This window comes from Gopherus flavomarginatus, chromosome 5, assembly GCF_025201925.1.
Source record: "Gopherus flavomarginatus isolate rGopFla2 chromosome 5, rGopFla2.mat.asm, whole genome shotgun sequence".
Lineage (NCBI taxonomy): Eukaryota > Metazoa > Chordata > Testudines > Testudinidae > Gopherus > Gopherus flavomarginatus.
The window spans coordinates 11,513,211-11,657,389 of NC_066621.1; the positions used below are offsets into that span (position 1 = coordinate 11,513,211).

The 144,179-nt window shown below is 44.4% G+C and overlaps 3 protein-coding genes across 4 annotated transcripts; 1 reads left to right on the forward strand and 2 right to left on the reverse strand.

The window, feature by feature from the left end:
- The first annotated feature begins 361 nt into the window (after positions 1-361).
- LAMB3 (laminin subunit beta 3) lies at positions 362-49,322 on the forward strand. The gene is made up of 23 exons (XM_050957073.1): positions 362-412; positions 1,131-1,183; positions 2,043-2,197; positions 22,380-22,494; positions 23,430-23,503; positions 24,187-24,378; positions 25,536-25,599; positions 26,131-26,324; positions 27,675-27,795; positions 28,560-28,748; positions 28,872-29,027; positions 30,259-30,455; positions 33,156-33,267; positions 33,659-34,031; positions 34,682-34,842; positions 36,529-36,737; positions 38,291-38,494; positions 39,349-39,493; positions 43,602-43,809; positions 45,105-45,246; positions 45,725-45,901; positions 46,882-47,035; positions 48,650-49,322. Exons 1-23 carry the CDS (start codon positions 399-401, stop codon positions 48,781-48,783), a joined length of 3,543 nt encoding a protein of 1,180 aa, XP_050813030.1. The 5' UTR covers positions 362-398; the 3' UTR covers positions 48,784-49,322.
- A 307-nt stretch (positions 49,323-49,629) lies between these two features.
- CAMK1G (calcium/calmodulin dependent protein kinase IG) lies at positions 49,630-80,420 on the reverse strand. 2 transcript variants are annotated; one of them, XM_050957080.1, is made up of 13 exons: positions 80,350-80,420; positions 72,327-72,444; positions 61,036-61,164; positions 59,662-59,736; positions 57,924-58,062; positions 56,439-56,562; positions 55,135-55,210; positions 54,515-54,627; positions 53,919-53,997; positions 53,436-53,523; positions 52,120-52,517; positions 51,442-51,571; positions 49,630-50,285 (listed from the first exon to the last, which is right to left on the reverse strand). In XM_050957080.1, exons 2-12 carry the CDS (start codon positions 72,416-72,418, stop codon positions 51,481-51,483), a joined length of 1,404 nt encoding a protein of 467 aa, XP_050813037.1. In that variant the 5' UTR covers positions 72,419-72,444; positions 80,350-80,420; the 3' UTR covers positions 49,630-50,285; positions 51,442-51,480. The 2 variants fall into 2 exon arrangements, with proteins under 2 accessions (XP_050813037.1, XP_050813036.1); XM_050957079.1 differs by having other exon boundaries at positions 49,630-50,288.
- An 18,069-nt stretch (positions 80,421-98,489) lies between these two features.
- Positions 98,490-113,064, reverse strand: LOC127051412 (olfactory receptor class A-like protein 1). The gene is given in 3 exon segments (XM_050953673.1): positions 98,490-98,727; positions 98,729-99,383; positions 113,010-113,064. Coding segments are annotated over 3 exon segments (948 nt in total).
- Between the last annotated feature and the right edge of the window lie 31,115 nt (positions 113,065-144,179).

Consider the following 144,179-nt stretch of genomic DNA (forward strand, 5'->3'; position numbering starts at 1 on the left):
GAAAGACTTCTGTCTCATGCTGTGCATGCTGTCTGGGGAGTGTGTAATGAGTTACACAGTAAATGGGTGTGTACGTCTGAAGATTCCTGAATCACCTCCCTTTATCATTGCTGCACCCACACCACAGGAACTTCCTTCCTCAGGTGAGGCTGCATTTAAAAGAAGAGAGTGAAAGGAGACAGCCCATCAGGACTCAGGTGAGAATTCATATCAGCGGCTCAATAACGGGGAAAGAGGAAAGAAAAGTCTAGTTCCTGAGCCAGGTATGTACAGCACTGCACAGGAGACAGGGACAAGCAGTATGTGCTGCATGTTACACAGGGAAAATGGCAGCCCAGGGAGAAGATTTCTTGTCGAGATTGGAGGGCTGGCAGGCGTTTCCTGCAGGCATCGAGAACATGTATGTGATTAAGTTACACAAATGGAAAGTGTTTGTATAGTGCATGTACTTTGCTGCACTTTTTAAACTTTGCAAAACCTGTAAAAGACTTTGAACCTCCAGAAGGGGGGGCAAATTTTGAGCTGGAATAAAGCCTGAAAAGGAAGGGACAAAAGGTGGGACTGCAAACATAACTACACTGTAGGCAGGTGAAGAAGTGGCCTGGCTGGAGTATATTCATTTGTTAAAATGTGTCTACTTGCTATGTATTTGGGACTTGATTTTCAGAGGTGCTATGCACAAACAACTCTCATTATAGTCCATGAGACTTTGGGTTCTTGGCACCTCTGAAAAAGCAGGCTGTTAGACATGAAAGCAGAATCCTAGCAGAGAAAATTATTCTGTTTATATCTATTGGTCACTTTAGAGAATAAAATAAAGATGCAAAGATACAGCCAGTTACTTCATTGAAGAGCTTTTTATCATTCATAAGCATATATTTATACTAAAAGGTTAAAAAAAAAGTGGGGGCTTGTCTATTTGTTTTAAATGTTAAATATACACTCTGGACAATCCAGAGAGCTGATTCTCCTCTCTCACTTGCACTTGTTGAACTTTGTTGAAGTCAAGGAAATTATCTTGTCATAAAACGGGAAGGGAGGGTGATAAAAGGATGGTGCTTTGTGCTTTAACTTGTCGTTTTCTGTACTGTTTCATTCAAGTTGCAAATTCTGTCTCAGGTGAGGCTCAGAGGCATGGAATCTCCCCCCCAACCCATTGTATGGACATGCGTCATTCTGCTGGGTAAGCTTTACCATCCTATCTGTGCCTCTAAAGGGGCCTTGAGGAGACCCCACTTAATATCTGCCCTTGTTTAGTAGTGGTTTTGCTGTGCTTTACTGAAAGTGGCCAGGATATTTGGGTTGGGGATGAGCCACATTGGCCTTCGCTCCTGTAAAAACTGTTGTTCAGTCCAATTGGTTGTAAATGCTGCCTACGTTCCCCACAGAGGTAATTAGTACATAAAGTGATTCATGGGGTCCTCTGTGAGAAATGATTTTAGTCTTTCACGAGCAGCTGGACCTTGAGTGTGCTTGCCTCTAAGATTCACGTGATGCTGCCAGCCTATGAACTATGTATTTGCTGTTATTACTTGCATTGCCTTAGCACCTAGGAGCTCTGGTCATGGCCCAAGAACCCCAGGGTACGAGGTGCTGTGCGAACACAGAATGAAAAGACGGTCCTGTCCCAAAGAGTTAGTGATACCAGGTGGATACAGCTAGAGCACAAGGAAACAGCAAGACTCCATTGGTCAGCATGACAGGCAGTGGTCTCGGCACACCAGCTGCCTAACTGACATTAAGTTTTTTGGAGACGTCTTGGCAGAGGAGAGCTCTCAGGAGGGATTGTTACTAAGGACCAATTGTTTAAAACCCATTTTCCTTATGTGCAACTCAGGAAGAAAATGAATTTACTTTTCACCACTCGTTCTGAGTGTTTTCATCTTGCCTTTACACTCAGCTTGGGCTCATGTAGTCACCCATTCTTTCCTCTCCCTTATCTCGGAGGATGCCAGTTAGCCAGACCAGTTACTGCCACCAGCCATGTGATTTTGTTGTGTAGCATAGAACATTATTAAAGGCTTGTTCTTGTGTTGTTTTAGCATTGCCGCTGCTCCTGGATGCACAGGGCTCCTGTTCGCATGGTGCCTGTTACCCACCAGCGGGAGACCTGCTGATAGGAAGAATCCATCACTTAAAAGCCTCGTCGACATGTGGCCTTGTGAAGCCCGAGACCTACTGCACATCGTATGAGGAAGTACGTTCAACTCAGATATCTCTGCCTTCATAGACATCACCTAGGGAAGCTAACTATACTCCTGTTTTCCCTCCTCTGAGTACTGCTGCGTTCTGTCTGACTTAGGTAGTTACATGGTGCCTGAGCATCTCAGAATCTTTTAATGTATTTATCCTCCCAGGCAGGGAGTGCTAATATCCCCGTTTTACAGCTGGGGAGCTGAGGCACAGGGAGACTGTGAGTTGCCCAAAGTCACACAGGGAGTCTGGCAGAACTGAAAGTTGAGCACAGGTCTCCCAAGTCCAAGGCCACTGTTCTAATCCTACCTCTAGGTGATTGCCACTGGAAAGCAGCTGACAGGTGCCGGGAAAGAGGGCCTTTCATAACAGGGTGAAGCACAGTGCAGCTGGCACCAAGAGGCTTCCTGAACTAGACAGTATTTTATTTCTTTAGCACATTAAAAATGGTACAGAGAGGCCAGTTCCCCAACCATCTTGACAAACGCTGGGATAATAAACCCAGAACAACTCTAGCTGCTAACAGTAACTGACAGCACAGGATGTGACACTTCCCCACTATAAAACAGAGCTGAGTCAGACCTTTCAACCATTTAATTCTTGTCTACACACAGTCCCTATACTGGTATAACCATTTCAGTTTGGAGTGTGATGTTTTTACTGATATGTTCTGTACACCCCCTATGATGGATGCAGTTATCCCAGTGAAAGGGTGTCTTATATGTGTATATCTTTCTCCCCTTCCTGTATGGGAACTATACCAGGATAAGTACTTTTATATGGGTATAACTGTGTCCAAAATAGGGGCGTTGTGTTGAGTTGGCTATGCAGTATATTTACAGAGGTACAGCTTGTGTGTGTAGACAAGGCCTGGTACAGCGGGTTGGATTCATGTAAGGTACATTTGAACTTCTGGATTTGTTAGAACCCAAAAGCTCAAAGTAGAAATTGTCCTAATAGCAACATTTTCAGCTTGAAACTATGGAAAACCATTGAGTTTCCTTGGGGTTTCACATGGAACTGAATCAGCTCAGACTTACTCAAAGATTGTCAGCTCTCTGTCCTACGTCATCTCAAAGATATCTGCCTAGGCTCAGCTGAAACTCAACCACAATGGGCCAAAGAACTTCACTAACCTAGCCTCAGTTTGGTTTTTTTAACAATCTCCCAAACCAAGTGAGTTACTGGTTTCTTTGTGGGGTTAATTTCCTTAGCATGACCATTTCCTAGATCCTTGTAGTGATTTCTAATTTCAATAACTGCCACCAATGGAAGCACAGATAGGAGTGGGTTTAGTGCCGGAGTGGAAGTTGGGGTCCGTGAAAGAAGATGTGGCTCATAAAGGAGGGATGCTTGGGAGGTAATGATGGACCTTTATTGGTCAGTATTTTGCACAGTAATTTTACAGCTCTGCTGAGTCAGATTTATACTGGCGTTATTTCTGGAAAATGACAGGAAATGCATGAGTGTTACTTGTTAGCAACCATGTTTGTGTGTGCAAAGATCTACACACTTCTGTAGGTGTTTGAAATTATCCAACTACTTGCCATAGTTTGGACATAATAGAACCTGGATCTGAATGCCTCTTGTCTATAATCTAGCCTAATCTCTGACCTGAACACTTGTATCCGGTGCAGTATCAAAAACTTTAGACAGATCTTTTTGCTGAGCTGTTGGGTTTTTTGTGTGTGTCCCAATACCTTTACACTGAATTGCTTTGCTGCTGTGAATGTAGCAGACTTCTTTACTTAAAAAACCCTACTGGCTGTCACCTTGACTCTTGGACTATACAAGTAGTGCATTTTTTTTCTGGTTTTGTTCTAGAGTCTATGAGTCTAGACAGGGTTTATTTTTCCCAATTCCCATTAATACACAGTGGCTGCATTGTGCACCAGTCCAGGTTATTTACTATAAATGCCATTGCTGACTGCAGGCTGGTTCCACAATATTAGGGTGAAGCCCCATATAAGCCTCCTACTCCTGTGCTCCTCTCATGGCATTTGGGGGTCCAGAGGGAACAGGAAGTATCTAAAATCTTATGTGAGATCTGACAGACTTGGAAAGTTCAGAATGAGCATCTAAGCTATGGATGCTCATCTGGCCAAACCCAACTTCCATTTGATAGATGCAGGTGGGTGTCTGAGGCTCATACTGGGGGGAGGCTTCTGAAAGCTAAGCTAATTGGACCCAAATTGGTGATCTGCATATGGTAGATATAACGGCCTTAATCTCTCACTTAAACCAGTGTAACAACATTGATTTACCTAGGGACGTGGTACATTTTCCATTGCCTGCAATTTTTAAGCCTTTTTGAAAGATATGCTGTAGTTCAAACAGAAGTTATGGGCTTGATGCAGAGATTATTGGGTGAGATTCTTTTCAAACTAGATAATCCTACTGGCCATCTATGAATCTATTATTTGAATCCCTATGTTCCCTCATCCCACCTGCTTTAAAAGAGAGCAGAATCAGGCCTGCTGTACAATAATAATAATCCGAACAATACAGTTCTCTGCTGTCTGTAACTACAGCTCAAACTGAGCCAGCCCTAGGGCCCTATTCTGTGAAGCCCCGATTGGCCTCAGCTCCTGTGAAAATGTAGAGATGCCCAGGACTCACTCAGCCCCATGCACAATCAAGCCCTTGGTTTGGGATAACTGAGATGGAGTTATAGTTTAGAGGAGAGTCTATCTGTTTTGTGTCTGTGATTCTGTTTTTCTGGCATTTGCACGTGCTTGATCATTTCCCTTACTGAACAGATAGGCTCATTGTCACCGAAAATACACTCCTGCTCCTTTTTGCCAACTGCAGTGACCAATGAGTGTTATGAATTATTCAGTTTTTGCTAGAAGGACCACTCCCCATGCACTCCTTGTTCCCTAATCTTTCCCCTCTTGAAATGCTTCTAGAGTCAGAGCATCCTGAGCTAAGACGAATCTATGCAGTGAATACCCCCTCAGTACAAAAGCTTGTTTTATTTATTCCCATTTTATTCCCTTGCACGCTCTTTAGGCAACTGCGCTACGTGACTTGTTCCATGCCAAATAGTGGCAGATTTAGAGTCCATTTTGCAACCTCAGCAGTGGTCATGTAATGAAGGGTTACTATCATTCTGTCTCCCGTGTTGCTCCCTCCCCTTCGCCAGCCTTCTGGCCGGTGTGTACTGTCTGGTTTTGGTGCCAGTGTGAATTGTCCCAAAGTGCGCTCTTTTGCAATCCCAGTTGGTCTCTTGATGCTGGCATCATCCCAAGCCCCTGGTCCATGGTCTGCTTCCAGTGCTCTGAGTGTGATTCGCTCTAACCTTTATACTTCATACCCACTGGCTGCTAGTCAGGGCCTGAAACTCAGGCATAGAGCAAAGTCCAGGAGGGATGATGCCATATCTAGCAAAGAAGGGTGAGAGAGGAGGGAAATCTGACAAAACAAAGAGTTCATTGGAAAAACACTTAGAATTTGGGAGAGTTTAGTCAGCAGAGAAAGTAAAAGTGTGAGAGAGAATGAATTAAAACAAATCTTTGTTAAGGGAAGATTGGTGCTGGTGAAAGGAGACCAAGGCATGATGCAGTATCCTTTGATGTCAGTGGGAAGAATCCTATTGACTTCCTTGGGATTTGGATTAGCCTCCTATATCGTTTATTTATTTAAATAACCAGGACAGTATTTCACGGGGGGAAAGGGTGTGTTCTTGACTCGTGTTCGCTAACTTGTGGTAACTAACATGAGGTAAACTCCTGGTGAAGACAGCAGTTCGTATTTTAACTTGTGTCAGCAAATTGTGGTAAAGACACAGGGAGAGCCAAGAGTTTGCCTTGAGCTGCCAACATGTCCAAACTACAAGTTGCCTTGTCTTCACTAGGAAAAAAGGTGTGTTGTTACCGTATGTCCACTAAGACAAAGTAAAATCCTAGTGGAGATAAGAGGTCTCTCTCTAACACCCTCTCCCCCCTCCCAACCCCACTTAGATGCCTCCCCCCTCACCTGGGACACCACTTCTATGAGTGATGCATGGAGGGCAGTCTCCATGGTGCATTCATTCCTTGGCCTGTGTGCACAAAGCCAGTTCAGATTCAAACACCTGGTGGAAATTGTGGTCCGATTGAAATCCATGGGAGTTTTGTCATCGATTTCAATAGGGCCCGGATTTCACCCCTGTTGATGAGGGCCCTCATCCAGCCATGTGGCTAAGGACATGAATAGTCCCATTGACCTCAACAGACTTAAGAACATAAGAACATCCATACTGGGTCAGACCCAAGGTCCACCTAGCCCAGTATCCTGTCTGCTGACAGTGGCCAATGCCAGGTGCCCCAGAGGGAATGAACAGAACAGGGAATCATCAAGTGATCCATCCCCTGTCACCCATTCCCAGCTTCTGGCAAACAGAGGCTAGGGACTCCATCCCTGCCCATCCTGGCTAATAGCCATCGATGGACTTGTCCTCCTTGAACTTACCTAGTTCTTTTTTGAACCCTGTTATAGTCTTGGCCTTTACAACATCCTCTGGCAAAGAGTTCCACAGATTGACTTGGCATTGTCACGGGGTAGTCCCCTGAGGGGCCTTTCCAGCTGTGGCAACTCACCACAACAAAGCCAAGTCTCCTTCCCTGCCACTGTATTTTATTGTAGTCTAACTACAGGTGTCTCTGCTCTCAGCACCTCCTTCCTGTTTGCTTATATAGTACTAGCTGCTGGGGATGCTTCTGCACAATTGGCCCCAAGTGGTATCTGCACTCAGCTAATTGGCCTTCTGTCAACTGTCTGTTGTTCAGTCAGTACCTGGTTCATGTAATCAGGGGAGGGGGCGGATTTGAGTGACAGGGGGCTCAGTTAGCCCCTGAGTCGGCACACCCTGTTACAAGGCTTTAGATCCTTTCCCAGAGTCACGTATTCCTGTGAAGATTGGCTGAGCAAAAATGGTTAGCTTGGCTCAACAGCATTGGTTGATGATATATTTGCCCTGTGTCTGCTGTGTCTTCAGTTCTCTCCCTTTCTGGCCACAGAACCTACATACCATATTAAGTCCAAAATCTCAATCCCCCCCGCCAAAAAAAAAAAGAAAAAACCCAAACCACTCTTTATTTATATTTGTTATTTTTATTTGGTGGCAGGAAGAGGATTCAGTCAAATCAGGGCCCCATAGTGAGAGAGTGTCCTTGCCCCAAAGAGCTTGCTGTCTAAATAAACAGGACGGGCAAAGCGTCACATAAAGGAAGTAGTACCTGAGGCACAGAGAGATTGTGATGTGTCTCAGGTCTGTGGTCATACAGTGAGTCAATGGCAGAGGTAGACGCTGAACTCAGACCTTTCTGATGTCCTTCCTGAGTTATAACACAAATAGCAGGTAGGTACCTAATCCCCAGTGATTTTTCATGGGAGTTAGGTGCCTAGTTAGGCTGGGGTTTTTTTGGTCTTTGAAAATCTCCCCTTTAATCGTGAGATCTCTCGTTCTTGAGAGCCTGGGGCAGTGCCGCCGGCACCTTGCTGCTTCCTTTGATATGAAAGCAGAGGCAAAGATGGTGGGCCACTGGGCTAGCGGTGCTCCACTTGGAATCTTTGGAACTTTCCTGGATGACTACAGAGTACATTAGGCATAAAAGCATAGCCTGGGTTTAGAAATAGCTGTGAGTTTGCTGCTCGTTCTATGTTAGTTGGTTACTGAAGCACCCCAAGTTCCTTGAACATCGTTGCAAAAATCTTTTGAAATGCACACAATGTCTAATAGAAACAAAAATTACGCTTTCACATCTGTAAAGTGCTGCTTGGGGTCTCAGTTTTGCATGGTGAGGCAGTTAATCTGTAAGGATTACAGGTGACCCTGCCACCCTAACTTTCTCAAGAGGTTTATTGTATGAAAGACCTTGAATATTAAAACCTTGTTTGCATAAGGTCAAGGATAGTTCCTTCATTATCTCGCTGGGCAGTCAATGCATAACAGCCACAAAGAGTGAGAAGACATCTTTATCGTACTGAGATACAGAGTGATAACAGGACTGCGTAACATGCGCACGGCAGGTGAGGAAGTGTGAAGTGATAGATACACCTAATCCCCAAAATGCAGGGCGAGGAGACTGTAATACAGGGGAGAATCCTTGAATGACAAATGAGAGCTATACATTGGCAATCTGGTGAGGTGCTTCTGCACCTCGTCCATCATTCTTTGGTTTATTCATAGAACCCATCATGTTAGTATCTAAGCACTGGAACATTTTGACTGCTGCCAAATAGACAGAATATCAGTAAAAGGGAATGTATCGATGATCCTCATGCTGGTCATCTTGTTGTTACCATCTGATGGCTGCTCAAGTATGCAGGCTATCTGAGTTGAGTGTAGATCTCAGTACAATTTCTGTATCACAGAAACCCCAGTTGGCCAAGGACTGAATGGAATGTAGAAAGTACACTCCTCTGTCTCACCGCACCAGCTCACTTCCCAGAGGCCACCAAACAGCCATCTGATGCTACTACAGTCCTTGGGCAAATTAGAACCAGAAACCTCATGGGAAAAGATTCAACATCCCTTTCCCAGTCCCATGAGTCACCAAGCTTCTTTTCATTTGTGACCCAAGGCAGGATTAAACTCAGCTCTTCTCTGGGGAAAGGTTAGTTCTAAGGCATTGCTTTGTAATGCCTTGGACATAGAAGGTGTCTATATCCATAACTGCATTCTTATTTCTGTCCTTCTGACGGTAAAAGGCTAGCCTTGTCGGATTGGTTTGCCAGAAAACTTTGATATGGGAATTGCAGTGACTAACCTTTTCTTATTCTTCCACTGATTCACACTGTGTTTGTTTCAGTCCTACAAAGGATACATCTCAACCTGTATGGGTCACACAATGGGAAAACCCATTCCTATTGGTTTTCCCTGTTTTCTGTTTATGGTAACTTTAGCTGTGCTGAGCTGCAGAAATGCTAGCCTTTACATATGCTTCTAGACAGCACAGCACCCTGCTTCATAAACAAATTACAGCAGAGTACCATACATCAACTTAACACCCTAACAACAGACTTTCTTGTGTGTGAATAAACAGCACCGTATGGTTCCTCCAGATTGTTGTGCTAGCAGATTTTAAATCATGTCTTGCTGAGGGTACTGAACTGACTAAGAAGCAAAATAGGTGCCCACATGTTTCCTTTTCAGAAAGACTAATGAACTGAGTGTCGCCTAACTAGACCCAGGCACTTCTATGAGATGCATACCTATGAGATACCTGTACGGCAGGTGCCCCTGGCAGCTTGCAGGGTATTTTACCTTGGATTCCAGTCATGCAATGTCTACCTGATGACCTCCAACAGAGAGCAGGAAAGGGGTCAGAAGTTCATTAGCAGACCATTGGCATTGTTTACTTAAGGATTGCTAATAGTTGCCCCACGGCAGTGAGGCAAGAAAATCAGCTGCATTTACCGATTATAGTAGAAATGAAAATTTATTGCCGTAAGAAATGAGTAATGAGCACCTTACTAGGGGCCTTGTTGGAGAGGTAGCATGGCCCTGTGGTTAGGGCACTAGCCTCGGACCTGAGTTCAGGTCCCTGCTCTACCACAGACTTCCTGTGAGACCTTGGGCACAACACTTAGCCTCTCTGTGCCTTTCTTTCCAGCCCTGGCCTACCTCCCAGGGGTATTACTCAGATCTACAGTGATGGGCCCATGTAAATGCCTAGGGTGGATAGACAGGAGCCTCTCTCTTCAATATCTGAAACTTATTGGAAAGTATGTGAGTGTTACACACCCGGATCATAGGGTGAATATATCCTGCCACTTTAGTGTTTTGCAAATGCCTTTTCAATTATATCTAGCTACTCTTTATAACCAAAGATGTGAGCCTCTAATGTTTATCCTAGTTAGTGTAACTATAGGAGCTAATCTCATTCTGATGAATAGTTACCTGTTTGTTGAAACTTTTGCCTTGTTAGCATCCAGGGGCAGAGTATTCCACAGGTTAACATTTCATGAACAGATATCTCCTTCTGCCTATTTTAAATGTGCTTCCCCTTTAAATGGAAATGATGCCCTTGGTTAGTTTTGATGCCTGCTTGAAGGGAAACCTCGTGTGTTCTTAATTGATTTTCGTTTATTTAATCTACTCCCCTTTCATCCTTGAAACCAATGGAAGGAATCATTTCTGGGGTAAAGTGTTATTCCCCAGGAAGAAAGGTATCAGGTCTAGCCTGAGGTGGTTAGAAATGTATGCACCACATGTCTGTTCTTGCTGCGAACAGGCTTCATGCTGTCCCCAGATACCCTATGGGTGTTTGCCATTAGGCATGTTTCCTGATTAGAAATGGTTATGATAAACCTCCACTATGGAGCTGTGTGTTTACTGTGAGAAAGCAGGAAGGAAGTCATGCTAAAATATATAGAGATGATTAAGCTCCCAGGAGGAATATATAACCCATTTCCTGAAATGATTGTGCTCTTGTCCTTGAATGACATCTGGTTAAACTGCCAAACTCTCAATATGACAACGAATCAGACCCCAAATGAAATAGGCTCACAGCAGCGTAACACTCTTGTCACAGCAGCGGGAGCCACGGTGTCATTGGAATATTTATTAGGGGAAGGGCACAGTGTAATACCTTTAGACAACACTGAGACAAGGGTGGGTCGATTTCTTGATTTACCTAGTCCCTTATACTGAATTATTGTCCAGCAGTGGAATCAGCTTATCCACAAACTATGTGGAGCACAAGAAGCAAAAGTGAAGTTTCCTGCACTATTCCAGAAAGCCTGCCTCTGCTGTGAGGCTGATGGAGAAAGACTAGGAATCGGAGGGATGTTTAGTGTCTATGGCCCATTCAGTCCCTGCCTCTGCTTTGATTGCCAACAAAGAAGAGCTCTGTGTAAGCTCGAAAGCTCGTCTCTCTCACCAACAGAAGTTGGTCCCATAAAAGATAAATTACTGGTCCCACCTTGCCAACAAAGAATCAGTCACAAGCCACCTAATGGACTTCACTCAGGTTACCAGACAGCAATGATTTTTGGCCAGTGCTAGCTTCAGAAGACAAATTACTTAGCTCAACTCAGTAGCTCCGTATGCAATAACAAAACTGCTTTCTCTTGTTCAGGTTACTAGGGAAATTCCATAAGTAGTGAGAGTGAGCTTTGCTTGGTTTTGGGTGTCATTTCAGACCCCAGAGTTCATCAGGTTTGCTGGAAAGCTTGCCAAAATCTCAGCAAATGTAAGCCTAATTTGTAATGAGCCTGGGCAGAATTATGGCTTCAGATGGAATCATGGGGCAGGTTGGTGTTTTTGCAAGGGATTGACTAAAAAGGCAGCCTGGTATCCAATTGCCCCAAACTTTGGGAGTTGGATAAAAGAGGTCCCAGATCTGATTTGCCCTGGGTTTTGATGTCATTTTGCCTATTCAGAGATAGAGCAAAGCTGAAATCCTTTATACATTCATAGAATCATAGAAGATTAGGGTTGGAAGAGACCTCAGGAGGTCATCTATAATCCAACCCCCTGCTCAAAGCAGCACCAACACCAACTAAATCATCCTAGCCAGGGCTTTGTCAAGCCGGGTCTTAAAAACCTCTAAGGATGGAGATTCCAACACCTCCCTAGGTAACCCATTCCAGTGCTTCACCATCCTCCTAGTGAACTAGTGTTTCCTAATATCCAACTTAGACCCCCACCACTGCAACTTGAGACCATTGCTCCTTATTCTGTCATCTGTGTTCTCCATTCTGTTTGGAACCCCCCTTCAGGTAGTTGAAGGCTGCTGTCAAATCCCCCCTCACTCTTCTCTTCTACAGACTAAATAAGCCCAGTTCCCTCAGCCTCTCCTCATAAATTATGTGCCTCAGTCCCCTAATCATTTTTGTTGAACTCCACGGTACTCTCTGCAATTTGTCAACATCGTTTCTATAGTTGGAGGCCCCAAACTGGACACAATACTCCAGATGTGGCCTCACCAGTGCTGAATAGAGGGGAATAGTCCCTCGATCTGCTAGCAGTGCTCCTACTAATGCAGCCCAATATGCTGTTAACCTTCTTGGCAACAAGGGCACACTGTTGACTCATATCCAGCTTCTTGTCCACTGTAATCCCCAGGTCTTTTCTGCAGAACTACTGCTTAGCCAGTCGGTCCCCAGCCTGTAGCAGTGCATGGGATTCTTCCGTCCTAAGTGCAGGACTCTGCACTTGTCCTTGTTGAACCTCATCAGATTTCTTTTGGCCTAATCCTCCAATTTGTCTAGGTCACTCTGGACCCTATCCCTCCCATCCAACATATCTACCTCTTCCCCCAGCTTAGTGTCATCTGCAAACTTGCCGAGGTTGCAATCCATCCCATCCTACAAATCATTAATGAAGATGTTGAACAAAATCAGCCCCAGGACAGACCTGTGGGGTACTCCGCTTGATACCGGCTGCCAGCTAGACATGGAGCCATTAATCACTACTTATTGAGCCCGGTGATCTAGCCAGCTTTCTATCCACCTTTTAGTCCATTCACCCAATCCATACTTTTTTAACTTGCTGGCAAGAATACTGTGGGAAACCGTACCAAAAGCTTTGCTAAAGTCAAGATATATCACACCCACTGCTTTCCCCATATCCACTGAGCCAGTTATCTCATCATAAGAGGCGGTCAGGTTGTTCAGGCATTCCTCTCCCTCCATCCCTTTTCAGACCTTGGGGGCTAGATAAAATCAAACTGGGGTCTAAATCAACCATAGTTTTGCCAAACCTGACCCTCTTCTCCTTGCCTTACCTCTGGTTCTGACTTGAAATGATGTGAAATGTAACGATTTGGGTTGCGTTTCACATTCAGCTGCCTAGTTGAATCCTTGGAGCTGGAACACGGACAGCAGATTGGCCAGTATTTCTTCAGTGCTTTTTGCTGAAAAGCTTAGGGCATCTATTGTTTGATGGGGTGCTTTACGGGCGTAATGAGACTATCCAGCCTGGCATAACTTATCCATATATTTGTTGTTAATGAGGAATTAAAATACATTGACATAATATATTACCTAACCCAGCTTTACTGGCAGCCCTTGTCCTGACATGACTTATTCTGGCTACTGCTATTGTTCCTGACAGGCCTATATGTTTAAAAAAAAATTCCCTGCATTTTTCTGCTTCTCCCCAGATAAAGCGCAGACCAGCAATAACTGTTCCCATAATAGACCTCATGCAAGGCCCCAAGAGGGGAAACCGGATTTGGCAGCCAAACTGACACTGATGCCTCTAGAAGCTGAGTCAAAAACGTGACCATAAAGTCAAGAGGAATCATGGGGCTCCATACTATGGCCAGAGGGGGCTGGCGGGAGAGGAAGTTTTTCCCTTTTTGCTGAGAGATCAGTAATTCTAGCTTAGATTGGTTTCTGCACCAGGCGGTTCTATTTTTAGGGGCTGTAAGCCAGTATTACATTGGCAGCTAGAGCTATTTAAAGTATTTTCTGGTCGATCTGTCAGCTTAAAATTCTCTACGGTCTGATAACCTCTCCCCACCCCTCCCCCGCAGTGCGAGGGTAAGCAGCAGCTGTTTTACAAGGTCACCGGAGAATGAGACCAAAGTGGAGGTGAGCGAGGATTGCAACAGCTTAGTTTTGCCCCTGTATGAAGGAGTTACTGCTTTGAACACTCTCACAAAGCACAAAAGCATGTAAATACTTACACTGACTTAGAACATGTGCAAACCAGCCACACACACACAATCTCTGATACCCCACACAAACCCTATGTCCTCACCTGGGTGCATCCAATCTATCTACAGGTATCTAATCTCTCATCTAATGTCAGGGGCAAATTTTCCCTTGGTCTCCTTTTGTGAGCATAACTTGTGCCTACATCTGTATGCTCCCAATTCAGTTGCTGTCTTGAATCTGAGAACCTGCCCAATTTTAGGTTAGAGGTGCAACTTCTCAAGTTCAAACCCTTGATTCAGCTTGTGCCTGCATCCACAAGCCTGGTTATGTCCCAACACCACATTGTGCCTAAGGTCTCATCTGTGAAATGTGATATTATTATTCGCCTATCTGAAATTGCTTTTTGGGAAGGTTAAATTAATTAATGTTTGTAAAGGGTTTTGCATTTCTGTAGCACTCTTTAGCCCAGGATCATGAAGGATTATTACTGTTATATAATCTAGAACCTAATTGTTATATTACAGTAGCACATGATAGTTGTAACTAAGATTGGGGCACCCAGTGTTAGAGTCTGTACATGCACAAAGCAGAAGACAGTTTCTGTCACAAAGAGCTTGTGATCTGAGTAGACAGAACAGAAAGTTAGGAAGGTGAAGTGACTTGTCCAATATCACACAGCAGGACACTGGCAGAGCTTGGAACAGAATCATTATCTCCTTCTTCCAGGGTACGTCTACACTACAGAATTATTCTGATTTTACATAAACCGGTTTTGTAAAACAGATTGTATAAAGTCGAGTGCACGCTGCCACACAAAGCACAATAATTCGGTGGTGTGCGTCCATGTACCGAGGCTAGCATCGATTTCTGGAGCGTTGCACTGTGGGTAGCTATCCTGTAGCTATCCCATAGTTCCCGCAGTCTCCCCCGCCCGTTGGAATTCTGGATTAAGATCCCAATGCATGATGGTGCAAAAACAGTGTCGCAGGTGATTCTGGGTAAATGTCGTCACTCATTCCTTCCTCCGTGAAAGCAACGGCAGACAATCATTTTGCGCCCTTTTTCCCTGGATGGCCCTGGCAGACACCATAGCATGGCAACCATGGAGCCCGTTTTGCCTTTTGTCACTGTCATCGTATGTGTACTGGATGCTGCTGACAGAGGCGGTACTGCAGTGCTACACAGCAGCATTCATTTGCCTTTGCAAGGTAGCAGAGACGGTTACCATCCCTATTGTACCATCTGCCATGCCATTGTAAATTGGCAATGAGATGACGGTTATCAGTCGTTCTATACCGTCTGCTGCTGTCATGGGTGCTCCTGGTTGGCCTTCGCTGAGGTTGACCGGGGGCGCAAAGACAAAAATGGGAATGACTCCCCGGGTCATTCCCTCCTTTATGTTTTATCTAAAAATAGAGTCAGTCCTGCCTAGAATATGGGGCAAGTGTACTAGAGAACCAGAGAGCACAGCCGCTCCGTGTCAGATCCCGCAGAAATGATGAGCTGCATGCCATTCTAGGGGGTGCCCCTGCAACAATCCCACCTGTTGCTTCCCTCCTCCCTTAACCCTCCTGGGCTACCGTTGCAGTGTCCCCCCATTTGTGTGATGAAGTAATAAAGAATGCAGGAATAAGAAACACTGACTTTTTAGTGAGATAAAATGAGGGGGAGGCAGCCTCCAGCTGCTATGATAGTCCAGGCAGGACATTAAACGGTGGCGGGGAGAGGAGCCCAGCATCCCGCTGCAATGATAGTCCAGGCAGTACAGAATCTTTTCTTTAGACAAGAAAGGTGGGGGGGGCTGATGGAGCTCAGCCCCCAGTTGCTATGATGAAGACGGTTACCAGCTGTTCTGTACCATCTGCCGGGAATGACCAGGAGTCATTGCTATTTTTACCCAGGTGCCCCGGCCGACCTCACCAAGGCCAGTCAGGAGCGCTCACAGGATGATGAGGACGACTATCAGTCATTTTGTACTGTACCGTCTGCCACCGGGGAGGGGAGGGGATAGGACGCTGCTATTCAGTGCCACAGCACCGCGTCTACCAGCAGCATGCAGTAGACATATGATGACATTGAAAAAAGTCAAGAAACAATTTTTTTCCCTTTTCTTTCACGGGGGATGGGGCGTAAGTTGACAAAATATATTCTGAACCACCCCGGACAATGTGTTTGACCCTACAGGCATTGGGAGCTCAGCCAAGAATGCAAATGCTTTTCGGAGACTGCGTGGACTGGGGGATAGCTGGAGTCCTCAGTACCCCCTCTCTCCCTCCATGAGCGTCCATTTGATTCTTTGGCTTTCCGTTACGCTTGTCACACAGCACTGTGTTGTGGCCTCTGTCTATCATAGCCTGGAGATTTTTTCAAATGCTTTGTAATTTCGTCTTCTGTAACGGAGCTATGATAGAACAGATTTGTCTCCCCATACAGCGATCAGATCCAGTATCTCCCGTACGGTCCATGCTGGAGCTCTTTTTGGATTTGGGACTGCATTGCCACCTGTGCTGATCAGAGCTCCATGCTGGGCAAACAGGAAATGAAATTCAAAAGTTCCCGGGGCTTTTCCTGTCTACCTGGCCAGTGCATCCGAGTTCAGATTGCTTTCCAGAGCTGTCACAATGGTGCACTGTGGGATACCGCCTGGAGGCCAATACCGTCGATTTGCGGCCACACTAACCCTAATCCGACATGGCAATACCAATTTCAGCGCTACTCCTCTCGTTGGGGAGGAGTACAGAAACCGGTTTAAAGAGCCCTTTATATCGATATAAAGGGCCTCGTTGTGTGGACAGGTGCAGGGTTAAATCAGTTTAACACTGCTAAATTCAGTTTAAACGCGTAGTGTAGACCAGGCCCCAGTCTAATTCCCTATCCACTAGACCACATAGCGTGGGAAATGCACCCTAAATGAATCTCTATTGAAAGCCATGACAGTGCAGTGAAAGAGAAGTAGACAGAAAAAGAAGGATTTTTCTGGATAAACCTCCCTTTAATCAACAGTTCTATTGTGATATCTGGTAGTTCCCTCTGTCCTGGGGAACTTTGAGACACATAGTTTCTGCTTTCAGCCCAAGTCTCTCTAATGGCAAAATGCTCTTGTGCAATGCAAAAGTTACCCAATTTGTCCCAAGCCAGCGAAATGTGGTTTCGCTTCCAAAGTTAATTTTAGCTTTCCAAAAAAAAGGTTTGTTTTTTTTAAAATGCGAGTGAGATTTCAACACTCCAGGCTGCTGCTTCATGTAACGATTATTTCAGTCTCCAAGTGCGGACGTGTTCAGTCTGGCTGGGAGGCATGGGGCACTCAGCCAAAGTGGCTTGATGTTGCTTTTGGCCAATGCCAGCCTCTGCTGGGATTGCAGCAGGCAGACCTTTCACACAGTAACAGAGCTATGTTGAGCAAAAACAGGTGTGATTTAAAGCGCTTCGGGTCACTGAAGCACCAAGGGAAGGGGGGAGCCTTTGCCAGTAAATTGAAACAGAAGCTTTGCTTAGGAAACAGCTTCTCAGTGATTCCTAAGCTGAGCTTTAATGGTTTCAGTCTGACCCAGACATTTTTACCATGGCTTTATGTGGAGCTGTGTTTTAAAAAACAATTAAAGCTTGATTGCCAGAACCTGGCATTGTGTTTGAGCTGCTTGGAGCTGCTTGTGCTGAAGTCTGTGTGACACGGTCTTAACAAAGCTGAGTGCATAATTCCTAATGAATAATTTATCTGATGAATTTACCCTTCCTTTCCCCTCAGACTCTCTGTGGTTGCATCAGAAATTTTCTCACATTGAATCTTGATTGGAAATTGTTCACTAATTTTTGCAGATAATCCTGGGTCTGTAGCATCTTGGTGAGAAGTACATTATGAGTAAACAGAATCTGAAATCTGAATTCTTTTATTGGACACGTGGTATTTCTCTGTTCCCTGACTGGGTGAGCGTAACTCTTACTAACAGGGAACTCTCATGATTATGCATTTTAAGGTTGCTTTATTCTTATTAATCGTGTTGATTAGGGTAGTGTCTGAGGACCAACCAAGACTGTCCTGTACAAAAACAGAGTAATACAGTCCCTGCTCCAAAGAGCATCTAATCCACATAGACCAGACAGAACTTCATGTGTTTCCTGATAAACCCAGACAATGAATGACAGATTTGGGTAAGGATTTTCCTTTGAGTTTTGGGCTTTGTTTATGCCCAAAATTGAGGGATAAGTCACATCCTTCTATGGGATAGGGAGGAGAGGAAGGAAGATCCAGTAGTTATGACACTAGCCTGGAACTTGCTCTGCCACAGACCCCATCACTTAGTCTCTCTGGGCCTCATTCCCCCCGTTAAAATGGAGATAATAGCATTGACCTACCACGTGAGGACCTATATGCAAAGATTCCAGGATTGTCAGTCGGTCTGTGTCACTCTGAAGCCTAGAATGTTTATTGAGTCAGTGTGAAGCAATGGACCTGCTACAAGCATGGCCGAGAGCTCTCTAATGGAAGAGTCTCATTTTGCCTGTTCCCTATCAGCTGTAATACTTGCCAGCCTTCGGCCTCTCCCCACCGCCAGTTCTGTTCCTGATGCCCTTTCTACACCAGTCCTCGTACCTCCGTTAATCAAGGCATTTATACCATGCGTCTGACTACAGTATCTGAGCCCCATTCTGTCAACCACGTTAACATTCATCTCAGCTGGGATATCCGCCCAAAACTGTATTGCCTCCTCTGTAAAGGTTTCAGAGTAGTAGTCGTGTTAGTCTGTATCCGCAAAAAGAACAGGAGTACTTGTGGCACCTTAGAGACTAACAAATTTATTTCAGCATGAGCTTTTGTGAGCTACTGCTCACTTCTTTGGATGCATAGAATGGAACGTACAGACAGGAGATATTTATACATACAGAGAACATGAAAAGGTGGAAGTATGCACACCAACAGGAAGAGTCTAATCAATTGAGACGAGCTATCATCAGCAGGAGTAAAAAAACTTTTGAAGTGATAATTAAGATGACCCATAGAAGGTGTGAGGAGAACTTATCATAGGGAAATAGATTCAATTAGTCTAATGACCCAAACATTCCCAGTCTCTATTTAAGCCTGAGTTAATTGTGTCTACTTTGTATATTAATTCGAGTTCAGCAGTCTCTCTTTGAAGTCTGTTTTTGAAGTTTTTTTGTTGCAAAATTGCCACCTTCAAGTCTGTCACTGAGTGGTTAGAGAGGTTGAAGTGTTCTCCCACTGGTTTTTGAATGTTATGATTCCTGATGTCAGATTTGTGTCCATTTATTCCATCTGTTCTCCTCTGTAAAGTATTTCCTCCTGTGCAAACCAGTTTCCCCCATCAGCCCTGCTGCTGCTCTGTCAAACCTTGTTATCCTATTTCCTGGCCCTGTCGCTCCCCTCCGTCAAATTCTACTGCATGGATTTCCATATACATACAGCCAAGCCTAAGGGTGCTTCACCCAAAAGGCTGTCCAAAAGTAACGGCGTTAGCTTTGCCTGATCGCTCTTACCCTGCATATTTGTGGTGCCCCTTAAGTCCCTGTTTCTCCTCGTCTCTAGAAACCAGCCTATAATGGATCCTTCGTACATATCCCACATTGCCTGACTGCTGTGTCACTTTGCTTCTTGAATTACACTCTCAAGGGATGAACTTTGGTCCGTTTGACTTTCCACCCAGTAACCTTTCACCCACTAAGCTGTTTGCACTCTGCTCCCCTGACAGGGAGAGGGAGCAGAAGAGGCTGGGCTAAGATGTAGCATTTTAGATAAGGGCCTTTCTGTTCACCCTAATAAACAGCCTCACTGGATTGTGTGGAAAAGGCTCATTGACACTGAAAACTTGTGTCTAGAGCTGGTGGAATTTCTTCAACAACAAGTTTTGTAGTCAAAAAATGAGGCTTTGTTGCGAACAATTTTTTTTGCACTAAAAAAAAAAAAAAGTTTTGGCTAAAATATTTGGGATTTTTTCAAACCCCCAAAACTGGTTTTCAGTTACCAAAAAATACATAATTTCCTGGCAAGCTTGGGTGATTTATATTCATCACCAATATCATGACACCGTCTAAACACCCTCTAGGCAGGCACTCAGGCTAAGATTTGTGTTTGCATTTGCCACACATTAGAACCCAGAGGCATTGAGTCTTAAATGTACCGTCTCCTGGGTATAAAATGTCAAAATAAACAAACTGCACCTCCCCTTCCCCACATGCTTCAAATCTGTCAAAACAAATGCAAATCATGCCAGTTACAAGGGGGCCCAGTGGTGCTGTGCAGGCAACACAGCACCATGCAGAATAGCATTCTGGAGTTTGTATGAGCCAAGGCTCCAGAGAGAGTTGCCAGTTTTGGTTGGATGTATTCCTGGAGATTTCATCACATGACATAATCTTTAATTAGAGAGTAATCTTTAATTCCTGGAGACTCCAGGACAATCCTGGAGGGTTGGCAACACTCACTCCAGAGCTTGCAGGACCAAATAGATCCACTACATCTGCTCACTTGCCACGTGCTTCGTTTCAGCGATCCATTCTGCAACATCCCCTCCACCACCCAGGCAGGTTGGTGGTTCATGTAACATGGGAAGCAGAGAGCAGGAGTATGATTAGTTGCTTTAGAGTGACCAGATGTCCCAATTTTATAGGGACAGTCTCAATATTTGGGGCCTTGTCTTACATAGGCGCCTATTACACTTGCTCTGTGTCACCCTGAGTTCCTTACTGAGAATTCTGCTTGACACACTGCATGTCCCTCAGACCATCCAGTGTGGCTGTCAGCTCTGGGCAAGGCCCAAAGGCGTCTATCACTGTGGAAGATCACAGACCAGCTTTGCAATCTTTTCTCTGTGCTGAGGAGCTCATTGTTAAACAGGGACATACTGGGCTTCATTTCCTGGTGTGATGCAGCTGCATTGCTTGGGTAATTGGGCCCTAAATCCAGCTGAACTACTCCAGGGAAGACTGACTCTGTCTAAGTGGTGATTCTCTGGTGACACCAGGGCCGCCCAGAGGATTCCGGGGACCTGGGGTCTTCAGCGGCGGGGGGGCCCTTCCACTCCAGGACCCGCCGCCAAAGTCCCTCAGAGACCGCGGCGGGGCCCTCCTGCCGCCGAATTACCGGCGAAGTGGGACCCGCCGCCGAAGTGCAGCCGGGTCTTCGGCGGTAATTCGGTGGCAGGGGGCCCCCGCCGCGAGTCTCCAGGGCCCTTTGGCGGTGGGTCCCGGAGTGGAAGGGCCCCCCTGCCGCCGAATTAGCACCGAAAACTGGGCTGCACATCAGCTTCAGCATTAAGGGTCCCGCTTCGGCATTAATTCTCCGGCGGGGGGGTCCTTCCGTCCCGGAGCAGAAGGACTGCCCCACTGGAGAAGACCGGGAGCAGAAGCAGCTCCGGAGGCCCTGGCCCCATGAGAGTTTTCCGGGGCTCCTGGAGCGAGTGAAGGACCCCGCTCCAGGGGCCCCAAAAAACTCTCGTGGGGGCCCCTACGTAGCCCGGGGCCTGGGGCAAATTGCCCCTCTTGCCCCCCCTCTGGGCGGCCCTGGGTGACACAGAGTGGCTGTAGGGATTCCTATGCTACTCTTCCACCAGGTTGCAGGTGTGGCTGGAGGAAAGGAGTGGCTGGGACAGCCCAGTGCCATGCTGATGATTGGTGGCATTTTGTGTAAGTCAAAGCAGCCTTTAGGCTCAGTGCAGGGGAAACAGCCCCCAAGGTCAGGGGAAAGCTAGGTGAGCTTTAACCAACAGTCTCTCCAGGTACAAATTCCATAAAAAAGCTGGCAGGCCATGAGGCAGGCTTAGCTAAGTGTAACTTGGGTTACTCAGGTTATAAACTCTTCGGGGCAGGGATTGTCGTGTGTCTCTCTGTCGGTTTGTGTGTGTGTCTGTCTGTGTAGTGGCCAGAACTATGGGGCCCTGGTCCCTGATTGAGGGTCTCCAGTCCCAACCACCGTACAAATAAATAACTGGAAAAATTGAGTCCCTTCCTTCCTCCTGACCTCATGGGATTTACAGTCTCATTTCTGGGCTGAATTCTTGGATGCATTGCCAGAGCAAACCTCCGACACCTTTTGAAGACAGCTGACAATTGCCAGCCTTTACAGAAGCCATTGCAGTAACATGCTGCACAGTTGCTCTGAAAATCAAGCCCAAGATGGACTCCAAACAACAACAAACACACCCCAAATTAGCAGCTGCTTTTCAAAACTTTGGCCCAAATCTCACAGGTTGTTTGTTAAGTGTGTGGAGAGCTGCCTTTTTGAGTGTGGCCATTTATCTGAATCTTATGCACCAGTTTTCAATCTTGGGTGGTTTGTTTGAGTCTCAATGCAATAGTCTCATAGTGCAGTGCTGGAAAACCCTGTGTTTTCCCTTAGTGGTTTGGTGATGGCCAGCAATCTAAGCAAAGAAATGGTGCTTATTCACTTATGTTCTCTTAGTTCCGATGTAATAGAACATATGGGTTTATCTCCTGTCCTCCTGCCAGTGAGGTTATAGAAATAGCCCAGAGTGCTGCAAAATCCAGAGATTTTGCAACAGAATTTCATTTCCACTTGCTACAGAGTCTTCAGGGCCTTGCCCATACTCAGGATCTGATGATTGCCACCTTTTTCCTTTCAGTGGAGGATGAAATGCTGCCGATGCGACTCCCGAGTGCCTCATACTCACAACAGTCACCGAGTGGAGAATGTACTTTCCTCCAAAGGACATATGCGCTGGTGGCAGTCCCAGAATGGTAGGTACTGGATTCTCTTCTAAGCTGCTAGGATCCATCCCAGAAGCTGCAGCTGCCTTTCATGGACACCTTATGGATGTGATCACTGATATCCTGGGGAAGATATAGCTAGCATTGCTTGCTTTATAAATTACAGGCAGCTTATTAGCATAATTACAAGTCTCCATTACGGATACCTTAAAAGATTTCAGGGGATAAATCCTGGCACATGGTCTGCTAGGACCATATCTATAGCTCTCTGTACAACTGGTAGGAAAGTGGGTTGGAAAACCAGCTTCAAGTCCCTGCTCCCTGCACTGGGCTATTGTCTGTTCTGGTGGGTCTCTGTGGCTCTCCACTCCTCTGAAATTCCATCCTGCACCTGAGAAATCTTCCCAACAGAATGTTAATCCAAACTGATACATTTCTGCAAAAAGTTTCTGTTCTGACAAATTGGCATCGTCTGATTTAAAAAAAAAAAATCAGAAAATCCCAACCAGCTCTAATCACAACAGTGAAACTCCTCACACTCACCTTGGTTATAAAGAATCCCACTGAAATCCATGGATTTTTGTCGATTTACACCAGCTGAGGATCTGTCTGCATGAAGTTCAGCTCTGGTTGTGCATTTGGATCTAGACCTGAACATTCTCAAAGTGGTGGTTTGGCTCTGGGCTCTAGTAGGAACCCATCGCTGATACAAACAGGTCAGGAGACATTTAGAAAGCACCAGCTTTTCACCAGAAGGATGCCAGTGGATTTCCAAGAATCCCCAGTGGCTAATAATGATGGAAACGGAAGGGTGAGGGTTGTGGATTCAGCAAACAGGGTTTTGGTTTGTGCAGGTTACAAGCAAAAAGGAAAATGTATGACCTGGCTCTGATGGATAAAGGTTTTGTTTTTCTAAACTCCCTGAGGTCTGCAGCTCTGAAAACTGCACTTTTGTGTCTCCTCAGATGTGAACCAGGTCTCCTTGCAGCTGGATCTCGACAAAAAGTTCCAGCTCAGCAGCATCATGCTGGACTTCAGGGTATGTGAGCAGCTTGCGCTTTAGTTAGTGGGTTATAAACTGCTGGGAGAGGCCCATGAGCCCTTGCAAGCAGAGGAGAATGTAAACCCACAGCCCCGCCCTCCCGGCTCCAGATGAGACAAAAAGGCAAACAAATGTCTCCACCTGGGCACAAAGGCACCAATATATATTCTGCTCCTTCCAGAGCTCGGTTTATTATTGCTATAAAAAGTGTGTTTGGAAATGGAGTGTGAAAACACACAGATGTGCACACAAGCGCCTCCTATCCCTCTTTCTTCCACTGTATTTGTAAGATTGGTTTCTTGATTCATCCAGAAATAATTGGCTGTTTTCTAGAGATGACTCAGTGATCTGCAGCCTGTGCCTCTGTAGTGATTCCTGACCAGGTCAGCCAGCCAGGAGGAAGGCCATGAGCACAGGGAGAGGGGTTGAGTTGGAGCAGGCTTCAGGGGAGGCTCTGGCTAGTGGCAGAGGATAGAGAGGGAGCTGTCCCAAGTGGGGAAGGCTTTGCAGAAGGAAGTAGGGCTGTGAGGGGGTGAGTTCTGTTGTGGAGAGGGAAGGGGAGATGCATGGGGAATCGGGACACCTCATGTGGGAGTGGGGTCCGAGGAATTAAAAATGGGTTTCTTGCCCTGTGTGTGTTCAGCACTTCTGCAATCTCATCCCCATCCTCCCTCCTCCAGGCACCTCTGCCTGCAGGGATGCTGATTGAGCGCTCCATCGACTTTGGCGAGACCTGGACCATCTATCAGTACCTGGCCTCTGACTGCGCCGCCGTGTTTCCATGGATCCCCGTAGGCTCCCCCCAGAGCTGGCAGGACGTGCGCTGTCAGGAACTGCGGACCCACCAGGGGCACCCTCTGAACGGGGGGAAGGTACAATGTCTGTGATACTCATTGCCTCAGGTCCACATGGAGGGCCAGGTTAGCAACCTGCCAGGACCCGGAAGGCCATAAAATAGGGCAGACTGTAGCCACGCTTATCCTGAATATGGAGGAGCTTCCCATGAAGACTAGTGCTCCCAGCATGTGATGCTTTGTCTTGGTCCAAGCAACAAGCCTTTGGGAGCATCACTTACTGGGAAGTGTAGATTCTCTGGATGCACCTTCATATTCAACATTAGTACAGCATGGACTGATTATGGAAACCTCTGGTTGCTTATGGCCCATGGACTGGAGTTGGCTACCCCGGCACTTCATAGATTCACAGGTCAGAACGAAGGGGCCAACATGATCAGCTCATCAGAGCGCCAGAATAGCACCCACCATAGAATTTCACCCAGTAATTCCTGCAGTGCAGGGAGTTGTTCTTCCCCGTTGGGTTAAGTGGAAAGCTGGAAGATCTGAAAAGGACAGGAGAAGCTAGGGAGGGACACAATGCCCACTGCAGGCTGTTGAACAAAGTGAAGCTCTGTGACTAACGAACCAAAATGCTCACCTCCACTCTCTCTATCTTCTTCAGACGTTAATAAAACACGGGAATGTTGTTGCCCTATTTATATGCTCTGGGGGGTCTAGCCATGTGGTTGTTCAGTTTTCTTATTGTGCAGACACAGAGCAGACTCGGAGCCACATGACCATCTATTGTTCCAACACCTAGCTTCTCAATTTTTACCTTCTCAACTCCCCAATAGCCCCCACTCCTTCCCAGTAGCATTCTCTGCCCCCACAGTCTATAGTTTGACACTGGCATCATCCAGATGCAGCGAGAAGAGAACCTTCTGCTGATGTTCTGCAGGGTGTTGAGACTGGCTAGTGAGCGTAGGGAGTGTCCTGTGCTAAGATTCATGTTCCTTCAAGCATAAAGACACCTACTGACTTGTGGTCAGCTGGGCATTTTGGTGGAATTGTTGCTGATTTCTCAGCAACTTTAACCTGCCCTTCAGCATGGTACTCAGCAACTGCTGCTCTCCAGAAGAGGCAGCTCCAGAGCAGGCATTTCATTGTTTAGATGGTTGGGAGGTGAAAAGAAAGCCCCACTTTTTTTTTTCCTTTAACCATCTTAATTGTTGCTTCTGTGTTCTTCTCCTCAGGTCAAATTCAACTCCCTTGACCTGGCATCTGACATCACCACATCTCGCAGCCAAAGCATCAGTAGTATGCACATTTCCTCATTTATACCTGGGGGAAGGGGGTTTCCCAGGGTTGCTCGTGCATCGTCCAGTCACAGATTTGCAAAGGAGAAGATTGTAGGCATTCAGCACCAGATGGAGGATGCTGGACTCTGGAGATGAGTCAACCTTTGCAAAGCTGTGCATGACGTGGCACTGCGAGGTGCTCTGCTTCCAAAGCAGCTTTTAATGCTAGTAGTAGATGCTGTGCTGGCACCTCTAAACAATGAACCCACAGAGCATGGACAGCCCACACAGCAGCGGTCTCACTTCCCCTCCCTCCCCCGCAATGTCCCACAGATATAATGCAGACCTGCCATAGAGAGAGACGTACATCCCATGGGTAGGAGAATACTTCAGTCTTCTCTGGTCCTTGATCTCTGTCCTGATGCTGCCAACAAAGTGGCCCAGCTAATGCCAGTTGTGCCATGACTGGTTCTCTCTGCCTCATGCGCTTCCCTGCCAGCCTGTGACTTCATCGCTACTTTCTCCTCATTTGTCCGCTTCTCCCATACAGACCTGGGAGAATTCACCAACCTGAGAGTTAACTTCACCCAGCTACCTCGCCTCCCGCAGCAGGGCTACCGCTCACCCAGCGCCTTCTATGCTGTGACTGAAATGCAAGTGGAGGGAAGCTGCTTCTGCCATGGACACGCAGACCGCTGTACACCCTCCAGGGCCCCATCCAGAGACCCCAATGCCATGATGCAGGTGAGAGCACAAAGGAAAACCAGGAGACAAGTGCTTTAGTGTGTCAGTTCTCAGTACCATCCCTGAGTTCTAGATTTAACACCAGGATCCTGTCCCAGTCCTGCCCTCCACTGGGACTAGGGACTGTCAGTGCTGCTTCAGCAGCAAGATCAGCCCTGAGGAGGGAGGGAGCGCTGCACATTGCTAAACACAGGCCCCATGCCAATTGAGGGACAGTGCTGATTCATTTTACCTGAGCTAGGAGGCTGGGGGGAATAATACAGGATCCAAGGAAAACAGAGCTCTTTTGCTTGCTCAGGGCAAAGCACGTTGTGCGTAATGTTTTAATACACAAAGAGGAAGGCAGAAATGTCTACGAAGTGGTGCTTGTTGATTGCATGGATTCTTACTTGGGGCAAGTCTATGCTACAAAATTAAGTGGACCTAAGTTATGTTGATTTACAGCCATCACACTAATTAAACTGCTTTTGCATGTCCACACTACGCTCCTTGCATCAGCGATGCACGTCCTCACCAGGAGGACCGATTTCACTGGCATTGTGAGATGGCTTCTGAAAGGCAAGTTGATGTAAACAACTCAGTGTCTACACTGATACTGCGTTGACCTAAGCACTCTGCCTCTCACGGAGGTGGAGATAAGTCGGGGTAGTGGGCGAGTTACATCAGCGGGAGCAACATTTTAGTGTAGACATTTACAGAATGAGGTTGACGTAAGCGCCTTACATCGACCTACCTCTGTAATGTAGACCAGGGCTCAGGCTGCACATCTTCACTACTGCAAGTCTTCACTTTCCCTGGCTCCTGGAGACCCAGAAGCTCCTAGTTGACTATTTCATACCTAAATTACATTCACCAATACAGGCTTCTGCCTGCTGGCATATGTACTAGTCTCCTGCCATTAGATACTTTGTGTAGAATCATAGACTATCAGGGTTGGAAGGGACCTCAGGAGGTCATCTAGTCCAACCCCCTGCTCAAAGCAGGACCAATCCCCAGACAGATTTTTGCCCCAGATTCCTAAATGGCACCCTTAAGGATTGAACTCACAACCCTGGGTTTAGCAGGTCAATGCTCAAACCATTGAGCTATCCCTCCACTCTAGGAATTCATGTTAACAGCATCAGGACATATCTACACGTATTTCCTAGAAGCAGTTTGTCCCCATGCTGCTCTAGTCCACACAGACTGACAGGAAGGAGAGGTGAGTCTAACTGGGGAATGAGCAGTGGGACCAGAAGGAGTAGCTACTGCCAGCAAGGTAGGGTGTGTGTGTGTGTGTGTGTGTGTGTGTCTCACAGTGAACTAACAGATTGGCTGCAAATAGGGTGTGAAGTTTTGTCTCTGTTCCAGGTTCACGGACACTGTATGTGTCAGCACAACACCGCCGGCCCACACTGCGATCGCTGTGCAGCTTTCTACAATGACCAGCCTTGGAGACCCGCAGAGGACCGCAACCCCAATGAATGCCAGAGTATGTGTGTCCACCGTCCAGCCATTCTTTTCCTCTCTCCCTCTCTTACCGTTGCCAAACCCATCAGACCAGTTGAAATCTGTCTGATGTAACTCTGGGACTGTGGCTGGACAATGAACTTAATTCCCTTTATTTTATATTATTTCCGATCACCATCTAAAAATGGGTGGTTCTCACCAGTAGACCTGACCCAGAACGAATGGATTTTTCTCCCCCATTCTGTGTACTCTCAGCTTGGGAAAGCATGCCCAGTTCTTGTGGGTAGAACTAACTTGGACACTGAGAATTTTCTGAATCTTCTTAAGACGCTAATTGCATTGCAATAATTAGAGTGGGGCAAAAATCTGAATCCATTCATTTGAACAACTTGAGGATTTAGAATAATAATAGACCTTGATCCAAACCATCCCATATGGCTTTTGCAAAACCAGTCCCAGAAATACCTGCTCCTGTTATTTATTTTATATTATGCTATATTAGGATTGTTGTGGTGCATAGAGGACCCGGTCAGGATCAGGGCCCTAACATGCTGGACAGCCCTCCCCTAGACTTAGTCCCTGTCCCAAGGCGCTTACAGCCTCAGCAACAGCCTCCCTCAAAGATACAACCTGGCAGTGCCCACTTCCAAACGCTATGATATAGTTAAAAGCTATTGTGAATGTGATGCATGAGGATCGAGTGCCATCTAGTGCTGAGCTGGAAGAACTCCAGCTGCTGGTGGTTTCTGAATATCAGTGTTTAAAAGGGAAGTTTTCACTTTCTAGGGTGCAATTGCAACGGTCACTCGGAGACATGCCATTTTGACCCAGCTGCGTACCAAGCCAGCGGTGGGGTGAGTGGAGGTGTATGCGATGACTGTCAGCACAACACAGCGGGGAGGAACTGTGAACACTGCAAGGCCTACTTTTTCCGCAACCAGCGACAAGATGTCACCCATCCGGAAGCCTGTCTGCGTAAGTGGCATTCCCTGGGAGCTGGCCATCTCCTTGGGAGACCTTCCCCTTCCCCTTCCACTTCCAGCGACTTCTCCGTGGTCTCCTTGTCGCTGTTGTTTATGTAAGGTGTGTGTTTTTCAGCTTGCGAGTGTGACCCGGATGGCACAGTGCCTGGGTCCAGCTGTGACCCTCTGAACGGACGCTGCGTTTGCAAGGAGAACGTGCAAGGGGACCGCTGCCATCTCTGCAAGCCTGGATTCACCCAGCTCACCAATGCCAACCCCCTGGGATGCCACAGTGAGTGAAACTACTGCCACTTTCTGGAAGATGCTTTTGTCAGACACAAGGGGCTCAATAAAGGGGCAACCTCTGGCCTGGGTTATGCAGGAGGCCAGACTTTCTGGCCTTGAAACAAATTAATCTAGGAAAAGCAGATGCATGAAGATTGGCTTTAGGAGAAGGTGGGTTTTTAAGGTGGTGGGGAACATGCTTGTCTGGGTAAATTCAGAATCACCCTGAGGCCTGAACTTTCTGCCAATGCTTGAACCTGGAGCAGAGGCCTCTTCATGGTGCGTCCCGGCTGCCTGGTTCGAGGGGCATAAGAGAAAAGTGGGTCCAACCCAGCCCTTTTATGTAGCTTCCTGGAGAGCTTTGGATAGGATCTGCTTCCAGGCCAGCCTCAGTGTGGGGCTTCCAGAACAAAACCCTGATGAGCAAAGGTTTTCGAAACCCAGCCCTGCAGTGGCTGTGTCCTAGTCTTGAGGAAGAGAACTGGTTTTCAGCTTGGCAACAAGCAGGGCCCTCTGTGACCTGATGAGAAAACGTGTTCTGCTGAGCATTGCTGGCTGGTGGTTCAGAGCGCGGGGGGTATCATGCACTCACACCCTTGCGTACTCATTTGAACAGAGACAGGACCTCCAGATCCACATTCGCCCAGGGCTAGTCATGTGCATCTCACACTGGATTCTGCTAATGCCTCAGAAGCTGCTAAAGACAGTGCAGTGCTGCGGCGAGGCAGCGTCTGGGCTACAGCAGGTGGCAGTGTAGGCTCACGTTCAGTCATTGGCATGGGGAACAAGATCAGCAAAAGACTGGATGGAATTATCTCCATCATGCACTAGATAGGGATGAGGAGGGGGAGAACAGAGACCCCAGGGTCATAGAGACTTTGGAGTCATAACCTCCATGTCATGGTACATTGCCTGACTGGACACTACCATATTAAACCAAATAAGAAGCACCAAAGTGACCAGGCTCTGTCGCAGGGGAGGTAGTATAGTAGCTGCCTCCTTTTGTCTCTGAATGTTGGGGGAAAGGCCTGCAGAGACCTTATTCCTGTGCTTCTGTCCTGTGGACCCCTGAACTAACCCACCTCTTGCACCCTTCCTGCATGCTCATTGCCCCTTTAAAGCAGACATCCCTTCAGGAATCTGGAGCCCCAAGCAGCCCGACTAACCCCCCGGCCTTGGAGTGGTCATTGCCCGGTTCTAATGATGGTGCTGTCTGAACAAGCCTCCTTACCTTTCAGAATGTGCCTGCAACATCCTGGGGACACGCCAGGACGCACCCTGTGATGATGAAACAGGGAGGTGCTTCTGCTTGCCCAACGTGGTGGGACCCAATTGTGATCAGTGCGCTGCCAATCACTGGAAGATCGCCAGCGGTCAAGGCTGTCAGCCGTGCGACTGCGACCCTCGCAACGCCTTCAGCCCCCAGTGTAACCAGGTACGGACCCCAGATTTCATCTTAGGGAGCTAGCTTGGCAGCAGCAGTGTGGGAGTCCTGGGCGTGGACAGGCATTGTGCTACCGGGTCATTGTATCTCATGTCACGCTGCTGGGGAGCACTTTGTGCTCCTTCTGCCCCTTCGGTAGCTTCTAAAGCCCCGTGTTAGACTGCACCTAGACCAGTAGTGACCATGGCTGTGTAACAGCACTATTAGCTTGGTGCCGTGGGTGGGATGATGGGTCAGGATACTAGGTTAGCACTAGAAAGACCTGGGTTAAGTTCCCTGCTGTGCCACCGATATCCTGTGTGTCCTTGGGTAAGTCATTTAGTGTCTCTGTGCTGCAGTTCCCCATAAGGATTACAACCCTCAGGTGTCGTGAGGATGAATACATGAACAATTGTGAGGCACTCCAATACTGCAGTAATGGGGACCATATAAATTCCATAGATAGACAAGTAGGGGGCAATAATATGAATTAGAACTGGCTGGAATTTTATGAATTTCAAAATTTTGATGAACTTTCTATAGAAAAAAGATAGGAAAAAAATTCAGCACATTTTTTGCAGTTTCCTGTCTTCCCCACTGTTTTTCAGTCAATTCTAAAAAGAATCCTGTTAATGCTGCTGGCACTGCTCTTGGCTTGAATGGATCTTTCTGAGAAGGGAACTGGGCTGACTGGTTAATTAGAACAGCTGAGGATGTCACAAGCAGCAGCACAAGTCATGGCCCCTGCTATGTGCCGTGGTGACATGGCATTGTGCCACTGAGTGATCACAGAGTTGAGACCGCTTATTAGATGGTCTCATCTTGCTGCTTTTCTGTGGAACCTGCCTCTCCCCTTTAGGAAAGGGCTGCATCGTGTGTCCCTAAAGCACCCGGCAATTGTCTGTAGTCCATCATGCTCGTCATACAGTGCAGCAAGATAAACCAGTAATTACAAAGACAAGGCTAAGCCATTTTAAAGGTCTGCTATTTAGCAAAAAAATTCCTAATAGGAGCTCTTAAGATGTGGGAGAAGGGGGACTAATTAATCAGTGAGAGGAGAACGAGGAAAATTCAGGTTATGTATTAGGAAAAATATGCCAATTCTAACAATTGGAGATGTGTCCCAAAAACATACAACTGGGGCCAAGCTTTGTGAGGATTCAGGATTTGAACCCAGATCCAGTTTTTGTGGTTGATTCCTCTATCCTACATAAAACCAAAACCTGAGGTCTGAACATCTCGAACGTGGGGCTGTTTGAAATCTGGAATCAACATTATTTGTTTATTATTTGTGTTGTAGACACACCTAGGGGCTAGCTCAGACTGGTGTCTCATTGCGCTAGGAGCTGCACAGACTTGTAATAAGACACAGTCCCTGCCTGGAAGAGCTTGCACTCAAAACAGAGGATACTGACAAAGGGAGGATTATTATCCCCATTTTACAGATGGGGCACTGAGGCACAGGGAGGCTAAGTGACTTGTGCAGGGGTCACAGCAAGTCTGTGGCAGAGCAGGGATTTGAGCCCAAGTCTCTTGAGTCACAATCCAATCTCAGACCTAGGTTGTATTTTTGCAGTAGAGCTGTCCCTGAGAATTGAGTGTCAGTTGATTCTTTTCCCCTGTAAAGGAAAGAGAAGGTCTTCCTCACCAAGGACTGTATATTGGAGTTTTCCTTTGGGATGGCCCATTGCAGACTGAACCTCACCCTTGTATGGGGCAGGATAAGGGGCAGCATGCTCCTGCAAAATCATCTGCTTTTAAAGCAGAGCAGGCAGGTATTTTGCCCGTAATTATAGTCCCTTTGTTGGGAGAGTGGAACATGCAATGAATTCAGTAACAGACATTGGTTACAGAGGACTGCCAGCTGACACAAGCATTGGAAAGGGGCCTTGTTGGGTTGAGCATGCACAGTGGAGATGGAGGGAAATGAAATTCAGTGTTCTTGCATTCCCTGGGCACTGCAGGGGTCTGAGGTACTGAGGGTGATTCAGAGACTGAGTGGGCCCCAAGCTGCGGTTACCAGTCAGAGCAGTGTGGGGACATGTGTCTAAGGACTCACATCTCCCTCCTTAAAGTAAGCTGATGAATGATCTCTCCCCAATCTCCACCCCCCCTCCTTCCCATACTGTCAATGTGAGATATGGTAATATCCCTGCATTTGCATTGTCTACAGTCTGTAAGATCAGCATCTTCCAATGGCAGAAACATCAAATCCTGTGCTACATTCTTTGTTTCTTGCCCGTGGCCTAGTAAAGATTCTGAGCCGATGAGTCAGAGCAGAAGGGCTTGGATAATGAAGAGAGAGCTCTTTGGTCTCCATGGTGCAGGAGACACGGAGGGGAGGAGAACTCTCATCACAGCTAGCATGGGACTCAGGCCAACGTTTTCAAACATTGGTGATGTGGGTTGTCAAAAGTGCTCGAGCCAACAGGGGCTGAAAGGATTCAGGCCTCTTAAGGTGTCTCTGAGCTGGGAGTGTGATTCCCAACCCCAGGAGACATACTCCCACTACTTGATGAGACTTTCTCCCCCAGGAAAGCATGGGATTGCCATTGCTGGGGCCTCTGTATATTAGTCCTGCTACCAAGGGGACATTGCTAAGGGGATGTGTGATTTGTTGGTTCAAGAACAAGCGAGGGAGGGCTTTCCCCCTGTCTCCCTACAGACATTTTTCAAAGCTGTTTCCCCACTGCTGTGCCTCTCTTGGTGCAGTTCACAGGGCAGTGTCAGTGCCGGGAAGGCTTCGTAGGGCGTACCTGCTCTGCTGCCCAGCTGCGGGTTTGTCCAGATGGGTCCCATGGTGACGTCAGGACAGGATGCAGAGGTCCGTACAATTGTTTTTTATCACTGTTTTTCAGCACCGGGGAATTGTTGTTTCTAAAAATATCTCCTGGCCCTTGTCCTGCAACTTCAAAACCTTGCTGCTTTTGGTAGACGAGACCATTCCCCTCTGGAACAGTCCCTCTGTGTTTCTCTGTTCCTCTTCCCATCCCTCCGTGTGCCTAGTACTGCCTCCTGCTGGGTCCTTTCCTGCCACCCTCCGTGCAAGAGCCTTCCCCTCTGCATCCTGGATAAGGTGCGAGAGGTTGGGACTCACCACTCTAATTCCTTTCCACAGAGGGTCCATGCAGGGGAAGTGGGATACAATGGGGATCTGATTTAGCAGCACTGCTTTGCCTGTCACAGACTTTCACCTCCCCATCTCCACCCAACAGAGTGCGACTGCAGTTTCCAGGGCACGGAGGGGATGGTGTGTGACAAGACTACAGGCAGCTGTCTCTGCCGCCCTGGCTTTACCGGGCCTCGCTGCGACCAGTGCCAGCGGGGTTACTGTAGCAACTACCCCCACTGCGAGACGTGCCACTCCTGCTTCCAGGCCTACGACAGCGACATTCACCAGTTCGGCCTGCGCCAAGCCAGCCTGAGAAACTCCACCTCACGACTGCAGTGGGGAACGGGGGGTGCTGGCTTCAGCACCCGCATCTTGGAAGCGGAAGGCAATGTTCAGCAGATCCAGGGGATCCTCGGCAACCCCCTAGCGACAGAGCAGGGCCTGGGTCAGGTGTCCAGCATGCTCACTGCAATCAGGTAAAAGACTCCTCCTCACTTGTACAGATGATCTGTTCACAGTGCCAAGAACCCCATACGGCCTCTAGCACTTGAACGAAAGGAAGAACTCCCTGGGCTGGCTGCAGTAGTAGGCTTTTATCTTGTGTGGACCTGATACTGGAGAGGGGCTCAACATACAGGCTTAGCATGCTGCACATTTAATCGCACTAACATTCTTGCCTGTTCTTCAGTTTAAAATAGGTCTGCTTGGCTCAGTAATCGCACAATGTGGAGGCCCTGCCATATGTGCTCATCCTGCCAACATATCTGTCCTCCTAATCCACAGACGGGGTAGAACCAACTGTGAGCCCCTCGTTCCGATTGTTTGCACAGGTCATCCTAGTGAAGTTATCGTCCCAGATGATTAGACAGACATATAAGGCAGAGAGGCAGTGCTGACCTTGGATTGAGGATGCATTCCTGGCTTTGCCACCAACCTCCTCTGTGATAGGGAGGAATCCCTTCTCTGCCTAAGCCTCTGTTTCTCCTCACACCTTTTGTCTATTTGGCTGCTAAAGTTTTGGGGCAGGAACTCTCAGTTCTCTCTTGCTATGTGTGTAATACACATGAGACAGACAGACGGTGCGCTCTGACATGGTTCATTTTATTTTCTCCTTTCTCGATTTCAGACAGCAGGTCCAGGACATAAATCCCAACCTACCCTTTGTGAATGACACCTTGTCTCTAGCCAATGATCTTGAAGCCCTGGACAAAAGCCTGCTTTTCATTAATGGGCAGTACCAGATTAAGAAGACCCAGTTTGAAGCCAGCCGCCGCACAGACCTTTCAGGTAGGCAGTTTTGGCTCAATGCAGTTGTACTCAACCATCCGTGGTGACTGCAATTCTGGCTACTTTTCCACCAGTTGGATGGGTGAGGAGCATCTCTGTGTCAATGGGCAATTCAGGATCAGCAAATAGTTATGCAGGCTAGAGGTGCTCTTTCCACCAAACTTCTAAGCTTTCATTAGCAATTTTGCACCTACAACTGGTAGAATTTGTCTCCAAAGCTTAGGCATCAGAAAGGTCAGCCACAGGCAGTGTTGCTACTGGTATCCCAGCAGTCCAGCTGATTTCCCTCCCAGACAGCACAAACTTTCTTCTGGATGTTACAGAAGCACCTCGCCTCCTAAAACACAGCCTGAGCTTAATTAAAAATGGGAAATAAAAGCCCCTCTGAGAATCTGTCACCAGGACTGGAAGGAAGCTGAACGAATGAAGCTTTTGCACAAATGGGAGAGGTGATGGGGTAGAAGAGAGAGTCAAGTGGTTGTCAGATGCTGTTGGGAAGAGCTAATTAAGCCTTGTGAGGATGATATTGGTGGGTTTCTTCCACATCCCTACTACAGCTAGTTCCCTAACGAGTTCTTATTTTTTCTTATTGTTTTCTGCTTTCCCTCATTGACTCATTGTGCGTCTGTTCAGATTTGCTGGCAAAGCAGTGATCTGTAGTGCTGGAGAATGACCTCTGAGACTTCTGTGCAGTTCTGTCTGCTTCTTTCTGATTGCTCCCATTGAGGGCTGGAGTGTGTGTGTCTGTTGAGCAGTAGAGAGGAAGCAGGACTCCCTTGCCATGATTCCAAAGGGGTCCTCTATTCAGCAAGCCAGATGGGTGGATTGGTGGGATCGGATGGACAACCTGAGAATCTTAGTAGCTTCAGCAGGAAACCTAGCAAAGCCTGGCAGTTTGTAGTGAGCATCCTGGCGTTTTGTAGTGAGCTTCCCTTTGAGATGTTGGGTTCAGCTGAAATCTAGAACCCCACCCAGAATCCTCCACATTTTTCAACCCAAGGTTTTACCAGTGATTTGTTTTGCTTTAAAGTGAGTTCACTCTTTCATTGCCCTGTAGGGGTCACCTCTCTCTTTCCGTCTGTGGGTCCACATCCTTGGTTCCTCTATGGCCACTTTGCACTGCTCCGCTTCAGCAAAGGAGAATAACCACAGAGGGGTATGAAGTTCCTACAGCTGCACCTGTGCCACCCACTCCTCTGGCTCCCAATGGAGAGTTTCTGGCTAGGGGAACATGGGAATGGCCAGGGAATCATGCTATCAGGACAGTCGGTCTTAGATGGGTGTGATATAGAGTAGCCCCCCATGGACTACTCCAGGCCCTGTCAGTCTCCAGGGTTGGCGTGGGAAAGCCACAGATGTGCCATAACGCTGCTGCTCCTGGGCTGCACTGAGGGTGGCTGGAATGCAGCCCAGGATTGGGACCTGTCTGTATTTTGTTCTGGTTTTGTTTACAGCCATTAGCTCAAAGACAGACTTAGATACACAAGGGAGGCTGCAGTTCACAGTGAAACAATCAATAGAAGGATCGTTAATCACTTTCCTTGTGACTAACCACTCTCGCAGCTTCCTCCCCCTTCCCCACCACACATTCTCCAGCAGGCTAAAATCAATCCCATGTTTTAGGTTGCACTGCTGCATTGATGAGTCATGAAGCCATTCACATTGCACATGGTTTTATTCCTGCAGGAGCCTTCAAGACTGTCAGCTCTGCCTACCAGAGCTCCACCAATGCCAGCTACCGCATAACGGGCACTTCCAGCCTGCTGACTCGATCCAGGGAGAACCGGAGAACGACCGAGGGGCTGGAAAGCAGCTTTACAGACCACACCTCCAGGCTGGAGGCCCTCCAAGGCAAAATGGCCTCCTCCCCCAACTTGACACCAACTATAAATAAGGTGAAGCAGACATGGATCCTATCGCAGGCTGAAATGAGGTGGTCAAAGCATCTCTGACGAAGGATACGTCTACCTGCAGCCAGGGGTGTGATGGCAGCACGTGTGTACAAACCAGGGCTAGTTTTGATCTCGCTAGCTTGAGCACCTATAGCACTGAAGCTGTGTCAGTACAGGCTGTTCAAGCCCACCCAGGACCCTAGGTATATACTTAAGTGGCTAGTCGTGATGCCACAACTTAGTTGCTGTTGGTATTTGAGCTAGTTAGATCAAAGCTAGCTTGAGCATGTCTACACGTGCTGTACTCGCACCTCTGCTTGCAGTGCAGAGGATAGAGGTCCCAGCCTGCACTACTCCACCTTGACCCAAGCAGCCTAGCATGGTATGCTGGGATCTCTAGCATCCACAGAATGCATCACTGCCCCGTTTTATGTACTGAAGGGGTGTGGTCTTGGGGCTCTTGGCAGGTGCTATTCAGCTGAGCCAAGCTTGATACAGCAGATCAACAGCAGATACCAAGTCACTGGATGGTCTCCCCACCAGTGAAACTTTTCCCTAGCAGTTCTCACTGCATTATGTCTCCAAGAGCTGTCTGATTTCTGCTCAAGGTCTCCTTTTCTTTTTCCTCCCCACGCTGCTCTGCTATTGCCATGGAGACACATTTCAGCATCTCCTGATGTATGTTGCTGTGGAGACCATCACCCATTCATCTCACTGCTTTTCACAACATCAGAGCCACCTCCATGTGAAATATCCCTGCCTGTGACAGGAAAGGGGTAAATGCCCCAGTTCTGAACCCTCACAGCTGCTCCTCTTGGCCTCCTCACTGAATAGACCACAGTGATAATGTTAGAAGGTGACGTACAATCCCAAACCTTTGCCATTCATACAGAAGTACCGCTTAGGACCTCTCAGTCTATAACCTCTATACAAGCAAACCCTGTGGGTTACAGGGTGTTCGTGGGCATCACATGTAACTTGGAGACCAGGCGGGCCCTGGCCCTTTGAAGGGTATTAGCTTATTTCTAGACACTCTTGTGCGTTGTATGGAGCTTCTTCTGATAACGGGAGCACAGGAATCTATACCATTTTTTCCTTGCCACTGACAGCTGCCAAATAGTGAGTGCATACCTGCCTCCAAAAATATATACGCCATCTAGTGTACCCAGGTATGCTCACCCTGAGTTACATACAGCTATCTGTGCATACCCTCCACTGCTCTATATAAACTCTTCCCCACACAATGTATTTGCTCTATTTTGCAAGACATATCTTTCACTGCGCTCCATGAACTGTTCTTGTGTGCATCTTCTGTTACACTCTTGCACTACGCTCATATGTAGCCACGCCTGCATGTAGTCTCCTCTAAGCCCATGCTGAATGCTACACCAGAAATAGTCCTAAAAGAATTGTGCACCCATGGATATGCAAATACACCTGTTCTCTTGTATCTGTGTTGGAAGGTTCATCTCCACTGTGGTCTTTATGCCATTGATGGTGAAGCACCAATACCATCAGAGCCTTCTCAGCAGCGTGCAGCTTCTCTCTGTGTTTAGATTTGCAGTGGTGTCAGATCCAAGCCCTGTACCCCTGGGCACTGTGACGGGGAGCTGTGTCCGCAGGACAGCACAGTGGAGTGCGGAACAGGCCTCAGCTGCAGAGGGATCATTCCGCTGTCACGGGGCGTAATCAGAACTGCTGAGAAGACCACCAGAGAGCTCCAGGGCTTAAACACTCAGCTCCAGCAGACCATGCAGATGGTAGGTACAGGAAATGAGGAGCTCAGGGGTGTCTGCTTCCACAGGTAACGGCAAGGAGGGGCTGATTAGAGTACACGCTATGTGTTCACCTGCTCCCATGATACATTGCAGTGGAGATGTCACCTTCATTAAGCAGAGAGGGGGATGGCTGGCATGTTTACCCAGGCAGGACTAGGGAGAGCTCAAATAACTCACCTCAAACTTCACCCAAACCTAAATTTCCTGGGTGGCTTGGAAATGTCAGTAGAACTTTAAAAAAATGGTCATTTCTGTGCTTGACTCGTATGTCCTGGCTCCCTCTTAGAGTGGAAGCCAAAGGTCTGAAATACCCAGGGAACAGCTCTTCTCCTGGTGTTTCCAGCACTCAGGGGAGGTCACCAGGGACCTTGTTCTCACTGAATTTCCAAGGCAGCAATGCAAAATGGGGAGGGAGTTTGGAAAGCTTAAACTTGTCAAGCTTTTCAATGCTGCTCTTATGCTACAGTCTCTGCACCATCATTAGTTAGGATCCAGCATATACGCATTAGCCACATTAGCCCCTTCCTACAGATTTTCATTTGAGTATCTCAGAGCACTTTGAACATGCTAAGGGCAGAATTTTCCAAGGAGACTAGTGACTTAGAAGCCCAAGTCCCATTGGAAAATCTGTTTTGAAAATCCCATCTTAAATCTTTGTCCTTCAAGCCTCTGCTCTCATCTGTTGACAATGGGGCAACTGAGGCACAGAGTGGTGGAGTGACTTGCCCAAGGTCGCCCAGGATGTTGGTGGCAGAGCCCAGACAGGATTGGTGAGCTTTCTAGGCTGTCTTGTGCCAAGTAGAAACTAACTTTACCGGGGGCACTGTTGTTGGCAGATCAGGGCAGCAGAAACAGCTGCAAACCAAATCCAAAGCAATGCACGACGTCTCGGGGACCAAGTAAGTGTAACCAGGACCCAGATAGAAGGAGACGTCCGACGCATCCAGCAATTCATCCAGCAAGTCCGCAACTTCCTGTCAGGTAAATCCAACTGTCTCCATGCATGCGAGCGCAGGACACTGAGGGGAAAGCTCTAAGGGACTCTTTAAGCCCACAGCATGCCCATGCGTGTCCCTTTGTGGATGGAAAACCTTAGCCATAAGAACAGGGAGGGGTGAGAACAGATCAGGGAATTACTCCCCCAACCTGGCTTACACCTATTCACCTGGACAAGGGCTTGTTGGCTGGTTTCACTGGATGTGCCAGTTCTGAGTACAGATAAAGAAGCCTTTGAAGATCTGGCCTTGTATTCTCTGCTTAGTCTTTAAATCTCATGAGAGGATTTCTTGGTTTCATTGAGAAATGGAATCCTGGCAAAAAGTTACATAATCACTGGGCCATTGGGATCCCCACCAGCTCTAGCTCCCTAGATGTGTTTTCTGAAGAGCAGGGGAAATGATAACCACAGCAGTGTGAAACCCAGGGGGTTGTCTCATGGTACAAATATTTGCTTTGGTTTTGATCCATGTATATTGAACACCTCCAAGGTTTGCTTTGTATTTAGAGCTCAAATGAAGCCCAAAACTCAGTTAAAATGGGTCAGTTTCGCCTAATTCGTGTTGCAAGGAAACAATAAATTGGCCTCAGATTTACTGGAAAAAAGGCCTAGGAGCTTTCAAAAGGTTTACAAATATTTGAGTTGCAGTCCAAGTTTCAATGAGACCTGAGAACAAGCAAGTTCTGATTGGTGTTGGGCCTTTTTGTGAACAGTTATCTTAGTTCTGATAATATCTTGCAATTCCCAGTAGATTATTGGGAATATTACATCATTCACACTGCACTGTCTAGGGAACCAGATGTGGTTAATATTCTTACTCTAATGCTATTAAACTGATACAACCATTTTTAAAGGGAGTGCTGCTTTTGCTTTGCCTAAGAGTGTTAATGTCACTAATGCACTGTGAACCCCGGATAGCAGACTTGCATTGAAAAATGGACTAACTTTGATATAAGTTGAATGTAGTCAGCTCTGGTACTTGACTACATCTAGATAGGTTTGAGCCTTCAGCACCTGAAACTTAAATTAGTTCTCCTCCGGGGAGTAGAAGTACAGTCTGACCAGGACCAACATCTTCAGAGTCAAGCTTTGATAGTGCCATTCACACAGCACTAGATTAACTACTGGTGTTGTAACCCTGGTGACCTCCACGGAGTTACACCAGGGACAGATTTAGCCCATTGCCTTAATGACCTCCAAATGCCATCTGTGAAGTTACTGTAAGTGGCTGTAGGGAGGGCAGAAATTGCTAGACCTCGGCTTTCTGCACTGTAGAACTTAGTGAGAAATCTGGCCTCGCTTCCTGCAGCTGTTCAGGAATCACTCTCCTTTTCCAAGGTGGGGAAAAAAAAAAACAGTTCAAAACAAATCAACTGAATTTAGCAGAGGTGAAAAGTGCTGGATTGGGAGCTCCGGGGCACCAAGCACTCCATCTGCAGAGTAGGTACAGTAGAGTGGCAGCAGGGAGACACTTCCTCACATGCCTTCCTGCCATTGTATCTCTATCCTGGCATCTGAGAGCAGAGTACGTTCTCCTTCGCTAAGTGATTGGGCAACAAAATGGCAAATGAAATTTAATGTGGATAAATGTAAAATAATGCACATTGGAAAAAATAACCCCAACTATACATACAATATGATGGGGGCTAATTTAGCTACGAGTCAGGAAAAAGATCTTGGCGTCATCATGGCTAGTTCTCTGAAGATGTCCAAGCAGTGTGCAAAGGCGGTCAAAAAAGCAAACAAGGTGTTAGGAATCATTAAAAAGGAGATACGGAATAAGACTGAGAATATATTATTGCCCTTATATAAATCCATGGTACGCCCACATCTCGAATACTGCGTACAGATGTGGTCTCCTCATCTCAAAAAAGATATTCTAGCACTAGAAAAGGTTCAGAGAAGGGCAACTAAAATGATTAGGGGTTTGGAGAGGGTCCCATATGAGGAAAGATTAAAGAGACTAGGCCTCTTCAGCTTGGAAAAGAGGAGACTAAGGGGGGATATGATAGATGTATATAAAATCATGAGTGATGTGGAGAAAGTGGATAAGGAAAAGTTATTTACTTATTCCCATAATACAAGAACTAGGGGTCACCAAATGAAATTAATAGGTAGCAGGTTTAAAACAAATAAAAGGAAGTTCTTCTTCACACAGCGCACAGTCAACTTGTGGAAGTCCTTACCTGAGGAGGTTGTGAAGGCTGGGACTATAACAATGTTTAAAGGGAACTGGATAAATTCATGGTGGTTAAGTCCATAAATGGCTATTAGCCAGGAAGGGTAAAAATGGTGTCCCTAGCCTCTGTTCATCAGAGGATGGAGATGGATGGCAGGAGAGAGATCACTTGATCATTGCCTGTTAGCTTCACTCCCTCTGGGGCACCTGGCATTGGCTACTGTCAGTAGACAGATACTGGGCTAGATGGACCTTTGGTCTGACCCGGTACGGCCGTTCTTATATTCTTATGTTCTGATGCTGAGACAGCCTCTGAGGGCCCTCAATTAGCATCAGTTATGATGGTGGCTTTTGCACAGCACTCAGGCCAGACCAGCTTTCCAGCAGCACTTGCTGACCTAAATAAACTCAAGCAAATCTTCTATAGTGCAGATTATTAACCAAGTGAAAGAATTTATTGTGCCCAACATCCAGTGGGATGATCTATAATTCATAAGCAGATTTTAATAACGGATCAACCTTATGAGAATTAGTTGAATAAGAAAATCAGGTCATTCGGCACTGTCTGGTATTACAGAGATTACCAAGCCCCAGCTAATCACTAACACAGAGGTAAGCAACCTTTCAGGAGTGGTGTGCTGAGTCTTCATTTATTTACTCTAATTTAAGGTTTTGTGTGCCGGTCATACATTTTAACATTTTTAGATGGTCTCTTTCTATAAGTTTATAATATATAACTAAACTATTGTTGTATGTAAAGTAAATAAGGTTTTTAAAATGATTAAGAAGCTTCATTTAAAATTAAATTAGAATGCAGAGCTTCCCGGTCCGGTGGCCAGGACTCAGGCAGTGTGAGTGCCACTGAAAATCAGCTCGCGTGCCCCCTTAGGGGCTGATCTACCCTGGGCGGGAGGGTGTCAGTCTAAGATACGCAACTTCAGCTATGCTATTTGCGTAGCTGAAGTCAAAGTATCTTAGTTCAACTTACCTGGCCGTCCTCACGGCGGCAAGTCGACCGCCACGGCTCCCCTGTCGACTCCGCTTACTTCTCCTGCCGAGGTGGAGTACGGGCATTGATTCGGGGATCGATTTATCGCATCTAGATGGGACGCGATGAATCGATAAATCGATCCCCGATAGATCGATTACTACCTGCTGATCTGGCGGGTAGTGTAGACGTAAAAGGCTTGTCCTGGAATACATGTGCTGCTCAGTCTGTTTGTAGTGTCAGACTGCACTCCACATTTAGCTTCACAGCTTTCTTTGTCAAATCAAAGGTATTGTTTTAGTGCTCTGGCTGGAAGCTTGGCTGAAGTGTTTGGCAGTGTCCTAAGTTAAATCTCAACCAGTTCTTATTTTATTCCAGGCAATGGGTCAAGTTTATGCCTAGTGTTAGCTGGTGCAGCAATCTGCACTGACTTGTGCAAAGCCGAATCTGGCCCATTGTCTCTCTGCTCAACTGATCTGACTCCCCTGAGCTGAGATGGTTCAGTTGTTAAAGAATCACCTCCTGGATTTTCTCACACAGTTGAAACCCTGCCTGCATGGTAGGAGCCACAAAGACAGACTTATAGCTAGGACACACAGAACATCTTATCTGCATAGTGAGTGGCTCCGGCAGAAGTACTGCCTAAGGTCCCTTAGGAGGGAGTGTAAAATGGAGGATACACTAATGGACTAAGTTAGCGGTAACCTGGCTGCCTGTTGGCAGACACACACAACTCTTTGAAGGAGGAGGTAGCAGGAGCTAGAGGAGCTGGGAATTTGTAACCCCTGAACCTGGTGTTCACAGTCACCTGCTGCATTGCCTGCCCCCTGGATTTCTGGTCCCCAGGCTGTGCTCCCAGACCTGCCCGCACTCTATTCTTGCAGCTCTTCCTGACTTTTCTTCTGTTTGTTTGTAAACACTCTAGACCCAGCCACTGACCCTGCTACCATCCAGGAGGTCAGCGACTATGTGCTCTCACTCCGCCTCCCAACTGACACTGCTGCGGTCCTGAGGAAAATGACTGAGATCCGAAACCTGGCTGCTAAGCTGCAGTGCCCTGAGAGCATCCTCACCCAAACAGCTGGTGATATTGCTAAGGCCAAGAGGCTTCAGCAAGAGGCTGAACAGGCAAGGTAAGCTAATGGGATGAAAGTCTAGGGGCCTGACCCAGAGTCCACAGAAATGGATGGAAGTGGCCCTATATTTGCATTCCTCAAGTCTCTCCCAAAGAGAGAGACTCCCATTTCAATTCTGCTACTCACTGTCCATGTGGCCTTCCAGCAACTCCCACACTCAGATTCACCTTCTTTGTGCCTGAGTCACGTTACACAGCATGGTTGGAATAATGCTGCCAGAATTACTGGAACCAAATTGCACTTGACTGCTGGCCAGATCCTTAGCTAGTGTAAATCTGCATTGACTTCAGGGAGCTGTGCTGATTTTTATCAGCTGAGATTCTAGCCAATAGTTTGTGTGTCCATACAGTATCTAGAGAAATGGGACTCCGGTCCTGACTGGTGCCTCTAGCTGATATCGCAAAGCAAATAATAAATTCTGCTGCTAATAACAATAGTCTGACATCCCTTCATTATAGATACTGGGGTGGGGAGATCTTTCCCTGACCAATGGGGACCTTTTTTGCTTCTTTTGAGTGCCTCTCATGAGAGATGATAGAGCTGAATGGGGATTTCCAGGGACTCAGTAATGGGATCTCCATTATAATTGCACAGTTACTAAGGGAGAGGACAAGAGCATTAAATGACATATTTACTATCCTGATGAAAGTGTGGAGGCTTGTCCCTTTAAAACCACCACCACCAGAGCACCCTTGTAGAGCTGCAATGGGTTTGTTTTATGATGACTCCATCGTAGCAATATTCTGGAGAGAAGGTTAATGGGATAAGAGTGTAAACCCATTGAGAGCATCTGACCCCAGCTGAGCGTGATGAGTTAGAGGAGTCTGGCTTTGCGTGCAGACATTCCAGGGGAAAGTAAAAAGTTTCATTCAAACTGGCAGCCAGTATAATGGACGCAAAACTTTAAGCAACTAATTGGGCACTTTCTTTCCCCTGAAATAATTCATCTTTCCCCACTTTACCAATTATTAGAAGCAGTTGTGCTTCTAAAGGTGGCTTTGCTTTCTTTTCCCATCCTGCCTCCTCGTCCTAGTGGTAGGAAGTACAGCACTGCTTCTCTTCTTGGAAGGCAGCATGGTCAAGTGGTTAAAGCACAGTGGCTTGAGGACTTCTGGCTTCTATTACAAGCTTTTCACATCTTCTCTTTACAAGATGTTCCACTTATCCAGCTTATTTCCCCTCTGCCATTTTTTAACTTTTGAGCCACAAAGCAGTAGCTCATACTGTGCTGTCATTATAGTTACAATGATACATTTTTGATTTAATCATACTTCCCTATTGCATTTCCTCAGGAACCGAGCAAACGCAGTAGAGGGCAACGTGGAAGAAGTGGTGGAGAATTTGAGACAAGCGCAAACAGTGCTCCAGGAAGCCCAGGATGCTATCAGTGGCTCCAGCTATTCCCTTCAGCTCATCCAGCTCCGCATTGATGAGGTGAGTGATGTATGCTGCGTTCCTAGCATTGTAACGCTGCGTGGCCTGCATGCTGCTCCTTTGAAACTCTCGTGGAACTCCCTGCAAAGTGCCTTGCCACTGCGGGTAGGTTACTAATCACATCCTTGATCCCCACCCATTTTCATCCTACCCTGCTGATGCAATGATGACAAAGAGGCTGGATCCTAGCAAAATTGGCTTGCTGTAAAAGTCAGACTGTTTTTCTCTGTGTGTTCTCCTTGTTCCCTACCCCATCTGTCTGTTTGTCCACTTGTCGCTCTGTGAGATAGGAACTGTCTTTGTTCTGTCGACTGAACAGAGTCTATCACGGTGGGACCTTGGCTGGGGGCTGTACTCACTTCTGAGTCTGTGTTACAGACCAATAATAAATCATAAGAGTGCCTCTGAGGATGATATATCATTAATGATGTTCTGGGAGGAGCTTTTCTTTAAAATACCAAACACCTTTGGCTTTTAGATCCAGGCTGTCCTTGGTCCAATGGAGAAGAGTATGAGAGACATTACTGATCAGCTGGATAATTTCACAGAGAGAATCCGTCAATTGCGGCACAAGGCGGAGCAGAATCGGTTGCAGGCCACAGATGCTCAGCAGAGAGCAAAAGAAGCCAGTGAACAAGCAAGGAGCACTCAGCAGGTACAAGGGAGGTCTCGTAGCAGCCTAGGAATGACTCTGCCCATAATCTTTCACTAGCTTCTTATTCTCATGCGGGAGCAAAGCCACATAAGTGCAGAACATATTTGACTGCTGCAGGGAAAGTGAATTATTCTGTTTTTAGGAACATAGGAATTGCCAGCCTGGTTCAGACCTAAGGTCCCTCTTGTCTACTTATCTCAGCTCTGCCAATGTCCGGCACCCAATGGTCTTAGAGGAAGGTGTAAGAACCCTGCAGTAGCAGAAGTAGGATAATTTGCCCACACATTAGTTTTCATCCTGGTCTAACAATTAGTTTGATTTAAGCCCTGAAGCATGAGGTTTAATATCCTTGCCAAAAATTGTTAGCATTAACTATTGTAACTCTGTGTATTCTTGTTATCCATAGAAATGTCCAATCTCTGTTTGAATCTAGCTAATTTTGTGGCCTCGATGACTTCCCGAGGCAATGAGTCCCACAATTTCATTACACATGAAAAAGAATTTCCTTTCATCAGTTTTGAATGTCCTCTTCTTCTTGTGTTATGAAACAGGGAGAACAGAAGTTCCTGATCTCGCGCTCTCTAAACTATTTATTAGTTGATATGCATTTACCTTGTCCCTCTTCTTCGTCTCCTTTCTATAGTGAACAATGCCAATCTTTTCAACCTCTCTTTACACAAGAGTTTTCCAGGCCCTCGGTTATTCTTATTGCTCTTCTTTGAACACTTATATCTGCAACATTCTTTTTGAGATGGGGTGACCAGTACTCCACACATTAATCCAGATGATGCTGAATTATGAGTTTCTATAAAGGCATTGGAAACCAGTATGTAAATATATTATGGTCTTTAATATCTCTATAATAGTAATAATGGCCATTTATAACACAATGCTCTACTACAGTGTCTAGAGGTCATTCATCACTTGGACCTCATTTATTTTCTTGAATTCACCTGCACTGCTCATTGACTTTCCTCCAGGGATTTGAACACGTGAAACAAAAATATGCTGAGCTGAAGAGGCGGATGGGACAGAATTTGACGCTGGGAGCGCAGGGCAGCAGGATCCAAAGTATCGACATGGAGGCAAAAGCGCTCTTTGAAGAAACCTGGGCTATGATGCTCAGGATGGAAAGTAAGTAAATTTGTGCAGGCATTGTCAGAGCGTGATTCCAAGTGGAGAAAAGGGGCTGCTACTTCTCACTGGGAGGGAACGGAACCAGAAGAGGAACAGAAGACTGTGCGGGAGTGGTGCCAAATTAGATGGCTGAAGCCCTGTCTATATTAGGTTCCTCATCCCCCTCCCTCTACATTGATCCAAAGCCCTACTGTAGGTGTAATCCACTGGTGTAAGAAGGGGCTGGTAAACCAGCAGGGTGAATTACCCCTATGTAAACCCTGTTTGGCCCCAGGAATGTAATGTAATTATGTGAGTACAATTTCCTCTAATCTAGCCAAGCCCTGAATGAGTGATTCTGCTTGTAGATACAAGAAACATCCTCCTAAGTAAAGACCTTGGAGGACAAATGTGTTAGCCACAGAAACCCAGACAACTGGTTAAACTTAGCGCTGAATACAAAGGATTCTGCTTTGTGGTTTTCACGACAAAGGGATTGATTGATGTGCTCACCATTTGTCACATCACTGAACCTCACAGCATTTTGCTCAGCTCCCATTGCTGCTTCTGTTGCTCCTAGATAATTTTGCAGTGCAACATTATGGGGTTGAGTAATAGAAATCTCATACCATGTTCATCCCTGGCCTCACCAGAATGAATTTGGACCCTGCTGTGTAATTTTAGGACCTTCCCCTCCATGCCAGTGGCGTAGGCATTTTGTGAGAGGCATGTATGGGGAACTGAGGCTGAGATGCCACCAAATCCCTTGTGGCCCATGCAGGGATCGGAACTTGCATCTGGAGAGCAAAAGCCAATGTACCAACTCCACTGTGCCACTCAGCCCCCCATGGACTAGCTTCAATAACATGCTTCTCTAGTTCACCTCTTGTACACTGATGCGCCATGCATTCATTTCCATTTCCAGCTCTCATGTCTAAGGGCCTCATTCAGTTGCTTTGGGTGCCAGTCACAGTGCAGATTAAGTGCCATGGCCAGAAGGCTCGAGTCTTTCAAGCTGGTGGAGAATGGCACTGATCCCAAGTAGTTATCAGGCCAGAGCTTTGGCACTGCTTTCAGTGATAAAGCAGTGGCTCCAGTGAACATCATTATCAAAGGTGCCTCCTCATGTCAGGGATTTGATTGGATGCTGCTGCTTATTGTTGGTACCGGGCACTTAATGCTGCTTGTAGATTGCTGAACTCAGGAAGGAGTCTTAGTGTTGCTAAATAGGCCTGTGTGCAATTTCCCTTCCAGAACATGCAGTGCATACAGTATGGACTTGTTTCTGCCCAGCCATTGATGTCAACAATGGAATTTCCATTGACTTCAATGCTCACTGTCTGGAGTAGCTTTATTGGAGAGGTGGGGGGCAGGCTTTATTGGAAAGAAACATTGACTGATGTTATGTGGTGCCCTGGACATTGGAGGAGTGGCTTTATGATGCACTTTTTGTTTGGGTTTGGGCATGTTGTAGGCAGGGCTCATGTGATTGGCTGTTCTGTTGGATTCTGATAGTGCTCTCCTGACACACATTGAGAGGGTGTAGATTTTCAGAAGGGTGATGAAGGCCTGAGGGCATAATATCGTTTTCCTGGACTATCTTCCCCTAACTCCAACTGCCTCTCTCCTTAGCTATAGAAACGGAAATTCAGAAAAGCAACAACGCATTAATCGTCAAGTCAGCCAGCCTCGCAGGCCTGGAGGAGCAGGTGGAAAAGATCAGCAATCATATCCATGAACGAATTGCGTACTACACCAGTTGCTAATCAATGAGCTGCTGGGGCTCCATCTCGCCATATAATTGCATTGTCTGCCTTCTGTTCAAACACTGACTGGGGGACTTAGTCCCATCTCCTCGCTTGTAGAAGTTTCTTGTTCTCAAGACCTTTGTCTTTGCTAATAGAACTACTGTACCTTTAGAATATAGCTAGCATGGAGCCAAAAAGAACAAGCTCCCCTAGTAGGGTGACCAGACAGCAAATGTGAAAAATTTGGATGGGGGGGGGGAAGGAGAGAGGGGTATAGGAGCCTATATAAGAAAAAGGCCTCAAAATTGGGACTGTCCCTATAAAAAAAGGACATCTGCTCACCCTAGCCCGTAGAAAGAATGAATGTTATGTGGCCTTGCTAAAGCTACACTGAGTGGCTCGAGGAAAGTGGGAAGGTGGATCTAATGTCAATAACTAATAAAGCCTTTTGGAAGGAGTTATTTCTGCATGAGGTTAGCCAACTAGACAGGGGATGTTTATTTATTTTAGCACGTGGATTTCACCTTTTGAAACTCTGACTTTTTTTAAAAAGAAAACCTTTTCTGGTATATTGCATTTAGTTCTTCAAAGAAAGTCATAAGAGGGGCAGGATGAAAATAAGACCATTCCCAGGAGTGGATAACTGAGGTAAACACTAAGAGCCCTATTTACACTAATTTACACTACTGTAAGAGCAGTGGTGCTTTAAGGTGGCGTTAAATACCACCCACATTGATTTTGTCAGCACCTGCTTATTTTCAAACAATACTTTGCAGACAGAAGAGTGTAGGGAACAACTCTGCGTTGGCAGTGAGAATTTGTCTTGGGAGATTTAGGAGACCACTTCCACCTCTAACCAATAGGCACTTTACAAAATAAGTCAGCTTTATTAAGCATGGTGTTTATTACACAATTACAGACTTGGAAACAGGGAACTCAGACCTCACTTTGATTATCATCAGCCACGTGAAGGATGGTAGCAGGCTCTCTCTTTGCACAGCTTAAAATGAAAACTGCACACCCAAGACAGGCCATTGATACTGGACTTCTTACATCTGAGCTTGAGCCTGTCAAAGTCCTAACAGTGAGAGGTATAGACTGTAAAACTGCTGGGATGCCTGTGATTAAACCAACACCATATAGCTTTGCTTTAAAAGAATTATACCGTGCAGCACATTTGTTACACGTTGAACAACACGTTGAATATATATTAAGAATCAAGATACAGCCTTGTGCAGTGATGTATGTGTCATATACATGGAAGGTGCTAGCAGAAGCCTTGTGCCCATACACCTCCCTTCTCTCAAGTAACTGCTCCATGTTCTAGTGAGTCAGATACTCTTCAGGGTTGTTGCTCTGAAGGATTACTTAAGAGTAAAAAGTGTGCAGCTCTCCCACCCAATGGCCACTCTCCTCTGAGAAAATGGCTCTCCATCTGCTTCTGCCAGGATTCAATCTCCTCTCCTCTTGTTTGTGCTATTGTTGTCTGGCTGCGAAGTGTAGAAATGAGTAAATCAGCCCTTCTGGAACAGGAGAGAGAGTTTAAAGTCGCTATTGGAATTGTTTCAGTGGACAGTTCCTCCAGCACACATTCCTTTAACAAACAGCACCTGGGCCCTCTTGGTTTCATTATTCTGTTGCTTATAAAGGATTAATAAATTGAAATAGACTCCAGCAGGTTGATAACCTCCTACTGATATGCATAAAGCCACTTATAACACATATGCTCATGTCTACCATCTATTAACCCTTTATATAAAAATTGGAACCATAATATAAAGCAAGATTGACTTCTCAGCATCTGTTTGGGAGTAGAACTGAGCTAACATTTTTACCTTTGTTTGGGGGATATTTTCCTTCATGCAATGTCTAACGGTAATACTTCTTAGCGCTTACTTACAATAGTGCAAGTGTCTGCTTAACTAATCCATAATTCATCTCATCTGCAGTTCTGAAAGTCACACAGACATTTCTGTGCCTGGGGTATGTGATCTCTTTTAATCAAGAGCAGAGCTTTGGGTAGCAGTGCAGGCTTCCCTATGCTGTGGGGTCACTGTGCCTCAGACCTGACTTGGGTGGATTCCAGCTAAGAATGGGAAAATAGTTCAGGTTCCATGGCCCAATCAGTCCTGGATGTCTGCTGAGAATGCCAGAGGAGCCAGTTAGTGCTGACCGTGCTAGTGGTTTGTGTGATGTGGACACTTACCTCCTCTGAGCTGGACTGACTCCCTCAATCATATTTTATATAGGCCACCACAGAGCAGTCATTTGGCAACAGCTTACGGACACTACTGACATTAGCCAAAGGCTCCTTATCCCATGTCACAGACCTGGCCAGTGTGTGGTTGCTCTGATTTAATAACTCGCAATTGTGTATAGTTCAGAATGGCAGGCCTATGTGCTATCTCTCCTCTAGAGAATAGAACCTAGAGGGCCTCTATTCTCATGCAACAGGATGTGAGCAACTCCCATGGAAACCAATCTGGCCCCTGGATTCCCAGAATTGGTCTTAACAGAAGTTGAAAGATGCTTCGATTTGTCAGACTCTTGCTGCCACGACATCCATCGGCTATGATTACAACCAAAACAAATGTATTTCACTCAGAAAACTCTATAATCCAGACTTCTTGCTTCATCATTTTACAGCAATAATGATATTGATCTTGGTGCACTTACCATTAAAGATGTGTTGGATCAAATGGATGACTTGCTAAATCACATGACCAAACAAACACCAGTTTGCCCAGTGCCATGGTATGAATTGTTACTGGTTTTCATGGGTACAATAACCTCTGATTTGAAGTGACTGGTTATGGGGGAGAGGGGTGGAAAGAGAAAAATGCAAAAAGTGAAAAACAAAATCTAGGTACTTTTTTCAATTGAGCAGAAATAACTTTTTTTATAATATAAACAGTGGGCCAGCTACTCAGATGGTGTAGTTATGATTAATGCCAGCTGAGGAGCAGGACCAGTATTTTTAGCAACTGAAAAAAAAAAAAGTCATAGGCCGTTCCAAATTATGGAAAGGCACCAGATTGAGGATGCTGGGGAGTGAAGTCCTCTGGTTCATCAGCACATTGCAAGCTCTGCCATGTCACCTGGCCAATGTGTCTCAACCTGATGCCCCAGGCTCTCCTCCAAAGGAGTGGGAGGGAGTTTGGCTGGCCACACCTATAGAGCCACTACAAATTTCCATCTGTCCTTTCTCCCTCCCCTCTTTCCCACCAACACCTGGTGCTTGGAACTGAAAGCATCCACCAGGTTTCCACAAAGCCCAGTGCCGCTTGGTTGCAGGGACAGTGCTGTGAAGATAAACCTGGGTCAGTATTTAGAATGGACAAAGTGGTTACCTACTGGTTTTTGGCAGCTTTTTTAAGTAGTGCTGACTCCGAACAGAAGACGGTCTTCCCCTTCTCGTGCCCCTCGGAGGCTGAACTGCAACCGCAAGAAGTTAGCGTTGGAGGGCTCTGATTGTCCGGCGAGATCAAGGACTCATTAACCAAGTGATCTAGTGACTTGCTCTGTATCATCTGGGTGTTTTGGTCAAGCTGGCTGGGAGGAATTTGACATGCTAACATGGGAATTAGCATCTTCTTGTCTTGAATGGGTCTCTCTTGGCTGGTGCCCATAGGGCTGTTGAGTCTGGATACTTCTGACACTTGTATGATAGGGAGGCTCATGTCAGCCTGTGCATGGCAGGTCATGTGGAGTTTCTTCATGTGGCGCACAACAGCTGCAGCATTGAAGGCTTGCTGAGCAAGAGGAGACAAAACAACCATGATGATCTCCCAAGCTGCAAAGCTACCTGGATGCTGCAGTGTCAATGGAGGATATCTCCTGAATAGTGATTTACTGCAGTTGCATTGCCTAGTGCCGTGCTGCTCTGATGATGGGCCAAGTTCAACCCTGGCATAAGCAAAGGCAGGGGAGAATTTCACCCAACCCCTTTTTGATAAGTCAGCTGTGGAATTAGCTGTTGCTTACAGACTGGCCAGAGCTGCAAGATTTAGCTCAAAATTGAACACTATCATAGACCATCAGGGTTGGAAGGGACCTCAGGAGGTCATCTAGTCAATCTCCTGCTCAAAGCAGGACCAATCCTCAACTAAACCATCCCAGCCAGGGCTCTGTCAAGCCTGACTTTAAAAACCTCTAAGGAAGGAGATTCCACCACCTCCCTAGGAACCCATTCCAGTGCTTTGCTTCACTTCTTTCAACAAAGTAACTAAAACACCATGGAAGAGGCTGTTCTTGCTGCACTGCCAACCTCACTGCAACCAGGAAGCAGTGCCAATCTCACACACTTAGCTGACAGGAAGGACAGGTGTGGGGGTAAGAAAAGAACCCTGGGTTCAACTCCCACAGGCAAGTCAGCTGCTTGGTGCCTCAGTTCCCCATGTGTAATATGGGACTGTAATCCTTCCTCTTCCCACCCTTTGTGTGTGGGGCTGTGTTTGTATCAAGTTCAGCACTATAGAGGGGCTCTCATTTCAGTTGAGACCTCTTGGTCCTACCATAACATAAATAATCGTCATGTAAGATGTGCAAACTGAAGGGGTCCAATTTGTGGGTGTTTATTCATGGTGTTGAAAGTGTGCTCATGGCTAGAGGGCAGGAACTGGCATTTGCATTGGAAATGGCTCTAGCGCTCCCAGTGGCAAACAACCTACCTTCCATTTGCTCTTTGCAAAGTTTTTCTGGATCTGAGCACTGACAGATGGGTATATGTCCCGATGAAGGGCTGTATTTCCATCAATCCTGCAGATGGGGAGAGAAGAAACAAGCTTGTAGGCAGATGGCATTTGAGAGGCATTCCATATTCTGGAGGCAGCTAACGGCTTTGTACTTTCAATCAAGAGTAATTAAACCCAAAGGAAAAACAGCAACAAAACATAATACAAAAACACACACTTCAGAGTTAAGGAAATATCAGTGGGATTGTTTCCCTTCCATCTTAAAGGTGAACTGTGCGCAAATAGCCACTTTCTTCACAGAAAAGAAAGACAGAACATTCCAAGTCAGACTGCAAAGAAAATACTAGAGAATAGTAACACATCACCATTCTGTAGCCTACAGATAGGCCTCTAGTACTAAATGCTGAGACTGGCAATGTTAGGTGCACATGCATATGGTAGGAGACCTGTTCCTCTCACCAGGGGTGCCTCAGAGCTCTCTCACAGGTGAACCTCTCATTTGGATCCTTCTCCAGTAAATGAGAGATGAAATCCTTGGCTGTTTGTGGGAAACAGAGATAGAAACATGTTTTAGCATGTGCAGGAAGTAGTCCTAAAGCTGACAACAAATGTTGGCAGATAAAACTGCTGCTTAAGCATTAAATCTTCCATGTCTAAACCCACAGTATTGTAACATCTTCCCAAAGGTAAAATGGACACGTGCTCCATGGAGTGGCCCCTTAAGCAATGTAACTCAAGATGGGTCAAGGTTTATTGCTAAAATGTAGTGATTGTCAGAGTGGATCAGACCTGTGGCCTACCCACTGCAGTATCCCATCTCTGACCCTGGCCTGTACCAGATGCTTCAGAGGAAGGTGCATGGAAACCCTGACTGTGGCCAGGAAGCAAAGAAAATAACTTGCTGTGGAAAATGTGAGGATGTGATTCACTTAACTCCCCTTCACTTGCACTCTCTTGTAGATTTCAGCCCATCCAGGATCAGGAGAGTTCTGGATGTTGTATGCTTGAGAGAGGACAGAGTGCTAATAAAGTGCTTCCCAGTGGGTGAGATTTACCAGACTCCGAGATATCATCCCAAAATGGAGACTCAAACTCATAGTAGCCTTCTTTAATCTTTTCAAACAGTTTGGATTCTGACTCTTCGTAGAAGGGAGGGTATCCACACAGCCTGGAGCAGAACAGGAAGAAGTTGATTAGCTCCTCTCTCCACACACACACAAGCTTTTTTTTAACTCTACCGATCAGCTGGTGTGGATCCCAGGGATAAGTGAAGAATGGAGGACGATGCTGTATGTATCCTCACCACACAGCATGGTCTGGGCGAAACAATTCAGAAAAAAGTTAAAAGCTTTGGTGCAGCAATGTCAGGACAAAGCCACAGCTGGTGTGCAGCTAATGGGATGCAGCCGAACCTAGAAAGCACAGAGGGGATGCTGAGTGATAGTTATGGTACTGAAGGAATAGTGCACGGGGTGGGCTCTGTAGTGAATTGGCCTGCGGTCTTTATTACACTGAGTTTCACTGCCTTTCACCTTGGGAACAAATCGGGACTCCTAAGCTGGTGGCATGTCATCCATTTTGCACAAGCGTATGTGGGGGTCACCCAAGGGGCCACACCACTGAAGAATCCTGAGCATCTGTCAAAAAAGCAAGGGTGCTGTTGGCTTATACTCACAAGATATAGGTAATGACTCCTATAGACCAGCAATCAACAGCTTTGCTATATGGCTTTTGTGCTAGGACCTCTGGAGCTACAGGAAATCAAAAGCAAATCAAAGTTATAGGCAATATAAATCATTTCAAGATAGTGAATGACTTGACATAAAAAAATTGGCTTCTCAGACCTCGTTTGTGAGGCTTTCATACTGGAGCAGGAGTTAGTGACTGTTGTGTGTACAAACACTTCTGTGCATTTGCCACCCACCAAACCCAAGCAGCAGCAAGACGACTGACTCAGATTTTATGATCAGAAAGAATATGATGATAATCTAGTCTGACCTGCATAACAAAGGCCAGAAAACCTCACTCAGTAACGTGTGCATCAAGCCTATAACCTTTGGTTGAGCTATAAGCCCTTTCTTTTCAGAAAAGCATTGTGTCTTGATTTATAGACTTGAAGTGATTGAGAATCCACCATGTAAACTCTCAATGGTTATTAACCTCACTGTTAAAATTTTTCTATCTTATAGTCTGAATTTGTCTAGCTTCAGCTTCCAACCTTTGGATCTCAGTTCCTGTGTGTTTCGAAAAGCCAAGTTCTCTGTTTTACCTTTTATACCTGGTTGTTCTTACAGAACTTTATAGCCTCAAAATGCTGTCTGGACATTAATTAGCTCTGGCATCCCTTGCGATATATGGTTCATTATACTAATTTGTTTATATTGTGATTTTCAATTTATGGGCTGGGGTCCAGAGCCTAGGATGGGCTCCCTACTGTTACATTTTAGACATATGAAGTAAATACATTTTACAGATGGGCAACATACAAAGGAAGGCTGATTGACTTGCACAAGGCCAGAGTGCAATTTGGAGATGGTTTAGAACGCTGGAATGCTGGAGCTCTCAAGCCATTAGGTCAAGCTGTCTCAGACACGTTCTGCTAACCAGACAAGGGAATGTCCCAAAAAATTACTACTTACAGGCCAAATCCTGAAATCCTTACTCAAGCAAAACTTCCATTGATTTCAATTTTTAAATTATAAAACGAATTCTTGAATAATTTCAAGATTAGGATGAAAATATAAAACATTTATCTTGCACACCTTTTCTCTTTAAAGTCTTCTGAAATTTTGCCATCCTTAAAATCATGTCCCTAATCTGATTCTTCTGCAGCCTACACAGTGTATTTATTATTAGCATGTTACTAATATGCATAAGCATGTTATTTCGTTGCTTTCTTCCGGAAAGTGCCTGGGAGGCTTATGTGGGCCTGTGTCATGTAGGTCATCAGGGGGAGTCCATCCTTTCCCACTTGCTCACCAACATATCCTGGCGTCCCACAAGCGGTGGACATGATGCCATTCTGCTCCATTTTAGACAAGCCGAAGTCTGTGATCATGATTTTGGAGTTTTCTTCCGGAGTCAGGTAAAGCAGGTTTTCAGGCTGTCGGTAAGAAATGGTCAGAATTTAAATGCTGCCCCGACAATCAAGGAGGGACAGCTACAATTGACAAATGGTAAGTTCATTTGTGCTTCTGTTCATGCATGAATAAAAATAATCATGGCCAGGGATATAATGGTGACTCTCTAAAACCACAGCAGTAAAATGATGAATACATTCCTAGGCTTTCCCCACCATACCTATTTTCTGCTGTACCAAGTTGTTTCCTCTTATATTGGTTTTGTTTTAGATAGGAAGGATGCTCTAGTGGGTAGGGCACTGGGCTGGGACTTGAGACCCAAGTTAATTTCTTGGCTCTGTCTGCCACACAGCCTGTGTATGACCCTGGGCAAGTCATTTAATCAAGCCTGTGCTTCACTTCCCTTTCTGTAAGGGTGGGTAATGCCTCCCTATTGCACAGGGCTGTTGAAGATAAAAACCCCTCAGTGAGAGCAAGGCATTCAGATACTGCAGAGATGAGCATCAGATAAGCACCCTTCTAGAACCTAGACTGTCAACTCCCTGGGGCCTGGGCTGCCTTGTGCTACATGTATGGGGCCCCTGGACCTTACAATAGTACAAATAGTTTTACTTCAATATTGACACTCAGTCCAAAGGAGTTCTGTATTTTGCTGCTGATGCTGCAGCCTTATTTGGGGAAAAACAGAGAACCTTGACTTCTGATATCATGAGCTGAAGTGACATTGTCTAAAGAATCCAGGCCAGAATAGGCCCATGTCTGTATTCTCACCAGCAATGACTCCAGGTATGGACACCCTGTTACATACCCATATGCTTGTATATGTAGTTCCTATTGCTGGCGCCAGGGGACACTTGTCTAAACAATGGATTATGCCAGTGACCTCTCTTTAGAGGCCTTTATGTCATGAAAGCCATTGGAGTTAATTGGTTTGTAAACAGTTCACTTGCCATTTCAAGAAGCTCTTTGACTTCCAGGCCAGCAGAATGAGCAGGAGGATGACTCAGACTAAAACCTCTAGAAAGTTACTGCACAGAATACAGAGTGAGGTTCCAATTCCAGGCAATGGCTCTGGAATTCAGGAGTCAGGTTAACACTCACTGAGCACAACTAGATGGATAAGTGTGTTTGGTGCAACCTGCTACTGTTACCACCAAATGGAGTTGCCCCTGCACCTTACATAGGAGCCTTATGTGCTTTTGGTGATGAAAGTCCAAGGGGATGATCTATTGGGTGGTGATAGTGACATTAGCATGATCCTAAAAAGCTGGTGAGCATTAGTAGAATTTCACTGTGTGCTTTAGTGAACCCTGCAGTGCTGCATTGCAGATATTGTTAATATCGCAGGGCAATTCTGTTCCCAAAGAGCACAGTGTCTACATACCTTTAAATCTCGGTGAACTATTCCATTCTCATGCAGATATTTCACCGCTGCCAGGACCTGCTGGATCACTACACTTGCATCTTTCTCAGTATAGACTCCTCGTTCCAAAATTCGGTCAAATAACTCCCCGCCAGACACCCTGAAGGTCAGATAGTACACGTCATCACTAAAGAGTATGGCTATTAAAAACTAATAAAAGGAAGAGCAGGAAATTTTACTTGACCTAGATATGAAAAAAACCCTATATCTTTATCTAGCTCACACTCATCACTATGGTACCTGGGCTTTCCTTGCTCAAGTGCCAATGGATGCATAAATACTGGTTCAGCAGGGGTTAATCCTGCTCTGTGGGCCAAGGAGGCCACATCCCCTCAGCTCTGCTGGGCATCTTCCAGCTGGAACACTGATATAGAAGGGAGCAACTCAGCTCAGGTGGGACTGACCACCAAAGGAAAGGGACATGCACTGCAGGTTCTTGCAGAGGGAGTGCCAGCAGCACTTCAGGGCATGGAGGCCAGCCAGACGGTGGTGACCCATGACCCCCAGACATCTGACACCACAGGAAGAGGAGAGGCTGTGGGAATCTCAAGATGACAAGTCATGGAGGAACAGGTAGTAAGTGACTCAGGGAAACTTCAAGGGGAATCAGTTATAAAACTTGGGTTTAGCTCGGAGTGTTCTGGCAGGATCCCGAGGTTGGGACCTGGTGGAGTGGGGAAGGCCCTGGTCTTCCTACCGTGGCTGCCATCCACTCTGAAGCAGCAGCCCACCCCTCCAACCAGTCTGGCTGCTAGGCCACACAGTCCTGACAAAGAAGGCAGCTATATGGACTCTGGCCATTAGGCCACGCAGCCCAGTGTAGGAGGACCACCTTGACAATGCCCAAACATTAGGCCATACTGCTCCAAGACTAGGAGTGGTCAATTAAGCTCATTTGTGGGGCCATAATGCTCCTTCACCCTTGCCCCAAAGGGTGACAGGGTGTACCGGCCCCATGAAATGCATGTAGCAAGGTTTGAGGTAGCCCTGCAACCTATTGCCTTGATGCAGCCAATTTGGCTCTTCAATCTGAAACAAGCATTTCCATAAATAATTCACTAGTATAATTCCTGTGGAGCCAATAAGTACAACTGGAAAACTTCTTAAACCCAAATTGCCTTGAGTTGTGATGCTGCTACCTGGTTGTCTGAACCCCAAGGGCTTTGAAGGGTTTCCCTGATGACTTTCAGCCTTGTGTGTTGAGCTGTCTCCAGCCCCCATCACATGACCTGATTTATTGAGAGTTAATCTGAGTAAAACAATCCTCATTAGAGGAATCCACACTTATTCTATCTGTCACAGCAGGGACACCTTCAGCTGTTCTTTACAGCTATCTGCTTTCTTTACTGCTGAGACATTTGCCCATTTTTCCCTTTCACAGACCCCAGTATATAGCATAGCTTTAATTAGAAACTTGCCTGTTCCTGTCCCGCTAAATGTTGAGGAGTTAGATCCTGATCTGAGTTTAGAAACATACTAATATAAAAGGCCCATGCACAGTGAAGAAATGTCTAGGGTAGTTGCATCTCAAACCCCATTGTTCACAGTTCATTGATGAAGAACATGTCAGAGTGGATATTTTTGTGCATTTGACTTTCAGATTTGAGTGCCTGAATCCTGCATGGGGATGCTGAAATGGACACTCAGCGTCAGGAAAATGTTATGGTTGTTTCTATGAAGCATAGAAAGAGGTACTTACAGCTGCATGACCAGGTAAAAGTGGGTTCCACTTTCGTAAATGTCTTCCAGAGTCACAATGTTTTCATGTTTTATTCTGCAACCGACAAAGACAAATAGAGGTTACAAACCTATCTGATGAGGATAATCATAGAAGTGTAGAACTGGAAAGGACCTTGATAAGTCATCTAATCCAGTTCCCTGCACTGAAGTCAGGACTATCTAATAACTAGATCATTCTTGACATGTGTTTGTCTAACCTGTCCTTAAAAACCTCCAACCCAGAGATTTCACAACCTCCCTAGGCAGTGCTTAACTACTCTGACAGGAAGTCCAACCTAAACCTCCTTTGCTGAAATTTAAGCCCATTGCTTCTTGCCCTATCTTTAGAGGTTAACAAGAACAATATTTCACCCTCCTCCTAACAACCTGTTATGTACCTGAAAGGTTATGATGCATTATGAAGCTGAAAGTCATGCCCCTAATCTTCCTCACAGAGCTGGTTCTAGGGTTTTTGCTGTCCCAAGCAGTGTTTAAAAAAAAAGAAAAAAGCCACGATCATGATCTGCAGCTCTACCACCGCCGCTTCAGTCTTCAGCGGCAATTTGGTGGCTGGTCCTTCGCTCTGAGAGGGACTGAGGGACCCGCTGCCGAATTGCTGGACATGCCGCCCCTCTCCATTGGCCGCCGCAAGCACCTGCTTGCTGGGCTGGTGCCTGGAGCCAGCCCTGATTCCTTTTGCTTCACAACAGTTTCTCTGGGCAAAATTCCACTCACTTCCAAAAGAGTGACTCCTGATCTATGAGAGAGGAGAATCAGGGCTTGTCTGCATGAACATTAACTTGTGGCAAGCTGAGGTGTGAATTGACCCTGCACTAGCCTGCTGAAGACAAACTGACTGTCCACGGAGGCCTGGCTGACATGCATTTGGCTCCTTTGTGGCTGATGCTTTCCTTTCCTGCAGTGTGTTGCCATTTACACCAGTACAAAGTGGGTGTTAAACACTGTCAAAGCAAAATGGTAGCATTTTACACTCCTTCGGTGAGTGAAGGACAAGTCTCTATATTTTGTTATTTTTAGACAGTGTTGAAAATTTAATTTTCCTGTCACTCTTTATGCTGTTTGGTGTGAGTCTGTTTCTTTTTCTGGTTCTCCTGCAAAACTGTTGGGCTTGGCAAGGGGCATATGTAACTAAACTTTACAAATATCCCTCTTTTCAGAGAATTTAAATATTGATCTTCCTTTCATCTCATTCTTCCACCTTTAATGAGAGGCAAATTTGTGCAGCAACAATGGCAAATGGACCTTACGCTTAGGGCGATCGATGGTTTTGGTTCTAAAGGTGCATGTTGTGGAAAAATAGTTTGCTCTGCTTCACATTCAAAATTATACTCACTTCTTCAGCACTGCGATTTCATTCTCCAGGCTGCTGTCCTCGATGACAGGGGACTTCTTGATGCACTTTAGAGCAAAGAGCTTCCCAGTGATCCTTTGCTTCACTAGGAAAACTTCTGAAAAAGCACCTCTATGGAGAAAACACAGATGAAGGACAAAGGTGTTTCAATAGATGGCAAAGTTGTAAGCTGGAAGCAAACACATGTGGAGAAGCAGCTGAAGTAAAAAGCAGGCAAGTAATCGAATAATGATTAAAGCTTCCACGATAAGTGGATGGCATTTGTAATTGGCCACCACATATCTAGGATACCATTATTGTGATGTATATATGGCTTCAAAATTCTATTGATTTCATGTTGCCATTTGGAAATGTACAATTTAAGACTGTGCAAGGTGTCAGCAACATTTGGGAAACAAGAACCTGAGATGTATTAAAAACAAAGAAAATATTTGATTAAACCTCGTTAACCAAGCCGGTAGAGTTTCACTTCAACTTATAGTACTCAATATATTTATTATGATGTATGTAAAATGATTAGTACTCGCAGACACCTAACAATCTTTTCTGAAAGGGGCAGACAAAGATGTGCCTAATTTAGATAAGTTAAAGCTGAAAAATACAGATCTGGATGTGAATGTCTGGCAGCCCAAATCTAGGGTGTGTTCTGATTCAGGATCATGGTTTGACCCAATGTATAGAGAATCCACATCAGTTCCAGAGTATGAAGGTCCCCAGTGTAGGGTCATTCTTTGAAAAGAATACAGTAGTGAGTAGAGAAAGGGCTGAATACACAGAACATCTAGCATAGAACTTTCCTGACAAATGGCTAAAAGGAAAAGAGATTCGATACAGAATCACAGTAGCAACATTCAGGAGACCACCACACCAGTAAAGACAATCAAGTAGCTCCTTATGTACATGCCAGCCCATGAGACAACTCCTATGGTGTCAGATTTAGAGTCCATCTCGGAAAAGGCAGGCACCATATACCACTTGACAGCACAGGTATTCAGTGATCAGTATCTGAACAGGAGGAAGGAGATAGATCTGAGGGCATGGTATTTTACTGCCTCTCAGCTTTTGCACTGTAATCTTTTGGGACCCACTGTCAGGATTTCCCCATGCTAAATGCTAATGCAATCCCAGCTAGGAGAAAGTATTGGCAACTGTCTAATGAGGCACAGAGCCAAAGACCCATCTACTCATTACCGTTAAAGATCCTACAGCACTCTTTTTGGGCCAGGGCAGGGGTGTTCATGAAATCTCAGCCAAATTCTAACATGAACGATTTATTATCTTTTGCCTCCTCAGCATCCCGCTGCTGTTTCAGTTTAGGCAGATACTCATTTTCCCAGCTCTGTATCAGTGACATTTCAGAGCTGAACTGAATGGCTGTGTCCTGCCCCAGAGGTGGCTGCATGTCAGCTAGGTGAGAGCTTTACTTTGCCTATTTCTTGAAAAACAGTTTGGATGCTTTGTGCATTAATCCAAGTTCTCCAAATCAAATACGAAATATCTGGATAAATCCAGTTCACTGCATAACATTTCCTTTTGGCATCGGATGGCTTGGGCCCTGGCTTCTCGCACAACCAGCTTAGAACTGTATGCTCTGAATTAATGCAATGGATGAGTGTCCAACGCATCCCTCATAGCAGAGTTCAACTCATTACAATGAAGGGTGAATATTTATAACATTGCCAAAGCCTACAATCTTGTTAAAGGTTTTTGCTTAGGCAGCTAAACGAGTCAGGTGATGGTGCCACTGCACCAAGCTCCTCTCAAGGAATCCTCATCACCTGCACAGCAGATTAACTGATGGTGTTGACACAGAATTGCCAGTAGAGCTGTGAGCATTTAAGGGAGCTAGAGAAGAAAATGTAAGAGCAAAATGGCTTAAGAGGCTGTGTGATCCAATGGGGATCCAGTGGCACTCAGGAGACTTGGGGTCTGTTCCCAGCTCTTTGACCATGAGCAAGTCTCTTCCTCTCTGTTGGTCTTGTGTATTTGGACTCTAAATTCTTCAAGGCAAGGAGTGTCTCACACCATGTGTCCATATAGTGCCCCGCACAATGGGGCCAGGTTCTCAGCTGGGACCTATAGATGTTATGGTAATGAAAATAACTAGCAAGAACAGAAAACGTGCCACTCTCATATCCCACTCAATAATGCGCCCAGCATGTTGTGCAGATAGCTTGGCACCCATCTGGCATAAAGCTGGTTGATTTTGTATTCAGTTGCTAGCCAGCAGCAGCAACTCATGCACAAAAAGAAGAGAAAGACAAAAGCAGCTCCTGGCATGACTTGCCTGCAGTAGGGAGAAGATTCCCTGAGCTAAGCTGCTCATGGTCCTACCCATGTATCTTAGCCTCTTACATGTCCTTTTTGCCCTTCCCCACAGATGGGCAACTGTGCTGGCTTAGCCTGGAGAAGTGCAGATTACATAATAGTCAGCATTGGAGGAGAGCCAATTGAGTTGGAGTAGAACTAGCCTGTGACTTTATTTGAAACAGTGAATCCTGAGATGTTTTGAGGTTCAAACATTTTGGGAGGTGGGTGGGAGTGGAGAACTTCTCCTTCCATTTCATGGTCTCTCCTGCACTGTGGGTCCAGCAGGGTATGGAGGCAGAAGGCACAAATAGTGCAAGCTCCTGATTCTCAAATTAGACCATCCCGGATCTAATCAACCTTGGGGCTCCCTGTATTCTGGAGCTGTGCAAGGGGCCTTTTATCAGGCCCTGGAGCAGGGATGGTCCAAGAGAATTTCCAGTCACTCTGGAAGCAGAAATCAGGGAAAAGTTTGAAGCAGCAAGTCTAGGGAGTTAAAAGTTAAGGATACAACCTTTGTAGAGTTTCACACTGAATCAACTGAGGATTAACTGGCACTAAGGTGTGAGCATCTTGCACTGAAGAGAGTCCTCTCGTATCTTAGTGAGCTGTTAAGGGGGAAGGGGATGTTTTCTCTGGATATCATAACCATCACAATACTGTTCTCAGTTTGCGCTCCCTGGACATCCCTTCCAGAAGGGAGCAGGTCTGGGGCAGAAAACTCCCCAAAGCCACATGCCCAATCCAGACTGACATCAAACAGAAGGCTTCCAAGGGAAAAACAGTTCACCCTCAAGACCAAATCCAGCATGATTGATTCCAGCAGGTGAGAGCCCATTGACTTCAATTGGTGCTGTGCCCAGGCTCAGTTTGGTCCCCCCCAGCACTTTCTGCAACTCCATAGAACAAATAATTATTGCTCAACCTTGTCTTGCCCTCATCTCCCTGTGTTCCTGATTCCCAGTCTTTAATTCATTGAACACCCTCATAGACATAAGGCCAGATTTTCAAATGCTCAGCACCTGGAAGGGGAGCCCCATTTTTCCAAGAGAGCTCCACTTCCATTTACAGGCACCTAACCAAGGACCAGATTTTCCAGAGTTCTCAGCACCCAGCCTCTCCCATTGGGACACTTTTAGGCTCAGTATCCACCATGCTCTCTCTTTCATACTCATCTTCATACATGCACAGACAAACTGGTCCCTCATACTCACATCTGTCCATCCTGCCTGTCTCCCTAGCAGGAGTGTCACATTGAGAATGAAATCCTGACAAACTGGATTTGCAATGACACTTTTTCCATGAATAATTTTAAATAAGTGATCACAAAACAGGTGGGTTTTTTGGGACCCACTCTGCCTGATAGGATAATCTCCCTTGGAAAGCCACTCAAATGGCTTAAGCTACTTCTTTGGTTTTCTATTGCATTTAGAATCCTTGGAACTTCCTAGGGTACTGATGCCTCCATTTATTTCAGTTTTTTTTAATCGATATCTCCATTTATTTTACTCAGTTCTCTTCAGTGCTAATTAATGCTGCCCTACTGAAACACCCACTGCATGTGACACAAATCCTCATTTCTAATACCATTTTGGTTTGTAATGCAATGGTAGGAAATGAACAACCTACAGATCAGATGCTAGAGCATCTGTTCCACATTTCATTCCTAAACAAATAATTACACCCCCATATTAAAAATTTATGGATCAACAAATTGGCTAAAAGGGAACAAAGCTTTCCTTGAGCCTCACTCTCCTCCAGGACAGTGCTGCTGGATAATTTAACTCGGTGGCTCTCAGCCTTTCCAGACTGTACCCCATTCAGGAGTCCAATTGGTCTTGCATATCCCTCCAAGTTTCACCTCACTTAAACTACCTGCTTACAAAAAAACCAGACAAAAATACAAAAGTGTTTCAGCATATTACTGAAAAATTGCTGATTTCCTCATTTTTTGCCATATAATTATAAAATAAATCAATTGGCATATAAATATGGTACTTACATTTCAGTGTATAAAGTAGTATGAACAAGTCACTGTTTATAATGCTTTTTATGCAGCCTGTTGTAAAACTAGGCAAACCTAGATGAGTTGATGCACCCTCTTGTCATAGGGCCAGTACACCCCCATCACCAGGGGGTGGGGCAAGGGTATGATAGTCCCACGGTTAAGTCAATATGGCTGCATTCAGCCTCAAGGCTGCATGGCCAAGAGGCCACAGGGCTTCCCTCAGCAGCAGGGAAGCACAGCCCAGTGGCCCTATGAGAGGGGTTTAGTAGGCTGCCCCCCAAAGGGAACCCAGACCCTCCTTACTCCACTGTATCCCAGCCCAGGGCCCTGGTAGTGGCAACAGAGTTCACCACAAAGCCACCAGAGAAGCCACCCACAACACATCAACTGCTACAGGGACACTGGCTAGTCCCTCCCTGGGCTGCTTCCTACCATGACTCCTGTAGTTGAAGACAGGGTGTCTTCAGAGTCTTAGGGCACCTCAGGTGGCAACTGCAATTTCCCTAGGGCATCCACAGGTGCCTGGGTGTCCACCTGGGCTTCAGCATCTCCTGCTTCCTCGGTCCAGGTTCCTAGCTACTCCTCAGTTGTCAGCCCAAACTGGGCTAGGCTGCTCCCTTTTATACTGCAGCAGCAGTTGGCACACGCCCAGCAGGGTCAAGGGGCTGAACTCTGGAGACAATGCTGAATTTCATGGAGGCTCAGCTGCAGGTTCTTAGGTCACAGGAAAGCTTCATTTTATAGAATTCCCTGCTCTGAAAAGCAGCTCTATTCGCACTCCACTGCCTTAAAGTTTTACCAGCTTTGTGTACACACGAGAACTAGTCAAGCTGTTAACTTCCAAAGATGAAACATTCAGCACAGAACAGGTCAGTGGTAAAATAGATGGAATATGGTGGGGAGAGGAGAGGAAAACAAGCAAATTTCCAAGCAACTAAAAAAAAAAGAGTAGAAACATACATATTTGAGGTCTGCTTGGAAGCCTCTATTGTGAATGGAAAATGCATCTAAGTGCTTCTGAGCGCCGAGAAATTTTCATTTAAAATCCTAATTCAATAAAACTCTTCTCACGTTATAGCATAATATTATAGCATCAAAGGGTTCTAGTCAAGGAATTAGGGCTGTATTGCACTGGGCTGTCTTTTAAAGAAGTGCTCGTATGGTGCCTGTGTCACAGAAAATGTACAAATCAGGTTACAACAGGCGAACAAGACAACCTAATGTGACAGAAAGGATAAGGGAAGAGGTAAAACCGCATATTTTCTGCTCAGTGAGTATTAATCATGAGCACTGGCCATATCAGTTCTTAGCAGAACTAGGGGTTGGATCTGAGCTTTCCCCATTAATCAGTGGGGGGGCTCAGATCCAGGTGGTTATTTAGAATCAGGGACAGTCACATTTGGATCTGGACCTATTGCTGGGGCCAGGTTCCGCTGTCAGCTCTAGAGAATTTTCAGGGGAACCAGGCCCTCAGATTTTAAACCATTACAGTGTGAATGATAAACTGCACTTATTTATTTTAGTATTTCCAGAGAGCAGCCTGAGGGGCCTTAATGAAGTGCTTTGCATTCATTGCAGCCCTTCTCATTCCTCCTAACATTGCCCTGTAGTAACATGGTGGTGTCTGCAGACTGGAACATAAACCAAATGAATATTCTCTGTGTCTGGGTCATTCTCCTCATTAAGCATGTAGTAAAACTGAGCAGTGGGCTTCCTTATTCTCTCTGCATCCCGCCTGGGCCATTGGCAAGCTGTCTATGGCTACAGACATGTCATTTCACCACTTCTCCCTGATCCCCCCCCTCCCCTTACCTCCCCCCAGCGTATAATTACAGAAGATTTGTATGTTCAGAGTAGCAGCAGATGGATAGTTAAAGCAGAGTTGCTATTCTTCATCCAAATGCAGAGGTGGAATGATTTGTTATGGGACTTGCTTAGGGTGACCAGATGTCCCGATTTTATAGGGACAGTCCAGATATTTGGAGCTTTTTCTTACATAGGTGCCTATTACCCCCCACCCTCTGTCCCAATTTTTCACACTTGCTATCTGGTCACCCTAGACTTGCTGCTTCTGTTTATACTGCACAGTGCAATGCAGCCAGAGTCTGGGGACCAGAGCTACACGTTTGCTGCTTACATTCTTTCAGGGTCTTCCCCACTGTTCACCCGGGGCATTGAAAGAGCAGAGTGATGAGAGGGGGAGTCCTGTAATAATGCAATTCAGGGTTGAACTGGGGTGCATGCTCCTTGCAGTGATACATTGTAGGAATGAGCTGGGAAGCAGAGGACAGGCAAAAAACAGGAATCGAGTAATGCAGCTGTGGAATTCTGAGCCCAGAAAGGAGACAGGAAAATAGGGGAGCCCTCAAGACTAATTTAGGATATTCTAGAAATCTCCAGAGATTCTGTTTTCCTGATACTTTCAGATACCCAAAAGGGAACAACGGCACTGTGTATAGAAGCAAGTGCAGACAGGACCAAATTGCTTTTAGTATCATTTCCAGAGCCATGGGCGAGCCTCTGAGAGTGTAAGGCATCTCATCTGTGGCTGGCTGATAATGTGGATGTCAGCGTGAGCAAACTTAAGTGGCAGATTTGTAAATTTAAGAGAAAGTGCCTAAGCAGTTATGTCATTACAACTGCTTGTCTCCCAAACAACCCATTACTCACAGAGCCAGTCCAGCTTTGGAGGAATAACTGGGGAGCGAGGCAACATCCTGATTGGACTGGAGGTAGGGGAAGGGACAGTCATGTGCGATGCTGGAGTCTCAGACATTGAGAGAGAATTAAATAGGATGCAGCATGTGAAGGAGAAATCTTTTGCTCACTCAGCCTTGTAATCATAATCAAGCAACTGATGCTGAAGCCAAGCAGGTTCAGGGGCTCTTGGAAAACAAAGTGCTTTTGTTTGTCAAATAGAATGAAAGAATTATAAGGGGTGGTTAGGAAAAGAGATCCCATTTTCTCAGGGTAATTCAGCAGCTTGTGGTGGCTTTTCTGAAGAGTGAGCATGATGAAACAATTTTCATCAGTGATTTAAGTTTCCATGCACCTCATTGGGTATTTAACCAGTTCCTTATGGAGGTGGGCAAGTGGTGTCACCCCCATTTTAAAGATGCAGGAACCAGGGCACAGAGAGGTGAAGCAACTTGCCCAGAACAGAATCAAGAAAGGAACCCAGGTTTTCTGATTCCTGCTCCTGAACAATGAGCATTCTGCTTCTCTAAATGAAAAGCCCATGCTGAGGAGCAGTGTAGACTCTAACCACATTCATGGCTGGGGCTCTAGGCCAGTGGCTCTCAACCTTTCCTAACTACTGTGCCCCTTTCAAGAGTCTGATTTTCTTGCATACCCCAAGTTTCACATCACTTAAAAATGACTTGTTTACAGGGCTCTCCCACCTCCCAGGGACTGCCCTGCCCCCCTCCCCACCCACCTTACCCCCCACACCTCCACCCTACCCCCCTCTTGAGATGAGAGACCCATGTCTGAGACCCCTCCTTTTCTCAGGAAGACAAGGGCTCCCACGAAGGAGAGGGGACCTAAACAGGAGTCTGCCACCTCCCTGGTCACCTAGGAGATTGGATTTCCCGTTCAACCCCCTTCTAAAGGGGCAGAGGGAGGATTCAAACCAGGAAATCCAAGGATCTCCCACTTCCTAAGCAAGTACCCCACTGCTGGACTATAGCGGTGATCCTAGCCTATTGCTGCCCCAATTCCTAGTTAAGTAAAAGGGAACAGCGCCAACAGGCAAGCTGGATAGTGCCCCTGTTCAAATGAAACACCTTTGCTGCTACACTAGGGATTTGGACCAAGCAGGCCAACATCCTAGGTAAGTGCTGTGACCATTGCACCACAGAGAGCTTCTTAGGCTTAAGTCTTGCTTTGGCCCAATTAACAGATAATTAAAGTGGAACAGCATCAACAAGAAAGCTTCATGGTTGTCACTGTTCAGATTGCTTCTCATACAGCCCAGGGAAAAATCGAACCAGGGCCTTTAACCCTTGCAGTGTGTTTACCCTGCCCACTATGCTACCAAGGGCTTCTGGGACTTAACTCTTGCTTTGGCCCAATTAATAGTTAATTAATGTGGAAGCGCTTCAACATGAAAGGCAGCTAGCATTCCCTGTTCAAAGCCTTTCGTCCTAACAGCCAGGAGCCTTGATTCAGGGTATCTAACATCCCAGCTGAGTACCCTAGCCACTGCCGTATAGAGGGCTTCCTACATTTGACTCTTGCTTTGGCCCAATTAACAGATAATTAAAGTGAAACATCTTCAACATGAAAACCCTCAGAGTTGTCACTGTTGAGAGCCCTTCTCATGAGGCCCAGGAAAGAACTGAATCAAGGTTTCTAATCACTCAAAAGAGTACTCTTGCCACTGTACTCTAGAGCAGGGGTTCTCAACCTTTCCAGCCTACTGTACCCCTTTCCAGAGTCTGATTTGTCTTGTGTACTCCAAGTATCACCTGACTTAAAAACTCCTTGCTTACAAAATCAGACATAAAAATACAAGGGTCACAGCACACTACTACTGACAAATTGCTGAGACTCTCATTTTTACCCTAGAATTATAAAATAAGTTGATTGGCGTATAAATATTGTACTTATATTTCAATGTGATACTTGAGCCTGTTTTTCATTTGTGAGCCTTGTGTGAAGCCCAGACCCAGGGCTGAAGCATGTAACTTAGCTTTGTGTGGCCTGGTAGGGAGCCCTGGACAACTGCCCTCCTCGCCACCCCTGAATGCCAGCCCTGCATTTGCAACCCCTCCAAATCAGTCCTGTGACTCCCATGGGGGCTGCAAACCCCAGGCTGAGAAACACTGATCTAGATGACTTGATGTGCTCCCTGGAAGACCTCTGAGTACCTGCGAGGGTACACGTATCCCCTGGTTGAGAACCACTACTCTAGGACATCAATACCACCACTCTATTCATAGACCCAGGAAATTGGTAAAACTCTTTGGAGATGACAGGTCCACATAAACTGCCTCCTTACGTTGGCACAGCAAGGCAATGCCAGGAGTAGGCCCCAGCAGTCTTGTCTCCCATTCCCTTGCTCTAACTATTGGATAACAATCCCTTCTCAAGGCCAGGAACAGAACCAAATGTCCTGACTCCCAGCCTCCTGTTTTAAGCATTAGAAAACACTACCTTTCTCTAGCAGACTGAGAGTTGTGAATGAAGCAGGCACTCTCATGTGAATCTAGAGGAAAGGTCCAAAACGAACAATGCCGCAATCACAGGCTTCAAACCCTTCAATGGCTAATACAATGCCAAGATGCTGCAGTTCACAGATTATTATAGCATGTTGGCCTTAAAGGGGCACAGGCATACAAAACAGAAGTGTGCAGAAAGATGATGTCACCCAGCACCACATAGGAATGCGCAGGCAGGATTTTGTACAGATAATTTCCTAGCGCTAGCTGAGGATAGGGTGACCAGGCAGCAAGTGTGAAAAATCAGGACAGGGGGTGGAGGGGTAATAGGAGCCTATATAAGAAAAAGACCCAAAAATCGGGACATCTGGTCACCCCAGCTGAGGCTGAGTTGCCATGCCTCCAGGCAGCTTCCATATTGCCTTTCACTCAAACGGAGCAGAGAGCTTGGAAGTGACACTTGTGCATCTGAGGCATCTTTGGAGGCACATTCCTGAGCAAGCCTGCTCCAAGGAGATATAGACCACATATTGCCTAAACCCAGGAGTCTTGTATACACAGGGTTTGCACCAGTGCTAGAGCAGTGCGGATTGTTTTCAAAGGAAAGCTTCGTGCTGATACAGCCATTCAGTAACTGGCTTGGGCACCTGCATTTTTTCTTACATGCAGTTGGAAATGGGATTGCTCTTTGCAATGCAAGCAAAGCATTGACTGAAGATATACTGAACTTTGAGTACTCTAATCTGTGCATGTCAAGTACAGTTTGCACTGAAATCCATGTGCCATGCAGAAGCACAGCAGATCTGAGTATGTTTAGCTAAGAAAGACATCCGTTATTTTACAGCAGATTGGGACCAAGGTTTCAACATGGTTTTAAGCAAGGCTCCATGTTTGCATGAGCAAACTGGACTGACATCTTACTCTTCTGTTTTGCATGTGTAAATGTGGGGGAACTTGCAAATGTAAAGGCTGCCTCAGAATTTGATCCTTATGGGCAAGAAGGTGCTGGCAGCAAGAGAGCTGTGTGTGTGAGCAGGTATGGAGGCAGGAGGTCTCACACACAACAGTGACAATAGTCCCCTAGCAATATAATCAAATAACTACAAATAAAGATTCTTGCACATCTCCAGCACCTTTCATTAAAGTAGTTCAAAGCATTTTACAAACATAAATGAATGAAAATAGCATGAAATGCTTTGGGGTTGTGCAACTGCCAGTGATTATTTGCCCTATTACCAAATGTTCTCACCCAGGATCAAGAGGGCACAACCTCCCTTCATCTCCCAGGAAAGCAGGCAGAGAGATTAAGGGACTCATTCTACACCAGACAGGTCATTCCTGTCAAGGCTTGGATTAGAATTCAGGAGTTCCTGACTGAGACTTCAGCTTTTGATGTCTCTCATGTGGTCCTATGACTACATTGTGGTCATAAGACTATAGCTGGCAGATATAGAAATTAATGGGAGATGGAGTGACAGTGAAGCCTTGGAAAGGGAAAAGGAATCTCTTTGAGATGAAGTTGAGAGGCAGGGATAGAAAAGGCGTAAATAAATTTCAAATGTTTGGAGGAAATTGCCACACCCGTCCTAGTGTCATGTAAAGATGTTATTTCCCAAAGACTGTCTGAACCTTCCATTACTAAATAAACAGTTTTATTCTTCACTTTATTTAAAGTGCATCTCTTTCTTGCTTAAGTAACATGTGCATTACTCCTTCTACCACATGTTCTAGCTAGTAAAAGCCTTGCTTCCAACTTGGGGGAGGCCAGAGATTAGCCATGATACTCAGGTACTCACGATCCTAGTGCCTCCATGAAGATAAATGTTTTTCGGATGTTGTTGGTCGGTTTCTTCCAGGAACGGGTGTCATCCACTTCCTTGCGGCCCATTTTCTCCAGAGCTGAAGCGGGGAATTCTGCCAGAAAGAGGGGAAGAGCACTGGTTGAGTGGTCAGGTGTTCACAGTATCAAGAGCAGGAGCTAGTGGTGTGTAAAACTTAAACCTCTGCATAGCATCCTGCAACGTACCCATTTGCTTGGATTCTCCTTTGGAGGTTTTTGAACATTTCCTTTTGGTTCTGTCAAAGCCAAGATGCAAGGACGTCAATTTTGCATCCACAAAATAAACTGTTGGTGCAAATCATGTGACTACCAGGTAGAATGATGAAATAATTTTACCCACAATTGCCAGTACAAAAATGCAAGTACAAATTGTACCCCTTTAAAAGGAGAATTGTTTTTCTGATAATTTGACACAAAATAATCACTCTCCTTGAAAATTACCAGTACGCTCCGCTCAGCCACTAACAAGATGAGACTTCAAGTTCTATTGGATCTTACGTATTAAATTGCATCAGATTCCAAATGTGCATTACAACTAATATTAGACATCTTGGCTAAGAATCTAGCACTCATATGTTGGGACTTGTTATTTGGGGATAGTCATTTAATGACAAATGTGAGAGATTGGCAATTACAAATGTTTATATTTTGCTGAATATATAATGGCTAAAGCTGTGATTATGCTGCTGAGTAGCTGCTAATGCTAACCTATTAAAGCACCCTTGATATAATGCATTAAAGTTAGATGCAACTGAAGATGCAGGCAGGTTATATTAGAGCTGCTTAATTGCTTGAATGTTAAAATAGATTAAAGAGCTGGTGCTGACTCAAAGGAAATTTACTAAAGATTTGCTGATCTAGCTAGTATGCACTGTATCTTTTTTGTTTTGTTTTGTTTTTTATTACTAGGAATATTTGCCTGGAAACTGGATTGTTACTTAGGAATCTCTACCTTTCCTTACTCCTTATTCCTTATGAGGAGTCACAAGCTTGTGACATCACAATGATGGCTGTAGAGAGAATTGTGATGTCACAAACAGAGGTGAGCTTTTGGTTTTGGTCTTAATTTTGCTTCTGATGGAAGATATCCGGTTGACAGTGCAGTAGGCTGGTAGCCTGGTACTTATCCACAGCCAGGCACAGCATGGGCAGCAACTGTCATAGAGCTCAGTCTATTCTCATTCCAAGCAACCAGCACTGCAAACAAGCTCTCTTTAAATGTAACATCGACCCCTCGCTGGCTCCCTTTGTTTTCTTTCCATGCTCCTTGGTGAATCAGCAGCTGCCTTAGGACTCACCACACAGAGGACTTCCATTCCATTGTTTCTAACTCCATCTCAACTCATGACAACAGTCACATGGGACCTCTTCATTATGGTGGCTGCCTGCATATTTGCATACAAAGTGCAAGGCCTGGTAATGTGAGCACATGAGTTTAGAGGACAATTACTGTAAATTTAGAGCAGTGATTCTCAACCTATTTACCATTGTGGGCTGCTTATGCAGCTCTCTGTATTATATGGGCCGCATCCACAGAATATGTATACTATCTGTATGGCCCTGAGGATGTCACATGGACCGCAGCTGTGTGCTGATTGGGCCACAAGCAGCCCATGGGCTGTGAGTTGAGAACCACAGGTTTAGAGGGACGACAGAGCTGCAGCACCTTATCTTGGTTCTACTCATCTTATTTAATGAGCAGCAAGAGGGATCCAACTCGTTACAGGGAAAGTTAGTTAGGTCTCTATGATGATACCCTCTTTTCTGTTGTTACTGTGCAGTGTGTCAGGAAGGCAGCATTCTCTAATAGTCAGAACACAGACTTAGGAGTCAGCAGCTCTTAGGTTCTAATCCCAGTTCTACCACTGACTTGCAGGATGGCCGTCAAGCAGTCACTTGTACCATCACTTTTACACTTAGGTACCTAGATTTAGGCTAGTTAGCAAAGACTTCAGTGGGAGGTGTGGGAACTCAGCACATCAGAAAATCAGGCCACTTATTTAGGTGGCACCCTGAAAATTTGGCCTGACCTCATCCCACTCTTCTCTGTCTTGATTTTCCCAGCTCTTAGGACTGGGACTCAGGAAATCTAGTTATTATCAGCCACTTGCTGGGCAAGTCACTTCTCCCTGTGCCTCTGTTTTGCCTCTCACCCTTTATCTGCCCTTCTCTATTTAGACAGTAAGATCTTCAAGGCAGAGACTTTGTATAGCACTGCCATAATACAAATAAATAATATCACTACTTACTGGAGCTTACTGACATGCTTTGAGAATTAGTTAAATGTTTGTAAAAGGTCTGGAAGGTGTGAAGTGCAGTATAAACTCTAACATAAGTAGAGTTTGCAGAAAAGGACCTGGGGATTACAGTGGACAAGAAGCTGGATATGAGTCAACAGTGTGCCCTTGTTGCCAAGAAGGCCAATGGCATATTGGGCTGTATTAGTAGGAACATTGCCAGCAGATCAAAGGAAGTGATTATTTCCCTCTGTTCGGCACCAGTGAGACCATACCTGGAGTACTGCATCCAGTTTTGGCCCCTCGCTACAGAAGGGATGTGGACAAATTGGAGAGAGTCCAGCAGAGGGCAACAAAAATTATTAGGGGACTGGGGCCCATGACTTACGAGGAAAGGCTGAGGAAACTGGGTTATTTAGTCTGCAGAAAAGAAGAGTGAGGGGGATTTGATAGCAGCCTTCAGCTACCTCAAGGGTGCGGGCTTCAGAGAGGATGGAGCTTGGCTGTTCTCAGTATGGCAGAAGACAGAACAAGAAGCAATGGTCTCAAGTTGCAGTGGGGGAGGTCTAGGCTGGATATTAGGAAACACTATTTCACTAGGAGGGTGGTGAAGCACTGGAATGAGTTACCTAGGTAGGTGGTGGAATCTCCATCCTCAGAGGTTTTAGAGGCCTGGCTTGACAAAGCCCTGGCTGAGATGATTTAGTTGGTGTTGGTCCTGGTTTGAGCAGGAGATCGGACTAGATGACCTCCTGAGGTCACTTCCAACCCTAATAGTCTATGATTCTATGAGCATTCTTAATAAGATCAAATCTAACAGTCCAGAGAGGGAAATATTTAGAAAATGATCAATGAGGCTCTCAGCTGAGCTGAGAAGAGATCTTTGGAACCAACATTGACCTTGGATACTGGAGGAGACTCCCTCATGTCAAGTGTGCTAAGGAAATGCATTAAAAATTCTCCATTTAGCAGAATCAGATTGCATGCTGAAAGCACTGCCTTTAAGACACTCCATTTCTCACTACTCACGATCAATCACATCATTCCATAAAAGACTTTAAGACATGGCTGAATCTTTGGCAGACAAAATGGAGTCTTTTGTTAAAGAAAAAAATAAGTGTTCAGAAGAGACAGAGAGCACCAAAGCAAAAAATGAAGCTGGAAGCTAATGTCTCATGACAGTTAGCTTAGATTTTTTATTCCTGCCAAGCTGATTTTGTTACCTTAATTAACAGAGCTACAATGATTCTCAGATCCCTAACATGAGATTTCAAATGTTAATTCAACTTTGTTGAAAGAGAAATTGACTCAGCTGCAAAAGAATGACAGCTTCAGTCTATAAACTCTTTAAAGGCCAAATCAGACTTAGTTTTTATCCACTTTATAGATTGTGATGTGCACATGACAATTCAATGCAAGTCCTGTGGACAACAGCCCTATTTTGTTGTTTATTTAATTAGTGCTGATGAAGAGTTCTTAGCAGCGTGGAGCAATTAGTGCAAAACATTGTCTGCACATATTTGTTTGAATTCGTAAGCAGGTTTTCATTCAAGATCATTCTTTCAACACTTTCACCTTTGCTCTCTGAAAAATCACTCGCAGAAATGAATTTTAAGCATGAATGCTTAAGGATTGACTGAAAGTGAGTTTCATATGATGTATACAAATGTAAAAGTTGCAAAGCTTGAATGAATTTGAACGATGGAGATCATTGCTTTGTATCTGGGGTGGGGGAGAGGAAATTGGTCAAAATAATGACCAATTGGTTATGAATTATTGGCCCAGTTCTAGCACTTAGATTAGCCACCAGCAGCATAGGCTTTCTTGAGACCTTACCCTCCCGATATGCCTCCTCTCTTCCCCCAGGGCCGGCTCTGCCTTTTTTTGGTGCCCCAAGAAAAAGAAAAAGAAAAAAAAAAAAAAAGGAGCGGGGCCACTGGAGCAGCAAAGCGGGGGGGAAAAAACAAAAACAGTGCGGCTGGAGCAGCAAAACGGCAGGGGAGAACATGGAACGGCTGGAGCAGCAAAGTGGGGGGGCGGAACACAGTGCGGCTGGAGCGGCAAAATGGTGGGGGGGAACATGGAACGGCTGGAGCGGCAAAACGGGGGGGGCGGACACGGCGCAGCTGGAGCGGCAAAGCAGAGGGGGGGAACACGGCGCTGCTGGGGCGGCAAAGCGGAGGGGGAACAACACAAAAACGGTGCGGCTGGAGCAGGAAAGCAGGGGGGCGAGGGGAGAAACAATGGCGTGGCCGGCAAAGCAAGGGAAAAACAAAACAAAAAATCCTACAGGGCAGCCGGAGCCAGGGCACTCCCTGTGCTGCAGAGTGCGCACCCGGTCTAATGGGGAGGGAAGGAGAGGGAGCAGAGGGAGAGACACAAGCGGGGCGGCCAGTGCTTCAGTGGGGCGCTCACCAAGCGGCCCTGACCGCCGCACCGCCTGCCAGGAGGGCTCCGCGCCACTCTGGTCGGCAGGGAGGGAAGGACGCAGGCTGCCCTGCCGAGTTTGCTGCAGGGCGCTCCCCTCCTCCGCGCCGCCACCCCCTACAGGGCAGCCAGAGCAGTGAACAAAAAAAAAAGTGGCCGTGCCACCTTAGGTTTGAGCTGAATGCTGCCCCGTAGAATCTGCCGCCCCAAGCATGAGCTTGCTCAGCTGGTGCTTGGAGCCGGCCCTGTCTTACCCAAAGGCATACATCCCAATCCCATCCAATCATTGTGCTGCACAGGTGCCATCTGGTTCCAGCTATAATGATGATTTATGTGATGGCGTCACCTGTCCACGAGGAAATGGACTAACAGCCATTCATTCCTTTTCCCACAAGCCACTGCACAGCTGTCATCAGAGCAGCAAAGGAGTTGTAGGTACCACTGGAACAGAACTACGCATGCCCCATTACATGTGAGGAATGATATACTGACCAGCCAGCGTGTGGAAAGTGCCCAGCCAAGCACTCCCACGACATGGAGCAACCAGCCAACTCACATGGGCCCCAGCAGGAAGCTAAGCTCCTGAGAGATGGTTGGACTAGGCCATGAATCGGAACATCTGAGAAGCAGCAAGGAAGCTACTGGCCAGCAGTTCAGGCTTGCTTATATTCAGCTTGTGAAAAAAGTTGGAGACAGCGTCCGAATGTGAGGCAGTGAGCTGTGAAACAGAAAGGGAGCCCCTTCCCTGAGACGCTTGGGACCCAGCTGTGTGCAACACTGAAGAGCAAATGAGACAGTCCCCAGGCCAGAAACAAAGGAGATTGAACACGTGACATTCAAAAGAGCACTTGGGCTCAGTGTGATCTCCCGCCGGGTGAGTACTTATCTGAAACCTACCAGGCAATTGCAGAATTATGACATGTGAAACCACCTCTGAGCTCATACCCTGCCCCTCTCCAGCATTACCTAGTCTCCCTGCTAACAGAGCAAGTCTATATTTGTGTGCACAATGTACTCTCTCTATTGCTTATACTCATTAGAATACTAGTTTTGCGTTGCCTGATGTTTGCTCATTCAGACTAGATCTCTGGCCGGGGTGGGGGAAGGGGGATATACTTAATTCTATTTGCAACAGGTTTTTTTAACGGATACTGCTTTTAAATAAGGAATCATGTGTTTGCATATTCCTTTATCATTCATCTAATCATATGATTAGCTTCCCCTTCCATCCCCTCTATTTTATGGGGGCAGTTACTTTTTGCCTGTCTGTGCTTGTGGAAAGGAAGGATGATCTTGTGCTTTAGGGATGGGTTGGGACAGGGACTCAGGAGATCCGGATTCCATGTCATGCTTTGCCACAGGCCACCTTGTGTGACTGAGCAAGTCACTTCCCATCCCAGGTCTCCTACCTGCCCCAGAGGGGAGAGCAGTGACATAGGAGGCATTACTGGGAGGTAAATACTCTGAATGTTTATGAGGTGCCAAGATATGGGGGCTGTGTAAGTACTTGACAAAGTGGCCATCTCCCTCATCTCATGGCAGAACATAGAGACTTTCAAAATCCTTCCTCCCCCCGCCAGACATTTACTAAAGAACTAGTCACACAACACAGAAGCCTTGCAAAAATCCCTGGACTACTCTGACCTGCGGCTGGTGATTTATGCAATTCACCCATCTTTACTCCTACCTTGTCCTCCACCCTTCCTTCACTGGTCTGTTTATGCACCTCTTGCAATTTGCCCTAATCCTAGAAAGTGGTGTGGTGTGGGACAGAGACTGTCTTTGTTTTACTTAGTTCATTCAGTGCTTAGCGCAGACCCTGACTTTTCCTGAAACCACTACCACAATACAAATAAATACTTACTAATTCTACTCACTTGTTTGTATTAGTTTTATTTTTCCATGGAGAAGTAAAATATCATGGTAAAAGTTGGGAAAGCAGATTTTGTGCTTGGCCTGGTGTATTTTTCTAACAATTTTGCATACATGTGTTATATCTATATACTTAACATACACTTATGTTCCTTCTGCCAATCTCTTCCTGACACTCTATTAGTATGTGTGTTATCCTTTTGTTTCTTGTGTATCTTCTATTTGCATCAATGGAAAATACACAGGGAAAGATTGAGTGGGAGCAAAATAGACTCAATACGTACTTGAAAAATACATTCTTATAGAATCCTAGATGTCAGAGTGAGAAAAGGCTTCTCTGTTCATCTTTTCCATACCCTCTTGGCAATGCAAGAACAATAGGCTTTCTTTTCATTTTCAGTATATTGAGTTTGCATAATAAAATGGAAATACTTATTAAGTAGTTACTGCTTGTAAAGCCTTTTGAAGTGCTAAGTATTATTTTAATGTATTTAGCCACCACACAACAATGAATTAATTAACCATGCAGGACTGTATAATATCAATCCCTTCTGCTACTCCAGACTGACAAGTGTCTGTGTTGTAAATGACAAGTAATTTCAATTGTCACATCTAACCTTTTTGCTCTTTCAGGGACTAGAGCAATAAATGGGACTGCTGCTTTGTTCAGTCTGATCCAGGGAATGACACACATCACTGCTTAGAATTTAATGTGGTGTTAGGATCTTGCTTAAATATTTCCCTGAGAAATTGGTTCAGCTTTCGTATTAGACAGCAGCAGATCCATCTGCAGACATTCTTCTTCCGAATTTCCTTAGCAAAAGTGCCGTAACACTTGATTCATAATCTTGCGACAACAATGCATGAGAGGGGGGAAAATGAAGAGGTGGTTTTATCTTTAGAACAAGAAGTACATACAAAAGGGGATAGGGTGGGAATACAGGGTCAAAATGATTTCCTTTGTAAAATGCAACAAAATAAGTTTTCTGCATGTAAATGAATGAACAGACACAGACAGTGTTAGACATGTTTAGGGGACAGCATAATGAGGAAGTGAACAGCAGAGAGACCCAGCTGTTATGCATTAAAACCAAACCTACATTAAACATCTTATATTCATCTAACTACGCTACTGATACAAAAGCAGTGGATGAATTTGGAGCCAGGGATGAACTTCTGCTGAATCACATTTTCCAGGTAAACATATTAGGTTAGTTTAAATAGTTTAAAAGTAAAACTGTACCGCCCATATTATATGAGATCACATGTGTAACATATGAAAGCTGAGAAATATTAACCACCTCTGCAAAACTGTACTCCACTCCTTTGGTATAACATAATAAAAGTGATCTTAAAACAGAAAATACTGTACAGAACCTGAAGTCTTATGCACAGAACAGGCAAGGAAGGCAAATGGTTATTAAGAAAATATGTTTTGCTTACCCAAATGATCACAGATGAAGCAGCTCCTATTCTGACTCCTGTTCCACTCCTACAGGTCTGTGGGGATTAGAGACTGGTCTGGTGCTAGCAATAAACTCAGATTAAAGGGGAGGAATGCAGGGGATTTCTTTCCTGAGATGGTAACCAGGCAGTACTTAAAGGGGAGTAAATTGACTATCTATGCTTGTCTGTGGGTGTGCACCTCTCTCTCTCTCTCTCCCTCCACCCCCTCCGCCTCTGGCAATAACAGTAATATCTGGCACCTTTCATCTGAGGATCCCAAAGCACTTTACAGACAAGGCTTTATCAAGTTTCATCCCCACTTGTGAGCTAGGGATTGGTTTTGATAACAGCAACAATGCCCTTTCTCAAGGAAAGCACTTCATATCAAAACATTTTTGCATCAAATGCAAAATAATTTGATTTTCTCAAACACTCGACTTCTCGGTATACAAAATTGCCAGACTTTCTTTTGCATTACATTGGAACTGTTCAGAGAGAGGCAGTGGGACCTAGTAGACAGAGCACTGCACTGGGATTCAGGGGACCTCTGTTCTGTTACTGGCTCTGCCACTGATCTGCTGGGTGAATTTGGACAAGCCTCTCTGCTCTTCAGTTTCCCTATCTCTAAAACTGGGATAGTGATGCTTTCCTCCTCTATAGTGCACTGAGGTCTCTGGCCGTAAGTGCTATCAGAGGAGCTAGGTATTAATATTGTGAGGGACTCTGGGCTCCTTTAAACCAGCCAATGTTTTTTGTCTAGTTTTCAACCGTACCGTGTGTTTACCTTCCATATAGTAAAAAATAGGAAATAATAGCTGCTGTTTGAGTGTTTTAAGATAGTTTAGAATTTTTTGGGATGGCTATAAAAGTAGTATTGGCTGAAATGCCAGCGGAGTTATGCCCTCATATAAGATAATGGGCTTGCAGGAACAAACAGGGTATGAATCAGTGCAGAATTTAATCCAATATCAGGAATAAAGCGACACTTAGTCAATACAGGATAATCACATTATTTCCCTTGCTTTACTATTAATTGTTTAGGTCAAAGATGAACAGGGAGACCTCGGTTTAGTATTCTGCATTTCACCTGCAATGACTATTGGTATTCCAGTAGCATCTGTATGCCCTACACAGAATCAAGGCTCCATTGTGCTGTGTGCTGCCCAAACACATATTAAGTTACAGACCCTGCCCTAAAAAGTTTAACAATCTTCCCCTTACTTGATCATGCACTCACCTGTCTGTTCCTTTTCCTGCCCCCACAACATGAGTGTCATATTTGTTTTGCACATACGCAAACACACATGCACTAGCATTCAGTGTTTGTGTAAGTTATACTATCCTGCCTCCATTTACACCACCATTTGCTCTGCCACTCAGTCTGGGAGGAGAAACAGAGGCCCAGACAGATTTGCCCAGGGTGATGTGGCAGGTCAGTGGGCAGAGATGGAAATAGAAGCCACGTCCCCTGGCTCCCATTCCCAATCCATGCAAAGACTAACCCACACTTCTTCCCATGTCAGTAGAGGTCAGTTCCGTTCATTGTGTCATACACAGACTACTGAGTGCCAATTCTTCAATGAGACCATGAATTCTATTCCTCTGGAAGCACATTTCAACTTTTTTCCCCTCACACTACAGAGCAAATATTTCATCAGCAGAAATGTTAATCTTAAAAAAAATATGCTGTATTTATAAGAAAACGTCCTTCCTAGCTCATAGCTCTGGACTATATAAATGCCAGAGGATTCTCATTCGGCAGGACTCTGTCTCAGAAATTTGCATTCCACTCTAAAACAAATGGCACTTCAGTCTATAACTTTGCCTCACAGTGATAATAAAGAAAGATGGATTTCATAACAGAAATCTCCAGCCTGCCAGGGCACAAAAAGGCAGTTTACATTATCCCCCTAAATGTGTAAGTATATGCTGCCCTCTAGTGGCAGATATTGGCCATGTTCCGATCAGATACATCTCAGTTAAAAGCCAAGCAAGCACCAGACCTCTCAGTTGGTTTAAATTGGCCTAGATTCATTTATTCCACAAACATCTGGCCCAAATGTACACTCCTTGCTCATGAAAAACTCCTACTGAAACAAAAGAACTGCCAATTTTCATATTCTGTTCCTATCCTTCATCTTATTTTTAAGGAAAAAAATTAATTTTATTGTTTCATCATTATTAATGGTCATTTATCTCTGTTGCATTCACTGCTCAGCTCTTCACCATAATTCCCATTCCGGTCTTCTTATAAATATGTTCATGCATTTAGTAGTTTAAAATTCATTTCCTTAAAGAAAAAATAACAAAGTAGAGCTTACCTAGAATTTTGACAGCAGCAAAGGAATTACAGTTTTCTAGTTAAGACACTGGATTGGGATTCAAGAAATGTAGATTAATTTCCCATCTTTGTTACAGACTTCCTTTGTGCCCTTGGGCAAGTCACTTATGTCTGGGCCTCAGTTTCCCACCTGTAAAATACTTCCTTTTTCTTGTTTGTTTAGATCACAAGTTCTTTGAGGCAGGGACTCTCTTATTAGGTGTATGTACAGTGCTTTGTACTATGGGATACTAGCCTTGGCTAGGGCCTCAAAGAGCTAGTAGCATATAAACAATTAATAATAATCTTGCAGTGTACATCAGATTTGCACGAAAGAGGAGCATAGTCGAGCACAGGGGCAAGTGTTCAGGGTTCGGTTTATGTCTCTGCTCTGGAAACATTGCAGTCAGTTAATCTGGGCACCTCACTTTAATTGTACAGCCTTTTTCCTGCACAGATGGATAAAAAATATATTCTCCATGACAGTGCTCAATGCTTTAGCCCCAGTCCCACATCAGCCAACAAAATGCCCCATTCAGGAAACAGTCTTGCAAGCCAAGACCCTGATTAAGTAGGGGGCAACCTGGGCAAAAGGGAATGCCTAACCGTAGCCAAACTTGAATAAGACACTCTGATATCACAGTGATGGGCACAATATAAAATGCCTTAAGGAAGCTGGTGGTGTAGCTCAGAAGAAACTGGACAAAACAGCAAGGTTTTTTATTAAGAGCAATTCTTTTTAACCGTTAATTCAAAGCAAGCTACTGTACACCACAGGAAACATACCTCCCCAGCTTGGGTTTCAGCTCCCCTCCTCTCCCTGGCTTGGAGGAGCAGCTTCCCCTCTTTTTTCACTGGGGTAATAAGAGTTCCTCCTCTTGACTGAATCTATAACCACTCCCCTTGCTTGCTGGGGAATTGGTATTGATTCTACCCTGTCACAGACTGATGGCTGGAGCGCCTTGTGCCTGGGCATTAAGGCAGCCAGCATTTGGTAAATTTCATGACAGTTAAATGTGAGTTAATTTTTTAAAAAAGTTTACTGCTCAGAATGACTTGATTGCCTTGTGAACATGTTTAAAAGTAAGCAACGTGAAAAAAATAATCAAAACTTTTTGCACTGCGATCTTTGGTTTTTGTGTGGTATTTACTGTATTCAGAATGAGAAATGATGCAAAGACCATGATAGCAGCTTTAGAAGGAGTATGAATATACTGAGGGAATATTAGAAACAGCCATCAAAGAAAGTTGATCAAGCAAAGAAACAAGCAGAATGGCTCTATTTAGACTTGGTAGACAAGAGCCATCGAGTTCCCCACACCAGCTGTATTCAGAGTTTGACCTTCAGAGAAGTATTGAGAACAACATCAATAATCCAGTGGAAGCAACAAGAATAAAAGTTTCCCCATGTGCTTTATTGTGAAATAAATGTATCAAGATTGTGCCTCTTAACCCTGCACCTTAGAATTCTGGGAAAATAGGCTATTCAATTCAGGGCTGCTCACTGAGTGGTAAATGGATTTGAATAAAACTAACAGTTGTTAAAAGAAAAGCCAATGCTTCTGCAGAGGCATAATTTAGAACATAAGAGTGGCCATACTGGGTCAGACCAATGATCCATCTACTCTAGTATCCTGTCTTCTGACAGTGGTCAATGCCAGATGCTTCAGAGGGCATGAACAAAACATTGCAATTTATCAAGTGATCCATCCCCTGTCATCTAGTCCCAGTTTCTGGCAGTTTGAAGTTTCGGAATACCCAGAGTATGGAATTGCATCCCTGACCATCTTGGATATTAGCCATTGATGGACCTATCTTACATGAACTTGTCTAATACTTTTTTTGCTTTTTTGCTAATTCTGTTATGCTTTCAGCCTTCACAACATCCCCTGGCAATGAGTTCCACAGGTTGACTGTGCATTGTGTGAAGAAGTTCTTCCTTATGTTTGTTTTAAACCTGCTGCCTATTCATTTCATTGGATAACCCCCTAGTTCTTGTGTTATGTGAAGGAGTAAATAACACTTCCCTATTCACTTTCTGCACACTATTCGTGATTTTATAGACCTCTCTCATATCCCACCTTGCTCATCTCTTTTCTTAAATGAACAGTCACAATCTTTTTAACTTCTCATCGTATGGAAGCTGTTCCAGACCCCTAGTAATTTTTATTGCCTCTCTCTGTACTTTTCCCAATTCTAATATATCTATTTTGAAATGTGGTGATCAGAACTGCACGCAGTATTCAAAGTGTGATTGTACCATGGATTTATATAGAGGCATTATGATATTTTGTAATTATCTCTTCCTTTCCTAATAGTATCTCACACTCTATTCACTTTTCTGACTGCCACTGACATTGAGCAGATGTTTTCAGAGAACTTTTCACAATGACTCCAAGGTCTCTTTCTTGAGTGGTAACAGCTAATTTAGACTTCATCATTTTGTATGTACAGTTGGGATTATGTTTTCTAGTGTGCATCACTTTACACTTATCAACATTGAATTTCATCTGGCATTTTGTCGCCCAGTCACCCAGTTCTGTGAGATCCCTTTGTAACTCTTCCCAGACAGCTTTGGACTAATCTATCTTGACTGATTTTGTATCATCTGCAAACTTTGCCACTTCACTGTTCACCGCCATGTATGAAATTAGAGCACTCTGATTGGAGAAGAGTTGTATCCTTCAGCATATTCCTCAACGAACATCAGGAAGAACAATAAACCATTATGGATGGGTAAGAACATACAGGGGAGATTGGGAAGGGAAGCAGTCTGGCTGTGCTCTCAGATCCCGATCCTGAGAAGGGTCAACTCCAATGCCCTGCAGTCAGAAGCTGCTCCTAATATCCAGCACTTATTGGACTATGTCAATTAACACCAGCTGAGGAGTTCCCTATACTTCAGCTAAGAACAGGGGGCAGCCCCTGCAAAGACAACAGAGCTGTGCTGATTTACATCAGCGGAGGATCTGCCAGGAAACATTTCTGTGGATCTTGAGAGGAGGAAGGAAAACAGAGAAACACCTTCATAATGTTGCCAGGGAGACGGGCAATAGGGCAGCAAGATTTTTTGTCTCAGGGTGCAAAAGAAAAGAATTGAAATGAAACTAGACTTCTCCGAGCACAATGGAAGGACCATTACCCCTTAGTTGCTTTAACACAAGCTAAACTCAGTTTCCGGGGTTCAGAAAATAAGTGATTCAGACCAACACCTCAGCAGTTGCTAAGCACCTGCATCTACCATTGAAACCAGGGAGTCGTTCAGGAGGTTGGCATCTCTTAGGAATTGACCCAGTAATTATAATGCTTTGCACTTCCACAGTCCCTCTGTTAGTGGACCTCAGAGTGCTTTACTAACACCAGTTTATTGACCCTGATGACGTATTTTATTTCTACTGCACTATTATTTCTGTGGCATCACGGGAACCACAAAGGGCAAACATATCAGGGGAGAACACAAGAAATTCATCACAAACTCAGTTTTTATACATGCTACTTTATAGTGGGCTCAGAAGTTGTGTGCACACGTGGAATCACAACTACTGCATGCTCAAATGAAGAATTAGACACAGGTGGTAATTTTACATACACTCTGCCCACAGCTGCAAGCCCAAATTATGATATTTGTGCTGCAAATGAGACACTCAATTGTGAGCACAATTTTATGGATGCATTTGCATGCCTAAACTTTTGCATATCAGGTCCAGACCCTAAGAGAAAATCTGCACTGTTACTCATTTCAAGTGATTAAGTGTTAATTTAAGTGCCCAAAAGCAGAATTTGTGTCATATTGAATTCCCAAGTTGGAACACTGAATCCCATCAACAGGACACTCCAGTAATGAGACTTCAGGAAACAAGGTTTTATAGATTGCTGTGAGAATCATCCATCAACCATATTTAAAGCGTTGTAATTTTGCAACAAAAGAGACACCACTCCAAAATTGTGTTTTCTTACAGCTGACTGATTTTCTAATCATCAGAATACAGAATTGTTTTTAATTAGTCTGATAATTAGGCCAAAGCCCTTCACAGCTTTGGTTATTATCAATATGTATGATGAATGCAGTCATTTGCTAGTGAGGAACCTCAGTGGAATTCTTATTTTGTTGTTGTTGTCAGTTTCTCCTGCAAGCCAATATGAATTTGAATTAGCAAAATGTCTAACTGGATGGCAGCATCAGTTAGCAAGAAATATCACCACCAATAAAGCAACTGCTCTGTTTATCGAAAGGATTTTTACTAGAAACCGTCAAAGCCATATGGAAAACAACTGGAACCCCTATCCCTCTAACCCACACTGGTGAGTCTTTGCCAGAACTTGAATGAACAACAAATTCCCATAGGAACTAAGGACCATCCCAACCTCCCCACCCCCTGCACCCAGTGCCAGGTACATGTCTTTGACCTGTGTTCTCTTATATAAACACAGAGTAGTGTGGACATTAAAAAAGAAAAAATCAAAGCCTATACTGCTCACACAGTCCTCCCCGCCCTGGGAGAGGCTGAAAGAACACATCGCACTGACAGGTGTTAGTCACGTTGTTCACTGCACAACTGGAAGATACGCAGATACTACACTGAGAAGAAGAACCTATGGAGACTAGGATCAACCCCCAAAACTTTGAGGTTCACAAGAATCTAGATGAACATCTAATTTTCTCTAACTTCAGCCCCTCTGTACTTTTTACACTTGTGGGTTGTGGATGAAAGTAGAAATACTGAAGAAAACATGCAACCCTCTGCACCACTGTACACAGCTTGTGTGGCTTTATGTGTAATAGGAAAAAACATTTCTTACCACACGCCGGGATCTATACAACACTCTGAAATCTGGAGAAATTCAGGTCTGGGTCTGAATGCTGTCGCTGAGTCCCATCTTTAAAAGCAATGCTTTAGGCTTAGGCAGACAGTATGTACACGTGATCTCAAGCAAACAGCAGGAAACATGGAGACTTTACAGGCACAGTCCAAGGGGCTCCAGGTTCTGTAAAGAGCAATGAAGCCCAGCATGACATGCAGGATGAATACGTGATTTGGAAAGAAGACAGTGTACAGTGATAGGCAGCTGAGGATTCCTGTTCCAATCACAGGTCCCTGACGCTAATAACAGGGCTCAGGGAATTTTGCATATTAGGGAAAAATATTGTTATCTCAATCATCATTTTGAAACTAGGCACTGGTATAAATTACTTTCCTGGCCCTATAGGCCCCTCTCCCCCGAACAATTTTTATTCCTGTACTTCCAGCACGATGGCAGCTTACCCTAAACAATCCCTGTGTTTGGTTGTGTCCGTCTGTGTGTGGGGTGCCTTCCTTAATTAAAATGGCTGGTGAAAGTTACTGGTTGGATACCCTTGAAGACTACAGTCCTTTGTTTATTCACAGCACCGAGTCCAATCCCTCCACATGCTGACCCTTGCCAGCAAACTTGACCTGGAGACAGGGGCGACTCTAGGTATTTTGCTGCCCCAAGCACGGCAGGCTGGCTGCCTTTGGCAGCTTGCCTGCGGGAGGTCCCCAGTCCCGTGGATTCGGCGGCACGCCTGTGGGAGGTCTGCCGAAGCCACAGGACCAGTGGACCCTCTGCAGGCATGCCACCAAAGGCAACCTGCCTGCCGCCCTCGCGGCGACCAGCAGAGCGCCCCCCTTGGCTTGCTGCTCCAGGCAGGTGCTTGGCATGCTGGTGCCTGGAGCCGCCCCTGCCTGGAGGGGTATGTGTAGAGCTGAGTCTCTAAGGGTTTATCTACATTATAGAGTTACATGGCTGCAAGCTGCCACACTCATGTGACTTACTCTGACTTCAAAATGGGTAAGTCACTTCAGTGCAGCACATTACACTGGGTATTACACATTGCACATCCATGTAGTGATACGGTTGCAAAAATCTCTAATGTCGAAAAATCCTAAGTCATTTCAGTATTCAGAGCCCAATAGAAATAGCAGCCAGGGTACAAGACAGCAGGTCAGAGGAGTTTCTGGGGGATTGTTGACCTGGAGGGTATTTTAAAGCAGGAAAACTGTAGGTAGACATTTTGGAATGTTGGATGTGCCATGGGATATTTAGAAGACACCAGAAACCAGGACCAGAGTTTTACATTTCAGCTGAGAAATGTTTACTGTTAGGAGGAAGACCAACAAAATTATATTAAAGTATGTTTAGCAAAGAATGCCATTATACCAGGGGTCGGCAACTTTTCAGAAGTGCTGGGCCGAGTCTTCATTTATTCACTCTGATTTGAGGTTTCACATGCCAGTAATCGATTTTAATGTTTTTAGATGTTCTTTTTCTATAAGTCTATAATATAAAACTAAACTATTATTGTATGTAAAGTAAATAAGGCTTTTAAAATGTTTAAGAAGCTTCATTTAAAATTAAATGAAAATGCATAGCCCCCCAGGCCAGGACCCGGGCAGTATGAGTGCCACTGAAAATCAGCTCACGTGCCGCCTTTGGCATGCATGCCATAGATTGCCTACCCCTGTGCTATACAGTCAGTGATCGGATGGTCTGTGGTAAAATTGCCAGTGACAGACATAGAGTGAACATCCAGCCAGACTGTCTTAAGGACCTAGCTAGATATCAATCTCCTGGGACATGCTCCATCTGCAAGGAGGCTACATCGCTTTGGGATTTGCCCTGATGCTGCTGCTGCTGCAGCGGATAAACAGCACCCCCAACAACAAAAGAGTGGCCGCTACTTGCTAAGATGAAGGCACTTGAATCAGATAAAGAGTGTGGACAGACAGTGCCCTTAACATCAGACAGGGGCGTTGCTTTAGTGCTAACCCAGACAGAAGAACCACCAACGTTGTTCCCAACCCTGATTTTTCCCAAGTGATACAATATTTGGAGTCTCACTGAATGAGAATCTCCACTTTCATAGAAACAGAGGACATTTCTCGCCCTTCTGCTAGCTGCGAAAAGCTTGAGTATGTGGCCACCCAATGCTTAAAAAACAGAAGGGAAATAAAAAGAACCCACAAATGTATTCTTTTTAAAAAGCTCAGCACTTTTGGGAGCCTGACTCTGAAACAAGTAATAACCCTTCCTACAGTACTCTACTGTATCTACACATCTGACTACCAACCAGCACACCCTGCCGGGCTGGTGAGAGTTGGTGGGATCAAGGCACAAGTGTGGCTGCAAGTCATTATCATTATTTAGCTGTAATATTACAGAAACTCCCAGCATGGTGCCAGCAGAGAGCAGTGCAGTACAGCCAATGAAAGGATCATTTTGATTGAGGGAAAATATTTTTTTTTAAAATATGGATCTTTAAAAGCAGCACATATGGGATTTCTAAACAGTTGGCAGAGGGATTTAAATGTTTGGATCAATTCATCTGAGCTAAATTTAATTTAATTATGTGCTCCTTGCAGAATAAAATTTTGTAAGTGTTTTTTATTTTCCTTAGTGGTCGGCTTTTTCTAATCATGAAACTTACATAGCAAATATACATATCTCCTTATTCTCACAGATCAATGAATTAGTTTATAATAACTAGGAATTTGTCCAGTAACTAGCCATGCTTTAGAGCAGGTGTCGGCAACCTTTCGGGAGTGGTGTGCTGAGTTTTCATTTATTCACCCTAATTTAAGGTTTCACGTGCCAGTAATACATTTTAACATTTTAGACGGTCTCTTTCTATAAGTCTATAATATATAACTAAACTATTGTTGTATGTAAAGTAAATAAGGTTTTAAAAATGTTTAAGAAGTTTCATTTAAAACTAAATTAAAATGCAGAGCTCCCCTGACCAGTGGCCAGGACCCGGACAGTGTGAGTGCCGCTAAAAGCAGCTCGCATGCCGCCTTCAGCACCTGTGCCATAGGTTGCCTACCCCTGCTTTAGGGGGACTAAAAAGCTTCATTTATATACATAGAAGCATTTATAGACTACATTATGTGATCAGATCCTCAGCTGCTGTGTATCCGCACTGATTTTCTCAAGCTTAATATCTGTCCCTGTAACTTTCAAGGTGCTGTTAAGCAGTTAATCCTTCCCGCAGAACTAAGAGGCAGGGCAGTAGGTATTACTGTACCCATTTTACACATAGGGAAATTGAAGTAAAGAGTTGCAAATGCAAAATGTTAGGGTCAGGTTGAGTTCCTGTTCAGATTCAAGCCCCCCAAAATGTATCTATCAGCAATAACAACACTGCAAAAGATCTTAAAAGAGGAGAGGAATCCATATATGGAAAACTGCAGGAGGAATTGAGAGGCAGAATGTAACATCCGGAGGTAGACGTCAGCTAAGGCACATTGGATATCGTCATGACAGTTGTGAAAAGTGCTTTGAGATCATGTATTTGTTACGAGTGGTAAAAGCCCTTAGATGTTACACTGCTTGTGAAAGACCATACTTCCCATTGCAGCAGAGGGCCCCCTAAGCAGTATGGACACCATAATACTTCATTGGGGTCAATCCTGCTGATGGAGACATCTACACCCATCTCGTGCTGCAGCAGAGTTTTCCCTTTAAAGTCAGACATGCATCAGAGGGTGATATTGATAAAGACACCATGTGCCTCTGAGAATTGTATTTGGATGTATTAGAAACAGCAGGATATCTACTTCAGTGCCCAGTGGATACACACATGAAATCTTCTGGGAAATCTGATCCTTGCTAGGTTCAATCACATTTGCAAATCCTTTGCAGAGTGTGAAATACAGCAGAGTGAATGATAATGTAAAAGTCAAATATATACTCATGATGTTTATGAATTAATTACTATTGCTAGAAAATTGTTAGTTCTCTAGGATCAAGGGGAAGCAAAGGAGGGAACTGTTCCTCCCAGAGGTATCTCTGGAGTCTGCTAGATCTATATCTGCTACAGCACAGGAACAAATCTACACAGACACACCCCTAGAGCCCCAACCAGGAGTATTCTATCTGCTACCCAAGATCCACAAACCTGGAAACCCTGGGCACCCCATCATCTCAGGCATTGACACTCTTACAGCAGGATTCTCTGGCTATTTGGACTCTCTCCTCAGACCCTATGCTACCAGCACTCAGGGGTGTAAGTAACTTAAAAGACTTGCCGGTACTCCAGAGTCCTGAGGAGGGGGAGGGGACTCAACCAGAAGAGGTGTGGCCTCTATCGGAAGAGGTGGGGTCTTTGAATCCCAAGGCTTTTAAATTGGGATTTAAAGGGCTCGGGGATTCAGCTGAAGTTTAGGGCTGGGCCGTTTAAATCACTCCCAGAGCTACCAGCTGCAGAGGCAGCTGGGAGCCCTGGCGTTTGGGCAGGGGTGAAAGTAATTTACATTTCTTACCCATATGGTCCAATCGCAAGCAACCTACCTCTCCTACGTACTTCATGGATCCCTCCCATTGCATGACATAGATAGAGAAAATAAAGCTACTATTACTACTACCAGTACTGTCAGTAATAAAACTTTGCTATTGGAATAAGCCTGAAAAAGTGAAAACTCACTGTCACATTTTTCTGTGTCTTCCCTCCTCCTCCAGCCAGACTGCGGACACTAGGCTCCATGCTTTCTCCCTGCCTGGCACTGAGCAGCAGCTTCAGGGGCTTCCCTCTAGCTTGCAGCAGGGAGCAGGGAGACTGGCTGAGGGAGGGAGAAGCCTGCCTCCTGCATAAGAACAGTTTATACTCAGCTGTTCCCTGCACAGTTCAGTAACATTTTAAAGAGATCTGCAAGCAGTTTGGACATCACAACCATGATCCTCTGCTGGGAAGGGAATGGGATAGATTTGAACTTGGAAATGGTTCCTGATTTTGACTGTGTTTTTTGTGTATAGGAGATCCCCTCATCCCGGGGGCAGAAAAGAACTGCCCCTGCCATGGTCACCTCCTACCCCAACAACAACTGGGAGTGAAATTAACAAGGATGCCAGAAACGGCTTCTAACCCTGGGGGCTGAACTGCGCAGGGAACAGCTGAGTTTAAACTGTTCTTATGAAGGCAGCAGCAGCCGGCATCTCAGCCAGTGTCCCTACTGCAAGCTAGTGCCTAGAGGAGAACCCCTGTTGGGGGTGGGTGGGGGGAGGAATGCAGAGCCTTGTCTGCAGCCTGGCTGGAGGAGGGGAAGGGAGGAGATGAGAAACCAATGTGACAGTGAGTTTTCCCCTTCCATCTGCTTTTATTAGCTCTGGATTTAAGCTGTGCAGCCAAATGCTTATAGTTGTGGTGCATATTAGTATTGGAGAGATCCCCTTATCCCAGGGGCAGATAAGGACTGCCCATGCCATGGTCAAATACACCCTCCCCACTCCCCCCAGCTACTGTGAGTGAAATTAACAAAGATGCCAGAAACCACTCCTAACCCCAAGGGCTGAACCACTCAGGGAACAGCTGAGTTTAAACTATTTTTATGCAGTGGGCAGGCTTCTCCCCCACTCAACTTTTCTTACCGGTCCTCCATTCTGGCCTGTACCTGCTTACTTTCACCTCTGCCAGCACTCCTAGCTATCTTCGAGACACCACCAACTTCCTGAGGAAACTACAATGCATTGGTGATCTTCCTGAAAACACCATTCTGGCCACCATGGATGGTAGAAACTCTTTGCACCAATATTCCACATGAGGATGGACTACAAGCTGTCAGGAACAGTATCCCTGAGAAGGCCATGGCGTGCCTGGTGGCTGAACTTTGTGACTTTGTCCTCACCCACAACCATTTCAGATTTGGGGATAACTGATACTTTCAAGTCATCCTGCTATGGATACCCAGATGGCTACAGTATGCCAACATTTTTATGGCTGACTTAGAACAGCGCTTCCTCAGCTCTCATCCCCTAGCTCAACTCCTCTACTTGTGCTATATTGATGACATCTTCATCATATGGACCCACGGGAAGGAGGCCCTTGAAGAATTCCACCTGAATTTCAACAACTTCCATCCCACCATCAACCTCAGCCTGGACCAGTCCACACAAGAGATCCGTTTTCTGGACACTACAGTGAAAATAAGTGATGGTAACATACCAGAAACCTACACCAGAAACCTACTGATCACTATACTTACCTATATGCCTCCAGCTTCCATCCAGGACACATCACACGGTCCGTTGTCGACAGCCATGCCCTAAGATACAACCGCATTTGCTCTAATCCCTCAGACAAAGAGACAAACACCTACAAGATCTTTATCAAATCTTCTTAAAACTACAATACCCACCTGGGAAATTGAGGAAACAGATTGACAGAGCGAGACGGTTACCCAGAAGTGACCTACTACAGGACAGGCCCAATAAGAAAAATAACAGAATGCCACTGGCCATCACATACAGCCCCCAGCTAAAACCTCTCCAGCACATCATCAGTGATCTACAACCTATCCCAGAAAATGATACCTCACTTTCACAGACCTTGGAAGGCAGGCCGGTCCTTGCTTGGACAGTCTTCCCAACCTGAGCAAATACTCACCAGCTACTACACACCACACCACAGAAACACTAACCCAGGAACCAATCCATATAACAAACTCCATTGCTTACTCTGTCCCCATATCTACTCTAGTGACACTATCAAAGGACCCAGTCACATGAGCCACTCCGTCAGGGACTCATTCACCTGCACATCTACTAATGTGATGTATGTCATCATGTGCCAGCAATGCCCCACTGCCATGTACATTGGCCAACTGGACAGTCTCTACGTAAAAGAATAAATGGACACAAATCGGACATCAGGAAAGGCAACATACAAAAGCCAGGAGGAAAACACTTCAATCTCCCTGGACATTCTATAACAGATTTAAAAGTAGCCATCCTTCAACAAAAAGCCTTCCAAAACAGACTTTAAAGAGAAACTGCAGAGCTACAATTAATTTGCAAATTTAACACCATTAATTTGGGCTTGAATAGGAACTGGGAGTGGCTGGCTCATTACAAAAGCAATTTTCCCTCTCTTGGTATTGACACCTCCTCATTGATTATTGGGAGTGGACCACATCCACTCGGATTGAACTAGCCCTGCAACACTGTTTCTCCACTCGTAAGGTAATGCCCTTCTCTTCATGTGTCAGTATATTTATGCCTGCATCTGTAATTTTCACTCCATGCATCTGAAGAAGTGAGTTTTTTACTCATGAAAGCTTATGCCCAAATAAAGCTGTTAATCTTTAAGGTGCCACTGGACTCCTCATTGTTTTTGTGAATACAGACTAACACAGCTACCCCTCTGATACGTGGAGTCACACTGCCTTTCAGGCTGTCCCTGGAACAGCACGGCTCATGTTCCATTTAGTACTCAGGGCTATGCCTAAAAGCACAATTTAGTCTTAGTAGAGAGACAAGGTGAGTAAGGTAATATCTTTTATTGGACCATGGTCTGTTGGTGAGACAAACAAGCTTTTAAGTTTACACTGAGCTCTTCTTCAGGTCTGGGAAAAGTTCTGAGCCTCACAGCTAAATACAAGGTGGAACAGATTGTTTAGCATAAGTAGTTATGTAAGTCATGTTGTAAGAGACCATAAAAGGTGAAGTGGCCTGTTTACATCTTTGCAATCATAGGACAGCAAAGGGAGGGTTAATGGGCTACAGATTATTGTAATAAGCCATAAATCCAATACCATTATTAAGACCATGATTTCTAGTGTTTAACAAAGTTAAAAATTTAAGCTCCCAGGCTCATTTTTTGAAACTGTTGTCCAGGTTTTCTTTGAGGATGAGGACTGATAAGTCAGCCACAGAGTGATCGTTACGTGAAAAGTTTTTGCCCATGGGCGCAGATGGTGCTTATATCTTTTATTATTTTCCTCTGAAAGTTCATTAGAGAGCATAGTGGTTGTCTGGTTTCACCTGCATTTTCATTATTGGGTAATTTAGTGCACTGGATGAAGTACACCACATGTTGGATCATGAAAGGCATGTGTGTTGGGGATGGGGTGGAGGGGGAAGGTATTGATCACCATAGCAGTGAAGATGTGGCTGCAGGTTTTGCATTTGTTGTTCTGGTGGGGTCTGGGGCCTCTTTGAGTAGGTGGGTCCTGATCTGTGGGGAGTTCGCTTCTGGAGTTGAGCTTGGTGAGGCTGGAGTGTAGTTTGAAGGCCAGAAAAGGGGGTTTGGAAGATATTTCTTTCAAGCCATTGACCCCATCCAGTATGAGAAAAGCAAGGACAATACTCTAGGCACTCTAGGCACTCAATGCTACTTTGCCCATAACACTTCTCTCTAGTTCTCTCTCAGCTCAATGTGCTATCCTCCAGTTCTCGACTGCGGTTGTGACTGGATTCTTCTAGGACCCACCAAAAAAGAGATGGGATGAATCTTCAGTGCAGATCCTTCTACACTGCAAAATGTGCTGTTCATCTTACATATCTCAGATACTGATGAGTTCAAGCGAGGATTGTTCCAGTGAGATGCATGTGGGGGAAAAGAAGGCAATTTTCACCATAACAGGCTAGCCTTCCAATTTCTAAAACCCAAAGCAACTTCAGTGAGGCCCATAACAGGTATGCAATCTATTAGTAACTGATTTTTAATGATATATTAAGAAAATAGTTATTAAATTATATTTTAAAATCTTTACTAACTCCCTGACCTACACATTCAACTCAGTTCCCTTCTGGAATTTTTCCCATGTGAACCATTAATCTTTTCTAATGAACTTTATCAATTATACACTTGGCAGACAAGGAGCAGAAGATGTATTGTGTCTTTCTGATTTAACAGTTGGTTTTGCTTGGCTGTCTATGCTTAAAAAGCCTGCCTTATTAGTAAGTGAGATACCAGACCTAGTGAAACACAACCAGCGTGGGAGGCAGTTTAGGAACAGTTTAAGTTCTGGATCCAGCCATCACACTGTAGACATTTCTACAGATTTATGAATATGCCATAGACAGAAAATTTCTCAAATCTCACTGTTTATTTTCTAAAGTTTGATCCAACTCCTACAAATTATTTTCTAGCCATATAAATAAAACCTACCTGAAGTAATCTTCTCTGATAGATTTTGGAATGCAAGATTTGTACGATAAACTTTTTTCATATAAGTGGCACTTCTGTGTAAGCTATTTTATGATGGCCTTTCCCTCAGGGATTTTAGATTTCACCTTTAAAATATAGGACATGCAATTAGGGCTCTGTTCTTGCTGTAGAACAATAGTATGTGAGCAGATGATCCTAGAGAATATGCCTTATCGTATAGGCAATGGTGTTTATTCTTGGCCATAACCCTGAGCGGAATGGTGTAGGAGTTACTGCACCGCAAGGTGGCAAGAAACTCCATATTTCAAAGTTTAAATTAGCACCTTCATTTGATCAATGAGCATGATCAGGACAAGTATAGAGAGACACTATTGGCAGCATTCAAATATTGCCCTATTAAATTAATGAGGGAGGTTAGTAATGATCACAGTGGCACAGAGATGCAAGACAATTAGTCACAGCTACTCAAATGAATTGTGCACATGTGTATATGTCTGTCTATCATCAGGAAGGTGAGAGGAGCTTAAATCTTTTGCACTGAATGTAAGTGGTATTTGGTAACAGGAGAACAGACAAGGGGGTTATTTATTAAATTTTAATAGAAAAGAATCTTTCCCCCGATGGAAAGTCAAATAATTTTATGTGATGTCTGATTTGATCCACAAGTGCAATGATCTTCAGTGTCAAGCATGGACAGCATTGTTAAAAACCACATCCGCTTGAAAATAGTCTTGTCTTGGTGATTCAAGCAAATGGAAAACAGTGGCATTTTTCAGAAAGAATTGTCATTTTATTTTTCAGAATGATTTTTTTATAACATTTAAACCAGCACCAACTTCCTGCACAACTTTGAAACATACTATATTAACAAGCTGCTGGACCGATCCCTTACAGCTCAGTGTTAGGTGGTGAAATTGCATCATTAGTAGTGGTGTCTCAACCAGTCATCTTTAAGCTAACTAGTTTACTTGCATTCTGCAGGCCTATTGGTTAACATGCTGTAAGAGTTGGTGGGGAATTTTCACACATTTTAAATAGGCATCTGTTACACTTTTGACATGCAGCCTGCCAAAGACTGATTTGCATTGTGTTGAGAATCCACATATCCACCTGTACTCAACGAGAGCTGCAGATATTCGGCACTTCTGAAACTAACGCCACAGAACCATGGGATAAAAATCTAGTTTTTACTATTTGAAAATGAGATTTGTGTTGTAAACATTAAATATTGCAGTGTTGTATATATTCAACAAGTCTACCACTGGATTTGGCTCTGATGTGGCTTTCATCTTTTGTTTATAGACATCAAAATGCATAAGTGACATATATTAAATTTAAATATGCCTATTAAGCTTGTGACACCTTCTCCAGGGTTTAGACATGTAATACGAAGATAAAATGCACATTTACAAAGCATCAAGGAACAATCTAATAAGTCTGGAAGTTATTTTACAACAAAGTTATTGGCATGCATCACTTTCCAATTTCACTATTTCAGAAAATGTACCCTTGTTTTCAGGTATATTTACTGAAACTTTGGTACTTATTTAGATGGGAGGAAACTAATTTCTTTCTCTATTCACACGGAAAGTCTATGGCTAAAGTGGGAATCAAACAAGGTTTCCTGAGTCGTGCTTTAATTACAAGACCATCCTTCCTCTCTTGTTATTGCCTGGGTGTACCGTCAAATACAGATTTTTGTACCCTGTGTTTTCACTCTGTCTCATGGAGAATTTACTTTTGTTCTTTTTTGTTTTGTTGGTCTGAGATACTTGAAGTATGAATTGCTGGGGGGATATGGGTGTGTGTGTGTGTGTGTGTGTGTGTGTGTGTGTGTGTGTAAACAATTGCAATATTAAAAACAAAGTTGAATAAGCCTTAAGCCTAAAAGTTGCTACCTGGCCCCTTTGTTTCTTATTGGATATATTGTGAGATGCTGTCTCCACCTGGTAACTGTCTCCTCCTGGTTGCACATTTCAGATCTGTCTGTACCTTCTTGTTAGTCAGGATAATCAGCAGTGAGCTGATGGCCGAGTAGCAGGAATCAAGGAACATCCGGGCATCAATGAGGCTCAGTGAGACAGGGTACATACAGAGGGTATAGACCCAGAAGAGGCTGTCCAGCCCAAAACAGAGAAGGTTCATGATTAACGGCCACCACGGCTTTGGCTGCCTGGATTTCCACGTGCTTTGTGTGCAGCCCCAACAGATGTTTTGCCTGCTTCCCGTGCTGATAAAACATGGAGAGAAGGTAGCAGCTGGAAAGAGTCATGATTCCCAGGAAGAACAAGTCCCGAGTGACAGACACCGACCCATTTCCTAAGTACAAAAGGCGGCTGGGGAAAACCATGCAGCAGAAGTTGTACACCACTGTGTGGCTTTTGATGATTGAGGAGTTTGCAGCATCCTGGGAGGAGGAATAAGCCAGGTGGGTCCTGCACACAAAAAGGTTGAAGCACCAAAAGGAAATCATAACTGAAGAGAGATTTTTCAGCAGGTTCTCTCTCAAGTGCAACCATTTGCAAGGAGATGGGACAATGAGGATACACTGGAAACAGCCCAGCAGGGAGGTGATGCAAATGCTCATGGCTCTGCCCACGCAGTAAATATAGAGGGTAATTTTGCAGACCAGGTCATTGTATGTGTTCTGAAGCCTAAAGTTTTTGAGGGTAATGGGGATCCCTTGGGTCAGGATAACCAGGAGGTTGGAGAGCGCAAGGTTGCTCAGTATAATTTCAGAGGGCATGACTTTTCTGTGGCATATTAACATGTAGATGAAGGCATTTGGTATTGGAATTCTACAGGCCACTTCCCTCAGATCCCACTGAGGAATACACTGCACCATCTACTCAGGACACTCCCTACACTAACACCGGAACAAATCAACATACCCTCAGAGCCCCGACCAGGGTTATTCTATTCTATCTACTACCCAAGATCTATCTACTACCCTACTATCCAAGAATCCTGGACACCCCATCATCTGGGGCATTGGTACTCTCACTGAAGGACTGTCTGGATATGTGGACTCTCTACTCACACCCTATGCCACCAGCACTCCCAGCTATCTCCGTGACACCACCAATATCCTGAGGAAACTACAATGCATTGGTGACCTTCCAGAAAACACCATCCTAGCCACCATGGATGTAGAGGCTCTCTACACAAACATCCCACACATAGATGGAATACAAGCTGTCAGAAACAGTATCCCTGATGATGCCACAGCACAACTGGCTGCTGAGCTCTGTGCCTTTATCCTCACACACAACTATTTCAAATTTGATGACAATCTATATCTCCAGATCAGTGGCACCGCTATGGGCACCCGCATGGCCCCACAATATGCCAATATTTTTATGGCTGACCTGGAACAATGCTTCCTCAGCTCTCGTCCACTCATGCCTCTTCTCTACCTACGCTACATTGATGACATCTTCATCATCTGGACCCATGGGAAGGAGACTCTGGAAAAATTCCACCACGATTTCAACAGCTTCCACTCCACCATCAACCTCATCCTGGACCAATCTACATGGGAGGTCCACTTCCTAGACACCACGGTGCAAATAAGTGATGGTCACGTTTACACCACCCTATACCGAAAGCCTACCGACCGCTATGCCTACCTTCATGCCTCCAGCTTCCATCCTGGGCATATCACACAATCCATTGTCTACAGCCAAGCACTGAGGTACAACTGCTGCTGCTTTAACCCCTCAGACAGAGACCAACACCTACAAAATCTCCACCAAGCATTCTCAAAACTACAATACCCACGCCAGGAAATAAGGAAACAGATCAACAGAGCCAGACGTGTACCCAGAAGCCTCCTACTGCAAGATAAACCCAAGAAAGAAACCAACAGGACTCCACTGGCCATCACATACAGTGCCCAGCTAAAACCCCTCCAACGCATCATCAGGGATCTACAACCCATCCTGGACAATGATCCCACACTTTCACAGGCCTTGGGTGGCAGGCCAGTCCTCGCCCACAGACAACCTGCCAACCTGAATCATATTCTCACCAGTAACTACACACCGCACCATAGGAACTCTAGCTCAGGAACCAATCCATGCAACAAACCTCGATGCCAACTCTGCCCACATATCTACACCAGTGACACCATCACAGGACCTAACCAGATCAGCCACATCATCACAGGTTCATTCACCTGCATGTCCACCAATGTAATATACGCCATCATATGCCAGCAATGCCCCTCTGCTATGTACCTTGGCCAAACTGGACAGTCTCAACAGAAAAGGATAAATGGACACAAATCAGATATTAGGAATGGCAATATACAAAAACCTGTAGGAGAACACTTCAGCCTCCCTGGCCACACTATAGCAGATCTTAAGGTGGCCGTCCTGCAGCAAAAAAACTTCAGGACCAGACTTCAAAGAGAAACTGCTGAGCTTCAGTTCATCTGCAAATTTGACACCATCAGCTCAGGATTAAACAAAGACTGTGAATGGCTTGCCAACTACAAAACCAGTTTCTCCTCCCTTGGTTTTCACACCTTAACTGCTAGAACAGGGCCTCATCCTCCCTGATTGAAATAACCTCGTTATCTCTAGCTTGCTTGCATATCTATACCTGCCCCTGGAAATTTCCACTACATGCATCCGACGAAATGGGTATTCACCCACGAAAGCTCATGCTCCAAAACGTCTGGATCTGTATATTCTGCAAAGCAAAGACAATGTGCATTAGAAATGGTATGTACATTAGAAACTGGTGAGTTTCAGGTCATATAATGTACTTGCAAAATGTGTGTCTTTAATGCCGTCTAACATTTGGGCCAATCTAAGAAAACAACCTACTAATGCTACCAGTTAGTGAAGTTACTCCTTTAGCTCAGCTGTTAAAAGCTTGTGTTGTGGTAGGTTCTAGATTCAAACCCAGATTCTGATCTTCAGAGGTGTCATTACCTACTGATTGCTAGGACATATTTTGACCTTCTTAAAGATTGTCATCGAATAATGGGCTCAGGTATCACTAGCCATGTCCAAGTTGTGAGGGAAAGAGCACCAAGGACCATCCTGCAAAAGCAAATATACAAAGCTCAGTCACAAACTTGTACTCCATGTGCTCCTTTGATGGTTGTTCAACAGCCTATATGAAAAGGCTTGTTGGTCTGAGGCTTTTTCTTAGTGAACAAGTGTTAGAATTAATTTTTACTGGTCACAAACCAACTGGCAAAATTAATGAATGCTATCTACATGTAGGTCTTTACACAGTGCCAATCGGTACAGTGTTTATGCACTGAATCCGTTTATAAATGCTACTTATTATTGATACGTAAATATAGCACTTTACAAGCTAAATTCACATAATACCCCCAAAAGAGGCAGGTAAATATTATTGTCCTTATTTTACATATGGGGAAATGAAGCAGAGGGCTGAAATGACTTGTCCATAGCTATAAAGCAAGTCTCGGATAGAGGAGGTAGGAAAACCTTCCAACTCCTACATCTTCACTCATTCCTCCAGACCATGCTGAATCATACTGACAGGAATTTCTGCACAAAGGAGTGTTTTCATTCAAGCTAATAGCAAGTTTGTTTGCACAGCTGCCAAAGATTTTGCATCCATGTAAGCCCTCTCTCCATAACGAAACATTTTCAGAAGTGGATGATCAATTAGATTCTGTAAGATCTGAAAACTTGTAAGACACTGTCTGAAATTGATTGTATTTATGGATTAAGATGTAGCATCTGATGAGTAAGGTAAGAAGTTCCAGAACAGATATGAGAAGAATGCACTCTCTGTAAAATCATTGCAATGAAAGCCTGCTTCTTCTTCGAGTGATTGCTCATATCCATTCCAGGTAGGTGTACGCGCCGCGCGTGCACGTTTGCCGGAAACTTTTTACCCTAGCAACTCCAGTGGGCCGGCAGGTCGCCCCCTAGAGTGGCGCCACTATGGCACCAGATATATACCCCTGCCAGCCCGCCCGCTTCTCAGTTCCTTCTTACCGCCGTGTCGGTTGCTGGAACTGTGGAGTGCGGCTTGCTGTCCTCCACATACCTAGCTCTCCTGTGCTCTGTTCGTAGTCATAGTTGTAAATAGTTCATAGATAGTTCATAGCTAGTTGTGTATTATATATAGTTGTTTAACTTGCTTGCGGGTGGGCATTGCCCTCCCCGGCACCCAGCACCGGGCTCATGCCTGGCTCGCCGGGCTTCAAGCAGTGCTCGGCATGCAAGAAGCCGATGCCTACTAGCGATCCCCACGACGCGTGCCTCAAGTGCCTGGGGGAATCGCACATCAGTGAAAAGTGCCGTATTTGCAAGGCCTTTAAGCCTCGCACGAAGAAGGAGAGGGATCAAAGACTCCGCACTCTCCTCATGGAAGCGGCACTGACTCCGGCACCGGCGGCGCAGTCAGCCAGCCACCAGGACCCAGAGCTCCCTCCAGTGACGGAGGTGCAGCCCCAGATAGAACCCCCCGTGGACACTCTGTTGCCGGGGGTTTCCTCGTCGTCTTCACCGGATGAGGCAGTGGCGGGTACCTCGTCCTCCAGCCCTCCCCCGCTAGATCTTAGGGCACACCAGGACCTCCTCCGACGTGTGGCACAGAACCTGGACTTGCAAGCAGAGGAGGTCCCTGAAATCGAGGACCCGGTGGTGAGCATCCTCTCTGCTGATGCGCCCACCAGAGTGGCCCTGCCCTTTATAAAAACAATCCAGGCCAACGCAGCTAATATCTGGCAGTCACCGGCCTCCATCCCTCTGACCGCTCGAGGGGTGGAAAGGAAGTACATGGCCCCCTCGAAGGGCTATGAATACCTGTACGTTCACCCGACACCCTGCTCACTGGTGGTCCAGTCGGTGAACGACAGGGAGCGCCACGGTCAAGAGGCCCCAGCGCCCAAGTCGAAGGAGGCGAGACGAATGGACCTCCTGGGCCGCAAGGTCTATTCGGCGGGGGCACTACAGCTCAGGGTCTCCAATCAGCAGGCCCTCCTTAGCCGCTACTCCTTCAACTCGTGGGTAGCGGAGGGGAAATTCGCAGAGCTCTTGCCACAGGACGCCCACCAGGAGTTTACTACCATCCTGGATGAGGGCAAGAAAGTAGCGAGGACATCGCTACAAGCCTCTTTAGATGCTGCGGACTCGGCCGCTCAGACCCTGGCCTCGGGGCTCACGATGCGCCGAATTTCCTGGCTGCAGGTCTCTGGCCTTCCACCGGAGCTCCAACATACTATCCAGGACCTCCCCTTCGAAGGCCAGGGCCTGTTTTCAGCGAAAACAGACCCCAGACTAAAGGACCTTAAGGATAATAGGGTCATAATACGGTCGCTGGGGATGCATACGCCTGCGACACAGCGCAGGCCATTCCGGCAGCAGAACCAACAGCAGCAGCGTCGGTCGTATCCTCAGTTCCGTCCGCGGCAGGACCTCACTAGGCGCCGCGGCAGGAACAACCGACGCAGACAGTCCGGTGGCCAAACGGGGCAGAACCAAGGCTCCGCCAAGGCCCCTCCTGGACTTAAGCCTTCATTTTGAAGGTGCGCCCGAGGGCGCAGTACCAGTTTCCCCTCCGGATCCTTCCCCGCAGTTTTCCAACCGTCTTTCTTTTTTCCTCCCGGCATGGACCCGAATAACATCGGACCGTTGGGTCTTGCGTACGGTGCAGGCCGGTTATCGCCTGCAGTTTTCTTTGCCTCCCCCCCCTCCACCACCATCCTCGTCCCTCTTCAGGGACCCCTCTCACGAGCAATTCCTCCGTCAGGAGGTGCACACGCTCCTCGTCAAGGGAGCCATAGAGGAGATTCCGGAGTGTGAGAAGGGCAAGGGGTTTTATTCCCGCTACTTTCTAATCCCCAAGTCCAAGGGCGGCCTCAGGCCCATCCTCGACCTGCGGGAACTCAACAAGTATATGGTGAAGTTGAAGTTCCGTATGGTATCCCTTGGAAGCATCATCCCATCCCTGGATCCCGGAGACTGGTACGCCGCCCTCGACATGCAGGACGCTTACTTCCACATCTCCATATCCCCCCAGCACAGGCGTTTCCTCCGCTTTGTGGTTGACCGCCGACATTATCAATTTGCGGTCCTCCCGTTTGGCCTCTCTACAGCCCCGAGGGTGTTCACGAAATGCATGGCAGTCGTCGTTGCACACCTTCGACGTTGCCGCATTCACGTGTTTCCCTATCTCGACGACTGGCTGATCCGGGGCACATCGGAGCTGCAGGTCCGCGACCACGTCCGCAGGATCAGCACCCTCTTTGCTACCTTGGGCCTCGTGATCAACGTGGCCAAGTCTACTCTACTCACCACGCAGCGGATAGAGTTCATTGGGGCCGTTCTGGACTCTACCCTGGCCAGGGCCTTGCTACCCTTGCCCAGGTTCCAGTCGCTGTCGGCCATCATTCTGCGCTTGCAGGCGGCCCCGCTGACCTCTCTACGAACATGTCTGGCCCTCCTGGGCCATATGGCAGCCTGTACGTTCGTAACGGCGTATGCCCGACTCCACATGAGGCCTCTTCAATCTTGGCTCATCGCGCAGTACCGGCCGACCAGACATTCGTTGGACACAGTCGTAACCGTTCCTCAGAGGGTACTGGACTCCCTTCGGTGGTGGCTGGACCAGTCCATAGTCTGTGCGGGGCTCCCATTTCATCCGCCCCAGCCCTCGGCATCCCTGACTACGGACGCCTCAGATCTGGGCTGGGGGGCGCACTGCGGCGCCCAGAGAACTCAGGGCTGTGGACCCCTCAGGAGATGGACTTCCACATCAACATACAAGAGTTGAGGGCGGTCCGTCTTGCTTGTCAAGCGTTTGTCCATCTCCTTCAAGGTCGTTGTATCGCGGTGTTCACCGACAACACGACGACCATGTTTTACATCAACAAGCAGGGCGGCACCAGATCCTCTCCGCTATGTCTCGAGGCGATGCATCTCTGGGAGTTTAGAATAGCCCATGCCATTCACCTTTCCGCCTCCTATCTCCCGGGAGTGCGGAACACTCTAGCGGATCGACTGAGCAGATCCTTCCGCTCGCACGAGTGGTCCCTCAGTCCGGACGTCGCCCTCTCGCTCTTCCAGAGGTGAGGTCGTCCCCGGATGGACCTCTTCACGTCCAGGGAGAACAGGAAGTGTCGAGCATTCTGCTCCTTCCAGGGTCGGGAGCCAGGGTCTATAGCAGATGCCTTCCTGATCCCATGGGCAACCCACCTGTTTTACGCGTTCCCTCCCGTTCCGCTGATACACAGGGTTCTCCTCAAGGTGCGCAGAGACAGAGCCCGGATGATTCTCATAGCTCCAGGATGGGCCAGACAGCATTGGTACCCCATGTTGCTGGACCTCTCAGTAGCCAACCCAGTTGCCCTGCCCCTACATCTGGACCTGATCACCCAGGACCACGGCAGGCTCTGTCACCCGGACCTTCCGTCTCTGCACCTTACGGCATGGCTCCTGCATGGTTGACAGGCTCCGAGCTACGCTGCTCTACCCCGGTTCAGGAGGTTCTCCTGGGCAGTAGAAAGCCTTCCACCAGGGCTACTTACTCGGCTAAGTGGAAGCGTTTTTCCTGTTGGTGTTCGGAGAAAGGTCTTCTCCCTATGGAGACTCCCATCACCACTATTCTAGACTACATCTGGTCCCTCAAGGCCCAGGGTCAGGCGTTGTCGTCCCTCCGGGTCCACCTAGCGGCCATCTCCGCGTTTCATCCTGGGGTGGAGGGGTGTTCTGTCTTCTCCCACCCTATGGTGGCGAGATTCCTGAAGGGACTGGAGCATCTCTATCCACAGATCCGCCCTCCTGCCCCTTCATGGGACCTCAACCTGGTCCTAACTCGGCTCATGGGTCCTCCATTCGAGCCATTAGCCACTTGCTTCCTGCTCTATCTCTCGTGGAAGACCGCCTTCCTAGTGGCCATCACCTCAGCTAGACGGGTGTCAGAACTACGGGCCCTCACAGTAGATCCCCCGTATACGGTCTTCCATAAAGACAAGGTGCAGCTGAGACCACACCCTGCCTTTCTTCCCAAGGTGGTCTCAGCTTTCCACATTAACCAGGAGATCTTCCTCCCCGTCTTTTTCCCAAAGCCCCATTCGTCCCGCAGGGAGCAGCAGCTCCACTCGCTAGATGTCCGTCGGGCGCTGGCATTTTATGTGGACAGAACCAAACCGTTCCGCAAGTCCCCCCAGTTATTCGTGGCGGTAGCGGACCAGGTTAAGGGGCTACCGGTTTCCTCGCATAGGATATCTTCCTGGGTTACCTCCTGCATCAGGACCTGCTACGACCTGGCCCACGTTCCGACGGGCCATGTGACTGCTCACTCCACCAGAGCACAGGCATCATCGCTGGCTTTCCTTGCCCGTGTGCCAATCCAAGAGATTTGTAGGGCGGCGACCTGGTCATCGGTCCACACGTTCGCTTCCCATTACGCCCTGGCTCAGCAGTCCAGAGATGATGCGGCCTTTGGCTCTGCAGTACTCCAGGCCGCGACCTCTCACTCCGACCCCACCGCCTAGGTAAGGCTTGGGATTCACCTACCTGGAATGGATATGAGCAATCACTCGAAGAAGAAAAGACGGTTACTCACCGTTGTAACTGTTGTTCTTCGAGATGTGTTGCTCATATCCATTCCACACCCGCCCTCCTTCCCCACTGTCAGAGTAGCCGGCAAGAAGGAACTGAGGAGCGGGCGGGCCGGCAGGGGTATATATCTGGTGCCATAGTGGCGCCACTCAAGGGGGCGACCTGCCAGCCCACTGGAGTTGCTAGGGTAAAAAGTTTCCGGCAAACATGCACGCGCGGCGCGTACACCTACCTGAAATGGATATGAGCAACACATCTCGAAGAACAACAGTTACAGCGGTGAGTAACCGTCTTTTTCTGTTCACAGTTTCACTGAGACATAAAAACTGTCATCAGAAAAAACAAACAAACAAACAAACAAATCCCCAGATTGTTCCAAGGCTCCCAGTCCAGTTTCAGCATGAAATGCACTATTTTAATACATCTGCCTGTGTGCCTATTTCCAGCAGCATCAGTTTAGAAAAGGTTAATTCCAGAGATGGAGCAACTATAGCAGAGATAGCACACAAGCTGCTGAGGGTGTTCAGATCCCCGGGGGCAATAGGTTTTATAACAGTGATTTTCAGTTAATTCAACAGATTGCAAAAAAATAAAAAACAGAACTTGCGAAAAAATGGCATTTGAAAAATACTTCAAAAGTTTGCATACACACATACCTTGTGTGTTTGGGTCATTGGCCATTTAGAAGCAGGTACCTTGCAGCACACCGATTAGTGTACTGAGCATCTCATAAAAACCATATGCCAGGGGTGGTGTTCTTTATGTCCAGGAATACTGTACTTCTAATGATTCTTGTTTCTCAGTAAAGAAGATATATTTAGGACATTCTTATTTGGAGACTCCCACAAAATTAACAAAGTAATATTTTATAATTATAAGAGGGTATTGCTTTACCTACACAGCCAAGGTTCCTTTCCATCAAAGTGCATTTTACAGATTATTGGTGAAGAAATAATGAGACAAAGCAGTTATTTTACCATTATTGGAAAGAAGAATACATGTCTGTTTTTGAACTTCCAAGTAGTACAGACCTGGTTTGCCTCTCTTTGGTGAAAAGTGTTATTACCCTCAAACAAGAAAGTGGATATATATTTTTCCTTATCTTACGTCTGCTTTTAAAGGCCCAGTCAAAAAGTGCTTGAATTTCCTCACCTTGTGTTGAAGTCTGAGAACTGAGAGTACTTACCACCCAAGCATGACCAGGCCCTAATTTTTATAAGAATAAGCCAATAAAATATTTCCTATATAAAAACATTATTCAAAATGGTCAATGCACTTTAAATTAAAATAGACTACTAAGGGGAAATAGACACTGAAAACAAAGCCGGGGCAACAGTTACCAGTCGAACAGCATGTTCAATGAAAAAGGCAATATTTAAAATTATTCTACAATACCTGCATCTCCAGGAAATGATTCAAGACTTCTTGCTGCAATCTTGTCCCTTCGTTCTCATGAGTTCCAGCAGTGAGACTGAAGCTGGAACCAGACAGATTTCTCTTTATACTCCCCCCCGCTGCTGGTGTGTAATTCAGCTGGGAGTTGACATGCTTGAGATTAATCCCATATGTTCTAGTAGACATGCATGGGCTATGGGACATCCAGCATGGAATTGCAGAAGTCTGCTCTTCTTGAAACATCATAATACAGTTGGACAGTCTAAATTAGAATATGAAAACATCGAAAGCCACATGTAAATCTTCAGCATACTGGCAAAAGCCCAGGCATAGAGATGCAGTGTTTGTGAGTTATAGCAATAGAGCTATAGGTCTCTTAGTCTTTACATAGCTACTTTTAATTCCATGCCTTTGTGCTTTTGCTTATACAGATCACAATTCAGTGCACCAGCATAGACTGGCATGGTGAGAATCAGAGGCATGGACATTTCAAGATTCCCCCTCATGTACTGAGTGAAACCATAGAACAAAGCCCAGAAAAGGGAGCAGGGCTGGCTCTACCATTTTTGCTGTCCCAAGCAGAAAAAAAAAAAAAAAAAAAGCTGCCTGGACTGTGCTGCCCCAAGAATGGATGGAATGCTGCCCCTTAGCATGTGCCGCACCAGGCACATGCTTCCTCCACTGGTGCCTGGAGCTGGCCCTGACAGGGAGGAGACTAAAGACACAATGTGCTCCAGCAGAAACACAAAAGGAGATTCTGCAAGCCATCATGGGCATGGAAGTCTTGTTTAAACTGCTAATAGATGTTAGTCAAAGGACTAGCAGAAGAAGTGGTGTCAGAATTAGAAAAGAGACAGCACCTAAAAAACAATCTTCCTGTAATCCTTTTAACAGGTGGCTTTTGATGTTACACAAAAAATAATTCAAACTAGCCTGAGACTTAGTCCAGACTCTTAGGTTCCACTTTAGGTATAAAAACAGAAGAATTAATAGGAAAATTAGACATTACTTTCATCCTTAATCATAGCTGTTCATACCTATAGTGTCTCAGCATTAATGCACCGTGGTGTCTTATGGGAGATCCATGTTTAAACCTTCTGATATGGCCTTTGGATTTCTAGGTGAGACGATGCTGTGGCACAAAGACTTTATTCTTCAGTGTGCAGACTCAAAATGGTGAAAGCCAGGAGAAAATTACTTTATCTGAATTGGTTTGTCCATTGCTTCCATATGCTATGAATTGGAGGACATTTTTCCTTCCTGGGGACACCTCTGTGTCTATGTGGGATGCAACTGTGAATTTCTGTTGGATAAGTAGCTCTTTTCAGGTCCCTGTTTGTAGAATGAAAGTAACAGTAAATGATTAACTCTATTAGCAAAAGGACTCTGCTACAGATTTTGCATGTTCTCCTTAACCTTGGTCAATTAGATTCTGTGGACTACGTGGCAATCATTAATTTTAAAATATGCTTAGGGATTATGTAATTAGCTCCTAATAAACATACTGCTAATTAAGCTGTTCAGTGGTACATTTACTCTAAAGCTTAATTAGGTCTCTAAATAAATCTAGACAGAGTCTCTTCTGATGCAACTCTGATTTCACAGAGAGGCCCGTCTTCCTGGAGCATGCCATTACACGTGAGAGACACTTGTCTGTAAAGAACAGTAAAAGCTTGCACAGTTGTTTGTCTGGTTTTTGCAAGATACGTTTGTAATATGAATCAGTGCATTTAAGTTTCACTGAAGCTTGATCAAAGTCTCCAAGCTGTTCAATTAGAATATTTCATATAGAATTATTCAAAATGATCTTTGCTGGAGAAATTCTAACATTCATTTAAGTGTTCAAACTCTTGTGCAAAATGCAAAAATAGTTTTCAGTGTATGTGTTTGCATCCATCAGAAATCCATACACCATAGTCTGCCCTGAAACACTAGGGATACTGAATATGGGAAAGTTTGTTTTTCCTCTAGTACCTTTAAAGCTCCAGGCATCTCAAAGTGCTTTATAAAGTAGGGTGTTAAAGGCATGTGGCATGGAGATTATGTAGCCAATCAGGTAGTGTTGTTCTCTATAGTCACAAGGAATGCCAGTTAGGTCTCAGGATTTTTGAGTATTTTTAAAAGAAGTGCCATAAGGAACCATTAACTTTCAACTGGTCAGTGACCCAACAGAGACAGGAAGGGGTGAGTATTATACACGTTAGTGCCAATTTTAAATAAAAAAAATACTTTTAAACTTGTCAATTATCACTGCATCTTCCCTTATTCATTGGTATAACTGGAAAGCCAAAGGCTGTCTCTCCTCAGATAGCTGCATGTCCAAAGATAACTATTAAAGCTGAGCAAAACTTTCCGTCCCCCAGTTTGGTCAACCTTTTTGCAGTAAAAATGTTGATGCCTCTCAGTTTCTTGCAAAATATGTATTTTGTAGGATATTTAAAAAAAACACTCAAGATTTCCTCTGGATGGGAAAGGTAGTTGATCCACACGAGAGATGGTTGACTTCTCTGAGGCTAGTAGGTGGGAAACTTGGCAAGACAAGACGGAGGTTTGAGGGTCAGTATGGCCTCTCAGTGCCTTACTGCATTGGTATATATAAGTTTATGGATCTGCCCCTACCTCTGGGCCGGGTCCTTTATCTCAATGGGAAAGACTCATGATATTACACCTGGAGGCCCCATCTATAGGCCTAACCAAGGATGTCACTAAAAATGGCACTGGCATGATACAGATACCTGCCCCATGGAGCTTACAGTACTCAGATAGTGCCCTGCACCCTGAACACAGCCAGTTTGGGTTTGTGCCTAGACTGTTCCAACTCGAGTGACACCTGGCAGCAGATTTAGTTTACATTCCGCAGCTGCAACATGGGTGAAACGTATTTGACCGGCGGTCCAAGACACCTTCCCATCCCGCTTCTGTGTTGATAAGCTACTCATGTCCCCAATCACTGCATTACTCCTGTGAAAGTAACTTATTTCCCAAGTTGGTAATTCATGCTCAAAGTGAATGCTAATAGGAGGTATCAGCCAATTAGGAACCTAAAAGGGCCTTTCATTAGCTTTAGAGAAATTAAGTACTAATTATGGAGGTTTAAGTAGATGCCTTCTCCAGGGGCTAATTATGGTTCCATAATAAAGCAGAACTTGATGTTGTGCATCTGGGGAGGGAGGAGCTCATGAAATCTGAATGTTGTCTGCACTAGGGTAAGAAGTGAACAATGAGGAGCTTAAAAAATTAGTTCTTTAACTTTCTTCATGGAAGCTCCCCCACTGCCTTGGAGAGCAGCACCGCTGGGGAAGCATCTCAGTGGCCAGGAAAATGTAAATAATGTCAACCCACAGGCAAGGACAATTCAGGTCAGTCAATGCTGTATTCCTAACAGAGGCTCACGTGAGCTACTTGAAACATGGCTCTTGGCAACACTTTCACTAGCTGTCTCTAAAAGTCCAAGCAGGAGGGCCAGAGAGAGGAACTGTTGCATGAGCTCCATAAAGCCAGCAAGGGACAGAATCCAGAGCATTTCGGGGTAGATTGTACCTTTAGGCACAACCCTGAGCAAATGGTGGTCTATGAGTTGCACCATTCCAGCAGTAGCCGGAGAAGGCACTGTGCCACCAGTGCTGCTCTGAGGTATACTTCCCTCCACCACGCTCTTCCTGCTCTTAGAGAGGAGGTTGAGTGTTGGGGTTAAGATGCCGCAGCCTTTGAAAGGATGCAGCTTACTGTCTTCAGCCCCCATTCCTGGCCAGTGAGTGATGGGACAGGATCTATCCCACCTCTCACTCCCTGTCCCTCTACTGACAGTCAGGAGTATCTAGAGGGGGAAGGGCTGTGCTTTGTACCAGATTCTGACCTAAGATCCAGGTAAAAGCTAACATTCTAAAGAGGAGATGAGTTTACTTTTGGGAGGAGGGGGGAAAACAAACTATTGCTGGTTTCCCAGCAGTCACTATTCGGAACACAGAGTAATTTCGATGTGTTTTCATTGTCTGACCAGAGCTCGATAATCCTTGATCACTGAGGTGGTGAATAATAAACATGTTGACTCATGCCATCATTGTCCTCAGGTGCACACGGGCCAGGATACACATTGTTTCCTATGTGTAACAGCCTTGTTTGTAAGCCCTATGATGCCTAAGCCTAAAATTTGTCACAGCATGAGTACAACCCAGGAGGTGGCAATGCAATGATTAAATGCTTTAAGCCTCTGGTATTTTCTAAATAGGATAGATCATGGGAGTGAATTCTACAGTCATGAACATGCTGTTTTATCTTCACTCCAATACATGTGAACGTGTATCCACGGGATTCTACGCTGAACTGCTGACCTCATTCTCAATAGAACCTTTTTGTCAGTGGCCATGATTATAAACAGAATAAGAGCATATCAGGAACCAAACAAACAAACCCTCATCTGCAGCTGGTCTATCTGAGGCATAGAGGGGATCCGTGTCAACACCAAAACAAAAACACTCACGCGCAGCAGCAGGATACAGAGACCAGGCTTCTTCAGTTTCTGCTGGATTCTCCATGCTTCATTCAGAGGTTCTGAAGGCTCGTGCCTGTTGCCTGCAGTGAAACTGAATGGGAACAGTAAGGAAAACAAAGTGCTATTTGTGTACATCTTCCGAAGCAATTTTAAGCCTCAGGTTATGCTCTGTCCAAAACAGGTAATTTTTTCTGAATGCATTCACCATTATCAGCTCACACAACAAGGAATCCTTTTGACCCAGGATTAAAGTTAAAGTCTGAAAACTTATGTAAAAATTTAGACCAGTGTCTATTTTAGTTTCCAAGCCATGATCGAGGTCAACTGCCATTATGCTCACTTTGCAGACATTAATTAAATATAATCCGCATACTGTGCACAAACATAGCAAGCCTTTTTATCATTACGTGTCTCCCTTCTTTCTCACTGACAATCACTTGCCATTGCCTTCTTGATAAAATGTAAAGTCAAATCAGGCACATATTAAATATTATTTACTTGTCAACCTCACTTACCAAAACCTCCTGGTTTGCTAGGATGTGTCTTCTGGAGAGTTATCCAGACAATATAAAATATACGCTGTATCAAGTGCAATCTGTTTATAATATACATCGATGGATTGGAGCATCATCAGTAAGTACTGGCAGTGTGGGATAATATGATGGATAACCTGGAATCCTAAAAATTAGAGATGGAAAAGATCTAAAAGGGTCCTTTTAGCCATCTCCATGTTATGGGCAAGGGTCAAAGCTGTGCAGGTTTCTTGAAACAAAGATGCATGATTTAGAAAACTTTTGCACATAGGCTATATAATAGGTCTGAAGCGGCTAATTTGAGGCTGATATCCATCTACAAAAGGACAATGTATAAACTCCGTGTCAACTGAAAGGTTTTAATCCCTAATTTTTTTGAAAATTAGAGATTTTAAATAGCCCAGGAGTCTGGAATAACTGATCGGCTGAGAATTTATATGTGCTTCCCCTTCTAGGAATGGGAACACATTCCAAACCTAACACTGTAATAGAGACACACTCAGCAATACACAGGAGCCTACAATTGTAACACATTTACATGAAAGAGTCACCTGTCAACTTGCATTCTTTCGAACGACCACTAACAATTATATGGATTAGTGCCCAATTAGCAAAAGGAAGATGTGTCAAAGTGGTTTACGGGGAATCTATAGACATTTTGCTAAATGCAGCATGTAGATCAGCACCTGTGAAGAGCCTGCATATGCCTTTGAAGACAGAAATTACCTCACAGTCATATTTCAATGTCACCATGTCTATTTATTTCTTCTCCTTCCCGACCAGAGAGTGAACCTCCTACCCACTATTTTAAATTGACCTCTGCCCTGATCACATTGACACCAGCAAGATGATACCTCTCAACACCGTGGTTACAATACTGGCATTCATATACAGTACTGGTTTTTGCAATTTATTGAAATGTCAGAAATGTAATTATGATTTGAGTTATATTCCCGACTCTGCTATTGAATGTAACATTGGGAGAGTCACTTCTCCTATCTGATTTGTTTAAGAAAAGGGATAACACATAGATGATGCAAAACTTAATGGGAGTTGTGAATTATATTGTGGTCTTATACATGACTGGATGCTTTGTCAGCAGGAGGATTTGGTATCTGCCTCTCAGGATATTTTCTTTTTTTCTTTGCTGATTCAGAACAAGTTTATCCTGCTGGATGCTGCATGTTCCACTGACAAAAGTTTTAAATAATAATAATAAAAATCCTTAAAAACAAAAATAAAACAAACTCCCTCCACCCCCACCCACAACATTTCATTGTCTCCTTAGGGTGACAGGTTTGTCTCACTTCACAACGTTTTAGATAGAAACTACCGATTCACTGCTTTGTCTACAAAATCTCACTTTAGAACTTCAGAAAACACAAAAACGTGTATGTAATATTAGTAGTGGCTTTAGCGCCCTGGCCCAGATCACGTGGCTGGAGCCACGAAATGAGTTCTCAGACCCCAACTCACTATTTCCCTGCATCTTTATCCCAATGGAAAGTGGAGGCAGAGTGGATTTTAAATGCTACCGTTAGATTTATACCGTTGAACTGGTATAAATGACAAGACAAGGTGCAAGCCCCCTCAGTTTCTTATTAGCACTGTACGTCAGATCCTTGTTACACAGGGCATCTTAAATTTCAAAGGTTTCCCTGAAAACAAATATCCTGTAACATTATCAGCTCCAAATAAGACAACATATAACGGGACCAATAAGAATAAGCAACTGATACAATTGATAGCACAACAGAAATAGAATAGGCTATGCCTGATCCTATGCAAATTCTTTTTAACCTTTCTGCAAAAGTATGTTCAAGAAAAAAAATATGTACTGGTATTTTCCAGTATTTATGTTGAACTGTTGCCAGAGTGTCCCACTAGGAGCAGCAGGGTGTTGATTAAGAAATGAAGCAGGATTTACATTGGAGACCACTAGTACTTTTGCATGATGGCTCCAGATAGGTCGTGGCAGTGAATTCACTCAAGGGCGTATGCTGTTGGTTTTGCAAGCTAAATCATGATGATAGGAATTAGGGTTTGACAAGGTGCAGCTGATCGTATGGCTGCACCCACAGCATTTACTCTGAAGGATACACGGTCTGGGCTGAAAACTGTACTGGCCTCTGTCAACATGCAGAATTTTCATTATTGTTATGGCTAATATAACAATGATAATTATATTTGCTACTGTTCTTTATGCTGATAGCAAGAGTTTGTTATAATGTTCTGGTTGCTAACAAATGGTCAGGCTTTGGTTCGCAAGAGTAACATGACCGAATGGAATTATTCTTGTCTCCCCCTCAATCCCTTACCCCAGAGGGAGATAATAAAAGAGACATTCAGGTACAAGATTAAAAACGTGAACCATCATCAAGAGAGAAGGAGGATGGTCTGATGATTAAGGTATTGGACCCTGATTCAGAAGAGGCAGATTCTGTTCCCAGGTCTGCAAGACATTTATTCTGAGATTTCAAAAATTGGGGTGCTGATAATACTTCTGTAACGCACAGGAGTGTTGGGAGGATGATTTCATTTGCAAGATACTTACATATTTGTGAGCTGCAAGGGTGGGATATTTAAAACAAAAACAAGCTCAAGTGTAGGCAAAACTGTAGGTAAAAGCGAAGAGTAGCAAAAGGAAAATTCTCTCTGACTGAGCTACAGTTGGACGAATCCCCAATAATAAAATATAAATTGAGTCAGAGAACCGAACATAAAAATACCAACCCAAACCTGCATTTGGCTAACAATGCATTCTATTCCCTGGACAAAGCTGCAGGCTGTTGAGAAGTAAATAACTTTGGTTTTGGTTCAAGTCTAAACAAACACAGTGTTGCACATCTTTTCCTATGATTTCTCTCAGATTCTTTCAATGGTATAGGATTAATTAATTCTTAAAACAGGTGTCCTCAAAGCTTGTGAAGTGGCCCTGAATCCAAATGCAAGCTACATCTATCTATCACATCCAGTCAGTGTGATGATTTCTTTGCAGTTTGGCATACCCATGACCTTCCTACCAGTGAGATTGCTTGGTCTGTTGCTCCCTCATATTGATGCATGAGAAATTTCAACCCAGTTGTAATTCTGAAAGGAGTTTATTCTGAGAAATATAAAAGATTAGAGCCTAATCCACACATCCCTTTGAATATAGAGTTTACACAGAAGAATATTTCGGTCCAGAGACTAGTTCTGTCAGCTTCTTCCACAATTCAGCAGGAAAATTACACATCAGCAGTCTGACTTCAAGTATAAAACAGACCACAGAATGTCCCCAACAGAATTCCTTTTGAAATAGAACATATCTTTAAAAAAAAATCCAATATTAATTTAAAAATTGCCAGTGATGGAGAATACACCACGACCCTTGATAAATGGTTAATTACCATCTCCATTAAAAATCTACACCTTATTCCTATGTTACAATTATAACTATTTTTACATTTATATGTAGTCTTGGAAGGATTCGATTTTTAAATCGGTAAATGCTGGTAAACAATTTCACAACAAACAGATATTTCCATTGATAGTTACTGAAATTTACAGACAGGCAAAGTAAGAAAAATGCTATTTATGAACTTATACTTGGTTTAAGAATATTAATTTGGTATATTTTGACATGCATTGGTGACAATTTGTGTTTTAATGGTTATAAAGCTCTAATTTTTTGAATCTCAACATCTACTGTCATTAAATAATTGCACTACTCCCTCTATTGTCTGATCCCACCTCATAATTTCCAGCAACTCTGAAAATTTAAATAGATAAAAATCGGAAAAAAGTTTAAAAATAACCATCAATATTATCCACCTAAATTAAAAAAAATTAATAAAAATTTAATTCTTCCAAGCCAATTTATATGGCATCCTACATTACAAGGGAGCCTAAAGTACCTTTAAGCACCACATATGCCAATATGGCAGAAGCATGTTGCTTGCTACTGAAATGCAGCCACCTCTGGAGCAGGTCACAGCAGCTGCTTAAGAATGTTGCTTAAGCAGCAACATTGCAAAAGAGGTTAGGAAAGGAAGAGAAGAATAACTTGAAATCTAAACTGTATAAGGAATTTAAAAGGAGGTAGAAAATATTTAGCCAACTTGGAATTTTGGCAGGACCAAGGAGTTAAAACCATTAACACTTGTGAGATCAGGGAAAGGGCTTTGTTTTTTTAGCTTTTTTGTTCAATGATCACAAGTAAACAAGTTCTCTGCTTTATATTAGCTCTGGAAGACTTCTATCATTCAGTGCAAGTAGACAAAACATACCAATAGGTGGTGAGACAACTCACTTGATGAGTTAGTTAGTTTGTTTTTTCAGTGGCTTGCTGAAAACTAGAAGATACATGACAAAACATTTCATAAGCAACTACAGAGTCCATCAGTCAGCTCAGCATGTGAGACTGCTGATGAAACCCAGTTCTGCCTGTAATTACAAACTGCACATTAGTACTCTGGACTTGAAGCTCTGGGAACATTATCGCTGCATCTAATTGACCATCACCTCTTGTGAGTCCTTCACTTGATTTGGCTCCCAGATGAGCCAAGAACATAGACAAATAGGAATATTTTCCAAGGTAGCATCACACAATCATTCATTGCTCAGTTTTGGGGCTCAGATAAATCTTTGTCTCCATAGTTATTAGAGCAGGGGTGGGCAAACTTTTTGGCCCTAGGGCCAGATCTGGGTGGGGAAATTGCATGCAGGGCCATGAATGTAGGGTTGGGGCAGGGGATTGGGGTGCAGGAGAGAGTGTGGGAGGGGGTACAGGAAGGGGCTCAGGGCAAGGGATTGGGGTGAAGGAGGAGGTATGGGGTCTACAAGGTGCTCAGGGCAGGGGGTTGGGGTGCAGGCTCTGGCCCAGCACCACTTACCTGAAGCAGAGGGCTCCACACTCCGCCCTCGCCTGTGGGTACCTCCCCCGAAGCTCCCATTGGCTGCGATTCTCTGTTCCTGGCCAATGGGAGCTGCGGGGGGTGGAGCCTGCAGACAAGGGCAGCACACAGAGCCCTCTGCCTTCCCCCAGGGGCTGCAGGGACATGGTGCCAACTGCTTCAGGGAGCAGCGCAGGGCCCACGGGGGTGGTGGCCTACAGGCCATCGTTTGCCCACCCCTGTATTAGAGTGACAAAGTAGGTGAGGTAATATATTTTATTGGACCAACTTCTGTTGGTCACCAACCTTGTCTCTGTAATATCTCTAATATCGAATACTGTATCCTGGGACCAACACAGCTACATCAATACTGCATACATTCATAGTTATTGATAGTTGTAAGTAATAATTCAGAATCTCTCTACTCTAACTATTTGGGGATTGTTATATTACACTTGCTGGCAGTTAATACATCTGCTAGAGCTTAAGGAGTACATCACAGTCTGTTTAAATTATCTTTTCAACATACTGTTTAAACAGAAAGTCGTTATCCTTAGGAGCAATGAGTCAGTTTTAGGCAAACTGTACAGTTACTTATAGCATCCTTAAATCAACCCCTCTTACTTTCCTGCAGTAAGCTTCCTTCCTATAAAATTTGACAACATACAAGGCAGATAATAACTGTACATGTTAAGGTGACCTCACATTCCCTTAAATTACATTGTGTAAGTGGATAATGGAGACTGACATCTTAAATATTTCTTTCCCTTTGAAAACGCAGGTTTTGTAAGCAGCTTAGAAAATATGGATAGAATAACTGAATGTGGGCAGGAGAAATTATAAAGGCAGGTGCTGAATGTCACTGGGATTTCTATATGCAGGGAAGCAAAACATCAGAACTTAATGTTGTTGGCTAGAGAATATAAACCACAATGCACAAGAGCATTGCAGTACAATGAAAAAAAATAGTTAATTTAAATGATAGATTTCAGCTGTTAGTTTTAATAGTTAAAGGAGGAAACCGGGGGTAAGTTGCTTTTCATTGTGGCTAAAGATGCTGCAACAAACAGGAGCCACTTAGGAATTTAATGGTGGTATCTGTGTTGCCTGTGAACTCACAGCAACACTGAGGACAGAGTGCAGGATCCTGCCACTTGAGCTCAAGGGAGTATCTCATTAGCTTTCAGCAGTATAAAACTTCTGACACACATCTGATCAGTCAGAGGACAATAGTACTCCACCACCCCAACTAGCTAATACATTACATCTATATAGATGCATTTTCTTAAGTTCTTGCAGTTTCAGGGTCATGTGGCGTTCACAAGAGTTCAGTTCCATTTTCACATCAGTGTAACAAATCCATGGACTATCTAGAACTTTTCCATTGTCACTTTGCTGCACTAACCCTGGGCAAAAGGGGCTGCATATTGGCAGCAAATCCTCTCCTCCTGCTGCAAAAAGCACAGACTCCTTCTTCCTGTGCTTAAGGAGAATCCCTATGACACACAGCTGAACAATTCTGAATCTAGAGGGAAGTAGCAGAGGACACAAAGCTCACAAACTATATGCAATAGGAGCAAGAGCGCTGCTTTTGGAATCTGGAACTCACGTAGTTTACCAATTAGGTGTACAAAGGCGGCTTGAGGTTTAGTTTTAAAACTAGCAGATGCTCCCACTGATGAAGTGGGCATGGAGATATTTCAGAACCAGTTTTCCACTCCCCAGTATCCTGAGGTTTACTAGAATTTTCTTTTGGCAAGGCTAGTAGTAAGTGCATTACGCCACCTTTAATTTAATTTACAAGTATGAAAATAAAAACAAGAGTTAGGGCGGTTCACGGAAGTTCATAAATCCATCCTCCTTCCTGCGACTTCTCATGATCAAGGCCTGAGTTACAACAAGGTCTACTAATGGCATTGCGAAGTGCTATAACTTCTGAGCAGCTGAGATTTATACAGATAGGTTTCCTAAGAGGGCCACCTCCTTCCTCATAAAAGCTGCACATCAGCTTTGAGATGCCAGCCAAGAGACCACCTGCCTTATTCTGATTTATTATTTGAGTCATCTGTTGCCATTGAATTCCACCCAGAATAAAAGCTGTTTATTATTTATATTGCAAAAGTATAGGGATCGCTTTCAAGTGTCCATTCTGAGAAGGTTGGCATTGGGGAAGAGAGGCAATATATGCGGAGTCCTCCTTATCAGAGTGCAAGATACAAAAGAGAGGGACTGTCTGTGATGCCACCTTAGAGGGAGAAAATTCAGAAGGTGATGCATTATTTATAGCCAAGAAGTTGCTTAGGATTCTGATCTTTGTGGATGGAATAATAAAAAGCCAGGGATGTACCAGATTTACAGCAAATCACTGCTAGTATTCTCAGTATAAAGAGATATCAGAAAGTAGTGAAAAATTTAGTATATTTTTTTCTGTAATGTTAAAGTCAGTTTCTATGTTTTGAGTTCCACAAGTTGCAACAGGTTCATACTACTCACACAACTAAAAGCAAAACGAGGCCGAAACCACCATCTCTTACTCGTATTTGTTCTAAAATCATGCAGAACTACAAATTTTGCCCAAGTCTAATCCAAACCATAACATGACTTAGGTTCAAACAACCTTTAGCCAAGTTTAATTGAAAGGTTCATCAACCCTGGCAAACTGGGTCCGAGTGTTTGTACAGGTGAGTCGCATGTGGTTTTAATGTGAACATTTTGCACTGCTCCAACCCACTTATTTATTTTTATGACTCAAGTCTCTCCTCTGTCATAACTGGAGATAGGTATGGGTTTGTCGAGTAAAGGTAGTATAGAATGGAAAAGGAAGGCCTCTGAAGGGTTAACTTGATATGAACCAATGAACTTTAGAGAGGATACTTTGTGTAACATATTCACATTTTATTTCAATAAACAATCATAAATAGTCAAGAACAGAATGACAAACACAACTTACTGAAGACTCTCTGACATTTCAGACTCTACCTTTACTTGTGAGTTTCTCATTTCATATTACTTGTCTATCCTTGTTATATATTAAAAAAAAAAACTACAACCCACAAAGCAAAAAAACCCCATAGCCTGTATCATAATCCAAACAAACAACATTCAGACATATTTTACATTGACAAGGAAGATGGCAGGCTACCTGCTGGGTGAGCAAATAAGGATCAGCTCCTACAGATGAACCTTTAGAGACTCCCGCAAATGAAATTTCCACATCTCACTAGGCTGAAATCTCTTTCCCTATCACATTATTAGTTTATCCTCTGGCTCTAATGCTTCCTATTTATTTTTTTCTAATAAAATAAATTTACGCTTTATTGAGTTAAGTTTTAGAACATCTTTTATCATCTCTGCTTAAATTATTTACCTGATATTCATCCTCATCATCTGCAGTGAGTTGTAGAATTTTAGAGTCTAATAACTAAAGAGTTCATTATTTATTACATATAATTTGCCCATTCTTCATAAAGCTGAGACTGGATAAGGCATTAGTCATACTTAACATACAAACTTGGGCTGATGCATCATTTATGCAGAAGAATATTTTCTCTTACCACTATGATTAGCTAACCTTGCTAGAAGTAGTGTACATCAGATTACAAAATGTGTTGATATGAAAGATGGTTTTTAATATGTTCTTGTTAAGGGAATGACACATGAAATGGCATGTCACTAATCAAAGTGCTCTAATGGGATGGAGTTCAGGCTGTCTAGGGTGTCAAAGTGAATAGAATTGTGGTATGCTTTGTGGTTATTGCTGTATTATAATGTTATACCAAATGACAGCTTGTGCTGTGATCAGTGTTCGGGCTGGATACAAAAACCCATTTGCAGTGGATGGAAAGATTCTCTTTAATTTCAGTGAGGTTTGGCTCAGACCCTAAGCTCTTAAATAAATTAAGCAGGATCAGACTAGGTCGATACTTGAATCAAAGACCTTTAAAGTGTTTAAATGCAAAAGGAAGTATTCTGTGTACACTAGATAATATTCTTTCCTCTGATTCAGTACTAGATCTATAACCTTGCAAGGTGTTAAGGAGCATTATGTTTCCAAAGACAACATCCTTCAGGTGACACATCATCCTTGAAAGATTTAATGATACTGTATATTAGCTGGAGTTTGGCCAAGGCAGTGACTAGGTGATTATCTTCTCCCTACCAAAACGGTCTTCTCCAGTTATGGATAAGTGTACACAGCAAAGACAAACCTGTGGCTGGCCCATGCCAGCTGACTTGGGCTTGTGGAGCTCAGGCTGTGGGGCTGCTTCAGTGCGGTGCAGACTTCCAAGCTCGGGCTGCAGCCCGAGCTTTGGGACCCTCCCACTTCAGAGGGTCCTACAGCCCGGGCTCCAGCCCAAGCCTGGAAGTCTACACCACAATTAGATAACCCCACAGCCCAAGCCCAACAAGCCTGTCTTAGCTGGCCCAGGCCAGCTACAGGTGTCTAGTTGCTATGTAGGCCTATCCTGTGTGGGAAAGGGGACTATTCTTCACTTCCTGTCCCAAATGAATGTGTAATGTTGTTGTGCTCTGCTAAATAATTGCTGAATTTCACTTGAGAAGTGGCTGCATGTCAGTGCATTAATCTCCACCATTATCAGGCTAGCATCTTTTAGCTGGCCCTAAATTAATTACTTTTCTGTTTAGTTTTGTTATTTCAGATGCAACTTCAGCAGAGACATCTGGCAGGTGCCAGTGGGTTATTTTTGCCTGAAATCTAGTGAAAGTCTAACTAGATTCTTCACATTGCTCACTACCTATTCCCCATATAAATCGAACTTCCACGGGTACTGTATATTTTCTGGAGCAATCTTTTGCATTAGACTCCATTAAAATTTTGCTGAGTTACTAAATATGTACTCCCTGGGCAAACAGTTTGCCATAGAACTGCTACTACGGTCAGAAAAGAAAGAATAAAGGCTGGAGGTTCTCACTTTGCCATGGGAATATGATTGATACATGGCACCAGCTATGCCCCCTGATATATTCTCTTTGCCTATATAACCAGTTAGTCTGGCTTGCAAGTCATTCATATCAGACTCACTAGTATTTAACATTCAGGTAACACCAAGCTTATCTGCTGTAGCTCATTTGTAAATTATTAATGTTTTAGAATTCAATATTTGTTCTTTACCTTCCCACACCATGAAGAATGCTCTCTTAGGAAAAAGTCTTTTTATGTCATGTGGTAGAAAAGACAAAAAAAAAAAATCAGACCCCTTTTCCCATGCCACAGAATTTGTAGGATATCCATTTCTCAGTGTTTGTTACCGACCTTTCATTCCTTCTCCTGAATGTTCCTTTCCCAGCAACAGATTTATTTTTAGCCAATTTATTTTTAGCATTCTGCTTGTTTTGACTGAGCCCTAAAGCAAGTGTCCTGCATTTAAGCTCTGTGATTACCTTGGAGGCTAAGAAGTTAGGCTCAGAACTCTCTGCACAAGCATCTTCATGAGTAAGTGAGTAAATAAGTAAGTGTGTGTTGGGTAGTGGGAGAGTAACAATAAATATCCTTGGCAAAGTGCAATTGAAGAAGACTAGTCCTGGTACTTAGCAGTAGTTATATTATACTGCTGCTATTCTGCACTTCTATAGCACCTCCCTCAAGAAATCGGAAATGTTAACTGACATCCCTGTGAATTAGTTATTATCCTGTTTTACAGGAGGGAAAACAACAACAAAGAGTGGAAGTGATTTGACTGATATCACAAAGTGACTCACTGAGGAAGCCTGAAGGCCTGACTTCTGGTCCAGAAGTCTAACTGCTAGGCAACACTCCTTCCCACTAACAAGCAGAAAATGACAACTCGTAGGAACTAGAAAAGGATGCACTCTCTGTGAATAAATGGAATGTTGTGGTAAAGTTTCCTCAAGTCACAAGTTCCCTGCAGCTTATGAGTATTCAGACCCAGGCTTTTTGTTCAGACTAAGGTCAAGGTAAAATAAAATTCTTCCTGAACTAAACAAGAACCTTGAGTTGCTCTTGTTAATTTGAACAGGATACCCAGAAATGATTTTGGGTAACAAGTCAGTCTGCCTGTCACGGTACTGTCCTGGGACTCAGTTTTTAGTTGGGAAAGCAGTTTGCGCATGGTGACAGTTCTTTAGTCTGAAACACTGACCCCCTGTGGGGCTTCCATATATCAGCTGTCCAACATACATGCTTGTGCAAATGGAAAATAAAGTTCAATTAACTTTCATTTTAAATTCTCACTCATCTCTTCACTTTCTGCTTTGCCCTTTCAGATTCTAGTTTGTTTGTATGAGGCCGATACACATGCTTGTAGCTATGTAGACACTCAGCTAGGCCTACCCTAACAAACCTGTATTTTCCCTTTGCTCTTGCCTGATTAAAAACGTTGCTTTCATGATTAGCGCCCTTTTGAAACCCAGTTGTGAATCTGTCTGAGCACTCACTTATTATGACTGAGCTATCCAGATTCATTCAGGTTTTGGCTTTAACTCACAAGGTACCAAATAGGAAACATTAATTTGCATCACATTTAGAACACCCCACTGTGCATGGTCCTATTAAATATTTGGAAAATGTTGGTCATGTTAAAGATATTAAGACATGAAAATAGAAGAAATGTTCTCTTCTGCTTTGAGCCATCCATGGTAGGCCTAGGGCAAGGCAGAGTTATGCTAAGGGAAGAGCTTGTGATACTAAGAATCTACATTTTACATACACTTCACATGAAACAAAAAAAGCTTTCCCAGTATTGAGTATTATATTTCTAACATATCTGGCTTACAATAACTAAGACTAAAGCAGCAAAAACAGGTCAAACTCTACTATACACTATCATAAGTACTAAACAGGCAGGCTTTCCCCAGAAAGAAAAGTGTGTACATGAATTCCTTCTTAATTAGCAGGAGTCCTTTTATTCTTCCCTAAATTGACTCAACAGGGATCATCTGTGCTGATCAGCTACAAGCCTGCACTGCCACTTTCACCTGTTCTAAGTAGGATATCTTTTAGCCATTCCACCTTAAAATATCCAGTGAAGTTCTACCCACCTTTCATTTTTTATTCATTTCAGAGCATGACTATGTGATGATGTGGGAATGTTCTTAATGTATTCTCTGAATATTGTGTTGGTGCCCCAGTGTCCCTTATGCAGTTCTTAAGCATCTAGGTGGTGGAATAAGGGTATATGGTTGCTGCAGAGCAAAGGGCCAGTGTACCTAAATGCCTGACACGCTGTCTTCTAGCAACTGATGGCCTGCCCCCTCTGCAAAGGTGCCGACTGAAGGTGTTGGAGACAAAGAGGTCAGGCGACCTCCTGGCCCGGGAAAGGAACTAAGCAGAGAAGGAGGGGCTGCAGGGGGATGAGGAGTGAGGGCAGACATGGGGGTCTGCCTCACTGGGCCCCAGAATGGACCCGGCCAAGGAGTCCGGTTCTCTGTACCTGCAAGCTCTGTTTTAGACCGTGTTCCTGTCATCAAATAAACCTCTGTTTTACTGGCTGGCTGAGAGTCACGTCTGACTGCAAAGTGGGACTGCAGGACCCTGTGGCTTCCCCAGGACCCCGTTGGGGCGGGCTCGCTGGGGGAAGTGCATGGAGGGGCAGAGGATGCTGAATGCTCCAAGGAGAGACCAGGAGGTGAAGACTTGTGAGCTTCTTGCCCTGAAGATAGTCTGCTCCAAGGGAGAGGAGGCTCCCCAAAGTCCTGACTGGCTTTGTGGGGAGCAGTTACAGAGCATGGCCCGGGGACTCCGTGACAGACTGTATTCCATTTTAAGAATAAAGGGAACAAAACCTCTGGGTTAGGGTGACTGGCTTGTAACCGAGGCTAGATACATAAGGGGGTTTTAATGTAACTTTTTTGCTTTACATAAATACTTAGTCATTGGACCAGAGAATGTGTGAGATTGACCTTATAGCTTGGTGGTTAGGTAGGGTGACAAGACAGCAAGTGTGAAAAATTGGAACACTTTTGTTTGTAGGGGCGGGGAAGAGTATAGTTGCATATATAAGACAAAACCCCTAGTATTGGGACCTTTCCAATAATATTGAGATGTCTGGTCACCCTATGACTAGGGCACTCACATGAAAAGTGGAAGGTTTGGGTGCCTGTCCACCTCCCCTAGTAATAGTTAATTAATTGTACATAGTGGGGCAGCTTCAACAGGAGAGACTGAGAAATACCCCTCCAGAACATCTTATAGCCCAGTGGTTAGGGAACTTGCATAGGAAATGGGAGGCCTGGTCCCACCTTCATTGGGTCACAGAGGAAAGAGAGCATCTGAGAATGACTTTGTCATCTAAAAGTTTGAGCTCCCATCTGGGGTTAGGAGACCCAGGGTCCACCCCATAGCTCTTTCATTATGTAGCCACAGAGGAACACTTTCAACAAGAGAAACTGTGTGAGTCCCACACAAGACTATCCCAGAGCTCAGTGGTTAACATACTCACCCTTGCTGAAATTCTTTCTCCCCACCAATGAAAGGGAGGAATTGAAGTTGGATCTCCATCACACTGCAGGCAAGTGATCCAACCACTGGCTTTAAAGCTATAAGATTGGCTCCTCCTCCAATTGTTAGGTGGGACCTAACTCATTCCCTTAAGAAGTGGTTTAGGCACCTAGGCCACCGGACTCCAGGAGATGAGCTTCCATTGGGGATGGCTAAGCAGAACTAAGTGCCTCTCTGCAGTCAGCCTATCTCTAAGAGAGGGACAGGGCTTAGCAACCACCCTGGTAGCTGGCATCTCCCATTGGCTAGCTTAGGTGTCTAGCATTGTTAGGCATCTATCTCTCCCCATTCATCATACAGAGAGCCTAGATATGGAACATGGCTCTGTGGATGGCAGTGTTGTTCCTGTGATTTTCTAGGCACCCAGAAGGTAGGTGGTGTGACATGCAGCACTGTAATGCCTCAGTCCCCTTTGTGAATGCCAGGAAAGCCTAAATGTTAGACTTGGGGAATAAAATGGCAGTTAGGTGTCTAAGTCCTGCTAGTGAATCCAGGCCTGAGTCACCTTTTTCAGTCTGTTATAATAATAATATTTTCCCTCCAGTTCTCTTTCACCTATTTAGCGTGTTCAGTTCTATGTCAGAATGGTGCTTTGGAAACCTAACCATGTACAGCTCTTTGTGGCACATTAGTCAGCACACAAAAGCTTTTTCCTCTTTAATGGCTTTTAATAATTAATCTAATGGAGAAGCTTTGATTGGATTCTTCACTCAGAGGGTTAATTAGGTATTTCTAAATAAGTTACAAAATTGGGGTTTTTTGGACTCAATTTTTTTTCCTTTACGCCAACTATAATACTCAGTTCTCTGGAAAGCTCTTGTTTGAGAATTGACTGGAGGTAATTATTCCAGACAATTAAGAGCACTAAGCAAAGTAATTTAATTTTCTTTCCCTCCCATTCCTTCCCCCTCCCCAGAAATGTGAAAGTCTGTGTACCACACTATCTATAAACCCCCCTTTTAAAAGGTTAAGTTGGTGAAGTATTCTATTAAATTAGGAGTGCCGAGAATCAAGTGAAATCCAGTAAAGATATCTAGCAGAGTAATGAAGTCACCCAGTGAATGAATGGCTCTTTGTTCCAAAAGCTTCCTTGTATTCTGCATACTTAACAAGGAGAGAAGCAGAGACAGCAAGTGCAAAGACATAAACCCACTGAGCCAAATTCATCCTGTTGAAATCAGTGTTGCTACAATAAGGTTGTGCTTGGCTACCGCTAAGCTGGTGCACAAGATGTAAACTCAGCAGGACTAAATTCAACTCCATTCAAGTCATTGGGGCTGCACCTGTGACATATTTGGCTAACACTGTTTAACAAGGAAGACTGCATGTGCCTGGAGAAAAAAGAAAGCATGAAACCAGTCAGAGCTTTGAGATATTAAAGTAAGAGATTATGATTTATGTTTTGATAGCTGATTCCTAATTTCCCTAACATCCTTTTGGGGGCAGCAAAGGGATATATAAATATCTGTAGTTTGTAAGTAGCAATGGGCCACTTACAGAAGTTCTGTGTGGTTCAGGAATTTACATCATATGCTGGAAACCCTTGAGTCTGATCAAACAAGGTTTGAAATTCTCTGAGAGCCATGTTGTTTGCAGCATTTCAGTATTATTCCTGCCAGTCCTTGGCAGAGTCAGGGAGCCAGTGGAAAATAAAGTGGGCTGAACCTTCTTTTTGACCCTCTCATCATTCTTGGGCTCTCTCTTATTTTGTCAGGATCCAGGGTTCTTGTCCTCTAGCAACAGACAGGGGCTAAAGAAAACAAAGCTCCAAACTTCCTGAGGATTTCAGGGCCCTCAGGTTTGACCCATTGTAACAGAGAAAGGACACTTTTGGAGTTTAAAACTAGATTGCAATCCAGGCCTCAACTTTCTTAGAGTTCAAGGGTGTTTTGGGAATTAAGGGCCAGATTTTTAAAAGCATCTAGCTGCCCAGTGGTATTTTCAAATGGGAGTTAGGCACCGATCTGTGTTAAATACTGTTTAAGTTTCAAGCCTCTGATTCAGTGCCCCTTTTGTTTGTAAGACCTGCAAAGGGTGGGAGGCGACTCTCAGCTCATTGTAGCTCCTACCCTCTCAGACAGGGATAATCTGATAGAGCTTTTGTCTAGAAAATAGCAGGTTTCAAGTTTCAGGTGCCCTTAGCGCACACACAGCCACCTATTGGGACAGCTTCAGTGAATATCCACTAGTGATAGAGAACTTGAATATCTCCTAGGTCTTTATGCTCACATTTCATACCACAAACCATTTTATGGGACAGATTAAGGAAATGCCATATGAGGCAGTCTGGGAAATATGTAGAAGTTAGGAGTTCCCACGGTTTTCTACCAGAGCGCCTTCAAGCCAGTACAGCTATTCCTTTGCTCTGAAACTCTTAATTACACCATAGGAAGTGTCTCTTACTGATCTAATCTTTGCTACCTCAAGGAAACCCAGGAGGTTCGCGTTGTTTTGCTCAGTGTGGTTGAGCAACTCTATTCATTCATTAATGCTCCATGGCATAAATTAAGGTGAATTAACCCTCCAGCTTGTTATCCTTTTTCAACAAAAAATTTAAGAAAGTAAGGGTATGGAATAAACAGAGCATAAATGTCCACTGCTAATTTGAAAGCTTCTGGACTTTCTGCTTTTGTAGAGATTTAGTGCTAGTTGGGAAATATTTGCAGGTTTTTCCCCAGTTAAAAAAAAATATTTATGAAAACAAGTTTTGCTTTGTTTGCTTGTTTTGGTCAAATTTATCTTTTACATTTGCCAGGTATTATCAAAAAAAGTTTTTGTTTTTGTTTTTCATTTTTTTAATGAAAACCTGAAAAAAAAGATGAAAATAGATAGGCCCTGTGGAAATTTCCATTTTGACTGAAAAGCCATTTGTCACTGAAAAGTATTTTTGATAGAAAATTTTGACAAGCACCAGGAAAGTAGAACCTCCTGCTCACATTCAGTTTTGGTAAGAGGATTTTCCCAGCTCCAAACCCATGGAGATGATTTTGGGTGCAATTCAGATGCAAAGCTTAAAGGGACCTTTTTTTGCCAGATTTGGTTACTGTGTGGTTCAAGATGGCAGTAATATAACTATGATCCATCTTCCACTTTTCAAGGAGATTCTGGACTTCTGGTCCAAATCTCCCATGTTGTCCCCACCTCTAGTCAACCAACATTCCCATTTTCTCCTGTTTGTTGGTTTCTCACAGAATTGCTTCTGTGCCTTCTTCCGTGTGGCTTTCTGACTAATTAGACTTCTCTCAATACACCCACAAGGTTTCTGCCCTGTCCACTTTTTCATCCCTGCTTTGCTGCCTAGAGCGATTCTAGTTGGTTTGTATAAAAAAACAGTTTTTACTGTTCACTTTCCCTGACCTCTGTCTACTTGTTTGAGTTCTTAAATGGTGAGGTCCTCAGACTAGTGACCATACCTTCCTGTATGTCTGGACAGTGCTTAGCGTGTTATGGCCCTACTGCAAACAAGTAGTAAATAGCAATGATAAAGCTGAGGCAGCTTTCAAGATTCGGATGTCACTCAATTCCATGCCCTAGCCTGGATTAAGCCTTGAGTCCAAACCTAATCCATATCTGGATCAAAGCTCTGTGACCCGGTTAAAGAACAGTCTGAACCAAAACACTGGATCATGTTGGGAAAATGTGGATTCAGATTAGAACCTTGTAGATTAGTCCCTTTTCTGTGTATAAAAGCAAATGGAGCCACAGAAGCAGCAGAGCAAACCTTGCTGCTGAGAGAGACAAATCTTACACGGTTACAAAAAGTCTTGGCTGAATTCACTATGGAATGAGTAGACAGTAAAAATGAGAGGGATGTGTCATAGCTGGACCTTCAGAATGCCACAAAGCACATTAAAAATCTTTAATTATTTGAGCTCAGAAAGGGGACATGCTCACAGCTTGCACATGAATTTTAAAACAAACAGCTTTGGCTTTGCTTTTGAGAGTCTATTGGAAGCCACTGTGGTTTTAGGGAACATTTATAATCTGATGCATGTCTTGTTCCTCCAGAGCAGCGATAGATCTTGGACAGTTGTAAATGTGGTTTCCCAAGGGAGGGCAGGCCAAGCAAAGACAAAATGATCTTGGAACACTTTCCCACCTCCATACACAGATGCAGAGAAGCCTACTGGTGGGTGGCAAGCTACTAATGCAGAAATCGGATCCATGTTCAGCAACTGGTGAGAACACTGGAAAAGCCAATACTGGGTGGCAACATGGTGAAATGAATAGCACAGCCAGTTGACTAGCAGGAGTCTTGGATTGCATTCCCAGCCCTCCTTGTTATGGTTGAGGGACTTCCGAGGGCCTCAGTTTCCCCATCTGCAAAAGTGGGGGGAGTAATTGTCCCTAATCATCTTTGTAAGCACTTGGGCATGATTCAAAACACACTGAAGTCAAAGGAAAGACTCCAACTGACTTCAGTGGGTTTTGGATCCACCTGTTTGAGACTTCTGAATTGTAACTGTTCAGTGTTATTACTTATTGTCGAAATTTTGCTTCATTAGTCTGATTTATGCTCATTACTCCTGTAAAAAGAAGGAAATCTAAAAATCTCTAAGTAGCATTACATGCTTTAAAATATTCCATTACATTCTGTATGTATTATTCACAGAACACATGACCCAGACAGTGTACACTAAACACAGTCCATTAAATAGTTCTACCTCTCAGTCAATTAAACATAGCATGATGTTTAGAAATTGTGGAGTTCTGTTTCCACAACAGCTAATACGCCCTCCCTTCAATGTCCAAAGTTTTGCTGTTTTAGCCATATAATAATTTCCTACGTCTCTGAACATTTTTCACCATATGTTCATTATTCTTTTTCCTTTGCAAAGGCGGCTCATTTCACACACATGCACATTTTAGCAAACTATCAGTGTTAGGCTTGAAACCAGTGCAGACAAGAATAAACATAGATCTACTATCTGAATTAGAAGGAGTAGATACAGAGATGTTAGAACTTAATTCTTACAGCGCTCCTTCCCATGAGAAAAGGTTGTGGGATCTGGCCCTTGAGTAACAGAATGTTTGTCTGTACTAGAGTTTTTTAACTCAGGTTAACAGATTAGCCTTCAGTCAAGTGGCAAGACATTTGTTCATGCTGGTCTGTGCATTCCACAAACATTTGTTCCATGGTTCAAACATTCATGGTTTACCTCAGGGTAGAAACTGGAGGGGAGCCCTCCATTCCTTTGGCATAGACTTCTGATGGTACAATGATTTTATTCCGAGCTATTTGAAATAGTTGCTAGAACCTAACAGATGCGAGTTATGACTTTTCATATATATTTTTTTCCCTCCAATTAGCCTCTCTATTGATGTTTGAATTAAGAAGTGCTGTGCCATACATAACTGCATCCACACAGTCTACTCTACAATATTATACTGTGTGCACTGCATAAAAATACCGCTAGATGGCGGCTAAAAATAAATTTTGTTTCTATTTTATAATAAACTTTTAAATATAAGGCTGCACATTTGGTTAGAAGGAAAAACTCTTAAAAGCTACTGCTTTTTCTTCTACTACAGAGCTCAAAGTGATGTGGATCAGACTGGAGCACCATTTCAACATTTCTTTGGGGGCCTGATAAATTTTTGCACAATATACACTTTGAGAAAACATAGTTGTAGCCCCAATAATTACTCATATAAATAGCCTTACTCACCCAAGTGGTCTTTATTTTTGCAAGTGATCTCTTTGTGACTAATAGGAGTACTTGTATGGTAGAGATTGAAGGATCAGATCTAAATTTTAAAACCATTGGAAAAGTAACCTTCTGAGCCACTACAATGGCTGATTCTACTGCACATGGTGAACCTGAAGTAACAGCCCTCAGAACATACTGCCTTCGTTCATCTCAACTGTGATGCCTGTTGACCCTGAAGCCTGCTGAGAACAATTTGAGTCAGTTTTGTTAACAACTTCTAATTTTAATACAACGTACTGCAATTGTGCTTATCCCTTGTGCTCAGGTCAAAACGTAGCAAAATTTAAAAGGCATTGGACATTTATATGGCTAACGAGAATAACCAGAGTTATAATAGTTAATGCTAACAATTTTTGGAAGAGATTATCAAACTGTTTCTTCAGGCCGTAAGTCAGTCTCTGACTGCTAGGAAGGAGTTTTCTTTTTCCTTCTTCTGAATTATCTGATGCTGGAGATTGTCAGAGACAATGGGTCTAATCCAGTGTGGTATGTCCTATCTTCCTGTGCATGGAGTATCATAGATGTCGGAGAAAAAGAAGACACATTAGGTCAAATCTAATCTATCCCCTAGCCAGTTCTGGAGAGCTCCCAACATTATATTCTGCAGTGTTTTGTCCAGTCCACTTTTAAATGGCTCATGGTACAAAGCTCCCAGCACATCCTTTGGGAGACTACTGCAGAGTCTCTTATTTCTTATTGACTCTGTCTTCCTTGATTGTTCCAGCCTAAACTTCAGTTTCTTACTTTTATCCTGTGACTCCCAGTTATATCCCATCACCTAAAATGAATCACAGAGAAGTAGGGGGAGGAATGAGAGAAGTAACCATTGGGGGAGAAGGAAGTGGGGGTTGGGTGAAAAGAAGGTGTTGAAGCAGGGGTGCACTCAAAGCAGGGGCCTGGTAATGGAGACCCACCACCTTCTTTTCATATTGACCCCTAATACATTTCAATGACCGTAGCAAACTCATTTAGAACAAGCCCTGCCAAATTGCCAAGCTAAAAACAAATAGCACCTTTAAGCAGTGCTGTATCATTTGTCATTCCATGCACTCTGTTTGCTTCCAGCTTTTTCAATGTCAATGAGCAGCAAATGAGGCAAGAGGGGCACATTGTCTACACTGCCCATCAGCATGTAACCTCCATCCACTGTGGTTGTATGGCTTTCCTCTGCCAGGGCTTCTGATGCTGCTTTCCATGTTTTAAAGAGAAGGAATCCACAGAAACTTTGTAATATCCATAAGTAGTAGGATGCATAATTATTGTTAATTAATTCTGATTTGTATTACGGTAGCACCTAGAGGCCCTGATCAGAACCCCATAGTATTAGGTGCTGTACAGAAATCAAATAATAATAATACCTAGTTCTTTTCATTCACAGATCTCAAAGCACTTTTAAAAGGAGATAAATGTTGTTATCCTTATTTTGCAAATAGAGAAACAGTCTCTAAGAAGTAAAATGACTTGCCCAAGATCACTCAGCAGGCCTGTGCCAGAGCCAGAAATAGTTTCCAGGTCTCCTGTCTCCCAGTACAGTGCCTGGGTCACACTGTCTCAATACAGAGACAGTCCCTGCACTGAAAAGTTTATAATTATGGACTCTGATCCTGCAATAAGCTCTTCATGGGCAGTCCCTTGCTTCCACACAGAGCAGGGTCTGGGCGGGTGTAGGGGTGAGTTCTGCCCCTACACCCAAATAATTTGGGGTTTAAGATAGTAATCAGATGCAATGGGTGCATGAAATAAATAGGTGCAGGTGGAGAGAGGTGGTAGAAATACGAGCATATTTTTACACAGATTAGTTATCTGAACAATGTAACTCATCACCTGCCTAGCTTCTGTCAATTGGCAGCATTCTGTAGACACTCTGGCAGAAGGAAGTCTTAAGGAGGGATTTGAATGAGGCTGAATTAGTGGCTGTGTAGATTTCTTCCAGGGAGTTTGTGCTACTCATCAAGTGAGGTACTGCTCAGTGTGTGTAAGGGTGGCAAAACTGAGCCCTAATTAATTATCTTGTTTTTTTTTATTGTGGTGTTTGGTGAGCCTTCTTGGCAGCTGGGGATCTCATCTCTTTGATCCAGAAGTGGTAATTTATTGGTCAATTATTCATCCAGGCACCATCAGTCACACTGGAAAGGGGCATTGTGATCTCATCAGTCTAAGTAAAAGTGACACAGAAGGATTTTATCAAGTGAAAGGGGAGCTGATGGATGGCGATCTTTACTAAGTCAGAGAAATATTGATTCAAGCCAATATAGTATCTCCTCCATTAATAGAGCGCCAGCTGTAGCATGTAGAGACACTGCAGTATTATTAGTGTTTTTTACATGATGAAGAATTGCCTTTCTGTGCAGCATCATTTCAATGAGGGGTGATGCACTAGGACATTAACTGGTTTCTTATGGACATGTTAGTATGCTCTCCCTCTCATTGTAATAAGAAACAGGCAAAATGAACAATTATATTCCTAACTTTTCCAAGAAAGAAATGGAATGAGATTTCTCTTCCTATAAAGAGAAATCCTACAATGCAGGATAAAGGTGGTTTTTTTTGAGATATAGTATTCTCTCATGGGCAGATCTTATCAGAAGGGGACACACTGTAAGCAACATCATGTATGGGAACATCATGATTCCATCTGAGTTTGCAGGAACAACATCAACACATGGTATTTTAAGATATCACAAGAACAAGATGCTGGAGGAGATGTTGTATGTCACCTTGTGTTAATTCTGCATTTTAAATGGATCCCATTGAGTAAAGGAACTGTTTGCACGAGTAATATCAGCAGATCCTGATGGTATAAGCAACAGCATAGCTTCTTTAAATACACAGGAGAAGCAGCACTGGCATTCCTAACTGTGGAAGTGCTCATTCATAGAGGTGATGGGTAAGTTCATCTAATTCAGAGGATCCCCCTTCTCTGAACTAAGTCCCAATGCCTAACCAAACCAGAGTCTGCAATGGTCACTGGATAAAAGACTTCAGTGGCGATTGGATCAGGTGCTATCTGAACTTGTGGGATGCACAAATCTCACAGGAACAGGATCTCCTCTGATATATTGGACCCTCAGCTTCTAGTCCTGGGACGACTCCGGAAGTACAGAGAAAAAGATGGAAAAATAATGATGGAGTGGCGGCAATGGCACTTAGAGCTATTGGAGTGGCTGCGTTTTACAAATATGAGACAGTCAAAAAATAAATCTACATTTGCCTAAAATCATACAAGGTTATAACTTCATTCTGAAGACCATTCAGTGGTTACTGAAAGCCATTTATTTAATCCAAAATAGTTCATCTACCCCTACATTGTTTTTATATTACTATCATCTCACTTCTAAGGCTTCCATCACCATAATAGGTAACTATCTATCCATCTATCTAACTGTATTTCAAGTTCTTTCCCCAATTATACTCATCCAGAGCTGTTGACCATAACATTTCAGACACTTAACAAAATATATACCTAGGCACCAGCAGCACAAGCAAGCAAAATGAGAGCTGAGGAAAGTGCGTAGAGTTGCCTAACTTTGATGTAAGAAATAACTTGTCATTACCTGCTGGATGCTATAGAAAGGTCTCTTTTGCCCTTGGTACATGCTCCCGTTAGAATTAATGGGAGAATGGTGCACACTCTCAGAGGCAAATACATCTCTCTAAGACCCCAGTTTTCAGAAACTTCTGCACAGGCTTTTCCCACAACCCCCAGACATTGACTTCAGTGGGGATTTGAGGTGGTGCAAGGTTCCCTTTGCCTGGATATCATTGCAGAAGTGGGGCCTAAATGTTGAATCATAGGAGAGGCTCTGGTTCAGGAAAGCATTTAAACACGTGCTTACTTTTAAGCACGTGCTGAAGACTCACTGACTTCCCAAAGGGGAATTTTTCCTCAATCAGGGCCAGAGTGTGCATTACGTGACCAAACTTCTTTCCTTCTGCTACTGTTTGTCTTTTTAATTTGAAGGTCATTCCTGTGCATTTAGCTGAAGCTTTTGTGTTAATGACTGATAGATCTTTCCTGCTATCTAACATCCTTTCTAGCACCAATGTTATTAATGTGTCAACAAAGTTCTCCTCATATTCATCAGCAGCAGATGGTGATAGTGGAGGCACTCCTGATTTTAAAATTATCTACCTTCCATAAAGAAAAGAAAGTGAGAAGATTAATCTTAGGCCAACAATGCCTCAAAGTCAACGCCTGTCTCCAGAAGTCATTAATAAGATGACAACCAAATAACAAGGCTAGTGTAAAAGACCTTGATTTGTGTTGACAGAAGGCAGAGACCCACCATGCCATGTTTTTATTTTATCAGGAATTCAGCTGCCTTGTGCAAGGTACAGCAGAGACTTTGAATTGCAAATGCTGACTGAGAAGCCTTCAGTGCATAGACCACACATGTAAATGTAACTTTGCTACAGGTAATCAAATATAGCTGAAAGATCAAGGGGATGGCCTATTTTTTTTGAAACCATCTCAGAGTCTGAGAAATAAGAATGTTAGACCCTATGGAAACGTCTCACTCCCCTGCTGTCAAACAGGTACAACATTTTGCCCAGAATCAAGGCTGGATTTATGGGTAGGCAACTCAGGTGACTGCCTCGGGTGCCAGGGTGGGGGTACTGTTTTTGTTGTTAGTGACAAAACAGAAAATTGAATGTCTGAAGTAAAATAGGTTTACCTTTGTTTCAGGTATTCCATATGTGGATTCATTTTTCACTAACCTCCTAGAATGTTCTGGACCTCTGTAGAATCTCATGGAACCTTCCTGACTTTCTGAGAACTACATTCTCCTCAGATCTCCTAGAATGTTGTCAGCCATGCCCTTGGTTGAATATAAGGGGCAGGGCATTGCCAGTCAGCTTTATATGACAGGGATCAATCATGCATGCAAATTTTGTATCAAAGTCATGAAATGGGCTACAAATGCAATAAAAAATAAGGTATTGAAAAGTTTAACAAATGGATGGGGAGTGGGGTGGTGGTAATGAAGACGCTCCTCACCTGAGGAACCATTTGATCTAGGGCTGGCCCTACCCAGAATAATCTGTATTTCAGTGGTGCCTGGAGTAATCCCTAGCACTTTGAGGTCACCTGAGATAGCAAATACTATGCATACGATGTCTTAGCTCTGTTGCCCTATTAATTCATCATCAGTTACAACAAGTAATGGGAAATTTAAAAAAAACAAAACAAAAAAAAAAAAAAACCCAGCTGACTGAAAAAAGAATTCTTAGACAATTATTCAAGTTTCATTCACCCTATACCCAGTCAAAATTCTAGAGACTACACTGGGAATTTGTCTGAGTAAAAACTAAATGAAAACTTTATGAGGACTTCAGGATCTCTTCCTCTGAGTTTGTTTCCAGTAAATGGGTCAGGTATCCATAGCCTGGAACTCTCCCTAGCTGGACTAGACGTTTCTGAGCTGCCAGGTGTCCACTCATGCCTACAAATGCATTATGTTGCTGAATTTTCTTAACTTGGGCACAAAGGCAAGACAAGAGATGTCATTGTATCAAAGACCTTGTCTACCTTAGAGCAGCAGCAGCCTCAGTGCTCCCATCCATCACAGAAATGTCTTGTGCAAACAGCCTCCTGGATTTTGTTTGTGTTCTTGCTGTCATTGCTGTAGAAGGTAATGGCCTGAGATCATTCACATCATTAGTTTTAATATATTATAACAGCATCTAAGCTAATCACAGGTGTGACTTCATTTGCAGTGCTCACATATGCTGAAATGTCATTGCTTCATGTTACTGGGTACGAAAAGCTCTCCATTACCTTAAAGAGCAGGATGGATGTATTCCCCTCATGTCTCCACTGGAGGTCAGTGCTACATCGTTTACTTTTGTCTTTTAGAACAAAGGAATTGCAAAACTGTAACATTTTAAGGATGATGAATGTTTATATTTTCAAAGATTTTTATCAGTTTTATGTATAAAAATAAATCTCCAAATTACCCCAAATCTCTAAGTATAAAGGGATCCTTAATCCTTAAAAACATTTCTGTTGCTGTAGGTGACATTGCCTCAGTATTTATTTAATTATGTATTTAAAGACTAATAGAAATGCTAAGAAAAATGCACTAGGTGCCCTTGCCATAGCTTAACATATGTATACGAAGTGCAGCAACACACTTTAAGATACCACCATTGCCAGTAAGGAACCAGAAAGCTCAAATCTCTCTGCAACTTTGTAGTGTGCCTTGAAGGTCATCAGAATTGGGCTGTTTCAGACTGGGATTGAGGGGAGTGAATTCCAGCAAGACAAGGCCCTGTCAGCAGTGCCTCCCATTCCCAATTTAAACTTAATGGGGCTTCAGCTCGAACACCCCTGCTGATCCCAGCTGTGTATCTCCTAGCACATGCTAGGAATTCCCTGTATTTAGTGTAGGGAGCATGGCCTAATTATCAACAGGAAGACAAGTTTGTATATATACGTGCATATACACATTAAGCACAAATATTGTAACAGTGATATAGCCTAAACTGGTCTATACTATAATCCTGTTCACTCATTCTAAGTATCCCGTAACTCTTTGAATATGCTAAAGTAAGCATTTGGCATAAGCAAATAAATCAAAATACATTTGTTCAGTGTCTTAGCATAAACTAGAAAAGTACCTTCATGTACCAGAATCTGAAATGCGAGTATCCAAAACAACAACAGAAAACCATCCCCAAAACAACAAGTTCAAAAACTAAAACTAAAAGGTTAAATTTCAGTAACATGTAAAAATGTGTAACCTGTAAAATCATGTTAATAATTCCAGTTAAAGTGTGTAACTTAAAAAGCACATCTTCTGAGTAAAGTAAATGTAACATTGCTTCAGAGAACTGCTCTTCAAAAACTAGCATTATATAAAGCCTTTTTCCTGAACAATATTAACAGACCTAACTAGCATTGGTTATTTGGTGTCTTAAATATATTTCATAGTGAACCAAAGTGGGGTCAAGCAATTAACTATACAATTTATCAACAGTCCCCTCCTGCTTAAAAACTTACTAATAAGAATATTATGCATAGTACAGATTCTGCTGCCAGTTACATCAAGTAAATGTGGAATGACTCCATTAGAGTCAGTGGACTTACTCCAGATTTACACTAGTGTAAACTGAGCAGAATGTGGCCCAGCATGTTTAGAGTGTGTAGGGAAGGGACCTCTTGCAAATGATTAAGCACTTGATGGATTTCAAAGGGCAGGACATGTTGTGCATTTGTCATTATTATTGTTGTTATTTAATGAAGAACTCTATTATTTCAGCTAAATTATTCCCAGCATCACTGGTAATTCTAGTGTCCCATTTATTAGCTCTTTGATTTTGAGATGCTTAATTATATTTCAGTGATTTGAGTAAGTTCTGGTCTTCCTTCTGGGTCATCTGAGTAATCACACTGACTAGAGTGGGCACGCATTTTAGTGGGGCTTTTTACCTGAGTTAGGGCTGCCCCATTGGACCTTTTGCTATGAAAAACTAAACAGACGATTTAGAAAAAGAAAATCAGGAAATGAACTATTTTCGCATGCCCTGAAAGATAGGCACAGGGCCCTGTCCTGAACTTTTACCATTGAGTTCTTTGGGAGCAGGAGCAGGGATCCTACAGTCCAGTGCACTGTTATGAGTATCATGTTTGTCTATGGCACTGTATAAATGAATTAGTACATAATAATAATAATGTTAAGTGGTTCTGTGCTCACTCACGCATGCATGGTTCAATCCTGGTAGGTGCTGAGCACTTTGGCTCCTTGACTTAAGTAGGGCTTTTCATGTGTTTCAAGTTTAATATGTGTTGAAGTGATTTGCTGCATGAGTACCAGAGCACTCGGAGCTGGGGTGTGCAACTTTGTCTTACCAAGGGTGCAGTTTTTAGCCAAATTTGTGGCTTCCCACTGAATGTCAGATTGTTTTTTGCCATAGGATGTGTCCATTAACCAGCAACAAAGTATGTTTAGAGAAGATGTAAGATCAAGATCCGTGGGAGCAAGAATGCCAGCAATGTTCTCTCCCTTTATCCCATCTCTGTTACCCTCACATGCCCTGGTGACTTTACTGATAATTTGTGGCCTTGAACCTGCAAATCCTGGCACAGTGCACAGAAAGTTACGTTAGTCTGTAGCATGCCAGCACTAGTCTGTGAGCTCATGCCTGGGTGCATGTAAGGTTAAATGGTAGGCATACACTTTTGCGCTGACTAGAAGTAGTCTTCATGTCCCTGCATACTCACTGCCTTCCTCTCTCAGGGTAAAGAAGAGGTAGTGTGTGGATGGACAAAGGGAATGTTTGAGGAATTTCCCATTGACTTTGATAATGGGGCCAAGATTTTCCTCTTGATCTTATATGATCCTCCTGCTGCTAATGAGTTGCTTAGTCACATGCCTTCGGTTTTGTCCACAGGGGAAAAGTTCCTCCAGTTGAACCAAATAGATTTTAAAGCGGTCTAGCTTTATCAGTGCAACACTCTAATATTGAGTTCGTAATTTACCAATGAAAACTAAAATCAATTTAAACAACAATTAATCTGTGTCTATATTAGGGGCCTGGATTGGTTTAAACACTTTGATTTAAAATTGATTTACTTAAACCAATGCAACTTTTCCACTGTAGACAAAGCCTTAGCAGTGGATCTTATTCATGCATTATTCTTAATGCTCATCTTCAGGGAAAGCGCACACGTTAATGCAAAACTGAGATCAACTTGGCTTTATGTCATTTCTTTATATACACAATATTCCACACCCACGCTGTGCAGCTTCCACTCTCGTATAGTGATCAGATGGAGGGGGCCAGATCCCACAGAAGTGAATAGAACATCTACTGCCCTGCTCCTCTTAATGAAAATGTTAGCGTGGCAAAGAACTTTTAGGAAAAAGAACTCTTGATTGTGCTCGGTGGATAATTTTCTGAACCTAAATAATATGCTCATCTCGAATTGCTGATGAAATGCAGGAACCTTAGTCTAATCCTGAATCATGGAGATTAGATCAATGCATTAAAATAATGAGACACATGATCAGAATAAGAATGTATTTGCCTTTGAGTTCTCTGTAATATTCTATGCTCAAGGAACTGTCAGACAGCAGTTCTGCGAGCACAATGCTCCTTTACTGACCTTTAGAGTTACATGCTCAGTCATGGGGGTGGGTGACATCTGTTCCAGACATCTTACCATAAAGATTTAAACTACAATAGGGAGGATATTCTGTTCTTGGTTGAACATTTTAGCAACAAGGGGAATGAAGACTCCTTCTCTGGATGAAAGCAATTCCCACCCCCACCCCCCAAAAAAAGCAGCAACAACCAAAATTATTGGTCTTCTAATGGAAAGCCTGCTTCAAGGATGTGAAATATTGTGATGCACCTTTGTGCCAATATGCTTTAAGTATCGCTAACCATAATTCTTATGTGTATTTAGAATGAAACTTTCTTGGTCAAATATAGTTCCTAGGTTGCATAGATCAAAAGGCTGGGAAGAGGAGGGGAAAGGTAGATGTTCAAATAGCTTCAAGCAACTATTGGAGTAAATGGTTGTAAAGTCAGTTCAGGAGAATGAAACAATGTAACTTTAACTAGTGCACTACTGTATATGACACGCTGTCTTAAAGGGGTTGAACCCTAAAAAAACACGAAACACCACCTATCTAGCCACTATTTCCATAGTATTTTAGTGCATTACAATCCATTAAAGGAAAGGTAAGGTAAAATATTACTCCCTTTTACACATGGAGAGGTGAGGCACAGAGTAGATTAATGGACTTGCCAAAGGTTGTGTAGAAAGTCTGTGGCAGAGTCAGGAATTGACCCCAGAACACTTGAGTGCCAACACAGTGTCCTACTTTCTAGACATCCTTCCTACCCTATTGCCTCTATTGTGGCTAAAGTATCTAACATTTAATTTGCAGGTAGGAAAGATCATGTAGCTAGTGAGTCCAGTCTAACCATTACAGAAAGGGTCTGGACAGTCAGAGACAGATCTGAAATGGAGTCCTGTGTCCTCTTGCCAGTGACTGGACCTTTGTACTTCATTTCTCAGTGCCTCAGTTTTCCTATTTGTAAGATGGGTATATTGATACCTTCCCCACAAATGTGTTGGGCATGGTTTTGGCCTAGTGATTTTGAAGACCTCCGTTTTTGGGTGCCTATATTAAGCCATCTGAAAAGAGCACTCTCTGAAAAACCAGGCTCCTTTAGGGCATCTCAGGTTGAGTGCTCAAAATCACTAGTCACTTTTGAAAATCTTGGTCATTGTATCTCTTAATTAATTGTTGCAAGGCTCCAGGGGATCCCTGAAGAGCCAAGTACTATTATTTATCTAACTGTTTTCTATTTAACAGTCACTCTGAGAATCCATGTTAAATACCCCTTGAACACACACAACTATACAGAGAATGGTATAGAGAATTTTTGCTGTAGCTTAAGAATGTTCAGTAAAATATACCTCCTATCCAGCACTAACCTTCAATAAGAACACACATCATTAAAGTTAATTGATCATTTCCATAGAGCAGAACATTATCAGGATTATCTCATTTATTCACATTTTTCTCTGACTTTTTAAAAAGAGTAACATCTATCAAAGGAAATTTCTTTATACAGTTTGATTTCTTTTCTTCCATTTAAAATTATCTCCTCATCTACTGTGCATTTATTTGAAGGAAATACAAAGTAAGTTTGAACATCAGCTCCGTCCTAATCTGAACCATTATCAAACAAGTCACATTTTGCCAATTAAAAGTCAAACTGTTATCAAGGTCAGCTAGTTCTCATACATGACTTTTTTATTTTTAAATAGAAGGCATAGATGTCATTAAAATCATGTTCTTTCTCTGAAACATGTTTAAGCTGAAGACTCTGCATGGGCTTCAGTAAGAGAATTCTTTCCATCGGGTGTTAACTTTATTTGTACTGATGGTGATGAGAGCAGTATAAGAACCTGAAGAGAACAGAAGGGGATAGAACTGTGATACCTTCACTCACGTGTGGTATGATGATGTTATGCAGTATTCAACAGGAATAAGGGTAACCCAATCTGGCCCTTTTAAAATCATTCAAGATCTGGTAAATGTAAACTGTGCCTGCAATTCTGCAGTTTCTTGATTTAGAACTAAGGCTGCACAAGATAAGTGCAGTAAAACTGGGAAACTTGCAACATTACATATATTTTGCTTGAAAAAATATATATTTTGAAGTGAGCTTTCAACATGGAGAAGAATCTATTGCTGAAACTGCCAGTTACCTGCCACAGATATCCTATCCATAGTCTTGAAATATGCTTCAAATGATAGAGATCTTGAAATGTACCCTTTGAGTGATGATAAGAGTTGACTAGTTTTCCTGCATGCAAGTATCTTATCGCATCCACTTAGAAATAGATTAGGGTGAGCAGACAGCAAGTGTGAAAAATCAGGATGGAGGCGGAGGGTATATAAAAAAAAGCCCCAAATATCGAGACTGTGCCTATAAAATGGGGACATCTGGTCACCCTAAAATATATTTGTGTGTGTGTGAGAGAGAGAGCGAGTGAGCGCAAAACTTAAATTTGGATAGAAATTCTGTAAAATTCC

Excerpts from the sequence above, each read along its gene's own strand:
- LAMB3 (XM_050957073.1), top strand. Across the intron at positions 27,796-28,559 it reads CAACCCCAATGAATGCCAGA|GGTGCAATTGCAACGGTCAC; the intron begins GTATGTGTGTCC and ends TTCACTTTCTAG. Across the intron at positions 45,247-45,724 it reads TCCAGCTCCGCATTGATGAG|ATCCAGGCTGTCCTTGGTCC; the intron begins GTGAGTGATGTA and ends TTTGGCTTTTAG.
- CAMK1G (XM_050957080.1), bottom strand. The coding sequence starts at position 72,418 with ATGGGCCGCAAGGAAGTGGATGACACCCGTTCCTGGAAGAAACCGACC. Across the intron at positions 53,998-54,514 it reads GGATGATATCTCGGAGTCTG|CCAAGGATTTCATCTCTCAT; the intron begins GTAAATCTCACC and ends TCCCACAAACAG. Across the intron at positions 53,524-53,918 it reads AGAGCTCTGAGGCACCCCTG|GATTGATGGAAATACAGCCC; the intron begins GTGAGAGGAACA and ends CCCCATCTGCAG.